Raw genomic sequence first — 108852 nt, 5'->3', positions numbered from 1 at the left:
GTTGAGGCTGCTGCTGATGGAGACGGACACGGTGGCCGGGGAGGCCGCGCCCAGCGCCCCCGACAGGATCATGGTGCCGCCGCCGCCGCACCCGCCGAGCTGCCCCCGCCGGCTGCCCGCTCGCTTCTGGAAGATTCGGCCCGCCCCCCGGCCGCGCCCGGCCAATCACCGCACGCCCCGCCCAGGCCGGCCAATCGCACCGCGCCCGGCCCAGTTCGCGGCCCGCCCCTGTCGTCCGGACCAACCAATCCAAGTACGTTGTGCAACCCTTCTCCCCGCCCCCGATGAAACCCACAAGCGGCCCTGCTTACATCTCAGCCAATAGAAGACGGCGTAACATGCGGGTGAGGCCCATTCAGCCAATGGCAGTGCGCAATATAGAGGCAGGCTGAAGGCTGAAGCCGCAGAAAACTGAGGGCAGCTGGGTGGAGAGGGCAGGGCAGGGCGGGGCATATGGTGCTGTTGGTGCAGAAATGGGGGTGGATAGATGGGTGCATGCCTAGCTGGCTGCGGGCCTGGGCGGGAGGATGGATAGATGGGTGCATGCCTAGCTAGCTATGTGCATGGATGGGAGAGTGCATAGATGGGTATGGAAAGGTGTCTAGGGATGGTTGTGTCATGTGGGTGCATGCAAGGATGGGAGGGTGCATGGATGCGTGCGCAGATAGGCGCATGGATGCATGGCTCCATGTGGGGGTGATTGCATGCATGTGGAAATACTACCATGCACCCATCCCATCCATGCACCCACCCGTTCTTGCATACATCATACATCTATTTATGCACCCAGTCATGGCTGCAGGCATCAGTGCCCGGGTGGGTGGGTGTATGCATCAGGGAGGGTGGCTGTGAGGCAGAGTGCATGGATGAGGGGAGATGCATAGCGTCTGTGTTATAGCTGCACATTACTACCACCACGTTTTGAAGTATCCTACGCTAGTGGCAATTTTATAGTTCTGTAGTGCCTCCATTCGGTCATCCGCTCATCCTGAAGGCCCAGTAGTTACACAGCTGGCCTAAGACTCTGGGTTTTGTTCCCAGCTCTTTCATAGACCTCTTGGGTGAGTTATTTAGGCCCAGAGCCTCAAAGGTAATTAGGTGCCCAATGGATAGGAGAGCATAGAGATGGGTGCATGGGTCGCTCTCCATGTTGGGGTGAAACCAGTGGGAGTTAGGTGCCTAAATACCTCTGGGGCTCTGGGCATAAGTTTCCCATCTGTACAAGAAGGAGAGCAGACCTGTCCCACAGGGTGTTGGTATTGTGAGGTGCTTAGATACGATACTAATGAGTAAATACCCAGTGAGGTGCATTGGGGTGATGTGAGCTTTCCATCAGCTAAAGCCTGCTAAAACATATGGGCCATTAATCTCATGCAGGGCACAAGAGATCACACGCTACTCTTTACCCAGCAGGGGATGCAAACACAAGACTACACAACTCTCTTTGTGATCTGTTATGGTAGGGTAGTGAGTGTTAGTGATGGTGATATAGAATTTAGGCCTGTTTATTTGCCTGAGATAGAATTTTGGGTATGGTTTGCCAGTCTGAATTTTGAGGTTTTTAAAATCCAATTGTTTGTGTCTTATTGACGCATGTGAACAAGGAACAAAGACACTGTGTGTTGCTTTTGCCTATAGCCATAGGGGTTTTAGTGCCATGAGAAAAGATAAGAAATACAGTTAAAGTGTTGCTGGTCGTGGTGGGAGTTTAATATACAAATGTACATTTGAAGGGCAGTTCTGCCCTGACTCCTCCCCAAAGACAAGCAGCCAGTTGGGAGGGCCAAAGGGGATGGAGGGGAGGAGGTATAAGAAACACTAAAAGCCAAAGAAACGTTGACCCTGGCGGGAACACAACCTCACTCCTTACCCCTCCCATGGGGTACAAAAGAGGTGGTACCGAAGTCCCCACACTCAAGACCCTCCAAAATGGAATATGACCGTAAATTGGAAGGGGTGGTATCAGGAGCGAGGGGCGGGAAGGAAGCTCTGTTTTAAAGAGCTGCGGTTATGCTTGCTTGTTAACCCCAATACCCATCGCATTGCCTGCCCTTTGGACTCTGACCTGCTGCTTTCTGTCTCCGTGACAAGAACCAAGGGAGCCCTAACCGGGAACTAGGCAGATCAGTGCTCTGGTCCAGCAGAGAAGGTGGATAAGGGACCAGAAAGGCCCACTGGTCTCATCCACTGTAGCAGGGAGAGACAGAGCTACCCCTTGGACTGATTCGGTGCAGCAGGAATGGCGGGGAGGTGTAACCCTGATGCCAGCTGGGCTGGCAGAGGGCATAAAGGTTACTGGAATCCCCTGGTTCTGGTATTTACATTCTAGTTCCTCCAAAGGGTGACGGGTAAGAATTAGGTCTCTAATGAAAGCCGGTGTCGTCCGAACCATTGTGAAATGTATGTACGGATGCTATGTGAGGAGTTATGGATCTGAACTGAAAATTATGTTCTGAAGGTACAGCTTGGGAGTGGGTCACCAGGAGAGGGGAAAAGCAGATTTTCTTCCAGGCAAGATCCATGTCTCCATCTATCTGTTTACGTGTAAACTGAGCATTGTCTGGTTCACACTGGGCACCCGTTAGAAATGCTGATGAAAGCTGGTGGGGACTTCAGAAGGAAGCTAACCGGAAGAGGCATAATGGCGTGTGTGTGTGTGGGGACGTTATGTTGGGGTGAACATCAAAGGTTTGTTCTGGTACATTTAGGGGGGCAAAGGGGACACCCTGGCATCCTTGCCCTTGGCAGTGAACGGCCAGCGAGTTTGCTTCGTGAAAAAGGGACCTCAACCAGGCTTGGCTTTGGGTGAAACAAGCTTCTTTAGCTGGGAAGAGAACTTGTTTGGTGCTTCGTCTCCGGGAAGTGTGTTCTGATTTTGTTTGATATGTGACCGTCTGTTTCCAATAGTCTTACTCCCCCCGCACTGGAATGTCTATCCCCGAGTTGGGTCAGTAACAGCCAAATCCAAAGCCCTGTGCAATCAGCAGCAGCATTTCCACTGACTTCAGCCACCTGCAGATCAGTTTCTAACGACGCAGGGGCTTCGGCACTCTGGGCCCTCCGTTGACTCCAGCACCAAGCCTGCCCTTAACGTCAGTGAGCTCAGGACTGGGTGCTGAAATCAGGCGGCACTCAAAGGAGGGACAGCTGCTAGGGAGGGGAGCTGGCAGGTACCCAGAGTGAGTTATTTTCCATCAGTGCTGCCTCTTAATCAAAGGCTCCGCTAATGCTCACCCAACAGCAGGGTCACGGGAAAACGACGCTGTCTTCCTAGCCGGCCGCCCTGTGCGCTGAATTCTAATGAGCTAAGAACCAAGCGCATGGTTAGCCTCTGTTAGAACTTCATCTGATGTGTCTGTGGGCCCACAGCAATCGCCTCCCGGGGGCCCATCGACGTGCAACTGGCAGATCTGCCTCGTGGCTGTAGATCCAGCACCAGAAGTGCCTCCACTTTCAGGCCTGAATGATGACAACTTCCCTAAATAGCACACGCTTGCGTGTAGGTGGGAAATGGGACATGACTGCCTAGGGAGGAGCACTGCGGAAAGGGATCTGGGGGTCGGAGTGGACCACAAGTTAAATATGAGTCAACAGTGTAACGCTGTCGCAAAAAAAGTGAACATCCTTCTGGGCTGTATTAGCAGGAGCGTTGTAAGCAAGACACGAGAAGTCATTCTTCCGCTCTACTCCACGCTGAATAGGCCTCAACTGGAGGGTTGTGTCCAGTTCTGGGCACCACATTTCAGCAAAGATGTGGACAAATTTGAGAAAGTCCAGAGAAGAGCAACAAAAATGATGAAAGGTCTAGAGAACATGACCTACGAGGGAAGATTGAAAAAACAGGGTTTGTTTAGTCTGGAGAAGAGAAGACAGAGAGGGGACGTGGTAACAGTTTTCAAGTACATAAAAGGTTGTTACAAGGAGGAGGGAGAAAAAAATTTCTTCTTAACCTGTGAGGACAGAACAAGAAGCAATGGGCTTAAATTGCAGCAAGGGAGGTTTAGGTTGGACATTAGGAAAACCTTCCTAACTATCAGAGTGGTTAAACACTGGAATAAAGGAGGTTGTGGAATCTCCATCATTGGACATTTTTAAGAGCAGGTTGGACAAACACCTGTCAGGGATGGTCTAGATAATACTTAGTCCTGCCATGAGTGCAGGGGCCTGGACTAGACGACCTCTCGAGGTCCCTTCCAGTCTTATGATCCTATGTGGTTTGTCCTGCTTCTCCTTGCACTGTACCTTCTCCATAGGCACAGGAACCAGGGGCTGCCGCTCCAGACTGGACACTGAAATTCACCCATCAAATGTATCCCTTCCCCTGATTCTTTGCAGCAGCATTTTGGAGAATGAGAGAAGTTCCTGGAGGAGAGGTCCACCAATGGCTATTAGCCACTATAGTCAGGGACGCAACCCCATGCTCTGGGTGTCCCTAAGCCTCTCACTGCCAGAAGCTGGGACTGGACAACAGGGGATGGATCACTCCATAATTGCCCTGTTCTGGTCATTCCCTCTAAAGCATCTGGCACCAGCTGTCAGAAGACAATAGGAGGATAGATGGGTCTTTGTTCTGACCCAGTCTGGCCATTCTTATGTCAGTTCAGCACGCAGACCCACACCAACCAGCTCATTCCACAGCTCTGTAAAGTCAAATGAACCAGTATCCCAAAGCCAGCCTTTTAGCCAGGGCTGTATTATTACATGCATTAAGATAGCACCTAGCGACCTGGTCCAATGCCCCAAGATCGGCACCACACACACAGTCAGACAGTCTAAAACACCACTCGGCCTGCCCCTGCTGTGACTCCTGTGCAGTTCAATGCAAGTCAATGGCCCTCTTGTTCCCAGGGAGAAATCATATGAGTGATCAACACAAACCGGGAGAGGAAGGGCAGCTATTGGGGGGCAGAGACAGGGCTCACGGATCAGGCCTGGAGGGCTCGTCTGCTGTTGCATCTGATATCTGCTGCTGTATCTGCAGAACTCCTCCCGTGCCACCGAGGGGAGGACCAGTGCTGGCCTTCGTTCCAGACCTGAAATGGGCCTGGGGAGTGACAGATGGTAGAAGGGGCCCGCTGGACGTACCCGCTCGGGATGCTGTGGCTGTGGCGAGAACTCACAAGCTCGGCAGGGCGGCTGATGGGTCAGGACTTGGAGAACAAATACACAACCGGAGATGGTGCTGCAGGGTGTGTGACTCACGAGCGGGGCGCTCTCCCCTCACAATACGTGCTCACCTCAATGCTCAGCATGGCGCTAGGGGGTGCTGTGCCGCCATGTCAACTCAACGACCTGACTAATGTGAGATCATTAAAAATGCCAGGGTGCTTCCCCACAAGAGGCTCAGGCCTCTGGCAAGGTTCCCACGCCTGTCATTCCGTTCAGCTCTCTAAACTTGCCCAGCAATCTCAGCCGGAGGTGGGACTTCTTTACTACCCGCTCTGAAGTCGACAGCTACGAAACAGCTGCTACACCTCAGCACTAAGTTCTTGGGATCCTTAAGGATGAAAGACCCTATAAAATAAGACATTATTTTTAACAAAACCCAGCTCCCACATCAAATCTCCCCTCCCCCCTGCCCTTTCACAGTAAGATCTGACAACTCCAACTTAATTTACACTTTCAAAACCCCACCCGTCACTTGTAAGCAAATGATCCCACCATGGCAAACACGCAGAGATAATGCAAGACCTGTATGGACTAAAGGTCTGCAAATATCCAGAGCCAGAGCCCCACTGACACCAACAAACTCAAGCACCCAACAAACAGGTGGGAGGTGAGCGCTTTTTGTTAAACTGCCAGCCTCTCCCTTTCCTTTCCAGGAGTGGTTTCAAGTGACATCTTGGAGACCTCCAAGCAGCCCTCCAGCAGAAACCAAACCAGAGTTGACATTCTGATGGGTTAAAAAATAATCGTTTCAGTCTCTTTTTTCCATCAAAGGAGCTAAAAAAGGTACAGATCCAACAGAAGCTTCTCCCCGAGTTACTTTTAATATAAAGAACATGACTAATTAAGTAGAGCTGTATCTTTGCATTATGTATGCATGGTCCTTTCTTGCAGATCTGGGGATGCACTTATTACAGTTCACATTTTATAAGAGGCCCAATTCTCATTTCATTTACATCAGTGCTAGGGCAAGGTGAGGGAGGCATGAATAAGCCCCACTGACTCCCGCGGAGTTATTCCTGATTTACGCCTGTTCAATGGCACTGATTTCAACGGGGGTCATTCCAGATTCACACCTCTTTGAGGGAGCGGGGAATCAGGCCTGTAAAGCTGCAGCCTAGACTTGAGGTATCTTTGGTGGCCCGTAGTAATACCTATGTACACGTACCAGCCGATGCTCCAGATTGCCTGGGGCCCATTTGATAAGAAGTTGGGGGGGGGGGGCGAATGAAGGTGGCAGGAAAGTCATCTGGATGCTAAACTAGTCCTTGGCACAGAGCAGCCTGAAGGCTGCTCTAATCTATGCTGACTGTTAGCAGCAGCTGGGGATCCCAGGAGATGCCCTAGCCACACCCCCTTCTCAGCCATCCCCCAGTACCATTGGCCACATCCCCTGTGTGGGTTGCTGGGAGGAGCGTGGGTAATTGTACACTAGTAGGAGGTGTGCTCCCGTGGCCCGATGAGGCTGCCTAATGACTCGTGTCTCGGTCAGTGGAGTCTTTGACAATATTTGACCCTTAAATGAAGTGCATGCACATCTGGTATTAGACGACAGGTATAAATAACTCCCCTGATGTCAAACCTCCCCCCGTCCCCTGAGAGGCTGGAGAGCCGGGAGCTTGGTTGGGTGACCCTCTTGTTTCACTCCGCCTTGGCCACTTTGTACTTCCTTTTCACGCGGGCAAAGGGCCCCAGTGAGTCACAGAAGACGAAGTCCCAGAGGACGCAGACCCAGGAGGTGTGGTAGGGCAGATGGTCGTAGTACTCAGCAGCAATCTTCTTCACCTGGAAGCAGAGACACACGGGGGTCTGACAGTGAACACAAATCTCTGCCCTTGGGACTTTTAGATGGAGATGCACAACAGCCCAGCATTCTGTGGTGTCACGTTCATGGCATATGCACAGAGAAGTTAGATACAAACATAAATCACAGCTTTATTTCTGAGAATCCAACACACACACACACACACACACACACACACACACACACACACACACACAAAACAGAGAGAGACAAAACAGGCTGCTCCCTAAAAACAGTGAGACATAAGTCACCTCAGCCTTGCTCTGATCACATGCTTCCCTTCAGAACCCCATAGCCTGCAAGCAGGGATGGGAAAACCCTTTAAAATCACAAGCTATACATTTAAGTGTAAGTTTACAATACACCACATATGGCTGGGTTAAACCTATACAAACCTATGAATCTTAAAGCTGCTGGGTGCAACCACCACCCTTCTTTTAAGAGATATTAGAAGCAGTTAGGCTCATTTATGAAATAACACTAATCTCTGCCCAAAACAAAGGCACATCCAAGGCCATGCATTAATTTTAACTCTATGGGAAGAGGGTTTAATTGGATATTGCTTGAATACAGGTCGTGGGGAGAGTGAGCCGAGCAAAGATGCATACAGAAAGACAGATGCTCCAGGCACAGCCTGGACAAGCATAGCATATGGCCTGGAGAGAAGCCTAGAGAAAGAGCTTTTGGGCACTGTACTGTCTGGAAAGAGGCTTGGGGCTGTGGGCAAGCAACCTGTCTCCTGTTGCTTGGCTCCTGCTGGGTTCAGGGAAACAGGATGGATATTTCACATCCCTTGCAAATAAAACAAGACATCCTCAAAGGTACCTGACTTTATCATTGATTTCTCAGTTTCGATATCTGATTGCAAGGGGTGACCCTTGAAACCGTCATTCTTACATAGCAGGATTTAAGGCTGGGCGGGGGCGGATATCAGCCTTTTCCATGTCAATCACATAGTACAGTGGGAAAAAAGTTTCAGGGCATCCCCCAGGAATTTCAGGATTCCCTGCCCCATCCTCATGGCCCCCTTTATCCATACAGAAAGGGAAGGGGCTCACACCCCTTGCTTGAGAGCCTCTGGATTGCAGTCTGCAGCCTCTGAAGATGCAAAGCACCAGTGTGCAGTAGCATGTCTTCCCCACTGGAGGGCAACACGGTACCACTTAGATCCTCCCAACAGCACCAACAAAGGGGTGGAATCCACCCTACGGATGCCAGCCAAGTTGGGGAGCGAGGGGACTGCTATGTGAGCAGCAGTGTTGCCTAGTGGGTAGCGCAGTCACCCGGCACTCAGGAGACCTGGGTTCTGTTCCCAGCTCTACCGGTGACCTTGGGCAAGTGGCTTTCCCCTCTTGGTGCCTCAGTTTCCCCAGCTATAAAATGGGAGCGATGACAGTGCCCTCCTTTGTAAAGTACTTTGTGAGCTATTCAGCGGAGGAGGGAGAAATAAGGGGGAGCTCCCTTCTGGGGAGTTGGACTCTGTTGGGGCAACAGAGCGAGGAACACAGAGGCGAGCAGGAGCGGGGAAGGCCCTTTTGTGCACATCAGCTGGGACGCTGAGCACCCCAGAAGGGAAGTACATTGTTCCAGGGCTTGGCCAGAGGCCCAAGCCCCAGCAGACCCAAGAGGGAGCGAGGAGAAGACATGGGCCGGGACTGGACAGTGAGTGGGGGGAGGCAAAGTCCCTCACAATGCAAGGCCTGAGGACGCGCCCTGGCGATGAGGCCATGATAGCGCAGAGCTGGGAACAGGCCTGGCTTCCCTGCTCTAACCACTAGCCCGCACAGCATCCCTGAACGAGGACTCAGGAGCCACCTCTAACTCACAAGAACCCGCACCCTTTGCAGAGCTGGGAAAAGAACTCCGGGGTCCTGATTCCCAGAAGCCCTCCCCTACACCAACAGCCCCCACAACCCCCCCCCAAACCAAGAGCTTTTCTACCCCAACCCAGCCCCAGGCCCCCCCTTCCAAGAGCCTCCGTTCCCACACAGACAGCAAGGTTTGCTTTCCTACCTGGGCACGCTGGGAGTCGGAGGGGCGAGCTCGCCCCACTGGGATCTGGGCTGTGCCGGCTTGGGGGATATCAATCACTATCCAGCCCCCCCAACACCCACTCAGCGCTTAACTTGTGCCCGGGCTGATCCCTGGCACCTCTAGGCTTGCCGCATCCGTTCTGAATGTTAAAACCATTGCTTAAGCCCCAGCGCCTCTTTCATTACAAATTAAAGCACCGACCCCCCACCTCACCCGTATTCCCTTGATTTCCAGGCTCCGTGGCCCCTCCCCGTTTTAAGGGGGCGGGTCTTTTGGTTCCCCGCCAGGCTCCGCCCACTTTCCCAGGGATTCTACCCCTTCCAGCCCGACGCTTGCGGGCAGGGAGGTTCTTACCAGCGGCAGCTTGCTGCCCGGGATGCTGGGGAAATCGTGGTGCTCCATGTGATAACCCACGTTGAAGGTCAACCAGTTCAAGGGCCCGTAGTAGGAAAAGGTGTCATAACCCTTGAGATACATGTAGTGCTCGGCAATGAAGTGTCCCGAGATGGGGTGGATCCCCATGGCCAGCGTGGAGCCGGCGATCATGTAGAAGACGGGCTTGGGCCCCCACAAGGAGTAGATCAAGAGGTCGTAAGCCAGCTGCACGGCGAAGTTGATCACCTCCAGGGCGGTGAAGGGCTTGGGGTTGACGTAGAGGGGCCGCAGGATGTAGAAGACGGGCTGCAGGAAGAGCCAGAGGAGCTTGCGGGGCGGCGAGTGGAAGAACCGCCCCTCGAAGGCCGTGGGGACGTCCACGTCGAGCCCGTCCCCGGCCAGGTAGCGGTGGTGGTCGACGTGGTACTTCTTGAAGGAGGTGGCGTAGGGGACGCCGATGGGCAGGTTGGCGAACATGCCGAAGAGGCGGTTCCACTTGGCCGTCTTGTTGCCGAAGGCCACGTTGTGGGAGATGTCGTGGATGGCCAGCGTCATGGAGTGGTTGAGGCAGCCCCCGAAGGCGTAAGCCCAGAAGAAGACCCACTTCCAAGGCAGGTCCTTCACCAAGTAGCAGGCCACCAGCTGGGTCAGCACCATCAGGGACACCACCCACTTCAGCTGGGGATCTGGACCCATCAGCTTCTTGATCTCAGGGTACTTGGCTGTGGAGGAGACACAGAAACGTTAGCCCAGGAAGGACAGGGCTGGGATCCAGCCTGCCAATGGTGGTATGGCACCCCGGTACCACCGTACACAAGCCATTGCGCTCAATGCATTGGTAGCCAGGGGGCAATCTTGAGAATCTGCAAGACGGGGGTTCAAGTCCCTCCTCTGCTACAGATTCCATGGGCAAGTCCCCTAGGCCAAGATCGCCAATAATTTTTAGGCACTGAAATCAATGGGCACAGGGAGTCTTAATGCCATTGTGGATCCATGCCTCAGTTTCCCCATACGTATCATGGGGGGACTGTGAGGCGCTCCAATATCATGGTACCTTACTGTGTTATACAGGAGGTCAAACTAGATGACCTAATGGTGGCCAGGTGGCCCTAAAAATCTATGAATCTTTCCTGGTTTCCAGCATCTAAGATTTATCTTGGCCTTGGCTCCTTCTTGGTCAGGGGTTATGGCTTTAGAGGCCGCACCTTTGAGCGCTGAGCTCCCCAGACATAGAGGACACCGTGAAGCTCTGGTTATGCACAGCCAGTCGGAAGCAGACAGGTAAGAGCTCTGCTTTAGTCGAAGCACGTAAAACCCTGGGTCCTCATGGAATACCCCAGGGATGGGGACGTGGTGATAAACCCACCCTCTGGTGGTGCCAGAACGAACTGTTGCTCCCAGCTGCTAACCTGATCCTCTCCCACCTGCTTTAACGGGCAAGTGGACTTGTTCGTCCCCTCCACATTAAAGGACTGCTACTGCTGGGCCTCTGAGTGAGCTCCTGTGGAGCCGGGCAGATCCCACCCTGCAGAGCAATTGTCCCAGGCTCTCTGCAAACTCAAGCAGCTGCTCCTGCAGCAGGTTACGCTCACGTCACATTTTCAAGGCCATCTGTCTACGGGCACGTTTTGTGCCCATATAAACATGTTGGTTGGGAGTGTGTGTGTGTGTGGTTTGATTTTGTGAACCGCTATTGTTATATCAGTAGCAAGGCCGGCTGGAAAAAAACAAGCCCCTTTTCACAAAACATTGGGAGGCTTGGAAATTTGTTTGCATTCCACATCGGAAAACCAAACCAGATGAAGAGCTTTCAAATTTTCTTATGAAACTACACAAGGGAGACAGCCACGGACCCACTGGGCTGGCCCCGCGGTTAGAATATTCACTTGGGATATGGAGAAATCCAGGATTCAAGGTCCTCCTCTAACAGTCTGTGCTGGCCTTAAAATAATAAAATAATAATAATAATAAATCTATGAATCTTCCCTCTTTTACAGAATCTAAACTCTCTCTTGAGCTTGGCCACTGAAGCAGGGAAGTTGACCCTGCAAATTTTGGTTTTGATGAATCAACAAAAAAGTTCAGTCATAAAGGTCCCCGACCAGCTCTAACCAATGTCCTCCCGCATGCTCGCTGATCTCCAAGAAGTGCAGCTGGAAAAATGTCGAAGATGGACCTGAGCTGAACTCAGACCCGGAGGGCTGCTCTGCTCTGTGTGGTCCCGCACCGGACAGAAGAGACGGGATTTGGCTGTAATTGTGTTCTCGGCAGATCTCTTCCACCAGCTGCTTTACACAACCCCACCAAAACCCCCAGAAAATCCCCTTTATTCGCAGCCAAACCCAATCCTGGCTCGCCTCTCCCACAACGGGGCGACGTAGGGTGCAGGTTTGGATTCAGCCCGTTATGGGCTTGGGAATCATAGAATCATAGAATCATAGAATTCAAGATCAGAAGGGACCATTATGATCATCTAGTCTGACCTCCTGCAAGATGCAGGCCACATAAGTCGATCCACCCACTCCTTAGCAAGCGACCCCTGCCCCATGCTTCGGAGGAAGGCGAAAAACCTCCAGGGAAGTTCGGGTTTGGATCAGACCTTTGAAAGGAATTTGGATCCCAAGGGAGGGGATGGTTTTGACTTGTCTGGGGATCTGGCCCACTGACTCCAACGGAACGACGCCTGATTGACACTAGCTGGGGAGTGACGCCAACCTGGTTTTGAACCAGCTTCGTCCATTGGCATTAACAAGGCACCAAAATACCAGAGACTAGATCCCGCCCTCTGGGCTTAGACAGCCAATCCCCAGTGCTACGCAGCAGAGAAGGGGAGGAGGAGACAGCAGGCTACAAATGCTATCCCTTGGGCAGGGTGGGGTTAGACCTCATCCGAAGTGTGGTCACCCCCACCCACGCCTTATTTAAGTTAGCTGTGAGAGACAGCTAAGCAGCTGCACCCGAGGCAAAGCAGGTACATGAGCTGCCTAGTAAATCAGGAGGGGAGAGATCTCAGGGGGGAAGATGCAGCCCAATATGGAGGACCAGAGAGAGACGCGGAAAGCCAGACACCTGCCGCCTGAACCAGCAACCTGAGCTTGGTGCTATAAGGAAGTTGCGTCCTGTTTGGTTTTTTTGTTTTGTTTTTGTTCCTCCCTGTGTTCAGGGAAACAGGGATTTTAAACGTTCCTTGCCAGGAACCAGACTCCCTTGTCAATTTCCCTCTCACCTGGAACAACCCTCAGGGCCCCCTGTTTGATCAGGTCAGAAAGTGGGTGGGTAAACAGGTTTTCCTCCCGAGCGCCTCTTCACGGCCTGCGGTGCCTCAGCAGAGCCCTGCCTCGGTTTCCCTCTCATAAAGGGCTCCTCAGAAACTCCGCCCAGTCCCTAGCATTTTAAAACATGCCCCTGCTGGAGTTGGGGAGAGGGAATCCAATTTAGGGGCCCAGCTCCCTTCTGAGGATCGGGGCTTTCATCCATAAACATGTTGGCCACGCTGCCTTCTCCCAGCTGGGCCTTTCAGTAGCTCAGATAGCTTGTTCTCCTTGAGCCAGGAGTCCCCGGCCCTCCTTCCCGGACAGTCCCTGTGCTCTCTGCACCTCTCAGGCCAGGCGCTCCTGGCTCTCCCTCGCTAAAATATTAGCAGCTCCGATGGCACTCTCCCTTAGCCCCCTACATCTGGCCTCAGTCCGTCACATGACTCAACTCATTTCCCCCACCTGGGAAGATGTCACAGGTGGGGCCGAGGGCCGTCTCCCCGGAAAGGGCCAGCCACCCCGTGACACCAGCAGCTGCCTCTCCCAGCTGAGGGGTGATACCAAGCTAGGCCCTCACCCTGTTTTTCCGGTTCCAAACCCATCCGTGTTCCTTGTCAAGCGGATCAGTGGCGGGAACGCGAGCCTGATCAGGCATGAGCTGGGGCAGGAATGCAGCTGCAAGGGGATTGGCAAGTCGGGCCTGACGTAGCGAAACCAAAGCCAAAGGAAGAAATAGGGGGATTTGCAGAACGTGGGCCTCCCGCCACCCTGGGGGCAGGTGAAGGTGGCCCAACCTCAGTGGAATGTGCCGAGCTGCGTGCGTGTTGGAGCGGTGACCCGTCTCCAGGCTCAGGAGCCCAATGCTGCCTGCCAGCCAGTAGGGGGTGCTCTTTCCCCTGCATCAGCCCCGCTTACTAATAGCGGAGTTACTCTGACGCTGCCAAAAAGCGGAGGAGTTCCAACCCAGATCTCGGGGCTAACTGTCTTCATCTTCCATTAAAAATCCCCTGGAGCGACAATGTAATACGTCGTCTTCTTCCCCTCCAGTCCTAACCTGCTGGGCAGGAAGTGCCGTGTTCCACCCCAGGCACAGGTGCATTTCAGTGATATTGCCGGGGATGGCTGCTAGATCCGGCAGCTGGCATTTGACTGAGACTCAGCAGGGCACAAATACGCCTGGAACCCATCGTTACACACACACACACACACACAACCTGAGCCGCCTGCTGCTCGAGCCCCGCACCGCCCAGCGCCTCGTGTTGCCATTGGCCTCCCCAAATGTTCCTCCGCACCCCACTGGGGGGGCGCGAACCACTTTTGGGGGCAAACCGGGGCTTTTGTAACGGTTGCTCTTGCCCTCTGCTCAGAGCAACTTGCACCTGGCAAGAGCAAATGGGACAAATGCCCGGTTTGGCCAAAAAAGGACGTCCGGGACAGGGCTTAAGAAGGTGCCTGTCCAGGCCAAAACAGGACGTGTGGTCACCCTCTCTCAGACCCCCAACAGCCTCTACTGCATCAATAGGGTGAGGGATGGGGGTGTCAATGGAGGAGCTTCCCTGTTGTTCTCCGTGGAAGGGAGGGGGGAATTTTCCATTTTTCTCAATGTGGCGGGGGGAGTCTCCATCCGTCTCAGTGGGGCAGGGAGGGGGAAGTCTCCACTGGTCTCCGCGGGGTTGGAGGAGCAGGGAATTCTCCACTGGTCTCTATGCTGAGCTCTTTGGAACGTCTCCCCCGCTGGGGCTAACCCCTCCCTCCCTGGCGCAGGCCGGCAACGCCACCGACCCAACGGGGCTGCTCCCGGGAGGGATCTGGCCCGGCGCTGCAGGGTATCTGTTGTGCGTCACGCCCAGCACCTCCCGGGGCAACCGGCAGAGCCTGCCTGTGCGTGTGCAGAGCCCCGTTGCCATGAGCCAGCCCGCCGCCTAGCGCCAAGAGGCAGCCACCTTTGTGCCAGCAGCACCCACCCCACCTGCACGTTACAAAAGCCACAAAGGCGCCTGGTGAATGCAAACACCCACGCCCTGCGCAGAGAGCCAGAACAGCCACAATGGGTCCTGCTTCAACACCCACTGCCATCAATACACAACCTTGCCCTGACCCCACTGAGGTTTGCCTCAGGCCCTCAGTGCAGCAGGCTGAGTCTGGGCTGGGTTTCGGGGGTTCAATCTGAGCCGCAAAAGCGATCCGAGGGCTGGACAAAATGCCTGGCAGTGAGCGAGTTCGAGGAGGGTAGCATCTTGGGGAGGCAGTGTGGCCTAGTGGATAGTGCCCGGGAGTAGGATTCAAGAGAGCTGGGGTCTACTTCGGCCTCTGCTGCTGGGTGAGCCTGGTCAAGTCACTTGGTCCCTTTGCCTCAGTTTCCCCATCTATAAAATAAGGCTCTTGATACTGGCCTCCCCTTGTAAAGCAATCTGAGATTGACTGATAATAATAATCATTAATCCCTGGATCTTGTTATTGAAAAGAAGATTGGCAGCCGCCTGTGTTTGCTGCCTCAGTTTCCCCAGCGACTGGGCGATCACACACACAAAAAAATCACACACACTCGCCACCCAGATGAGTCATGAGAGGGCTTTTCTGAATGCACCACCCGGGCACGCCTCAAAGTGGCAATTGCCAGCAGCACTGTGCCAAGTGCCTTTTATAGCTGACAGCAGTCAGTTGTTCAACGCTGTGTCTGTTGTCTCAGACCAGGGCCCTGATCTCCTCTCGCCGCGGGGGGGGGTCATAGTGCAAAGTGGGTCGTAAGACGCCACCAGCACATTTGGCCTCTCGCTGCACTGGAGTAAAGGCTGGTCGTGTCCGTGGAAAACGCCAGAATCTGCCCCCAGCACGAAGCTTTTACCCCCCACTTTGTACCGGTGGAAAATGGTGACACAAGCTGCAGGGCATGATGCCTGTGCAAAGTTTCACGTTGATTTCACCTGGCGCCTGCAGAGCGGCAGAACTCAACCTGACCTCTCTGGGCTTCATCTAACGATCCCTCCAAATGGCGCCAAAGGCCACAGCACAAACCAACCACCCTCCCATGGTAAAAAGGGAAGGAATTGACGTTTCAAATTCCTTCGGTCTGACTGGCCCCAGCAAAGGAGGCCGCGCCGTTTGTAACCTCATTGTCAAACCTGACTACTATTGATCTGCGTCAAATCTTCTGTCCTGGGGGGACGAACATAGAGAGGGAGCAACACGGGGGAGTTTCTCGAGTCCTCGGGTTTCCTTGATCAGGATAGACGCTACAGCTGATGGTTTCCTAGCAACAGACATGCAATCCCTTTAAATTTGCTGCTCTCGACCCCGTAAGACATCCCTAACACTTTATAGGAAATCCGGCTGCAAACTGTCACCCCGTCAGCTGGGCCTGTGGGAACATCTGGCCTCGAGCCATTTGGAAAGTTTGACCCAAGCGATGTGACTGATAACTGAGCAGGTCAACTCGTGAAGCCCCCCCAAAAAAACCAATCAAGCCCCATCAGTAGGGCCCTACCAAATTCAAGATCCAGTCTGGTAAATTTCACAGCCAGAGGATTTTTTAAAAATCTGGTTTCAGAGTAGCAGCCGTGTGAGTCTGTATCTGCAAAAAGAACAGGAGCCCTTGTGGCACCTTAGAGACTAACAAATTTATTTGAACATAAGCTTTCGTGGGCTACGGCCCACTTCATCGGACGCATAGAATGGAACATATAATGAGGATATATATCAGGGGTAGGCAACCTATGGCACACATGCCAAAGGCATCACGCGTGCTGATTTTCAGTGGCACTCACACTGCCCGGGTCCTGGCCACCGGTCCGGGGGGCTCTGCATTTTAATTTAATGTTAAATGAAGCTTCTTAAACGTTGTAAATAAGGTTTTTAATTTACATACAACAATAGTTTAGTTCTATATTATAGACTTCTAGGAAGAGACCTTCTAAAAACGTTAAAATGTATCACTGGCCCGCGAAACCTTAAATTGGAGTGAATAAATGAAGACTCAGCACAGCACTTCTGAAAGGTTGCTGACCCTTGATATATAGATACACATTCAGAGAACATGAAAAGGTGGGAGTTGTCCTACCAACTCTAAGAGGCTAATTAATTAAGAGAAAAAACTTTTGTAGTGAACTTTTCATGTTCTCTGTATGTGTATATATCTCTCCCCACTATATGTTCCATTCTATGCATCCGATGAAGTGGGCCGTAGCCCACGAAAGCTTACGCTCAAATACATTTGTTAGTCTCTAAGGTGCCACAAGAACTCCTTTTAAAAAAAAAAAATCTGAAATTTCACGGGGTTTTAAATGCAGGGATCCCGACCCAAAAGGAGGTGGGGGAAGGGAGGGTTGCAAGGTTATTGGGTGGGGGAGGGTCACGATCTTGTCACCCTTACTTCTGTCCTGCTGCTGGTGGCAGAGTGCTGCCTTCAGAGCTGGGTGCCCGGCCAGCAGCAGCCGGTCTCTGGCTGCCCAGCTCTGAAGGCAGCGCAGTAGTAAGGGTGGCAATACTGGGACACCCCTCCCCGCCTACAATCGCCAGATTTCACGGGGGAGTCCAGATTTCACAGTCTGTGACGCATTTTTCACGGCCGCGAATTTGGCAGGGCCCTTACCATCCGCTCTTCTGATCTTGTCCCTTGCAGCCACCGAGCCCCTGAACGTTGGTGCTGTTCTACCCTGACTTCCCGTGGGATATTAGCTGAGCAGGGGTTTGCCCCTGGCTTTGCAAACAGGTCTATTCGGGGCGGAGTTCTGTCGCCTCAGCGCAGGGCTTTGTATCACTGTGCTAAGACATTGATTGTCACCCTGGGCCTGCGTTTTGTGCTGGGGTAGAGGCGTGGGGGTTGAGCTGGCTCCGCAAGCCTTTAAGCATCCCCTCCATGCAGGGGGCGCCCCTGCCAGTATGGTGCTGGCTTAAGGACACAGCTCAGCTATTCTCTCTGTCTCCCTCCACCCCAGGGCCCATAGGGGGTGGATCCAGGGTGAGGCCAGAGTATACTGTGTGCTGGTTATTCTCTGTCCCCACTGGGACCACAGGGTGTGGAGCTTGGATTCCAGCAGCAGCCCTGAGGTTGCACTAAATGACACCAGGGGAGAGCAAGGCCCAGAATAGGGGGAGCACAAAGAGGGTTTAAAGTCACCTGAATCTTTTCCATTCCTGCCCCAACGGAGCGGAGTCGACTGAAAATGAGGCTCAGGCTAGTGTATGTGGATGTTGCCCTCCGCTGGACGGGATGAAAACTGCTACTGTGTGTCATTGGGCCTATATTGCTAAGTGCTGGTGGGGATTCTCCGGAAGCTCAAGTGGTAGGGATCTGGGGTTTGGAGCAGGAGAAGCTCCACAACAGTCCCAGTGGATTTAGGCAGCTGTGTGTTTGTGAGAACCGCCAGGAGAGGGTAGCAGAGTAACATTTCCTGTAGCAACCTCCATGCTTCTTAGAGTCTCAGAGCTTCCCTGTCCAAAATCACGCTGAAGCAAAAACTAATCCCTGCATAATTAGGGTGACCACACATCCCGTTTTGGCCAGGACAGTCCTTTTTTAAAGCCCTGTCCTGACCATCCCGACTTTTTTGGCACAATTGGGCATTTGTCCCGTTTGCTCCTGCCAACTGATGAAGCTTGGGATGGGACCAATGCCCACTTTTGTCCAAAAAGCGCGGTGCAGAGAAACATGGGAGGGCGAGCGGCGATGCCAGCACCACACTGTGGGGGGGCCTTGGCAGAGCAGTGACGCCAGCCGCAGGGGGGCAGGCAGGTCTCAGGCAACCAGCTCAGGCCATACCTGCGCGGGGAGCAGGGGGCAGGGCTCAGGTGAGCTGAGTGCCTGGGGTCAGACCCATGTGTGTGCGTGGGGGGAACCTCAGGTGAGCCCTACACCGGGTCCCCTTTTCCCTTTGGGAAATATGATCACCCTAAGCATAATCGATTTGCCCCACAGATAGTCACAGTGAGGAGTTAATTACCGATGTACAAATCTCTACTAACCTCAGTAGAAGGGCTTGTCTACACTGGACAGGCTACCACAGCCCAGCTTCAGTGTGGACCTGGCCTAATATCAAGAGAGCTGCTTACAACTCTCTACGTTCAACACCAGCTGGTTCTGACCCACCTCCCTCCTCCGCTGGTTCTGACTCGCCTCCTCCCTCTCTGGTTGCTCCGGTTCCCACCTGGTTCTGACCCATCTTCCCCCGACCCTGGTTCTGACCCACCTCCTCCTTCCCCAGTACCCCCTCATCCCCCCAGGTTCCGACGCACCTCTCTGTGGATCTCCTTGTTCCCAACCCATCCCTCCCCCACCTGTCCCTCTGACCTCCCTGTCTCTGGTTCTGGCTCCTCCCTGTCTCTGGTTCTGGCCCCCACCTCCTCCCTGTCCCTAGTTCTGGTTCTGACCCTCTTCCCCCTCCTGCTCGCCTCTGGTTCTGATCCACCTCCCTCAGCACCATCCCACTTCCAGACAGGAGCCATGGTGGTACCAACCCAACCCAGACTCACCCAAGATCTCCTTCCTTCTCTCTGTATGAGGCTGATCCGTATAGACCCACTCAAAGTCATCCCTGGTGACCCGGTTCCCCATGCTGCGTCCTCTCCACTGGAACCGGCCCAGTTCCCACGGTGGCGAAGGAACCAGGACTCCCGGCTGGGGCAGTGTCGCCTGCGCGGGTGTGCTGTATCCTCTCACTGACTTTCCCAGAGGCACCGCACCGCAGACACCCGCCTGAGCTGAAACGCCTTCCTGCTTGCCCTTCCCCAAAGCACCTGCCAGACCTGTTTGGCTGGGCATCCGAACTCCCTGGGGTGGAGTTGGTCTGTAAGTTCCTAGTATTGGGCCCGGGGCCAAATTAATGGCTCTGGCCACTAAGGGGGCATCTACGCACAGTTCTTTTGAACGGGAGCCCGAGTCTGCAAACCTGGGCCCCGAGACGCGCTGCCGCAGGCTGTGCGGCCGTTCCCTTGCATGGTCACCGACGGCCTGATGCGACCGGCCTGGGCGTCCTTTCCAGAGCCTTTGAGGGGGCCCATCAAAGTCAGGCTCTTGGGGGTTTCTTCTTGGGAAACGGGCTGGCAGAGCCACCGCGAAGATGCGGCTTCCAGTGACCCGGCACCACTGTCCCGCCGGGTGCCAGGAGCCGCACCGATGTGCCGGAGGAAAAGGACACAACCACGGGCTCGTCCACACAGGAAAATGGACTGGAACAGCTCCTGGGAAACAGGCTTTTGCTGTGGCAAGGACGGCCGGTCGGGAGGCATTGGACGGGACAGAAAATGCCGAGCCGTCAAACCCAAAGCTTTTCCCACAAGAGGGGCAGCTTGGGCTGAGCTTTCTCGGCTCCACGATGGAATTCCTTCTCCCAACCAGCCAGCCGCCGTCGCCTGGTGCTCACCTCACCCGCTGGAGACGGGTGGGCTCTGGGTTCAAATCCTTGCTTGGCTTGCTTCAGAGCAGCGGCTTGTACCCAAATCTCCCCCCTCCCAAGTAGGTGCCCTAACCATTGGGTTATACAGTGGGTGAATATAATGAGTATTTCATCGAATTACCCCAAGCCAGAATAACGTCCCTCTGTAGACAAGCCCCAGAGAAGTGAAGTAACTTGCCTGTATCTTTGGCTCTATGGCACTTATAAAAAAAATTGCTCTGCCAGGTGAGATCACAGGTCCAGCAATACCCATATCCTGTCTCTGACAGCAGCTAGTCTCAGCTGCTCCAGAGCAAAATTCTAGGAACAACCCCCCACCCCCACCCAGTCATCAATGGTGCAATAATCTGTTTGGTAGGGAAAGAAGAAGAGCTCTGTGTAAACTCAAAAGCTGGTCTCTCTCACCAACAGAAGTTGGGCCAATAGAAGATATTATCTCCCCCACCTTGTCTCAGCAGGGAAAAGTGATTGGTTTTCACCCTGAAGCAAGAGGGCTGAGGTTGGAGGCAAACATCAGCCAAATATTCCTAAACTTTTTTCCTCGAGAACATCATGTGGCATTGAGTTCCACAGGCTAATGAAGTGTTAATGGGGAAAAGGGAGCGCTTCCTTTTAGCATTGCTTTCACTGTCACTGAGGGTCTCCCAGTCCTTGTCCGATGAGCATGCGAGAAGCCTGGCACACTTGGCGCAGAATTTATTCCTGGACATGTACAATAGTCCACAGAAACCTTACGGTAAAACCGTTCTCCCCCAAATCCCGAAGTACAATAGGCTCATCACGGCAATTTTCCACTCAGGAAATCCATTCCAGCTCACCTTCCCGAGAGTCCATTTCTGTAGTATATCATGCATAATTCCCAGAGGACATCCCATGATGCGGACACCACTCCAAGCCTGCCTGCACATTGCTTCCAGTCGGTAGGAGCCATCATGGCCCTTAAAGAGAGTCCTGGTTTAAACTAGTCTCACTCTGGTTCTTGAAGCGAAGAGCCTGCAGCATACTCACAAGGAAGACACTCTCGGCTTTCTAGCCATCCATCCATCCATCTATCTCCATAGCCACCCACCCATCATCCATCTTTCTAATCTCATGGTGGAAAGCACATTCTGCATGAGGCAAGGAGTGGCTGTTTTTGTCAGGGGCCCAGCAGATCAGTAAACAGTGCAAACTGCTAAACCCAGACAAGAAACCATAATCCACCGGTCAGCTGGAACCTGAGCACTGCACCTCAGTGAGGATACAAAAGTAAACGAGTTAAAAGCATTAAAAAAAACAAAAACAGAACTGGGAGGGTTGCAAGCCACTCCCGCCTCGCCTTTATCCTTCCCTGATAATCTTGCTGAGGACCGGAGACGATGGGGACGAGGCTTCCACATCTATACGAAAGCTGCAGGAACAGATTTTTAAAAAAGGACATAAAAGTAGCCATTTTAGTGCACATAGTGGGAGGAGGCGGTTCTGGAGGTTTATATAACATGGTCTGACAGCTGCCACCTGAAAATGCTCCCACTTTGGTTGTGGTGTTACTGCTCAGGGAGGACTGTAACCCCGAGAAAACCGCCGTGTTTGAGCGATACCCGTTCTGATCTCACGCAGAGAAGCGGCCCCGAGCTGAGGCACAGCGCAAGCAACGGAGAGTCTGGCAATACTGAGAAACGGCATCGTCACAGGGTTCGCTACTCACAGCGAGGGGCGCCTCCTGCTGGCCGCTCTGGGGATTAGCTCTTTCAGCCCCACGCCCTCTTCTGGCCATTTCTCGGCTCGTCGTCTGGCTCTGTGGCCCCCTCTCTTGCTCCTGCAGCACCCGTCTTGATGGCTTAGCTTCCCGGCCAAGTCACAAGAGTCCTCCCCATCCGGGGTGCTAACAAAGTCCCAGGCAGTTCGTACATCCACTTCCTTGGTTGAGTCACCCCCCTCCATGACTGAGACCAATGGTCCTCCTGGCCAGTCTTTGAGATCACTGCCCACCTGTACCATTCATTCAGGAATAGGGGAACCCAGGCCCACCCTGTACTCCGGCTTCCAGTCCAGGGCCCCGAACTCCTGCAGCCATGGTCTGTGCTACCCTAAACCTTCCTGTCTCTCCCCAGGACAACTTCCTACCTTGTCTGTCCCAGGCTTGCATTTTCCATCCTTCCTCTTCAGTCCAAAACCCCTTATCCCAGGGGGAGCAGCGGTACCTCTTCTCCTGCTACCAGCTCCCTGGTTTCCCAGAAACCCCTCCTGCCCCTACACAGGGGAGCTTCCCCTCATCAAGGTTCTCCTCCCAGCGTAAACTACGTTCGGTGCGAGCGTGGGGAGAGAGGCTGGGGTCAGGTATGTGTACCTGGTAGCGTGGGTCCCGTCTGAGGGCCCCAAACTCTCTCCATGGTGTAATAATAGAACAATTTTTGACTCAGTTAGGAGCTGCAGAGCTGAAATCACTGATTCCTAGGTCTAAGCATTAGCCCTACGTTGGGCTAGTGGTTCTGAGTGTGCCAGAACTGAGGCTCCCCCCGCTACTAACAGCTGAAATCACTGAGCGCTGTGTTAAGTGGCGGGGGGCCGGAAGACAAGTTGGTGAGGGGCTAGCAGGATGGCTAGCGGAGAGGCACGGCTGGCGGGGAGGCGCAGTTGGTGGTGACATTTTTTTTCTCTCTTTTTTGGGGGGAGGGAGAGCTCGGTGGTTTGAGCATTGGCCTGCCAAACCCAGGGTTGTGAGCTCAAACCTTGAGGGGGCCACTTAGAGATCTGAGGCATAAATCTGTCAGGGACGGTACTTGGTCCTGCTGTGAAGTGGACTCGATGACCTTTCGAGGTCCCTTCCAGCTCTGTGAGATAGGTATATCTCCATATAATAGCCCATCCAGGCATGCTCAGAGACGAAGCGTTCTCACTAAAGAACAGCTGGAAAGGGAGCCCTGTTTGCTGAACCTCACAAGCCATAAAGACACCGATCGGCTCTGGGCCAGCTACTGCCAAGTGCGTAGGGGCTCTTGCGCATAGAGAGGCGCGGGCCCAAGCCCAGCCACCCAAACTTGGCAGCCAAGTAGAATCAACACCAACTTGTCAGGTGCCAGGTTGCGGCACAGAAAGTAAACTGAGAATGGAAATCAGGGACACGTGCCAGCATAATACTGAGACTTGGAAGGCAATTTTATGCAAGCGATGATGGGCAGAAACAGATTGAGTCAATGATACGGGATGAGCTTTCCCTGCTAAGCATTATCAACCTCTGACTCACGGAGCCATCAGCAGATACTCTGCTCAGGCCCTGTGTGTGGGATGTTGTTTGTCTGAGACGGGATTTACTAAGAAAGGGAGGTGTTGCCTATGGTGCTACTGTGGCCTGGTCTACGCTACGCGTTTAAATTGAATTTAGCAGCGTTAAACCGATTTAACCCTGCACCCGTCCACACAATGAGGCCCTTTATATCGATTTCTGTACTCCTCCTCAACGAGAGAAGTAGCGCTGAAATCGGTATTGCCATGTCGGATTAGGGTTAGTGTGGCTGCAAATCAACGGTATTGGCCTCCGGGCGGTATCCCAGAGTGCACCATTGTGACCGCTCTGGAAAGCAATCTGAACTCGGATGCACTGGCCAGGTAGACAGGAAAAGCCCCGCGAACTTTTGAATTTCATTTCCTGTTTGCCCAGCGTGGAGCTCCGATCAGCACGGGTGGCGATGCAATCCCAAATCCAAAAAGAGCTCCAGCATGGACCGTACGGATGTGATCGCTGTATGGGCAGACAAATCTGTTCTATCAGAGCTCCGTTACATAAGAACATAAGAAAGGCCGTACCGGGTCAGACCAAAGGTCCATCTAGCCCAGTATCTGTCTACCGACAGTGGCCAATGCCAGGTGCCCCTGAGGGAGTGAACCTAACAGGCAATGATCAAGTGATCTCTCTCCTGCCATCCATCTCCATCCTCTGACGAACAGAGACTAGGGACACCATTCTTACCCATCCTGGCTAATAGCCATTTATGGACTTAGCCACCATGAATTTATCCAGTCCCCTTTTAAACATTGTTATAGTCCTAGCCTTCACAACCTCCTCAGGTAAGGAGTTCCACAAGTTGACTGTGCGTTGCGTGAAGAAGAACTTCCTTTTATTTGTTTTAAACCTGCTGCCTATTAATTTCATTTGGTGACCCCTACAGAAGACGAAATGACAAAGCATTTGAAAAAATCTCCAGGCTATGATAGACAGAGGCCACAGCAGGGACTCAGCACAGTGCTGCGTGAGAAGCGTAACGGAAAGCCAAAGAATCAAACGGCGCTCATGGAGGGAGGGAGGGAGGGGGGACTGAGTCCCCGCAGTCTCCGAAAAGCATTTGCATTCATGGCTGAGCTCCAAATGCCTGAAGGGTCAAAAACATTTTCCCGGGTGTTTCAGGGTGTATGTCGTCAATTTACACCCTCCCCCCCCCCCCCGAAAGAAAAGGGAAAAAAATCGTTTCTCGCCTTTTTTCAATGTCACCCTATGTCTACTGCGTGCTGCTGGTAGACGGGGTGCTGCAGCGCTGAACACCAGCATCCCCTTCCCGGTGGCAGACAGTGCAAAATGACTGGTATCCATCAGCAGCAGCAGCCCGTGAGTGCTCCTGGCTGGCCTCGGTGAGGTCGGCCCGGGGCGCCTGGGTAAAAATGGGAATGACTCCCAGTCATTCCCGGCAGACGGTACAGAAGGCTTGGTAACCGTCCTCATCATAGCAACTGGGGGCTGAGCTCCATTAGCCCCCCCCACTTTCATGTCTAAAGAAAAGATTCTGTACTGCCTGGACTATCATAGCAGCTGGAGGCTGCCTCCCCATCATTTTATCTCACTAAAAGTCAGTGTTTCTTATTCCTGCATTTTTTATTACTTCATCACACAAATGGGGGGACACTGCCATGGTAGCCCAGGAGGGTTGGGGGAGGAGGGAAGCAACGGGTGGGGTTGTTGCAGGGGCACCCCCTAGAATGGCATGCAGCTCAGCTCATCATTTCTGCGGGATCTCTGGGGCTCCGACACGGAGCGGCTGTGCTCTCTGTACACTTGCACCATATTCTAGGCAGGACTGACTCTATTTTTAGACAAAACATAAAGAAGGGAATGACCCAGGGAGTCATTCCCATTTTTGTCCATGCGCCCCCGGCCGACCTCAGCGAGGCCAGCCAGGAGCACCCATGACAGCAGCAGACGGTACAAAAGGATTGATAACCGTTATCGCCAATTTCCAAATGCAAACGGTGCAAAATGACTGATAACCATCATCTCATCGCCAATTTACAATGGCAGATGGTGCAATAGGGATGGTAATCATCTCTGCTACCTTGCAAAGGCAAATGAATGCTGCTGTGTAGCACTGCAGTACCGCCTCTGTCAGCAGCATCCAGTACACATACGGTGACAGTGACAAAAGGCAAAACAGGCTCCATGGTTGCCATGCTATGGCGTCTGCCCGGGCAATCCAGGGGGAAAAGGGCGCGAAATGATTGTCTGCCGTTGCTTTCACGGAGGAAGGATTGAGTGACGACATTTACCCAGAATCACCCGCGACACTGTTTTTGCCCCATCATGCATTGGGATCTCAACCCAGAATTCCAATGGGCGGGGGAGACTGCAGGAACTATGGGATAGCTACAGGATAGCTCCCCACAGTGCAACGCTCTGGAAATCGATGCTAGCCTCGGTACATGGACGCACACCGCCGAATTAATGTGCTAGTGTGGCCGCGTGCACTCGACTTTATACGACCTGTTTTAAAAAACCGGTTTCTGTAAAATCTCTTGCATCCAACGAAGTGGGTATTCACCCACGAAAGCTCATGCTGCAAAACGTCTGTTAGTCTATAAGGTGCCACAGGATTCTTTGCTGCTTTTGTAAAATCAGAATAATCCCGTAGTGTAGACATACCCTCAGTCTTTGAAATTAGGTTTGTCTACGCTGGAACATCTAGGAAAACTAATCCAGATCAACAAAAGGGGTGAATTGGCTGCTTGTGCCTGCTAGAAAACAGGACCGTCCCAGGGCTCCGCTCTCTAGGCTAGTCACCCTGAGTGCTCCCAGCTTCCCTTCTCTCCTCTGCCACTTCCCGGTAGCACCGAGCCAGGACTCTGCTTCTGGGACTCCCCTCCCCAGTGCCACCCAGGGCCGGCTCCAGGCACCAGCGCAGGAAGCAGGTGCTTGGGGTGGCACGTCCGGATCTTTGGTGGCAATTCAGCGGCGGGTCCCTCAGTCCCTCTCGGAGCGAAGGACCAGCTGCCGAATTGCCACCGAAGAATGAAGCGGGATGGTTGAGCTGCCGCCAAAGTGCCACCGATCGCGACTTTATCTTTTTATTTTCCCCCACTTCGCCGCTTGGCGCGGCAAAAAAGCTGGAGCCGGCCCTGGTGCCAACCCTCTTGTTTTGGGCTCTGCTTCCTCTAACCAGGCTGCTTCTTCCCCGTGGGTCCCTGCCCACAGCTGCCAAGGGGCAAAGTGGTGGGGGTGGTTATGGGGCAAGAGGGAAAGGATCAGCATTGGGGTCAGCACTGACTCCAAGGGGAGAGTGCCCCCACCCCCCGCTCCACAGTGCCCCCTAGCACTGCACTGGGGTATTGGGGTCAGCATGTACTGCCAAGGGAGAGCGCCTCCATCCCTGCAACACAGCGCCCCCTAGCATTGCACCGGGGCCAGCACTGGCTGCGAGTGGAGAGCGCCCCCTACTGAGCCCCTCCACTGCATGGTGAATAAATGTACCCTCTAGCGCCACTCCCCCGCAGGACAGAGGCAGTCTCCCAGGGGGGCCATGGTGGGACGCTTGTGCTGCTGCTGACCCTTCTCTGAGCAGGAAGCCGCCTTGAAGAGCTTTGGTTAACCAGGAAGCAATGCTTCCATTTGCAAAACTCTCCTGTCCCACACCTGGTATCTCTCTGGTCCGCTGCTCTTGCACTTAGGGCAGGAACGGGAGAGGGGGGAATGTAACATTAAGCCTCCCCCCAACACACACACACACACTCGCTCAGTATAGGACACGCTTGGTCCCTGGTGTAAGATAGAGGACTCCCTGGTTCTGCAGGACTCTATGAATTTTCCCACAAGAAATCTTGATCTTCCTCAAACTGCATTTTCCTGTTGAAAAAAAACAACAACAACAACAAAAACAGAAAATTCCCAACCAGCTCCAATATTCAGCCCCCCTAAATATGTGGGCCTGGGCTTACCTGGAGTCCAGTACTCAACCCATAGTGCGCATATTACTGTCTACCCATCCTTCCACGCTGTCTCTATCCATCCATCTCTCCATTCTTCTGCAGTTGCTTTTTAGCCATCCAGTAGCCACCCAATGATCTACCCACCATCATCTATCTATCTATCCTCATACCCACTCACCCATCTATCCTCATATCCACCCTTCATCTATCTAATCTATCTATCCTCATACCCACCCACCCACCAATCTATCCCCATAATCACCCACCCATCATCTATGTAATTTATCTATCCTCTGTGACACTCTGTATCTCACGGGAACACCCTGCACCTCCATGTTCATCTGTATGAATGTGTGGTATCCAATGCAAAGTTTGTCATGTTGGGTGTCTTCGGGAGGCTCACGCTGCACTGAGCATTGTTGTTATAGTGATGTTATAGGTTGTAATTTCATGTATATAGTTATGCGGCTGAAAATGTGTCCTTGTGGCTTAAAACAAGCCCAGGCAAAGCTCTCCAAGAGCAGAGGGGCAGTTCACACCTCATCAGGGCAGGTACGGGACAAACCCAGCCCAGCCTCACAGGAACAAAGGACGCTGGCCTAGGCCGCAACAAAGGATCGGTTGGACTCTTGAGTGAGTCACCCCTTAGTCCCTTGGTCAGTTTGGGACTGCGAGGAGGTAATGCAGGGGTGGGGTGCAAAGCCAAGAGGGAGGAAAGGACATGATAAAATGGAGAGACGTTTGCCATGCTCTTCTCTCTCTTCCACCTCCATCTACAGACACCACCACCAAGCAACTGAAGCGCTGATCAAAGGGGAGAGCCTGGCTGAAGGGCACCCAGCCAGCCTGTGGCGAAAAGCATCTAAGTTTGTAAGTATCAGAGGGGTAGCCGTGTTAGTCTGGTTCTGTAGAAGCAGCAAAGAATCCTGTGGCACCTTATAGACTAATAGACGTTTTGCAGCATGAGATTTCGTGGGTGAATACCCACTTCTTCGGATGCAAGCAGTGGAAATTTCCAGGGGCAGGTGTATATATAAGCAAGCAAGAAGCAAGCTAGAGATAACGAGGTTAGATCAATCAGGGAGGATGAGGCCCTGTTCCAGCAGCTGAGGTGTGAAAACCAAGGGAGGAGAAACTGGTTCTGTAATTGGCAAGCCATTCACAGTCTTTGTTTAGTCCTGAGCTGATGGTGTTAAATTTGCAGATGAACTGGAGCTCAGCAGTTTCTCTTTGAAGTCTGGTCCTAAAGTTTTTTGCTGTAGGATGGCCACCTTAAAATCTGCTATTGTGTGGCCAGGGAGGTTGAAGTGTTCTCCTACAGGTTTTTGTATATTGCCATTCCTAATGTCTGATTTGTGTCCATTTATCCTTTTCCTTAGAGACTGTCCAGTTTGGCCGATGTACATAGCAGAGGGGCATTGCTGGCATATGATGGCGTATATTACATTGGTGGACGTGCAGGTGAATGAACCGGTGATGGTGTGGCTGATCTGGTTAGGTCCTGTGATGGTGTTGCTGGTGTAGATATGTGGGCAGAGTTGGCATCGAGGTTTGTTGCATGGGTTGGTTCCTGAGCTAGAGTTACTATGGTGCGGTGTGCAGTTGCTGGTGAGAATATGCTTCAGGTTGGCAGGTTGTCTGTGGGCGAGGACTGGCCTGCCACCCAAGGCCTGTGAAAGTGAAGGATCATTGTCCAGGATGGGTTGTAGATCCCTGATGATGCGTTGGAGGGGTTTGAGCTGGGGACTGTATGTGATGGCCAGTGGAGTCCTGTTTGTTTCTTTCTTGGGTTTGTCTTGCAGTAGGAGGCTTCTGGGTACACATCTGGCTCTGTTGATCTGTTTCCTTATTTCCTCGTGTGGGTACTGTAGTCTTGAGAATGCTTGGTGGAGATTTTCTAGGTGTTGGTGTCTGTCTGCGGGGTTAGAGCAGATACGGTTGTACCTCAGTGCTTGTCTGTAGACAATGGATCTTGTGGTGTGCCCGGAATGGAAGCTGGAGGCATGAAGGTAGGCATAGCGGTCGGTAGGTGGAAGACTCTGGAAAAATTCCACCATGATTTCAACAGCTTCCACCCCTCCATCAACCTCAGCCTGGACCTATCTACACGGGAGGTCCACTTCCTAGACACCACAGTGCAAATAAGTGGTGGTCACATTAACACCACCCTATACCAAAAACCTACCGACCGCTATGCCTACCTTCATGCCTCCAGCTTCCATCCCGGGCACACCACAAGATCCATTGTCTACAGCCAAGCACTGAGGTACAACCGTATCTGCTCTAACCCCGCAGACAGAGACCAACACCTAGAAAATCTCCACCAAGCATTCTCAAGACTACAGTACCCACACGAGGAAATAAGGAAACAGATCAACAGAGCCAGATGTGTACCCAGAAGCCTCCTACTGCAAGACAAACCCAAGAAAGAAACAAACAGGACTCCACTGGCCATCACATACAGTCCCCAGCTCAAACCCCTCCAACGCATCATCAGGGATCTACAACCCATCCTGGACAATGATCCTTCACTTTCACAGGCCTTGGGTGGCAGGCCAGTCCTCGCCCACAGACAACCTGCCAACCTGAAGCATATTCTCACCAGCAACTGCACACCGCACCATAGTAACTCTAGCTCAGGAACCAACCCATGCAACAAACCTCGATACCAACTCTGCCCACATATCTACACCAGCAACACCATCACAGGACATAACCAGATCAGCCACACCATCACCGGTTCATTCACCTGCACGTCCACCAATGTAATATATGCCATCATATGCCAGCAATGCCCCTCTGCTATGTACATCGGCCAAACTGGACAGTCTCTAAGGAAAAGGATAAATGGACACAAATCAGACATTAGGAATGGCAATATACAAAAACCTGTAGGAGAACACTTCAACCTCCCTGGTCACACAATAGCAGATTTTAAGGTGGCCATCCTACAGCAAAAAAACTTTAGGACCAGACTTCAAAGAGAAACTGCTGAGCTCCAGTTCATCTGCAAATGTAACAGCATCTGCTCAGGACTAAACAAAGACTGTGAATGGCTTGCCAATTACAGAACCAGTTTCTCCTCCCTTGGTTTTCACACCTTAGCTGCTGGAACAGGGCCTCATCCTCCCTGATTGATCTAACCTCGTTATCTCTAGCTTGCTTCTTGCTTGCTTATATATACACACCTGCCCCTGGAAATTTCCACTGCTTGCATCCGAAGAAGTGGGTATTCACCCACGAAAGCTCATGCTGCAAAACGTCTGTTAGTCTATAAGGTGCCACAGGATTCTTTGCTGCTTCTAAGTTTGTAAGGGCACTGAAAGTGTTAAAATCAGCCTAGAACGTGTGTGACGGTGCAGCGACTCACCCCTGCGGCGCCTCCTGCTGGTCATCCAGGACTTAGCTCTTCTTACCAGCTCCGGCGCACCCTCTGCCAGAGTCGCGCCGTCGCTGGCCCCATGTCCCTCCCAGACCCTGGTGCCCTTTTACCTGGGGTGCTGGCTCTCCAGGCAATACCCCACAGATCTGGGTCTCCCCTCCCTGGGGAACCCCCACCCTCTATCCCCACCTTGCCTCAGCTTATGGGCTACTGCCAGTCATCATCTAGCCCCCTTTCACTGGGGCCGACTGCCGTCTGTATAAGCCCAGTCATCATAGGCAAGGGAGTTATTGACCTGCTGCCTTTCCCTGCAACCCAGTACCTCCAGGGGCCTTGTACAAGGCCCGGCAGCCTGGGGAGTTGCTGGCCCGGAGCGCCCCAGCTCCTCTGGCCTTTCCCTAGCCCTGCTTCACTCCAGTACCCATTAGCACTCAAGCAGCCAGGTCCATCTCCCTCCTCGGCTAGAGGGAGACTCTTTCATCTGGCCCACTGCCCTCTTATAAGAGCCAGCTGGGCCCTGATTGGGGCTGCCCACAGCTGAGGCTGCTAGGCCAATCCCCCAGCCACAGCCCTATTTACCCAGGAGGGGGGCAGCCGTCCCACTGCACTGTGTTTTGCTTTTATTTCATTTGACCACATCTGACTTGTGTTTTGACTTATAATCACTTAAAATCTATCTTTTGTAATGAATAAATCTGTTTGTTTATTCTACCTGGAGCACTGCATTTGGTCTGAAGCGTGTCTGAGACTCCCCTGGGGATAACAAGCCTGGAGCATATCAATTTCCTTGTTAAATTGACAAACTCGTATAAGCTTGCAGCGTCTAGCGGGCATAACTGGACACTGCAAGATGGAGGTTCCTAGGGTTGTGTCTGGGACCAGAGATACCGGCTAGTGTCATTCGGTTGCAAAATCCAAGCAGCTGCTGGCCAAAAGTGCTTACTCTCATAACTGGGAGCAGCTTACATGCCAGAGGCTGTGCGTGAACAGCCCGGGATGGGGGGTTCTCACAGCAGAGCAGGGTAAGGCTGGCTCCCAGAGTCCAGGGTTGGAGTGACCTAGCAGATAACAGCAGCGGAACGTCACATCCTCACACCCACCCACCCATCTATCCCCATACCCACCTATTCATCATCTAGCCTCAAACCCACCCAACCTATTTTCTATCTATCCTCATACCCACCTATCATCTATCCCCATACACACCCACCCACCCATCATGTATTTATCCTCATACCCACCCACCCATCATCTGTCTAATCTATCTATCCTCATACCACCCCCATCTATCCCCATACCCACTCACCCATCATCTATCTATCCCCAAACCCACCCAATCCATTTTCTATCTATCTAGCCTCATAGCCACCCACCCATCATCTATCTCCATACACAGCCACCCACCCGTCAAGCTATCTAATCGAATCTATCTGCCCCCACTCACCCCCCATCTATCTATCTATCTATCTATCTATCTATCTATCTATCTATCTATCTATCTATCGCTAAACCCACCCACCCATCCTTTATTGATCTATTTTAGGTACTTTTCTGGCTCCTCACGATCTGTAATGTATTTTATCGTCCCAACCCCTCGGAGACAGGGGATTGCTTCCAGAGAAGAGCTCAGTACTATTATTTATTCTCCAAGGAGACCGAATTACCTTTCCACAGGGCTCTGCTCCCACTCACTTTGAAGTCCTGGGCCATTTATTTAGGTGCCTAAATATAGATGCTGGAAACTAATGGCAAGCCCTTGTGTCTGAGCATGATGCCCAGAGCGAGGAGAAAGACTCTCCAACATCCCAGACAGGGAGGGGTCCTGCATTGCTGTGGGCGCCGGCCTGCCCGATTACACCTCTAAGCCTTAACTAGACCAATATTTAAAAGCCTTGGCAAGAATCTGTGATTTTGAGGGACTGGCTCCAACCCCAGCAAGGAAGTGTGACTAGCGAGCGAAGACACGGCTTGGAAAGGAAAGGGAATTGTGAGGTGTCACGGAACAGAGCACAGAGCAAGGTGCCAGTGTGGTCCAGCGGGTAGGGGCCCAGAGTGAGGACTGAAGCCGTACTGCCGGCTCTGCTGCTGGTTTAGAACCTCAGATGCGTCGCCTCGCTGGGCTGTTTTGTGTCTTTCGCTGAGGGCTCCTTGGAGGATTGTCGGGGCAAGGTGATGTCACAGCATCACGGGTGAGCCTGCAGCTCAGATTCGCACATTCCAGCCTCCAGACCATGGCAGCGAGGGCCTGCGTCTTTTCGTTATGGCTTTTGCACCTCCTCGCTGGAGAGCTGACAGCTGTTGTGCTAGACTAGGGGTTGGCAACCTTTCAGAAGTGCTGTGCCAAGTCTTCATTTATTCACTCTGATTTAAGGTTTCACGTGCCAGTCGTACATTTTAACCTGTTTAGGTCTCTTTCTATGTCTATAATATATATCTAAACTAGTGTTGTATGTAAAATAAATAAGGTTTTTAAAATGTTTCAGTAGGTTCATCTAAAAGTAAATTAAAATGCAGAGCCCCCCCAGACTGGTGGCCAAGACCCAGGCAGTGTGAGTGCCAGTGAAAATCAGCTCGTGTGCTGCCTTCGGCACGCGTGCCATAGGTTGCCGACCCTTGTGCTAGACTCATGAGAAAATCCATCTCCGACGGAAAGGAAAACTATCTGTCCAAAGGACTTTGCCGGCTCCCCTCTCTACAGCATCTGAGCACCTCGCAATCTTTAATGTATTTATTGTCACAATGCCCCTGTGGTAGGGCAGTGCTGTTATCTCCATTTCACAGCTGGGGAAACTGAGGCCCAAAGAGACTAAGTGAAATGCCCAGTGTCACACCAGAAGACAGTGACGGAGCAAGGAACTGAGTCCTGGTCTCCCAGAGGCCAGGTTATTGATCTAACCACTGGGCCATCCTTCCTCTCTGGTGTTACCTGAAAGTGCTGTTTAGTAAACTCCTACTCACCATGGTCTCTGCCTCTAGCCAAACCAGCTGGTTCTTACCAGGGGCGGCTCTAGGAACCAGCAAAACAAGCTGGTGCCTAGGGCGGCAAAATCTAGGGGGCGTCCCCTGCCGCCGGGGGGGGGCGGCTGGCTGGGCCGGCGGACCTGCCGCAGGCATGCCTGCGGGAGGTCCACCGGAGCCGCGGGACGACTGGACCTGCCGCAGGCATGACTGCGGAGGGGGCGCTCATCCTGCGGCTCGGCTGGACCTCCCGCAGACATGACTGCGGCAGCTCAAGCGGAGCTGCCGGACCCGCGAACCGTCCGCAGCCGCGGGGGGTCCAGCCGAGCCACGCGGGACCAGCGGTCCCTCTGCAGTCATGCCCGCGGGAGGTCCGCTGCTCCCGTGGCTCCGGGGCGCCTCCCGCGCATGACTGCTTGGGGCGGCCAAAAATGGTAGAGCCGCCCCTGGTTCTTACACTTCTCAAGGTGCTTATCTAAGGTGGATATTCCTTCCCTATACATGAGGGTAGGAAACAAAAGCAAAAAGATTTACTTAAGGCCAGACAGCAGGTTAATGGCTGGAATACCACCCACACCTCCCCGCTGGACCATACTCCTTCACTTTACACTGCTCTCGGGTGGAGTTCAAAGGCCCAGCCCCTAGCAGAACAGGGCATCAAATCTTACTGGGGATTCTAGCGTCTACTGTAATACAAATCGTAAATAGCAGTAATGTAATACACTGACCACGCATGCCTGTAGCCCTGCTATGGCTGCTGCCTTCTATTGCTTCCAGCTGTTGGAATGAGTCCTTTAGCTCACACGGTTGAGATCTGGGTTTGGAGCTAAAGATGGCAGGCTCCGTCCCTGCCGCTGACTGACGGGTGATACAGCAGTCATAACAAGTGACCGGTCAGGAGACAGGAAAGAGGCACCAGAAAGATTTGAAAGTGCCTTACAGAGAGAGACTTAACGAGCTCCATCATAGAAATGTCAGGTTGGACGGGACCATAAGAGGTCATCCAGTCAAGCCCCCTGCGCTGAGATAGGACCGAATAAACCAGCCCACCCTGTCAGGTGTTTGTCCAACCTGTTCTTTAAAATCTCCAGTGATGGGGATTCCACAACCTCCTTTGGACGCCTGTTCCAGAGCTTCACTCCCTTGAGAGTTAGAAAGTGCTTCCTTAAATCTCCCTTGCTGCAAATAAAGCCTATTACTTCTTGTCCTACCTTCAGAGGAGACATGGAGCAAAATGGATCACCGTCCTCTTTATAACAGTCCTTAACATCTGTGACGACTGCTCTCAGGTCCCCCACCAGTCTCCTTTTCACAAGGCTGAACAGGTCTAGTTTTTTTTTATCCTTTCCTCACAGGTCAGGTTTGCTAAACCTTTTCTCATTTTTGTTGCTCTGCTCCGGGCTCTCTCCAATTTGTCCACATCTTTCCTAGACTGCGGCCACAGTTGGACACAGCACTCCACCCAAAGCCTCACCAGTGCTGCTGCCAGTCAGCTCTGTGTTCTTGGGGAACCAGGGTGCAGTATCCAGCCTGACTCATGAAAGACACCCCCCACCCCCGCCCCAGCCTCTGCTTAAACCAAAACCCATCAGAGGAAAAAACTTGCAGAGAGCAGTGAAGGGCGTTGGGAGACACACCTAGACCCCTCCTGACAAGACACCTCCATTTGCATACAGAATGAAGAACAGAGACAACTCCCCTAGCCTCATCTGCATGAAAGATGGGACAGGGAGACATCTCAATTTGCATACAGAATGGAGAACAGAGAACCACACTGAACACTGGGACCAGAAAAGCAGGGACGCACTGCATCATGGGAATCTCTGCTCCAAATGCTAATGAACCTACGCCTGCCCACACCCCGCTCAGCAATGATCAGACCAATTCTAGTAATGAATCCTTGATTGGTATCCAAAATACTGAAGGAGCCTAGTTGTGAGGTCCCTGGAAGGAAACACCACCCATAGCCAAGAGTGATCAGCTCCCATCATCTAGGCTAAAGAAAACCCTGGAGTTATCAGTTTACCCATAAACAAATCTAGTGTTCTCCCTTGAACCATTGTTGTTTCTCTACAAAAATCCCCACTCACCCTCCAGTCAGGGTTCTGATGCTTAGATCCAAACTCTGCATCAGTTTCACTGGGACTCCGTATTCTCCTGACTGATCCTGCTGGGGGCTCTGCCTGTCTCCAGCACTCAGGACCTGAGCTACCACCATCACCTGGGACTCCCGACCAGTTCAAGCCTCATGGAGTGGGTGAGATCCCCCCTCTTTCTCTCTCTCTGTTTTCTTTTCTACCTTAGGTATTAACCTGTAATAATGTAGGTTATGTTGGTTTAGGCTCCTTGCATAGTTATCACTAGTATTCAATAAATAACGTGTATGGTTAAGCTGGTTGCTTCTCTCGTTGAACTTTACTGGTTTGTATTTTAACTTCCCCCATTCACTCTACAGCAACGGTGCTTTTACCTGAGCTAAAGATCCCTGCAGCGCCCCAAATCCTCTAGGATTTGCTCATCAAGTAGGTTACTGCCAGTACAATTGTGTTGTGAGAGTGGGGATAGGGACATGCTGAATCCGGGACAATAGGCGCCAACTTTCTTGGGTGCCTGTGGCCCCCCGCCCCTTTCCCTGCCCCGACTCTACCCTTTCCCCGCCCTTGGCCCCACCCCAATTCCAACCTCATCCCCAAAGTCCCCACCCTAACTCTGCCTCCTCCCTGCCCTTATTGGATCCCTTCCCCAAATCCCCGCCCCAGCCCCGCCTCTTACCACAGCGCGCTGCATTCCACCTCCTCCCCCCTCCCTCCCTGCCCCGCAAATCAGCTGTTTTGCAGCGCAACTGCTGGGAGGGAGGGGGGAGAAGCAGGACGCGGTGGCACGCTCACGGAGGAGGTGGAGGCGGAGGTAAGCTAGAGCAGGGGGGTGAGGCGGGGAGCTGCCGGTGGGAGCTGAGCACCCACCAATTTTTTTCCAGGGCTGCGGAAGTCGGCGCCTATGTCTGGGACGCATAAAGGTAACAGCTTGAAAGTGCTGCTTCCTCCAGCCCAGTGAGTCCAGAGACACGTGTGTGTGTGTGTGTGTGTGTGTACACACCCAGCCCTGGGGAACCTAAGTCCTCCATTGGGAGGGGACTTGCAGAAGGGAGAAGTTACGCTCCATATGAAAACACAAGTGACACCAGCTCATTGCTAGAATTACAGAACCTGGGCTGGAGGGGGTTTCAGTTTGGAGCTAGCTGGGGACGTGGCGTGAAGTACAGATGTGGGTGTCTGGCTCACTGCCCCCCAAAATGGACCCGGCTGAGGGGTCCTGTTCTCTGTACCTACAAGCTCTGTTTTAGACTGTGTTCCTGTCATCTAATAAACCTCTGTTTTACTGGCTGGCTAAGAGTCACGTCTGACTGCGAAGTTGGGGTGCAGGATCCTGTGGCTTCCCCAGGACCCTGCCGGGGCGGACTCGCTGTGGGAAGCACATGGAGGGGCAGAGGATGCTGAATGCTCCAAGGTCAGACCCAAAGGTGGAAGCTTTGTGAGCTTCTGGCCCTGGAGACAGTCTGCTCACAGAGAGTATCAGAGGGGGAGCCGTGTTAGTCTGGTTCTGTAAAAGCAGCAAAGAATCCTGTGGCACCTTATAGACTAACAGACGTTTTGCAGCATGAGCTTTCATGGGTGAATACTTGCATCCGAAGAAGTGGGTATTCACCCACGAAAGCTCATGCTGCAAAACGTCTGTTAGTCTATAAGGTGCCACAGGATTCTTTGCTGCTCACATTGAGGAGACTTCACCAGAGGTGGCTTCCTAGGGAGCAGTTCCAGAGCATCGCCCGGGGACTCTGTGACAAATGTACAGCACCGGGAACAATTGTAGCTGAGGCCTGGCCTGAAATGAGTAATTAACACCTGGAGGGAGGCCTCATTTTTCAGATGATATAATTAGGGATGTAGATAAATCACCCAGTTGAAAACAGACTGTGCTCAATAAGGTAAGTAACTAGGTCAGTACAACTAAGATAAAAAGGAGAACTTGCAGGGAGCTATTTCCTATGCCCTAGCTAGCCTGGGACATTAGGAATGTAGAGATGACGTAAAGAGAAAGTCAAAGCCTGGTCAGAGCGTGGACAGTGCGTGCTGCACAGGGATTGGTTCCTGCAAAGTAACCAAGCCAGTCCAAATATGTGTGATGCAATGTATGGCAAACACAATGAGATATGTGATGTTTACAAAGGGAGAAGGTTTCTGTGAGGTACCCTGCAGCCATCCCCCCTGCGTTTGAATGTGATCAACTCAGCATAGGGCTGCGATATGCCAACCAAAGACACCTGAGTGACGGAGACTGGAGTCGAACTGAATTCTTGGGAAGCCGAATGGAAAGGGGTCTCGGAGGGAATCCCAACAAGGTGGGCCTAGTCCAGTGGCTCTCAAACTTTTGTACTGGGGACCCCTTTCACACAGCAAGCCTCTGAGTGTGACCCCCCCCCTTATAAGTTAAAAACACTTTTTTATATATTTAACACCATTATAAATGCTGGAGGCAAAGCGAGGTTTGGGGTGGAGGTTGACAACTCACAACCCCCCATGTAATAACCTCACAACCCCCTGAGGGGTCCCGACCCCCAGTTTGAGAACCCCTGGCTAGTCCGTGACTGGGGTGCCTAGCAACTACCGTAATGCACCCAATAGCAATAAAAATGCCCAGCTTTTCACCTCTATCTGCCTCTTCCCAGGCAGGTGATAAGGGCAGAATCACCCTATTATCCCTGTTGCTCATAGGAAAGGAGGGGGGAGAAGGCAGTTCCCTCCTCCATCCCAGTGAGAATGGCTTTGGGTAGGTGGCTAAAGGGAAGGGGGGAGAGCTCAGCCAGATGCAGCGGTAGGTCTCAGATATGTTCGAGGCCGGTGGCTCCAGCCCCAGCCCCAAATCCCACCACTGCAGGGAAAAACGTGGCGCCGATGATGTCACAACGGAGTTCGGTATCGCATCACCAAGTGATGACATCACGATGGGGCAGTGTTGTGTCACTGGGCGATGACATCACGGTGTTGTGTCACTGGGCAATGACATCACAGTGGCGTCTCAAGACATCGTGGCCACACAGACATCATTGCATCATCACCTGGACGATGACATCACAAGGCAGCCTGACCAAGGGATGACGTCACTACCTGGCACGGGCATGGAGTGGCGCAATATGGCCGGGGGAAGGTCATACGTTCCCCTCCCCCACCCTGCCGGCCACATGTAGGAGCCCGGGGCTCTGGCAGCCGCCGCTTTCGGGCCTCTCTTGTCCCTGCTGGCGGCCCGTAGCGGAGCGGCCGGGGCGCGCCTGCGCGAACGCGGCCAGGCCTCGGCGGAAGGCTTCTGAGCCTGCGCAGTGCGCGGCCCGGGTCTGGCGCGGTTGCTATGGAGGCGGACGGGACGTACGAGCCGGGCTTCGTGGGGATCCGCTTCTGCCAGGAGTGGTGAGCGCTGGGGGGCGGGGCCTGGACTCCCCCCCCCCTCCCCCGGGTCCCTCCTCCCCACCCCCCCCCCGCGGGCCAGCCCCCCTCCCCCAACCTTGCTCCCCCCAGTCTCCTTTGAACCCCTGCGTCCCTCAGGCCCCTCGGGTCCCCCCCTCCCCAGGATACCCCCGCCAGGTTCCCTGCCCCCGCCCCCCCCTCCCCAGAGAGTGGGGAGCTGCAGGAGGCTTTTTGCCTCGTGCCCAGGCCAGGCACGTGGCTTGGAGCAAGAGACCCTAGAGTAGCCCCGAGGGGCGTGTGGCTGGGTGCCCTGACGCGGCAGTAGGCCCTACAATAACATGCTCATGGGGGGCAGCCGGGCACCCTGGCTAACTGCAGAGGCCCTACGGTAACAAACCTGCGTGTCTGCCGCCTGAGGAGAGAGTCCCCAGAAGCGAGCCAGGCCGCACGGTCCTACAAGCCACAATCACAGACCCGCGTTGTAGCTGCAGTCAAGACGGGGAGGGAATTTTTGCCTCCCAGGGTCTAATATAGAAAGCTTGGGAAGCGTAGCTATCGCCTTCCCGCTGACCCGTGCAGGGACCTTGCTCCTCATTGTCGTCCTTTGTGTCTGTAACAGCAACAACATGCTGTACCCCAAGGAAGACAAGGAAAACAGAATCCTGCTCTACGCGGTGAGTTTCAAATGGCCGAGGCCAAATTCAGCCCTGCTCTGAGCCCATTGAATGTAGCAGAGTTGGTCCAATTTCATACTGACTCAGCTGTTAGTTTAGCGTGAGGGAGAGATGGCTGAGGTGAGGGTTGATCTTGGCTTCCCGAGGGGAAGAAACCGCTTTAAAAGATCCTAGTGTTTAACCTCAGATGCACCTGGGCTGCTTTCTGCAATAGCCTGTTGAGGATTTTGTTGTCAGATGGAGCTTGCTATGGGAATGCTTGGCCATATCCTGCGCTCCCCTTCCAGGTCTGAGTCCACCATCCCAGTCCTTTCCTTCTGAGAAAGCAGGGTGGGATTTCCTAAAACACTGATCCTCTAAGGTATTTCAATAACTCCCATTGATTAAGTGCCTAAATACCTTTGAGATCTGAGCTTGAAGTGACTTAGGAGTGCAAAGCCCATTGAATTTCAGTAGGATTGATGCTCCTAAATCACTTAAGCTCTTGACACTCCCTCCAATCCCAACAGAGGGAAGAGGTGATTCTTGTACTTGATGCAACCGTTGCATTGATTTTTATAAGGGTTAACTGGGCTTATTAAATGACTAGTCACTGCTGTGTGTTAGGAAATGGTATGTATTTGGGGAGAGGTTTTCTCTGATTTCTACTGGCTTTTCCTCTTCATTTTACTACTTCTCCCTCCAATCTCTTTTTCCTCCTGGTTATGGAGGGCTGAGGATCGCTTCCCCCTCTGATATGGGTATCCAGATCCCGCAGCAATGTGTGTGTTAGGAATAGCTAGATCGGTGGTGAACTTCGTGCTGTCAACAGCGAATCATTAGGCTGAGGTGTTGCGCTCTTCCTTCTTCGCTCCCAGTTTCTGTCTGTGCAGGAATAAGGAGTCCAGCTCTAATATTCCCTTCTCCACACACACGTGTGCTATACCTCTGTGCTTCCTGTTTTGCCACAATTTCAGGGTTATATTTAGAATGGTTTAAGTAGAGATTTCCTGCCAGGAAACGCAGTGAGAAATAAAGGGTATATCTTTCCTGTTACCCTGCCTCTTCCCCAGGTTTTAGCCCCAACCTGCCCTTACCATCTACACAGAAAAATCTCTGACCCAGGTCTGGAAATGCATTAAGTCCGGGCGAGCTGGAATGGCTGGAGAGGGGATGTTAGAGCTGGGCGCTTCTTTCACTTGGGTTGGAACCTGTCTACTTTGCAAAATCACTGTCCTGCTGATAGTCCTCCAATGCCCTTCCCACAATACCTCTGTGAAGGACAGACAGTTAACACAATTGACTGGGAAAGGATCTGAGAGCGTCTCAGCATGAAGACCCACGGGACCTGCCCCAGACAGACACAGGCGAGTGCACAGACAGCGAGGACACAGTAACACGGGTAGGGTGTGGGGTTGCTTGCACCTGATCTAGGCCAAGTTTGGTGCTCAGATCTGGGAACCAGTCACCTTGGCTAACTGTGCTGTGAAGACCTACCCCTAGGTTTGTCATGTGAGGAGGTGCATCTAATTACTTATATTAGCGAGCCTGAACAGAGCTTACTTCGGTAGCAACTTCCGATTGGATATCCCCATTCTAGGGTACATTTTATTTCTCTCTCGGTTTCCTTCCCAAGTGTCGAAACTGCGATTACCAACAGGAGGCCGACAACAGCTGCATCTACGTCAATAAGATCACCCATGAAGTGGAGTGAGTATGAGAGGGCTCGTACCTGGTACTGAACAAAGGCTGTGGCCATTTCAAGTCGTTGATGATCCCCCCCCCCCACCCCTTTACCGAGCTGTTGATTAAACACACCTCTCAGGGAGAGAATGTGGTGCTGTGGTCAGAGCCAACGGCTGGGGCAGTAACTGCGCTATCCCAGTTGTAAGCATAACAGTGGCACTGTGAATAAAAGTTTATAAAATGTTATAACCGTTTATAACAAATGTTAATGAGCAAAGATGTAAAAGGAAGACGGACGAAAATAGTTTAAACCCCTTATTAATACAGTGTCAGAACTGGGTTAAGGTTATGCCTGGTAAAGAAAAGAAATGAATGGACTAAAATTGGTGTAGGGTTGGGAGTCAGGAATTCCCAGCTTTAGTCTTGGCTTTGGGGGTGAGCATGGTCGAGTTGTCAGAAACGGGGGACTGGGAGCCGGGACGCCTGGGTTCTCTTCGTGGTTCTGGGTGTGAGTGTGCTCTAGTGGTTAGTGCAGGGGAAGGTGTGTCGGGACTCCTGGATTCTGTCGCTAGCTCTGCCATGCTGTGTGATGTTAGGCTGGTGTCCCCCTCCCCGTTGAATGGGGGCAGCCCCATTGATCAGAGGGGTGATCATAGAATCATAGAAAATTAGGGTTGGAAGGGACCTCAGGAGGTATCTAGTCCAACCCTCTGCTCAAAGCAGGACCAATCCCCAGACATATTTTTACCCCAGTTCTCTAAATGGCCCCCTCAAGGATTGAATTCACAACCCTGGGTTTAGCAGGCCAGTGCTCAAACCTCTGAGCTATCCCTCCCTCCCATGAAGCACTTAGAATTGGTGCTGCACTGTAGAGGGGAATGTGGGTCCAGTTGCCTTGAAGGGTGACAAGCAGCCCTTTCACCTAGTAGAAAAAGTCTTAAGCAGCCAGTGGCTGGAAGTTTGAAGGTAGACACATTCAGACTAGAAATAAGATGCGTATTTTTAAGGGAGGGTAATTAACCATTGGAACAACTGGCCTAAGGACAGGACGGATTTTTCGTCACTTGAAGTATTTAAGTCAAGACTGGATGTCTTTCCCATAGATCTGTCAGTCTTAACACAGGAACTGTTGGGTGGAGTCGTAGGATTATCACGGTCCCTGTCTGCCCTGAAGGCAGCTTGTTACTCATAGATTCTTAGCTCCTAACAGGTCTGTTTTCATTGCAGTGAATTGACACAGATCATTGCGGACGTTTCCCAGGACCCAACTTTGCCCCGGACAGAAGATCACCCCTGTCAGAAGTGAGTGTTAACCCCTTTGGAGCCTGCTGCCAGCCATTCTTTTAAGTGCTTGTGGTGTGGAAATTGCCAGTGGCCTGAGGGTTACATTAACTGGTTAGCTCTGACATGCAAGATTTCCAAGAGTCGGAAGATAAACCAACACAGTCACTTATCTGGAAACTATCTACAGTCCTGCTGGTTCTCACACGCTAAGCAGGATTTCCTGGTGGGGAGATCTCCAAGGAATATCCTGGCTGCAGCAGGCTCTACTGTTCAGTAGGGAGGGCTGGCCCCTCCAAGGCAGCTCCATGTATCTAGAGATGCCATTTCTCAGATACACATGTTAAACAGAGAGCCTCCCTACCTGTGACCATTAAAGATCCCAGGGAATGAGTCGGTTGTGTGTGTCCAGGCTCGGGTAATTGCATTCTGCCTCCTTAAATTCCCCACACAGATTTACTAGCAGGTGGGATTGTGTCTATTTCCTGGACTCCCCCTCTGGCTCCTGCGCCCTCCAGTTTTCCTAAAACCGCTGCCTGAGCCTGCACTTCTGCACTGCAATTCATAACCCTGCAGCCTGAGCCCTCAGGGGACTTTTATTGCAGTGCTGACATATCCTGAGATAGGAACTGTCTGTACAGAACCTAGCACCATGGGGCCTGATCTTGATTGGGCTTTAGCCACAACTGTAATAAACATGGTTAACAATAACATCATGTGTTTAACCACAAGACTCCCAGTGATCCCGCTAGTTCGTTCCCAGCTAAACACTGCTGCCAACCCAAATCCGTTCTCTCGGAGCTTACATCCCTACTCTGCTTCAATGCTGACTTGTCCCTTCTTTCCAGGTGCGGGCACAAAGAAGCAGTATTCTTCCAGTCTCACAGCGCAAGGGCTGAGGTGAGGGATCTGCTCCTAGGTTTGGAATAATGTAGAGTTAGCAGTTAGGGTCTTATTTCCATGTACCTGCCTGTCTTGGGCCCATGTGGAGCGGTTTCAAAGTTGTAACAGGATCCACTGGCTGGAAGTTGAAGTTAGATGGACTAGGCTGCATCCCATCAAGGAATGGATTAGTCTGAGTGTGATGCACCTCACCACCAGCTGCCCTTAGCACATGGAAGCTTGGTCTGTGCCTGCCAGGGCTTAGCTCTCTACCACCACCAGCCTCCCCTCTAGGCCTACACCTTTTGCAGGTTAACAACAGATACTGCAATCCTCAAGAATCCCCCTGTAGTGTCCAACCCCTGATCCACTGGACACTCACAGAACTCCCAGCTCCTCCCCACAGTACATCACAGCATATCAGTTACACCACAGAACACAGCTTTGCTCAACTCACAGCACTTAATTTGTTTATAGAGAAAGTAAGAGTTTATTTAATGAAGAACGGCATCAAAGGATAGACATCAGAATTACTGGAAACAAAGGGTTACATAGAAAATAAAACCATACCACGCATCCTAGAGCCTAAACTTAACTAAGATGATATTTTCATGCCATAGAGCAAAAGCTCTCTCAAAATCCTTCCAGCGTATTACAGCCAGGCCTGGCTGGGATCTTCCGTTCATGAAACAAGCACCCGTTCCTCCTCTGTGGAGTTTCTCTTTATTGTTATAGTCCAAAACTCCATTGTCCGCAGTTGCAAACAGGACAACCCTGTTGCATGGGTTTTCCTGCCTAGGGTAGCCCCTGGAGACTCTGCGATCACTTGATTAGCATTTTGCTCTGACTGTAAATGGACGTCCAGTGTGACCCAGACAGTACTCACTTTACATGTAGGCAGACAGCTAGATAAACATCTCTTGCCTGAAAGAAACCCATTTCTCACCTTTTCTGGTGACAGGCTCCAAGCCACAGACCGTAAGAACATAATGTTAAGTATAGATACCCAGTTCCTTGCATATTATTGGTATGTACATTTTGCAATGATTATGGACACCAGTGAGACACAGGCTTTTAGTAGAGACTTTGTGACACTCCTTGGAGAACTAGTGAGATACCAGACCCAGGGGATCCCTGTAAACCTCCTGCATTTTAATACAACTAAATGTATCCAGTTGGGAACAGTGAATGCAGGTCATCCTTAGAGGATGGGGGACTCTATCCTGGGAAGCAGTGACGCTGAAATAAATCTTGGGAGTGTGGGGGGATAATCAGCTGACTGTTAGCTCGCAGTGCAATGCTGGGACCAAAAGAGCCTATGTGACCTGGGATGTATAAACGGGAATCTCATGTAGGAGCAGAGAGGTTATTTTCCCTCTGTGTTTGGCCCTGGTGTGACCGCTGCTGGGATCCTGCGCCCGGTTCTGGTGCCCACCATTCAAGAAGGATGTTGATGATAAATTGGGGTCAGAGAAAAGCCCCAAGAATGATCAAAGGGTTAGAAAACCTGGCGTATTGCGAGAGACTCACGGAGCTGGATCTATTTAGCATAACGAAGAGAAGGTGAAGGGGTGACTTGAGGGGGTCTCTCAGTACTGACAGGGCTCTTCAGTCTAGCAGAGGCAGATCGAACAGTCAGACTCAGACTGACGCTGGAGAGCCGCGGGTGGCTCTTTAATGTCTCTCTTGCGGCTCTGCAGCACATATTAAAGCACTTCTTAATTATTAACCAATCAGGATGCTTGTAATATGTTATTAGCCAATTGTAGTTGATAAAATAATGTGGTCATTTTGCTGTGAGAATTATATATCCCCATCCTCCTGTTTCAACATGAATCTAGAGTACTATAGAAAACGAAACAATGAATTCCCACGACTGTGGCTCTTTCGGGTAATGTTGCTTGTTAATCTGTTTCCTGAACCACTGAGGTCGGAGTATCCCTGGGCTAATATGCTCCAGTGGCTGGAGGTTGAAGCTAGAGAAATTCAGACTGGGAATAAGGCATACACTGAACAGCGAGAGTAATTAGTCATTGGAATACGGGTCCTGGTGGCTTCTCCATCCTGGACAATGTGTAAATCAAGATGGGGATGTGTTTCTAAGAGACCCGCCCTAGGAATTATTTTGGGGCTATTCTCTTGCTCAGGCTAGGATGGAGGTCAGATTAGATGATCACAACTGGCCCTCCTAGCCTTGGAATCCGAGTCCCTGCACGCTCCACTAGTTGGCATCAAGATGTTCCTGGGCTGCACTCAGTTGTTGCATTCTCCTGTTGTCTAGGACGCCATGAGGTTGTATTACGTATGCACCGCCCCGCACTGCGGCCACCGCTGGACTGAATAAAGGAGCAGCTGTTTGAGACCTGACATCACCTCTGGCCCCCGGTTGTTAGAAACACTTGGGCTCTGTTCCCTTCTTGGAATAGCCTCTGCTCCTGGTTCTGCCCTGGGGTCATTGAACGGTGGTATTTTTGTTAATAAAAAGGTTTTATTTTTTAAGTCGCACCAGCGCGTACTTCTGTGAAATGCGGCCTGTTGTAGCCTAAGAGTGTGTCTTCACTACCCTATTAACTAGAGGGACCTGCTTCTCGGGAGAGAGGGCACAACCCCCTGGGCAGGATCTGTCACCTTGCTCTGCTTTATCATTAGGTAGAATTACCATGGAATTAGTGAGGTAAGTTTGTCCTGGCTTAAGCCTAACCAGGATAATTACATTCCACCTCTGTACATTCTCTGCATTTCCTGTTCCATGTGGGACTGTCCAACCCCTGCTCCACCCAGCCAGCCTGGGGTCCTACCCGCTACCAGCACAGCCTGTGGTAGGTAGGACTGTAGGGAGCTGCTCAAGGGCAGCCAAGATGAAAGTGGGATGAACCCAGCAATTAAAGGAAACCAGTTCTGGGGGTGGCCTGCTCCAGCTTTGTGTCTGTGGCACTTATTCCCAGCAGTGGCAAGTCAACTTGGACCTGTGACCGATACCAAACTCACTTTGGGAAGAGGAGGCAGATCCAGGGCACAAGACCCTCTTGGGCATTTTGGTGGTGGGACTCCACCTCGCAAAGCTACAAACCTCCCTCCCTCCTGTTCTCTGCCTGTGGCACACAAGAAGTTAGGCTCTTGTTAGTCTAACCCGGGTACCTGGGTGGCCTTTGCAGGGGCTGTGATATGCAGAGGTCAGATGAGCTGATCAGGGCAGTCCTTTCTGACCTTAAATTTGAGGCTAACCCTCGACGGGCACAACCAGGGACAGAAGCTGAAGACGCAGCTGATTAAGCAGTATAAACCAGTGGCACTTAAATGCTCTGGGAAAAGCTCCCTAGGATTTTATTACTGGACCAATGACTAGAGCTTCCCCAGACTAGAACAGAAGGCTCAAGGGAAGATTTGGGCTCCAAGGAAAGGTACACACCTCATTGCCAGGGGTGGGTTTTGCGTTTTTTGGAAGCCCCCCCCGTTGTCTCTATTCTGTTTTCCTTCTTTACCACCACTCCTGTTACACTACTGTACCCTTTGCTGGACCAACGGCTACCTGGGATGCTCAGTACAAATCCGGCTTCTCTGGTCGTTCCGCCCATTCCCATGCTTTCAGGATGAGGGCAGGGTATGGCTATAGATCAGAGAGGCCAGTTAATTTAACGTGCACGCTGGACCCCCTTCTGTGCCGCATCAAAGCCGTTTCCAATTCAGCATTGATCTGGGGCTAATTAGCAGCCTCCTTAGGGAAAAGAGTGTAAATGCTTTACAACCTGAGGGGAATGCACTGTACCTAGGGGTCTGTCTGAGCTGAAGGTGAGAGTCCCAGCTCAGGCAGACATACCCACGCCAGCTTCGATCTGTCGAGCACACTACAAACAGCAGCATAACCACCCTGCGTGCAATCCTGTCAGAAACCTGTTGCTGCCACAGCGCTAGTTTTAGGGCGCTCGCGCCATCAGCGCTACCGTGGGTATGTCTGGCTGTGCTAGAAGTTACACCTCCAGTGTCGCTGTACCCTGCTGGGGGCAGTAGGGTTCAAAGAACAGAGCTGAAAAAGGGATCTGTCAAGGGCTACAAGCAGCTGGGTGAGGCTTATACCACAGTAAAGGCAGTTAGAACAAACAGGTTGTATCCCGTGCAGTACTCCTCTAGGCTCTGAAAAGGTGATGCGGCCGGGATTGTTTCTAGGGATCCGCCCTCCCAAAGGCCCCTCAGGTTTGTTGTCCTTTCAGCTCTTTCCTGGTTGAAGGTTTCCGTTGTTGCTACCAACAGGCGGCCGTCTCGCCAAGAGAGCAGCTGATGTGTTTCGGCTACCGCGACGCCTTCCACGGCAGCAGCTGCTCATTAGGAACACAGGGACCAGCCAGACGGGCTCAGACCTGAGGCATGTCGCCCACTAGCCTGGCTCTGATAGCGGCCAGGACCAGCCGCTTCAGCGGAAAATGTAAGCACCTAGCGGGGGCAGTTGTGAGATAATCTGCCCCCACCCTAGTTCTCTCCTCCTGTCTATTAGGGATCAGCTTAAACCATGCAGCCGGAGGTTTATCCCCTTGCCTAACGCATGAACGCTGGCTATTCTCCATGTAAATATCCAATCGCTTTTGGACTTAGCATGATCCTGTGACAGAGAGTTCCACAGGCTAAATAACGCATTATGTGACAAAGCACTGCCCCCTGTCTCATAACACAAGGATAAAGGGGGACCAGAAGCTCCTGCTTTCCCTTCTCCCTCCTGTCTCTGCTTATTTGCATCCTAAACTTTAGGATCTCTCTTCCTCTGAGGGCTTTTCCAGGCCTCTGATCCTTCTCCGAACCCCCCTCTCATTCTAACGAGGGAGGACGCTCAGCCTGCGTTTAGAAAAGATCTTGCCGGGAGGGCTAATCTCGGGGGAGATCACTGAGGGATGCTGTAGTTCAGAGAACTGGTGACTGCCTGCTGGAGGACTGGAAAACGGGCCTTCTAGAAAAAGGCTCAAGCCACTCCAGATCATCAGAGACAAGAAGAGGTGACTCGATCACAGCCGGAGAGTACTTACGTTGGGAACAGAAGTTGGGTAACAGAGGGCTCCTCAATCCAGCAGACAAAGATCTAACAAGATCCGATGGTTGAAAGCTGGAGCTTGACAAACGTAGACTAGAAATTTTTTACAGGGAGGCAAATCAGCCGCTGTTCGTGATGTAGGGCTGTGACGGAGCCTCCTGCACGGACCGTTTTTTCTAAGAGCTCTGCTCTCCTTCGAACAGGACCCAACTCCAGGCAGCCCGAGGGCCTGTGTTATACAGAGGCCTGACTCAGTGATTACAGGGATCCCTTCTGGCCTTAAACTCTGTGAATTGATGAAAAGGTCCCATCAGCCCAGTAGATTCTTGTCTCTTAGGAGGGGCTTGGCTGTAGGGAACAATCCTTAGTAGCCCCGTCGGGTGGCTAGATATCCCCTGGACCGGATTGCTGGGGGATCCCAGCGTGCACTGGTGCTAGAGGTCCCACCGCACGAGGCTCTGGGCCCAGCCTCAGGCGTAATAGCCGCCGGAGTAGAGGAGGAAGCGAAGCGGGGCGGTGCCCTGCTTGCGGAGGTACTTGCGCAGCAGGGCGTTGCCGGGGTGGAGCCGCTGCACGTGGGTGTAGTACTCGTCGCCGGCGGCGCAGGTGAAGCCGCACTCCTCGCAGACGAAGAGCTTGGCGCGCCGCTCGCGGTAGGCGTAGTTCTGCTGCACCCCGTGGATCTTGCGGAGGTGGGACTCCAGGGAGCAGCGCTGGGTGAAGGCCTTGGCACAGACGTGGCAGCGGTAGGGGCGGATGCCTGCAGCGAGGGGGCCAGGGTTAGGGGACAGAGAGAACCCAGGACCTAACCTCTCTCCGGTCCACGCACAAACCTCCCCCAAATCGGGGGAGGGCGTCAACGCAGGCTAGTGGGCAGAGAGGCAGGATGATCCAGGGTAGGCCACCAACCGAGCACTTGGGAGACCTGGGTTCAGGTCCCTGATTTGCCCCAGAGGCCCTGCGGGGCCTTGGCCGAATCCCACCTGCACACAACTCTCAGCTCTGGCTTTGCCAGTGCTTTAAACCCAGACTAGCCGGGGGGGTTGGGTGCTCTAACCTGCCCACTTTGTGCAGCATGGACCCAGGCTATGGACCTGGGGTGCCGATGGTCCTCCAGTGCTTTCCCACAATTCCCCTGGGGCTGCCTTTTCCTGCCATTCCACCTAGCTCCCCTCTCCTGTCCCAGGAGTCCACAAGGGAGAGGGAGAAGGAGCCTAATTATAAGGGAGCTGGGCAGAAGGGAGGGACTGAGCCCAAGAGCCTCCCCCTTAAGCTGCTTCCCCAGCGCAGCCCCAGCCTCACCGGTGTGGGTCCGCGTGTGTCTCTTCAGGTCGAAGGTGTCGTTGAAGCCCTTCCCGCAGTACCGGCAGACGTGCTTCTTGACCAGGCTGTGGCACTTCAGGTGGCGGGTCAGCATGCGCTGCAGCGGGAAGGCCTTGCTGCACACCGGGCAGGGGAAGTCGCCCGGCCCCTGGGGGCCTTTCCCCTGCAAAAGGGAGCGGGGGGGGGGAAAATGGAGCAGGGGGGGAGCACTGCTCTGGCCGGCCCCTGACAGAGCTGCTGAGCCAAGCAGGGCTGAGCGGTGTCGCTTGTTGGCTTGAAAATCTGCATGCCCCCTGCTTTCCCTTCCCCCCTCATGCCAGGGGCTCTGGGTGCCCCCACATTCCTCCTCCCATGCCAGGGGCTCTGGGTGCCCCCACATTCCTCCTCCCATGCCAGGGGCTCTGGGTGCCCCCACATTCCTCCTCCCATGCCAGGGGCTCTGGGTGCCCAATCCCCTTTTCCCACCTGGTCTCGGGGGAAGAAACCCCCCCGTGTTTCCACAACCAGGGTCATGGCAGCCGTGGGGATCTTCCCCTCACGCTGATTACGATCTAACCCTGGTCAGGCCCGAGGGGGAGCGTGATCACAACCCCGCAGGAAGGGGTGTGACCTACCCTATGCAGGCACACAGGCTGCTGTGCTGGGTCCGGTTCTACTCTCTGACAGCCCCAGGGGCTTCGAAGGAGCTGTACGGGCTGGAGCGAAACCTCCTCCCTCCAGCCTGGGAGAAAGGGGCTCTGTCCTGGGTACTCACGACACTTCCCCTTTGGGCAAGGTCAGGAGGTGCAGCGGTTAGAGCAAGCCACAGGGAATCTAAGGGGGGAGGTTGACTCACTGGGGAGCTTGGTCCTCAGCCATGGCCATACGACCCAGGAGTCCCGATTCTCAGTCGCCTGCCCGCACTGCTAAACCCACTCCCCAGAGCTGTGAACAGAACCCAGGCGTCCTGAGTCCCAGCCCGGCCCCCACCCTAACCACTAGTCTCCCCTCCCCTCTCAGAGCTAGGAACAGAACCCAGGATCTTCACCCAACCCCTTACACCCCACAGCTGGAGACAGAACCCAGGAGTCCTGACCTCCCAGCCCGCCCCACGCTAATCCACTTGACTTCACCCATGAGAGCTTATTCATCTGCTCAAACTGCTAAACCCACTCCCCAGAGCTAAGCATGGAACCCAGGAATCCGGACTCTTCGTCCCCCACACCCGCTCTGGTCACTGCATGGCGCACTTCGCACCCAGCCAGGAATAGAACCCAGGAGTCCTGGCTCCCAGTCCTCCTCCCTGCGCTTACCAAATAGACCCCACACACTTTACCTTCGCTCTAGGGTATTTCGTTGCGGCATCAGGGGGCAGCAGGTTTGGACGGGGCCTGGGGGAGCTCCTCTGACTTGGTCCGTCCCAGCCGCTCTTCCTGTCCTCTGGGAACGCCCCCGAGGCTGCGGGGCTAATGCTCATGCTGGCCTCTGGAAGGTCAAAACACACATGACTTTAGACTTCCCTGGCTTCTGGGTGGAAATCAGGCGTGGAGAGAGAGGCAGGTGCGGGGGGGGGGGTGGATCAGTGGGGGAGGCCTGATGGGTGGTTGGGGGGCACAGGTTGGGGGTCTGTGCATGTGGGGAAATCCCCTGAAGGAATCGCGTCCTGCTGGGTTTCATCCTGGTTAGACTGCCGGTTAGACTGCCCTGCGCCCACACATCGAGCCAGCCAGCCAGGCCGCCGCGGTACAGTCAGGACACCATGGCCATTACGTGGGAGGGAGTTGGACGGTTCAGGCTAGAACGAATCTTCCCTCTTGGCCGCTGGTTCAAATCCCACCCAGGGCTCTCTGTTCCCTGTGCGGGCTGGGTGGGAGGCCTTATGGGGGGCTGGCCCAGGTCACAGAACCCACCCCCATTGTCCCTGCCTCATTCACAGCCTGATCACCGAGGCAGTGGCTCTACCAGGCCTTGGAGACGGGTGCAGCTCCCTGGGCTGGGCACTCGGAGGGTAAGCAGAGAACGTCAGAGCGGTGAATCTGGCCCATGCCCTGAAGTAAGTAGAATCCCCCACCACCCACCCAGGGTAATGAACTAGGCACCTACCTGGGACATAGGCGTCGCCCCGGAGCCGGTCCGAGAGCTCTCCCCAGTCCTGGGATCCCAGCCTGGCTGCTGGGTGTCTTTTCACCAGGAAAGCCTTCGGCATGGCGGATGCAATTACAGGCTTAGCCAGGGAAGTTCTCCGAAGTCCCCGTCGACCATTCCAGTGCTCCCCCACCTCGACGTTCCTTGTTCGACACCCCGTTGCCAGGAGTAATAGGGGCGCCGGGGAGCAAGTAGAAATGGGAACGCCTGTGGTACAGGCAGGCGGCAACACGGGGTCTTGTGATCGAGAAGCAGCTGATCCCAAAGAGCACCAAGCATCTTCAAAGAACCATGCATGCTTCATGCTCCCCGCAAGGTGGCACGGTCTCCATTTTACAGATAGAGAAAGTGAGGCACAGAGAAGGGGAACTGACTCCGTCGAGCTCTCAGGACCCAGGAGTCCAGGCTCCCAGTCACCCGCTAACCACTAGACCCTACTTCCCTCCCAGAGCTGGGGATAGAGCCCAGGAGTCCTGACACCCAGTCCCCTGTTCTATGCACTAGAGCAATCCAAGCTTCTAATCCATTGCTCTAACATCCAGACACGCTGCTTCCCTGCTGCAAGGTGCGTCACTACTTATTACCCTCTTTTGACACATGGGGAAACTGAGGCACACCCATTCAGTGTGGCTAGTCTCAGGTCACATCACAGTAGGATTAGAAGTTAAAGTTCCCAGAACTATGCTCAGTGCCCAAGCCTGCACTGCCTGTCAAGCAAATAAATATGGATAGCAGCTCAATCTCCTCCTGCAAAGCTACCACCTACCCTACAGATCAGCAGGACAGGGAGCACGTGTGTGTGTCAAGGGGTGTTTATATAGACACTGATCGCAATGAGGATTTGAATTGCCTGCACGGAATACGAAGCCTCGTTCTTTGCATGCTCCGTGCTCTTAGCTGCCAGCAAAATAAACCCTCCATCCTCTTCATGCAAATCTACAGCTCCGGCCCCAGGCGGAATCGCTGACGGTTACCTGCCCTTTGTCAGCAGGCTCGGATGGAAAGCGGGCTCGCACCGCATGGGTGATCAGGATCCGGCCTTGTTAACTGCACATCTAAGGGACCCACCTGGCTCCCGCTCCTGTAGCATTTGAGCCCCTCGCCATATTCAATGAAGTCACCCTCACGGCCATCTTGTGAGGCTGGTATCGGGCAGATGCAGAACGGAGACAAAGGCCCAGCTTCTCCGAGGTTCTGGAAATGAATGGGAGTTAGGCACCCAAACACCTGAGGATCCGGGCCCAGGTCACACAGGGAACCTGTGGCAGAGTAGGGGCTTGGACCCAGGTCTTTCACAGCCTAGGCTAGTGCCCCAAAGCACTAGGCCATCATGCCTCAAATTAACACCCCTCGTCCGATTTGTTTCCTTCCAACCCAAATCAAGTCAGTGGCAGATGCCAGATGTGCTTGGAGAAAGTCATTCCTGCTCAGATCATTTTGGATGACCCTGGGGACCGGGAATGGGAGACTGAGTCTTCTGGACTCCCTGCCAGACCCAAAAATCCCTGACTCCAACCCAGACTGGGTGCCCTTGGAACCAAGACGGGAGTTCCCAGCCACATCCTCGGACCTTCACCGTGCTGGAGCAGCAGGACTTCGCGAGTTACTGCATGGCACGTGACACAGGATTCACATCCTGGCTTGCCACACGCTAAAGGTACGTCTACACTGGCAGAGTTACATCATCGGCAGTCACAGCGCCGCTCAGAGCGCGCTGAAAGGAAAGCGCTGTTGTGTGTTCACACTGTCAGCTGCCTGCGCAATAGCGTGTTCACACTGGCGGCACTTGAAGCGGAGCACTCTGGGCAGCTATCCCACAGAGCATCTCTTCCTCTTCTGCCGCTAAGAGTTGTGGGAAGGCAGAAGGGGTCATGGGGCATCCTGGGTCCTGTCCCAATGCCCCATGATGTATTGCTTTGCATTCGGTGCCATCCGCATTCGGCGCCATCTTTCAACGGTTTGTGTACTGCGTGCTCTGCCTCTTCGGTCTGCAGGACTGGATCCCGCACTGTTGCCCAATATGCTGCTCACTCTAAACACATCACGAATGGTAGTGGAGTTATTCCTTAAACTACAAAGGCAAGAGTGTGACACTGATCTTGCCACGTGTAGTAGCTACGACACGAGAGTGCTTGTGGCATTCACAGAGGTGCTAACCACAGTGGAACGTCACTTTTGGGCTTGGGAAACAAGCACTGAGTGGTGGGATCACATCATCATGCACGTCTGGGATGACAAGCAGTGGCTGCAGAACTTGCACATGAGGAAAGCCACATTCATGGGACTGTGTGATGAGCTCACCCCAGCCCTGCGGCGCAAGGACACGAGAATGAGAGCTGCCCTGTCGTTGGAGAAACGTGGGGCAACTGCACTGTGGAAGCCGGTTACTCCGGACTGTTACCGATCGATCAGTCGCTAACCATTTTGGAGCGGGAAAGTCGACTGTTGGACTCGCGTTGATGGAAGTATCCAGGGCCATTAATCGCATCCTGCTCCGAAAGACAGTGATGTTGGGCAAACATGCGTGACATTGTGGATGGCTTTGCACAAATGGGCTTCCCTAATTGCGGAGGGGCAATAGATGGCATACACATTCCAATTCTGGCACCAGACCACCTAGCCACCGAGGACATTAATCGGAAGGGGTATTTCTCAATGGTTCGACAGGCGCTTATGGATCACTGTGGGCGTTTCACAGACATTAACGCAGGCTGGTCCAGAAAGGTGCATGACGCACGCATCTTTCAGAACACTGGCCTGTTCAGGAAGCTGCAAGCAGGGACTTTCTTCCCGGATCGGAAGATCACTGTAGGAGAAATCGAAATGCCCATGGTGATCCTGGGAGACCCTGCCGACCCCTTAATGCTGTGGCTTATGAAGCCTTACACGGGGCAGCTTGACAGCAGCAAGGAGCAGTTCAACAACAGGCTGAGCAAGTGACTGTTGAGTGTGCTTTTGGCCGTTTAAAGGCCTGCTGGCGTTGTCTCTATGGGAAGCTGGACCTGGCTGATGACAATATTCCTATGCTTATAGCCACGTGCTTTATGCTCCACAATATTTGTGAAGGGAAAGGTGACAGCTTCACACAGCACCTGGAGGCTGAATTTGAACAGCCAGAGACCAGGGCTAATAGAGGGGCGCAGCACAGGGCCATAAGGATCAGGGATGCCTTGAGGCAGCAATTTAAAGCCACTAATATTTGTTGCTATGCTCGGGAGTGCAGTGCTTGTAATTCTAGGTGGTGACTGTGATTGGTGCAGATGATGCACTACGAAGGTGTAAGAAAATTGCCTGTGGCTTTCCAGGGCTCTGTTTGCTTTCAATTAATGGAATAAATATGGCTTTCAAACCAAAACAATTCTTTTATTAAAAAAAACAACCACCAGAGGAGAGAAACAAAACAAAACCACATCAGCACTGAGGGGGAGGGAGAAGGGAGGGTCCCAGGACGGTCAAAGATTTGTGTATGTCCAGGTATCATCTCCAACCTTCTCCTTTGGAGTACAGTGCAGTGGGTACTATACTTCAGCAGGGCTAAACTGCAGAGGGACGGGTGTGGAGTGCAGTGGGTACTGGGAGTCCGCGGGGCTGGACAAGGATGGGGCAGGAGTGGAATGCAGCGTGTCCAGACTGGAGCCAGGAGGTTGATAAGAGTGTTGGCAGCGTGTGGGAGCGCATGGGAAAGGGTTTGGCGACAGCGGCTGCAGGGGAGGGCAGGCGGGCGCGGAGCTGCTCGGTTTGTAGTGCTAGTAGTGCCTGGCGCGTGTCCGCTTGGCGCTCCATAACGTTTAAGAGCCGCTTCGTGGCTTTGTTCTGGTGCCTCGTGTTCTCCTTTCAGTCCCTCTTCTCACTGTCCGGCCACTCCTTCAATTCTTGTTTTTTGGAGTGCATCACAACCTCACGCAGAAAGTTCTTCGTGGTCACTTTCTAATTCTGTGCAGCCGACGACAACAAAGAGGGAGGCTGGGCTCTCAAGGTCATATCTGGGAAGCCAAAATACAACATTTTCCAGACGCAGTATTGTTTGCAACAGAGATTTAAAACACAGCCACTATTCACACACCTGTCACTAACTGGCTGACCCCAGGCAAGCACACACGAGCCACACGACCCCCAAATAGTGAGTAACCGCAGGGGCAGGGGAAATCAGTGTTTCAGGACCATAACGTACACTGGGCATGTGGCTCTTGGGCAGAGCCAGCACTGTAGGGGGTGGGGGGGCTGATAATAATTCCTGTCCCCACATTTTCCACAGGCTGTGCTCATATCTCGCTCCCGAGGGTGAGCAGGGAATCAAGGGAGTGTCTTCTCCAAGAGTAGGGCTTCTGCCCTGGCCCTTCCACGGCTCGCCTGTGTGCAGCAATGGTCCCTCCCAGCGACAGCAGAGTGGCGCGGGAAAGTTACCCTTAATGGGGAAACAAAAGCAGCTCTGCCAAAGAGCCTGCGGCAGCAGACTGCCCAGTGTCTCCATGAGAGTTTCCTGGAGATCTGAGGCAGATTCCCGTGAAGTGAGGGAAGTCAATCAACACCCTGTTCCACTGCTCTGACTAGGCATGTGGTGGTACGCGCATCTTACACACACAAGCCTGCTTTCTGCAACCCTCCTGCCGCCAACAACTCGCTTCAGCAAGTCCCAAAATCAAGGCCACTTACCAGGGGCCTCCTCTCCTGTTTGCGCTTTGCCAAGATCCGACAGCAGTGACCGGCTAGCCTCCTCCAGGAGTAGAGAACTCCCGGCTGCACACATCTCCGACCTCCAAGTCGTTCTCTGCCTCTGGGTCCCCCTCCACATCCTCGTCCAAGGTCTCCTCCTCCTGGCTCGGTCCATTCTCGACTGGCACAGGAGCCACTGAAGTATCCACAGTGGCCTTCGCAGTGGAGGTGGGGCTGCCACCAAGTATTGCGTCCAGCTCTTTGTAGAACTGGCAGCTCGTGGGAGCAGTGGTTTGCCTCCCGCGCCTGGTGTTTCTGCAGCTCCTTCACTTTGACCCTGCACTGCAGTGTGTCCCGGTCATGGCCCCTTTCTGTCACGCATCGTGAAATATGTCCATAGGTATCATAATTCCTACGGCTGGAGTGCAGCTGGGACTGCACAGCTTCCTCTCCCTAAATGCTGATGAGGTCGAGCAGCTCGCATTGCTCCAAGTGGGGGATTGCCTGGTGCGTGGAGCAGGTATGGTCACCTGGAAAGATGCGCTGAGACCACTGCAGCGTCACCAAGCAAACAGGAAGGGGACTTTCAAAATGCCCAAGGAATTTAAGGGGTGGGGATGATGATTGGTCACCTGAGGGCAGGGCAGTAGCGTTCAAACCGATGACCAGAGAGGTGAGAACAGGCATTGTGGGACACCTCCCGGAGGCCAATCGCAGTGCTGTAAAATCGACCAGGGTGTCTACACTGGCACCGTGGAGCTGTACCTCCGGCGCAGAAAGCTCTACGCCTCTTGCTGGGGTGTTTGGTTGTTTATTTTGTAATCAGCACTGCAACGGGGCTGTTTCTGTGCACTAAGTGGCTTGGCAGTGTGTACACCTCAGGAATTACAACGCGGAAAGCTGCTCTACTGCACAGAAACTTGCCAGTGTAGACAAGCCCTGTGTTTGCAGCTCTGCCTCAGAGAGCTTGCATCTGCCTCTTTTTAGAAAGAGCAGTGAGATCAGCCCTGGGCCCAAACACAAGAGCTTAGGTCGGATAGAGGAATCCATGGGTTCAGACTAGATGATCATTATGGTCCCTTCTGGCTTGGAAATCTACAAATCCAAAGCACTTCCAACACAGTTCCGGTCAGACCCATTAGATTTGCAGGAGTGAAACAAAGATAAGAGGTCACCCGTTCAGACACAGGCAGGAGAGCACCAGCTGATCTCTTCTCTTGGGATGTTTGTTAGTCAAATAAAGGGCAAATGCATAAAATCAAACTGCTCGCAAAGCTGTCCATGGAAACAGGTTTATTCAAATCAAAGCACCAAGCAAAACTGTGGCAGAGGGATATGAAAATGTGGGTCTGTTTAAAAGAGATTTATTTACTTTGGTATCAATTAAGTGTCCGAGGAGCAGACAAGGAGCATTGGCTAGTGAACCCAAGAAGCGAACAGATCCCATCCAGTCTACGCTTCTTGGCTTACCTCTAACAGCAATTTCATCTGTAGGCCTCAAAGCACTTATACAAGTCAGCAACTATTCTGCAGAGAGAAAAACTGAGGCAGAAGGCGGAGGGGAAAGAGGACTTTCCAAAGATCAAGTGGCAGAGTCAGGAATATAATTCAAGTCTCCTGGTTCCTAATCCAGTGCACCATCCACTAGACCATACTGCCTCCCAGGAAAGGCGGTGTTCTGTACAGTGTGTCATCCAGTCTAGGTTTTAACTGCGCCAAGTTCTGGGCTTTCTACATCATTCCCTTAGGACTGTTCCACCGGCCAATAGCTCTCATGCTGGAGCCTTGGTTTCGAAGCCACTCTGGTGCTCAAAAGGTTGTGTGTAAGGTTCAGCTTCGAGCAAGACTTTTGGCAGCTACGCTGCTGCTGCAGCAGCAAAAACTGCAGGGCAGCTGGCCTGCTGCAGCTCTGCAGCGGCGCGCCCAGCGCGCAGTGCCAAAAAGCCAGCGCCGCCAGCGCAGCGCGCGCGCTGTCATCCCCCCCCACATGTGTGGTGGGGTGGGACGGGAGCTGGGCCTGCTCTCGCTCGCTGCTTTGACTACACTAGCGCTCAAAGCGCTGCGCGGCGCGCGCGCGCACGGCGCAGCTTTGAAGTTTAAGTGTAGCCATAGCCTCAGTCTACATAGCCAGTTACCTACCACTATAGTTATACAGGTCTGGTTACACCAGTTTAATGCCCTGTATACACACTTTTATTCTGGAATAGCAGTGGCTTTTTTCCCCCGATCTAGTTTAACCCTCTTCACAAGCAACATAACAGGCATGAATTTTGGAATAGCAGCAGCCACACAGGCAGTTATACCAGTACAGTAGTCGTATAATTACACCAGTACATTTCCCCAGGCAGACAAGCCCTCACTTGCATTACACAGAGCCCAGGGCGTTCCCCTGCGACTGACAAAGGGCAGGCTTGAAAGGAAGTAGGGGTTATTTATAGCTCCTCTTCACGTTTGGAGACTAGAGCGAGGCTGCTCTAGCATGCTGCACACGTTTCTCATTTGGTAATGAAACCCCTGCACACCCTCTTCACGTCCCCTTGTGCGGCCCAGAACCCTCCGTGGTCTTGCTAGCAGGGCCGACGGGGAAGGGGGAGGCGAAAGCCAGTACAAATTACCGGGGCCCAGTGGTCCAGAAGGGGACCTGGGGCCCGGCTTCGTCAGCCCTGTTTAGCCAGTCTGCCCTTGCTGGGGGGCCTGAAAATTTTTTTTCACTGGGGCCCGAACCCGCTCTGGACGGCCCTGCTTGCTCGTCTCATCTTTCATTCTTCTCTCCCTGCTAATCTAACATTGGCCTCCTCTCTGGCCCATGGGGGAACAAGAGCCTTTTCCTCCGTAGCTCCTGCCGACTGGAACAGCTTCCCTGTGCCTCTCCCCCTGCCATTTTCCATCTCGTTTCAAATCCCACTCTCTATGCAAGAGCTAATTCCTCTGTCTCCTGTTTTCCCTGCTAGACCTCGTCTGGTAAACAGAACTCCCATTTTCCCATCTTCTGATGGCTATCGCCCCTTGCCAAGAGCTCTCTGCCATCCTCTGGCCTTTCCCCCATTGTCTTCCTGGATCCCGACACTCCGATCTCTGCCAGCCTTTGTAGAATGCCATCCTGAGCTCCAATTCCAGGCTTCCTTACTCTCTCCTCCCAGCCCCGTGTTGTCGGCCCTTTCCAAACAGCTGATCAGTTTGGTTGGTTCTAGCTCCTTTTCAGTCCCAGCGCTTAACATCAAGTCAGTTTCTGGCCATATTCCCACCTAGCCTCCTTCCTTCACTGTCCTCTCCATTAAAGTGCATTCGCTCACCTCCCCCATTCCACTCCCCACCTGGTGCCGGTCTGATCTGACGGCGCTCAGAGTATGCCTGCCTCCTGCTGCAGTGCCGCAGCTCACTGATATACCCAGCTTGCATACTCAAGCCGTGGCTGCCTGTAACCATTACAAATCCCACAACCAGGGTAAGGGTTGAAGCTCCATTTATCTGTAGGACAAGTGGAGCATGGGCAGTGACTGGCACAGCTTCCCTCACCTCTCTTTCAGGAGCTCTGGGGTTCTATAGTCTTAACTCTGCCACTGACCTGCTGTATTGTTTTAGGCAAGTCACTGCCTCTCTGTGCCTCAGTTTCCCCCTCTAAAATGGGGAGACTTTTGGTCTTCTGGGTGACTGTGACAGTCTCTGCCCTGCCCGTGCCTCAGTTTCCCTATTTGCCAAATGGAGATAATGATCCTGACCTCTGTAAAGCATTCGAGCTCTCGGTGTGAAGAGTGCTATATTAAAAGCATAGTAGATAATCTTTAGGCTACTGGGCAGCCTTCAGATGGGCTTCCTATCATGGTCAACGTAGGCAGGATTTGAACCAGCTGACTAGAGGTGAAAGGCTCAGTTATCCTATTACCAGTCTTCCAAAGCCATCAAATCACCAGTTTCCCCAAAGCTTAACCCTTAGAGCAGACCAGGATGCTGGGATGCGAGCTCTGAGACAACAGCAGCATTGAAGTTCTCCAGCGGTGCCATGCAAGGGTCAGAGAAGATATTCGAATGATGGCCCCTTTAAAATCTATTCAATCTATGAAGCACTAGGAGGATCATTCCTTCAAATAAAACATATTTATTTTAAAGACTTCTTGAAAATGGCAGGGATCTAAAAAAAACAAAACCAAAAATGTAAGCTGCTTCAGCAAAAGTAGCTTACAACACACCAACCTAAAATACAGATCCAAAACATAGCGATGGCGCCTCAATCCTCTCCCCTTGTTTCCGCTGTAACAGTCTGAGCGCTTTCTTCCAAAAAGGCCGTTTGTTAGGCTATTGCTTAGGACCGTGTTTGCTGAGGCCATTAAAATACAATTTACACACACAATAAAACCCAAACCCAACAATAACAGCAACAAAAAAAACAGTGCAGAAGACAACCGTTAACACGCATATTATGTAAAAGGTCCGACTCCGCAGGAGTCACATGTGGGGCCTCGATTTAATGTGTGTTCTCTCAAGCTCTGCATCGCAATAAAACATACCCTTGGCGTAGCTACCTGCCGGGGTCACTCAAGCCACTTCTGGTTTAATAGAGTCATCAAGTTTTTTCTGGACCAGTCTCACCAGCGATTCCGAGTAATGTTTCAAGAGATAAAGTGTCTCGTTGTCATGCAGGCGCTTGAGCTGAGGGGACGGACTGTCTGTAGCCGTTGCAACGTCAGCGTTGTTTTTGACCGCTCTGGAATCCAGTTCAGTTTTCATCCAGCTGAAAGTGCTGGCAAGCATGGTTTTTATCTGGAGGAGCTCTTTCTCCGTGGAGTCTTTGCATGAAGTCACCTACGGGGAGAGAGCTTTAAGGAACTGGACAGTCACTTATGGAAAAACTAAGAGCCAAGTCAGCTATTTGAGTCCGGATCAGATCTATAGCCGCCTGTTCAGTGGATTTTTCTCAACATAGGGTCAGTTTGGTCATTAAGCTCCTAGACTGACACGATCTTACATTTTATGCTGTATTGAATCTTAGCTTTAAAGGATCCCAAAGAGTGACAAGCTGGTATGTAAACTATACCATATGGGTGCACACAGCCCCAAGGCCTAGAAAACACTTCAGGCCTGGCTCTGCCACCCTACTTCAGTGGCCTTGTGCAAGTCACAACCTCCGTACCTCAGTTTCCCCTCAGAGCGACATTCATGCCTACCTCCCAGAAGCATTCAGAGCAGTACCTGTGAAGCACTTGGACAATGCGCTGCTGTTTAAGTGCTCCATGTGAATATGCATTTTCAGCCATGGGGGGTGGAACCCAGCTGTTTTACAAGGCATGGGAATGCCGCGCCAACCTCTGCAAAGACCTTTTCCAGCTGATGATGCAGATGGAATCCAAGGCAGCAGAGTGAGAGCACTCAGGATGGAATTTTCTTTCAGAGAATGCTCCTCAGCCAGCTCCGAGCTCCACAGATTAAAGGCACTGATCCCACTGAGTCTGACATTCTACCTCTGACACAGCCTGGGGGCACATACCCGACCAGAATTGTGTGCTATTTCAGGCATACGCCTTTCAACACAGCAGCAATGACACTCCCATCCTTTAGGCGAGGGACTAGAGGCATTCAGAAATAGACCAAGCAAGCACACACCCCCATCCCCCTCCGCTCTCCGGTTATCGCGCAAGGTCCTTCTTTCCACATCCCGAGACGCGCACAGCCGTATTGGGAAATGGGCCGTAACTGCACCTAGACCTAGCATTTATAGCATCACAGAAATGTAGGGCTGCAAGATGACTTCTCGAGGTCCCAAGTCCATCTCCCAGGGCTGAGGGAGGGCCAAGTTTGTCTGACAGGTGCTTGTCTAACCTGCTCTTAAAAACCTCCAATGACGGGGATCCCACAACCTCCCTTGGACGCCTGTTCCAGAGCTTCACGCCCCTGGGAGTTAGAAAGTTTGTCCTGATCTCTCACCTAAAGCTCCCTTGCTGCAGTTTAACCCATTGCTTCTTGTCCTACCTACAGAGGACATGGAGAACAATTGATCACTATCCTCTTTACAACAGCCATTAACATATTGGACCATTGTTATCAGCCCCCTCCGTTTTCTTTTCTCAAGACTAAACATGCCCAGTTTTTAATCTTTCCTCATAGGTCAGGTTTGCTAAACCCTTGATTATTTTTCTTGCTCTCCTCTGGACTCTCTCCAGTTTGTCCGCATTTTTCCTAAAGTGCGACAACCAGAATTGGACACAGCACTCCACCTGAGGCCTCACCCAAGCAAGGCAGGACAATCATCTCCCATGTTTCCCAGACTTGTACCTCCCATGTGGTGTTTTGTATCTTCATAATGCTATTAAGGAAGCCTTGGCACCTCTGTGCTATGAGAATTATCCCAGTTTATAGCTGGTGAAGGACAGAAAGGTTAAGAACCAAGGGCCAGATTTACAAAGGGATTTAGGCACCTAAAGATGCAGATAGGGCCTAGTGGGGTTTACAAAGAGCCTAAGCAGGTTAGGTACTTAATTTCTATTGAAAGTCAAAGGTATTTAGGTGCCTAACCATTGCTTTCACGCCCAACAGAGAGCTATGCACCTTCCCTACCGTGAACCCACCCACTGAAATCAATGGGCGTTAGATGGCTAGAATACCTTTCAAAATTTGGTCCTAAATCATCAAATATACGCATCTCTCGGATTCAGGTGCACAAGTGCCAGAAGAGCATGTGCATGTCAGAGGTGTGTGTGTGTGTGTGTGTGTACACAATTCACAAGCTTACACACAGTGGGAGGATTTGAAAATTTCAGCTCAGTTACTTGCCCAAAATGACATCACGTCAGTTTCAGAGCTGGGATTGAAACAAGAATTTAGCACCAGCACCTACATCTGTAGTTACTCTGCTATAACTGGACATCTCTAGTAGCCACAATGGCTCCATATATGGACCACTTAGGGAACAGAGTATTCCACATCTGTCTACTATAGGGTTCTTTACACCTTCCTCTGAAGCATCTGGCCCTGGCCTCTACAGGATACAGAACTAGGTGGACCCAGCATGGCCACTCCTATGACAGGCCTAGTCTAGATAAACCACATTGTAAAGTCACCCAAGCAGGCTCAGTGGGCGAGAGTTAAAGACCACTCCTTGACAGTGTTCCCCTATGCTAATCTATACATTAACAAATAGTTTGCAGCCACTTTGATGATAATCACCACGGTAAGTTTCAAAGGCCAGTAATTCCAACAATAGGTAGGGCTGGTAGCAAGGATGTTGGAATTTGTTATTCCTTCCCCAGGTGTGATAACATCACGTGCTTTCAGTTTAATCACACTTCTTTCTCCCACACTGTACCTTGTCATAAAGCTGCAACGTCTCTTGGAACGCAGTGCACAAAGGCTGCAGGTTCATTTCAAAACTTCTGATGAGGATCTGGGTTTCTAAAAATAAAAAGATTTACCGGGTTTGGACATGCAGTTTCCACATCTGGAGCCTTCCTAGACAAACTTCATCAAGTGGTTGTACTGCAAAATTCAGCTGTAATCTTCCATTATTTTAGCCAGCTGTTTTCTTTAAAGGACAGTGCTAAACCTTTCCAAGAGAAACAAGGAGTCCTTGTGGCACCTTAGAGACTCACAAACTTATTTGGGCATAAGACTTTCGTGGGCTAGAACCCATTTCATTAGATGTATGAAGTAAAAGATACACAAGCAGGTATAAATACATGAAAGGATGTGGGTTGCTTTACCAAGTGTTTATATGTAATTATACATGCTCCTGTATTTTTTACTTCATACATCTGATGAAGTGGGTTCTAGCCCACACAAGCTTATGCCCAAATAAATTTGTGAGTCTCTAAGGTGCCACAAGGACTCCTCGGTTTTCTTCCTGATACAGACTAACATGGCTACCACTGAAACCTTTCCAAGAGGACTCCTCAAATTGTTCCTGCAGATTTAGTGATAAGTTTTTGGCTCTTCAAGGGCAAGTTGGAACTTTTCATTCTCTTCACAAAGTCAAAAAGACGACGACATCAGAATAATCTCAGTCTAGTAAACCTGGTTGGCGGCCCATACCCCGGTTGGGGTGACGGGCATGAATGAATGAATGAATGAAGTAAACCAATTACAGCTAGAGCAGATTAAGTCGTGGGAGAGTTTACACAGAAGGCAGAGAGAGAGTTCAAGGCTCAAGTGTCACAGAATTCATTAGTGGAGGAAAACAGTCCCATTTACATTGCTGGTCACCTTAAAACTTTCACTTCAAGGGCTCTCTCTGTCTGGTGTTGGAACAAGCAAAGCTACTATGAATTAACAAGGGATGCAAAGAAAGGTCTTTCTGAAGAGAGAAGAAGAGCAAACAATGCCACCTTGTGGAAGTCAGGAGGAAAGGCGAGAGTACTACAAAAAACATGAGTACTTGTGGCACCACTCCTGGTCTTTTTGCGGAGACAGACTAACACGGCTGCTACTCTGAAACCTGTCAAGAGCTACTACAGCAACTCTGAGGATTCAAAGTGCGGTGCGCATGCCATTCCTGCTTATTATGGACATCACTGTCACTGGCGTTAAACCAAAGAGAAGGGCCATGTTTTCAGAAGCACCTAAGTGACTTAGGAGGCTAAGTCCTACTGATTTTGAAAATGGAATTTAGGTGATTTTGAAAATTGTACCCAAGCTTTTTCAGACCTATATTGTTAAACTCCAACAGACAAAAGGCACTAAATCATGTTCCCAGGCCTTTTTTTTTTTTTTAAGCCAGCTGTATACTTGCGGGACCAAATGTGAAGCATGCTTGGGTCATTTTCTATGTTTTTCCCTTCCCCAAATGAAGCATGAAGCATCTCATCTTGCAATTAATCAGCATCTTCTTACCTGAGGGACTGCATGCCTTGGAGTCTGTGTTTTCTACCACCTCCAGGGGCTTTTCTTCCAATGGTTTCTTTAAAATACACACAGAAAAGTAGGAAAATAAACCCATAAAACAAAGATCCTAGTTTGGCTACAGTGTGTTACGAAAGTTTGAAATAATCCTCAGGTGGAATTTTCAAAAATACTCCAGTCCCATTGATTTTCAAATTGGATTTATGCATCTACATTACATACTTTAATAAATCACACCCTTAGTTTTCATTTCCTCTCAATAAGACATATACTATATGTTTCGTATATCCCGGTTTTCATATTGCAGTAGCCATTGTGCTATGTTACACAGAAGAACACAGAGGAAACCGGTATTTATTAGACACAGGAACTACAATCTTAACAGAATACTGAGGTGGACTTAAAACTACAAATTCATGAAGATAATTTTTTCCCTCAACTTCCAACACTCATAGTAACTGTTCTGAGTTTTCCCCGCTAAGAGCAAATAACCTTGCTAAAACAGGAAGCAAGTGAACAATGAAAATCCTGCTGTACTGTAGCTGATGATCTATCACCATAGGTCCTGAGAGCCTCATAATCTTTAATTGCGAAAGTGACTCTGGAATTGATTCAGTTTACATGTCAAACGGTGATTTCTTAACAGGTGGGGTCACAAATGCCACTGAGCATCTGAAAACTCAGTGGTGCCCCTTTTGCTTTGGGTATCAGCCCTGGCAATACAGATCCTCCAGTCAGAGACTAGCTGGCATATCTGGGGTACTTATATTTCCCACAGTATCTCGATGCCTCACAGCTCTTTTATGTTTATTCTCACAGCACCACTGGGAGGCAGGCCAGTGCTATTATCTCCGTTTGCAGAGACGGGGAATTGAGGCCCAGAGAGGCTAAGACCCAGATTCTCAAAAAGGTATTTAGGCTTTTGAGTTCAATGGAAGTTAGGAGCCTAAATACCTATGAGGATCTGGGCCTAAGTGACTTGCCCAGAGTCACACAAAATGTCTGCAGAAGATCAGGAACTGAACCTGGGTCACCCAGCTCTCAGGCCCTAACCACTGGACTGTCCTTCTCTAGTTCATTTAATGCCATCACCTCAGCGGGGGGCGGGGCGGGAAGGAGAACAGGGAGGGGGAAAAAAATAACTGTTGGATAAAAGATAACTAGAGCCCTGTGAAAATGACATTTTCACAGAAGGCATGGCGGAAAATGTCTGCCAAAAGACTTCAATACAAAAAATTTATCTTAACTAGTCAATTTCAAGGATGGAATGACTTTTTACAAGTAACTAGTCTCAAACGTTACTTGTAAAATTCATTCTAACCTTGAAATTGACTAAAAAATTACTGGAAAGGTTTATTCTGTGCAAACGATGTAAGATTCAATACTTCGCCATTTACGCGGTTATGAATTTTCTAAAAATTGTGAGTTACACAGGGCTCTAGACCAAGAAACAATGAACCATGTTATTAACTGTTTATTGCTTTGAAGATTAAAGATTTCCCATCTGGTCAGTGTAATTTGTGGTCAAACAGTTTCTAGGATTGGGGTTAAAAACGCACCCTTTGTCACACTTCTGTCACTTGTAATAAGACACAGTGTCTCATTCAGTATTCTGGATCAGGAAGGGTTCTCTTTGGAAGATGAACATACCTCTGAATTCTTAGCCTCACGAGATAATTTACTCTCTTCCTTAACTTGGTCTATTGCATCTGTAGTACTTTGAGATTGCTGACGTGCTCTTGGAAGAAAGGCAGCGGCAAGCCTGGATGTAAATATACATGAGTCTGAATCAGGTTTGATCTATCAGTTAAAGTTATGTACCAAGCAACCTTTATGATAGACAAGGAGCTTTACCACGAAAGCCCTGAAATTACCAGCTAAGAGACAAGATATTTGTCAGTTTACATACATTAGATTATTGTGTGCAGTGTTGTTATAGCTGTGTTTGTCCCAGGTTGGTTGTTGGACAAGGAGGATGAGGTAATAACTTTTACTGGAACACTTCTATTGAGCTTATACAGAGCTCTACTTCAGGTCCTTTAAAGACCTGAATCTAATACTTTAGGTTAGTCCTCTCTGTTCCCGAGTAAAATATTAAAGTTCTATTTGAGTTTCCAAAAAGATTAGACCCTCCAAGAGTCCATATGTTCTACTTTCTAGAGCTAAGATGCTCAACTTGCATTTTAAAGCTTGAAATGAAACCTCTTCAATGGAATGCGCACAAGCAGCTGCCTTATCGACTTCGCGCAGGATTTTTCAGACGCACCTAACTGAGTTAAATGTTTAAGTTGCACTGGAAGTCAAGGAGATACATAGTTTAAAATTGCTTAGGTACTTTAGAAACCCCCACCTTTAAATCACTGTCACTATCTTTTATCCAGCTGTCTTGGACTAGAAGAACTAGTGCACACAGTTAGCAGCTGGAGTCGTACCGATGAACAGTACCACTTTCTGAGAACTCAAATGACAGACAAAAAGTGAATTAAAATAAAAAAAATAAGTGATCCAGTATGCATGGCACTTTACAGACAAGACAAAGTCTCTGCACCAAGTATCTTGCTGTCTTAAGTTATTTCAGATACTATGGTGATTGATGCTCTATAAACAGGATATATTGAGACAGATTGGTGAGTGAAAGGGAGAAATAACCATATGAAAAGATGTATTTGGACCCAGGAAACACGCTGCACCTACCTGCTGTTCTTCTGGCAGCGTGAGAGAAATCTTGCAGAAATACTCAAACGCGGATTCAAGAACAGGGTTTTTCCGTCATCCACATCTTCAGGTGGCTTCAAATCTTTTAAGCAGCCATCAAACTTTTCTGTGTTTAAGGAGAGAGAAACATCCTATCAGAACTGTGTTCTGATTCCCTAGTCCCACTGCTCTATAATCACAGACCAATAATGAAAAAGTTCAAGAGAAAAAAAAAAAAAAATCATGTTTATTAGGGTAGTGCCCAGGGACCAAGTGAGAACAGGGTCCAATTGTGCTATACCAGGGATCAGCAACCTTTGGCTGGCGGGCCGAGTTGGTTTGTTTACCTGCAGCGTCCGCAGATTCAGCAGATCACAGCTCCCGCTGGCAGCGGTTCGAATGGGGGCTGTGGGAAGCGGTGGACAGCACATCCCTTGGCCCACCCTGCTTCCCGCAGCCCCCATTGGCCTGGAATGGCAAACCGCGGTCAGTGGGAGCTGCGATCGGCCGAACCTGCAGACACTGCAGGTAACCAAACCGGCCCGGCCCGCCAGCAGATTTCCCGGATGGGCTGCATACCATATCCCTGTGCTATACAGTAGTAGACAGATCCAGCTCCAAAGAGCTTACAGTTCAGCAGACTAGACACCCACAAGGTAGGGGAAAGGGATAGAATATTCAGGCAGAGTGAAGTATAGGGATAATTATACTGACCGCCTTTGTAAAGTGCTTTGAGATCAGAGATTGAAAAGTGCTACATCAGAGCTAGGAATTTATTCTTATCTGATTTCAAAATACAGACTCAGAGTATAAAAACCAAGACAGGCCACAGAATTTGTGCCTCAAGAGAGCAAATCATGTGCAATCTGCCCGGGGTCTGAAGTGAACTACACTTTAAGCCTCAGTACTCTGTGCATTTCAGATACTGAATACATACTGATAAAGGCAAATAGAAGAGCTTCACATACATGAAGCAATTTCAGAGGTTGCTGCCAGAAGTGAAGCTCCTTGAAATACCCCCAAGAAAGCCAACAAGCCTTTAGACAGGCTGTGGTAATAATTATGTCTTCGAGCCATACATGACAGTTGTATTGGCTTTGAGATGAAAGAGACAAGATCTTTGAAATCAAATGCAAAACTCTCACTGACTTCAATGGGAGGGGCTGATCCTACTATACAAACAATTCCAGGTAAGATGCAAAATGGGTGTGACTTTACTACACTACATAGATTTTTGATATATAGTAATTATGATTGAGGCACATGGGTACAGAAACATTACATATGGTTATGATGAAAGGTGCTAATCCAAAGGCTTGGATCCAAAGACAATCACAGACTTGTTAAAGCCTATGGGTGAGCCAAGCACTCTTTCACGCTCAAGAGAGAAAATCAAGCCTCTTCAGGTAGTTTAAACAGCTGCTGCCTTGGGCAGTGATTCCTCATTCTCAATAGGCCACATCGCAGCACAGTGCTGAGCTGTGTGGACTGAAGGGTTTCTCTGGCTGCAGACACAGGCTAGGAGACTGGTTGTAAGCTGCAGGATGGGTGTAGAAAGCAGAGCGCCAGAGGAAGAAGCTAGTAGACTGACCCTGAAAGGAAGCAGAGGGACAGGGCTCCTTGTGCACAGAGCCCACTAGAAAGGCAGATGTGGGATTTCTGAGAGGAAATGCTTGATTCTACTATGTGCAGGGAAACAGGATCCTCTGGACATTTTCCTGTACATAACCAAGACCACACAAGCATATACCTGATTTGTATCATCAATTTCTCATCTTAATGAAGACAACCCTACAAAGCCCCAAGTTTGGGTGAACCACTGCGGCCAAAAGGGGCAACCATCTGTGGCATTATTTTCATAGTTTATTTGGTACTTAAGTGGTACCTTCAGCATGGGCATCTGCCAAGGTCTCAAAATGATGTTTCAGGTACTTCTCTTGTTCTGGGGTTTGGGGTAAAGAACTGTCTCTCTGGAAGTTTCCATCCAAATCAGCTGTTTCTATTTCCACGGCCAAGTCTCCATCTGAGCCCACGGAGTCCTCATCTAGCATTACATTACACCGATCAGAAAGAAAAAAAAAAGAGTTAAAGAGGAGAGGCAAAAGGAAGTGATAGTGGAGTCTGGCATGTTTTCTATTAATAAAGTCACACCCAGCTTAAACAGCTTTTCTGAATACTTTTAAATACTTCAAAAACTGCCATGGATATACAACTCCATACAAGTAGAGATTTTTAAGCCCCAACCAGCTGCTTTATCACCCCCCCAAACCCACTGCTTTATCACCCTCTCACCTTTTACTATTATAAAGGCTGGTTATGCTGTTGTATTTTCAAACCTTACCTTCCTGTTGTTGATCAAAAGCAGATGTTTCAGAATCCAGAGATGTGATGGGGCAGCCTTTGTCTTTCCCATTTTTGACTTCCTTCTGATAAAGGGGCTGAAGATGTAGCTCCTTCACATATTTACTTGAAAACGAATGGGGAAGAGAAAGCAGATTGACGCATTAAGAATTCTCACAATTTTCAAAGCACTGTTATAGCATTGGCTTTTTTATGATACACTGGGAGAGTCAATAACTCAGGCACAGAGGGTCGTTCATCTGTAGGCAATTAGATTTGAATCCAATCCATGACAGCAGTGTTCAGCCATCACTTAGTAGGTTTTGATCTACATTATATGACTTGGCAATTCCAGTCTGGCTTTTCACAGGTGGATAACACTGAGTGGGGGGGGAAAAAAAATCCCACCATCACAATTATTCTAGCTCAAAGGCTCAGCAGGAAGGATCAGGACTGAGGCCCAGATCCTCAAAAGATATCTGGGCTCCTAACGTCCATTGATTTCAGTGGAAGTTAGGAGCCAAAATACCTCCGAGAATCTGGGCCTGCTGCTTCTTGAGGCTAAAATACTCTTTCATCCTGAGAGGTATTCCCCACATCAGGGTATTAGAGTGAATGAACTTTTAGAAGTTACACTGAAAAAGGTTAGTTTTGAAATTCTGTTTGAGAGTCTCAGAATAGCCACATCACAATAAGTGTGTTTGGATGGTAGAATATCTAGTGATTCCATTTGTCATCTCTTTTTCCATTAGCAATCAAGAACCATTACTCCAACCTAGCAGATACTTTGGAACTGCCACCCTCAGGTGAGAAGCTTTCTGAACTGTCTGAGAAACCAAGAGCTGGATATTAACCAGGCAAGTAGGACAGATGGAAAATAGCAGGAGGGCAGGAAAGAGAAGAATAACAAGCAGCAATTACAGATAAGTAGTTTTATCTTGTATGTCTCTCTCGAGATCTGGTGAAAAGACGACAAGGCCTAATAAGCTGAACAGAGTTGCAGAAGGAGCTCAGAAAACCCAAGGAATGAACTCAACACTGCAACCAGTTCTACAGGAAAGTTAGCTGCAGGGTGGTGAAGGAGTAAGCACTACCTCATGAAGGAAGGGAAAAGACACGTCTCAACTATCATGTGGCTGACCCATCACTCTAAGGGGACCATCACTTGCTCACAGCATGAATCGGGGAGAGGGAGCAATAAATGATATAAAGCAGGCCTCAAGTCTCAAATGCGGCGGCCTCGCCCCCCTCCCAGCCGCAGGCTTCCCCCCAGGGCCCCCCCCAGGGAGGGGGGAGGCCAAGGGGCCCCAGGCCCCCCCGCCCGCCCCGAGAGAGGCCGCCTCCGCCCGCGCCCGCCGGCGCGCCCGAGCGCCTGTCTCCCCCCTCGCCGCCGAGAGCCCGCCGAGTGGCTGGGGGGGGAGCTGGCCGCTGGGCTGGGGGGCTGGGGGGCGGGGGGCGCGGGGGCTGAGCGCCGCGCCCCGCCGCGGGCAGCTCACAGAGCAGGCCAGCGCGGCGCCGCGCGGGGGGCTCGGGGGCGGGGGCGGAAGGGGGGGGGGGGGGGGGGGGGCGGGCGCCGGGCCGGGCGGGCCGGGGGGGGGGTGGGAAGGGAGGGAGAGGGGCCGCCGCCAGGGGAGGGAGAGGAGAGGGGGGGGGGGAGGGAGGGAGAGGGAGAGAGGAGAGACAGGGGGGGGGGGGGGGGTGGGTGGGGGGGGGGGGGGGGGGGGGGGTGGGGGGCAGTGGGGGCGTGGGTGTGTGATGCGGCGGGCCAATGCACTAGTCCTCATGCGGCCCTCGGGGTCATTTGAGTTTGAGACCCCTGATATAAAGCCAAGTTTACCCAGTTGGTTTGCCAGAAGCTGGGAATGGGCGACAGGGGATGGATCACTTGATGATGACCTGTTCTGTTCATTCCCTCTGAAGCACCCGGCACTGGCCACTGGATACTGGGCTAGATGGACCTTTGGTCTGACCCAGCATGGCCGCTCTTATGTTTTTCCAATCTGCCCAACAATAGTTGTTTGGATTGCTTTCTGACCTAACTAGGGCCTTCCAGTGAAATTATTTTGCAACATAAATAGCCTTCTATTGTCCTTTGTCTACAGAACAGCTTAAGGTTGCAACCTCACAACAAAGACATGGTGATTCACCAGGGAGGTGGCTAGATAAGTGGCTATATGGAAAGCACTAAAACAGACACTTCCCACAAACTTACTTTTTCCACCATAGGAAACGTTAGACTAGCCTGTCTTGCAGTTCTTATCGTAGCACCTGACATGGGCCAAGACCCCATTGTGCCAGGTGCTGTACAGAGAATTGCCAGTACTTTGGGGAAATTAATTCTAGATCACACAAGTCACTCAGTCCAATAAGACCAATGAACTGCTAAGACTAACATATGACTGAATACCTTGATACAGCTCTACAAATAGTTTTAATATGGCACAAAGGAAGGGAGGGCTAATACGTAGATACGGGCAAATTTAATCTTATTGCGTAGCAACACTAACCTTTCTGCCTCTAGAGAGCTGTCCCCGGTCTGTGCATCATATATGCTGTTTCCACTAGTTTCAAGAGACTCAGGCTCCTGATTTGTTTCGTCCTCGGAGAAGAGATCCGGGCGTTTGAAATCCTCAATGACATTGCTAGGGGAATTCTCAGTCTGTAAGAAATACAAAACTTCATTTTTTCTTAAAACACAAAAGGTTCTCAAGCTATGCATTGGCCTGCAGACATTAAGGGTATGTCGTGTCAATGCTACAATCAGAGGCGTGATTGCAGCTCGCAATGGCATACTTGTGCTAGCTTTAATCTAGCTAGCTCAACTAAAAAATAGCAGTGAAGACGACACGGTGACATGGAGCCCAGCTCAGGCTAGGAACGTCAATATGTATCCAGAGTTCCAGGCGGGCTTGTATAGTCCACGCTGCTGCATCTTCACTGCTATTTAAGTTGTGCTAGCTAAATTAAACCTCGCACAGGTATGCCTACCTGAGCTGCAATCACATCTCTGACTGCACTACACGGACTGCATTGAGGCTACGTAGACATACTCGGAGATGGCTGGATGTGGTTCTTTATACGAGGTAGGGTAGATACAAGTGCCCAGGAGTCATATTTATTGATAAATAGCAAGTGCAGTAAACAAGGAATAGTGACAGAAATGAAATTTATTCTGAACAAAGTGACTTTGGTTCTCTTAAAAGAATAAAAAGAGGACAGTCAAAACAATCTTAACTATACGGATCACTAACCTCCAAGAGTAGTTGGTCCAGATTCTTTGGCTCGAGTTCAGCGTCACCCAGGAAGTCATTTTTTATTGGGGTAAAGTAACTAATCTCGGTGTCTAAAAGGGTTTTAATTGGCTCTTTGTCAGCACGTTCCGCCCATCGTCCTTGGGGCTGGTAATTCACCCTTGGGTTAAATGTCATGCTGTCCGAATTTTCTGCCTCTCCCAGCTAGAGAAAGAAAGTTTTCCACGTTTTTAAAGCACTGTGTGTAGTTTCTATGGATCAAATGCAATTGCAATCATTTTTTCATTTCTCAGTGAAGTAATGAAATGAGTAGACTTAAAATATTTTAAAGGGAAAAAACAATGTGTTTGAGAGGGAGAAAAAAAATCACTGTTTTACTTATGCCAAGACACTAGTTTGAGATCGGAGGGTTATGCATTTGGAGAACTGCAGTTAGTAGATTAAAAGGCAAGGCATTTTGCTAAAGTTTCTAACAGAAAAGCCCATACTGATTGGTGGCTGACGTTTTACTAATAGAAGACATGCACTTTCTGAATGTAGATGGCCTGTCTTGATCTGGGGGAGAATATCCAGAAACCGTTCAAATCAATGGAAGAAGAGAAAGAGTTTGGGATGACCCCCTTTTATAAATCTGGTTTATGATGTCAAATCCATGGCCACTGTATGAGCGTTTACCCCTGTCCCATGGTCAAACTGTTTGACAATGATTTCAGAACCCTCAACTCAAAGTGGGCACCTGCAGAGGCAGTTTAACGATGAAGACTCCTTAAAACATCTCACATGCCCCATACTTTTAAAATCATTTTTGTAATTAAAAGAGGGAAGCAAAGGACGACATCTTTCTTTTTAAGCGCCCAACTGCATCTCCAATAATTGTTTAGAGCGCCGGCAATGGGACAGAAACACAGCTTTAGTGATCATGCGATGAGAGAGTTTAATGCAACTGAAAATGGAGCACCAATAAAAAACTACCTGTAGAGTCAGAATCTTGTCAAATGCCTCAGCTTTCATGAAGCTCATGTTAGATTCTATGTATCTTTGTTCCTGCCCCTCTCATGGGTATATTTAAGGCAAGGGAGAGAAATGTGGCCAGCAATTTGTTGCTATTATTGTTACATGGGGGACGTGTGGAGGACAATACCAGCCAGCTCGTAGATAGTGCTTTTCATCAGAAGATCTCAAATTGCTGCATAATCTTTAATGTATTTATCACCACAACACCCCGGTGCTATTGTCCCCATTGTATAACTGGAGAACTGAGGCCCAGAGAGGCTAAGTGACTTGCACAAGCTTACACAGGAAGTCTGTGGCGGAGCAGGGAAGTGAACCCAGGTCTCAGACTAGTTCCCTAGCCACTGCGTCATCCTTCCTCTCAAATAAATCCCTTTTATACAGCTACATAAGAACGCCCAGCTTACCAGTCTCTTTGCCCACATAGGTAGCTTGCCATTAGTTAGGATGCAGCTAGGATCTGAAAAACAAAACCAAGTGACTGTTGAGATAAGCAATACAGCTTGTGCTGGGAAGCCTTCACTGCAGTGATTTCTAGTCCTGCGTGTAAAAGGGTCAGCGGCCAGCCAACCGTGTTACACTGTGTTTTAACCACAGGAACATGCTCCCACTCTACTGAAGTTTAAAAGACTCCTTGACCACCTAAAATATTTTCTATTCCCCTCTCCCTCCATTGTGATTCTCCAACAAATTTCCAAAAGGCTCAGGGCGTACAAGCAGGAGAGTGCAAAAGACAGTAAGTTTACATGAACATCACAACTGATTGACACACTAAGCTGGAGCACATGCCTGTGTCAAAGTCTTCTTTGGCTGGAGTCTGCAGAGAGGACTCCTCTTCCCTCTCCTCGTCAGTATCGTAGTCGGTCGGCTCTTCTGCCTTCTGGGACATCCTTCCACTTGGCACAGCAACATAGGTCTCCCGCCTGAGGAACATTGTAAGTGTACAACCGTTACCCGCATCCTTGCTCCACTCTGCCTTACTTGTTACTCACGCACATGTCCTACGTTAGAAAATTCCGGATTACGATAACAGAGACGGCAGTGACCACTATCCCCAGCGGAAGTTCAGGCTACCAGCCCAAAATACCATTAGGCAGTGCAGCACGCATTTGGCCAACCATTGGGCTGAAGCTGCAGTTCCCCATCTGGGCCAATAGATACCACCATGGAGCCCAGCTTCGGGCAGACACAGAACATGTCTTCCTCCTGTCTAGCTGATTCCCCTGCTGCACTGGAGCAAGGAAGAAATAGTGGGCAGTCATGGCACCCGCTGCAGCAAGCGGTGGGGAGATGAAGACGGCTGATGAGTGGGGACGGATGGCAAGGGAGCCTCAATACTAGCCCCAGACGCCACCCACCTACCTGCCCCAGCACTCACCCAACTCCAGCGATCCACTGCCCCAGCACCCATGCCCCTACTTGACCACACCCAGTTATCCCTAGGCAGGGCTCAGACCCCCCAATTAACCCAGACACCCACTTGCACCCTTCCCCCCGGGATATCTTCCCACCGCTACCTGCCAAGTTTTGTGCAGCTCCTTCTCCTACCCCCAATCACTGCTTGGGGAAGGGTGTATTAACCACAAACCTAGCTTTATGGTCATCTGCAAATTATTCAAATATCCAGGTTAGCTCACTGCATAATTTGCATAGAAGGTCAAACATGGAGCTGCCGAAAACTTGCAGCTGCAATAGAATCAAATTACTAATATGCAGTTAATGAAAGCCCACTTCAATACCTGATTTGATTAGACCAGTTTAATTCCTTTGCTTTCTTCTGCTGTTGTAGTTGATTGAGCTCCACTAAGTGCTGTTTCATACAGTTTGTAATCTCAGGGCCAAGGTGCCATATAAACACACAACTGTTGATAAAAAAAGATTTGTTTAGGACCTTAAAATTCTGGCATGTCTTGCATTTCTGCAATACCTTTCAGGCTGAAAAATCCCAAATTGATTTACAAAATCCAATCCTACAAATTACTGAACTCTTCTCAGTTCTGAATACAGTCTCTAGCCAATGGTCATCAAGTCAATTCAGTGAGCTAGAACCCACCCAGAACTACTAAAAAAAACCAATAACCACCCAACACCCTCAAACCAAGCCAAATCTACTCCAAACACCATCATCAAGATACAAACAGAACCAGAAATACCAGGTACCGCCTCACCTGTTCATACCATCAGATTCAACTCCAATCTGGTAGACCCAATCCAACTCCCACTGAAGCCAACACTTAGTTAAAACATATCTGTAATCTTCCACTGATGATGCTCCATTGGCAGTAGCAATGATGGGAGCTGTAGCATAGAGATGGTGCAGTTTTCTAACAACCATCACATTGTCTACATAGTGAATTAAAAAAAAGCCTGTACCCTGGCTGCACTGCAGATTCCACCATTGCTACCAGTGAGGATGAGTTGTGTATTCTAGGACAAAACTCGTCGTACAAAGCCCCCATTAACTTTGATGGGAGAGAGAGAGCCTCCTCCCTTCCCTCCCATTCCCCTCCCCCAGGAACGATGGCTTACGGAGTAAATATGTTAAAATATTCATATTTGCCCTACTTTAGTACCTTCCCTTGGAATATTACATTCAAAGTAGCATTGACATAAGCATATTTGGTCAGGGGGCACACGTACCTGTCTCCTGAGACTGTGATTAAATGCTTGCAATCATAGGTAAACTTCATCCCAGTTACTATTTCTGTAACACAAGAAATTAAGCACTATTGATCTCTTGTTCAGAAGACGAATTTGTGCAGTAATTTTCAGAATTATTCAAGATGATTTTAGGAACAAAATGAGTTTTGGTTAGTAAGGACATAGCTGTGTCTTCAGTCACTTCATAACAATTAAATTACGGGAGTATCCTGATTTGAATTAATTTAATCATATGCCTCTTTTCTCACTGGAATAGCTCTAGTTAAGTGACAAGCTACCAGTGACTCCTGATAAAAGCTCACATTTCCTATATATTAGCTCTCTGGATGCAAGCAATTCTGGAGGATAATGTTAAGACAGCATGCAGGTTTTGATATCTTACTGAATATTCTGATTAAAATATTTCTAAAAGCTTTGGAAAAACGTATTGAAAAACATTGTGGAGTTTAAAAATGTTCTAAAATATGCTATTACTGGGTGAAATGAACTATGTAACTATGATTAGAGCTGGATAATTTAATGAAAGGCATTTAAAAAAAAAATCATCATGTCCCTTTTACTACATTTGCTACTAACTATGCTTTATAGTTTACCAGGAATAATCCTGTGTGTTCTAAACGAACAGTAAAGTTTCACCTGAGGAATTATTGGCTTGGACAATGCTTTGGGGAAAATCTCTAATAACTCAGTAGTTTTCAATTCACAGGTGAAATGACTAGTGGAAGAGACAAACGCTAAATTCTAGATTAAGTGTTCTTGAGATAAGCAAATATGATAAAATGGAAAAGCACACCTGAATGGCCAAACATTTTTGCAACACACTCGCCAGAATGGAAGTCAATGACCGAAATACTCTTATCAGAGCAACTGGTTGCTAGAAAAGTTCCCGAGGGATCCAGCTGTACCTGCAGAAACAAGATACATTTCAAATAAGTCCTCTTATTATGAGAAACTGCGTATCCTCCTTCCAAAACCTAAGAAGCACAGGTTAGTTACCTGTAACTACAGTGCCTAGATAATTTCAACCACAAAATTATGGAGTTATACATATTTACTGTTGTGGGAGCATTAGAAACTGTTGAACTGGTAGATTTCCAGTCAGCTCTGTCATGTCCAGAAGTTTGTTTTTGTTTTTTTTTTTAAACCAGTAGACATGTTGCCTTGGAGGGATTAATCCTCCAAACGGTTTGAAGAAACAGCTATTAGATTGTTTCAGAGTGGTTTCTGAACAGAGGAGATGCTCTGGGGAACCTACCAAGAGGTTGGATTTCTGAGAAAATATGACAACTGAATGGATAAATATAACTCTCCAGATGAGAGCTGGACTGAGATTCCCTGTGGAAGAACTGATCAAACATGCACAATACACCAGTGCTGACTCAAAAACAAAGCAAAAAGAAGCAATTGTCAGTGTTATGTCTAAAGCCATTGTATGGATGGCTCTCTTGTCCCTACCACAGCAAGAACATCTGAAAGAGCGCAGCTCTTGACAGCTCACATTCAGCCATTGCTGACAGTGTTGGCAATGCCGTATCAGGGATAAAGTTACAAGACAGGAGATCCTAGCAGCCCTGTAAACGTGAGGGCTCTCTAACTGTGGAATTTGTTTCCTCCCTTGGTCTACACTATAAACTGGATTTCATTATTTCCCAAGTATGCTGTAAAACCCATCTCTCCCACCCAGACCATCACACACACAGGCTTTTGGGAGAGAAGTGTTCATACGGATTGTAGATGGCACAGAATATTGTAGGCAACCTGTGAGTCTAGTAGATATTTTTCCCCTGCCATGACAGTCAGAAATAAAGGAAAGTTAACTGCACACTTGCAGGATAGACAACTGAAGAACTAAATTATTATACTGGATTTTTTAAAAAATGTTGTGGCTGTGTAGGTCAAGAGATGTGCAGCGCTTAGTGCTAGATAAATTGGAATAAAACAAAATAGGGAAACAGTGATCAGCAAGAAATGGACGCGTATTATTAGGACACAATAAATGGTTTCATTCTAATGAGTCAGCTAAGGGTCAGGCATTTAAAGCCTTATACGCAGAACTACTAACGAACCAAGAGGAAAGAGGAATATATAGAGATTAGCCAAGACTAAGCAAAGAATTACTGAGGACTTGGGAGCTGTAAAGTGTGTCAAAGATGAAAAAGGAAAAGTGCGGATGGATAACACTGAAATCATTAGGAGGTGGCAGCAGTTTTATGAGAAACTGCTCAATGAACTGAATGTGAAGAGACAGCTGAAGTCAGTATGCACAAGCAACAACCTCACAAGAGCTAATCACCATGGTGGAGACTTGGACACCGGCAGTGGGACTGGATTGAGTGTTTGGCCATGGGGAAGTGGTGACAACGAAGAACTTTTTCAGCTTAATTATCTGTACTGGCAAAATGCCCGATAAGTGGAGGAAGAGCCCACTGGTCCCTGTTTTCAAGCATAAAGAAGCGTGCAAGAATGTAGAAATTACCAACCCATCAAAGTTAATGAGTCACACGATGAAATGGCTGGGAAGAACTATGGAGGAAAGACGTTTGGAGGAGCTGGAGCATCGAGTAAGCCACAACGAATCTGGATTTATGCCAGGAAAGTCAGCAATGGATGCAGTGTCTGCAGCTCGACTATTGCAGAAGTATAGGGTGAAAAGCAGGGAACTGCACTTAGTGTTTGTGGATTTGCAGAAGGCTTATGACAGAGTTCCTATAGAATTGTTACAGTGGTGTCTGTGATCGTACAGTCTGCTGGAGACATAGGTTCACGCTATCATGGACATGTACCAGGGTAGCACAACAGTAGTGAGAAGCAGCTGCGGTTTCAGTGCAGCACTGACAGTGAGGGTAGATCTAGATCAAGGATCATTAGCCTTAAACCCGTTCCTATTTCTGGTTGTAATGGACACCTTGGTGTACCAAATTAAGACAGAGGCTTCGTGGAACCTGCTTTTCACCAATGAGGTTATGTTGTGCTGTGAAAATAAACATGAACTGGAGAAAGACATAGAACTATGGAGGGCTGCATTAGAAGCAAATATGTCTTACAAATCAGCTGACAAAAGGCCGAATAGATGCAATCCCTTGTTCAGAGGGACAACAAGAAGCCCGTAAAACTAGATGGTATAGAATTAAAGTCAGTGCAACAATTTAAATACCTCAGTTCAGTGTTCAGCCATGATGGGAACATTAGGATTCTAGCAGCTGGATGACGAGTGCTTGGTGTAAATGGAGGGAGCCGATGGAAATTCTCTGCGATAAGAATATGCCAAGTAAACTAAAGAGTAAAGTGTATAAGTTTGTGCTTAGACGTATGGGTCAGAATGCTGACCAACGAGGAAGAGAGAAGAACAACTACATCGCACTGCCAAACTGAGAAGGCTCAGGTGACTGCCACGTAAGAAAAGAGCTGATAGACTATGCAATGAAAGGATATGAGCCATGAGGCAGGTAGCCCCATCATCAAAAAGCTGAGGGAATGTCGACTGAGATTGCATGGTTATGCGAGACAGGTTGGCCAGAGAGTACAAGAAGCAAGAGAAAGACCTAGGGGGGGAAAAAAAAAAAGTTGCTAAAGGAGGACATGAAAAAAGTTGGTGTCAGCTTGGAAGATGTACTTGACAAGAACACGTGGAGATGAACAGCAACTGACTCCAAGTGCCAGGACATGGGAAAAAGGAAGAGGAAAAGAGTTTCATCCAAACCAGGGGACCATTGTGACTCCTGCCTTGCTAACCTGAAATGTGACAAATCCTAGGGAAATTTTGGAAAATTCCTATAGTCTCTTGCAAACACCTATAATATGTTTCACCGGACTGTAAATCTAGAAGTGGCAGCACTGTAATCTCTCTACATCAGGCCAATTTAGACCTACAAACATGCAACACACACAACATTATGCTAAAATTTCCATATATGCATACCCACAGCACAAGTTTCAACAGAGCACTTTAAAAGCTGCAGCAATTACTTGCTTACCTTTAGTAACGACCCATCATCACCTTGCGATCCTTTGTAGCACCACTTTTGTTTCCCACTGACAGTGTTGTATACCCTGTAAGAAGGTCATTCCGTATTTTAATGGTGTGCAGTAGACAAGTGATTTGGCTCAGTCAAGACTTGCCTTACGTGCGCACATAAACGGAACAGGGTAACTTTGCCAGGTAGTTTTCAAATCAAGAAAGACCTTTATAAAGTACCTGCTTATAAAAGCATAAAGCTGCTAAGCTAAAACGCTTCCGCAGTTTGCCTTAGGGCTTGTACATATTTCTACTTATGTCGGTATAATTTATGTCGCTCAAGGGTGTGAATAAGCCGTAAGTTACACCGACCTAAGCGCCAGTATGGACAGCGCTATGTTGACGTGAGACCTTCTCCCGCCGGACACAGCTACCACCCCTCACGGAGGTGGTTTTATTAAGCTGACGGGAGAGCTCTCTTCACCAGACTAATGTAGACTAGCCCCTTGTCTCTGATATCCCGAGCACCTGCAATTCACATTGGAAAAAAAAAAATCAGGTCCTAAATCTCAAGACAATAATGCTGCTTGAACTCATATGCACTTAGCTACATGTGGTCTCCCTATAGAGGTCACCTTTTGGCAACCTCACAGAAGCATGTTAGCACCCCTCTGGTACAGCTGGACCTTCTGAAAGGGGAAAATCTGTTGGGTTATTAATAATTATTATTTTAAAAGACTGACTTGAAACTAGAAAGTCTGGTTAGGTGCAAGTTCTAGCCCTCTACACCAAGAAAGTAACTTTGCCAAAATGCCATAAAACTATTTATAAATGGCAGTTTTAGTTTACATATTCAGGGTATTTTAAAATTGTATTTATTCTCTCATAAGCTGTTTGAAATTTTTGCTGTACGTTGTGCCATGTTTTAGTTCTAAGTCTTCTTAATTATTGCTTAGATTTCAACAGTGCAAAAATAAAGTGTGCTAAGCAATTTCTAAATGCAGAGGAAGATGGAACTTGTCTCAAAAAAGAGTATGATGTACAAACAGTTTCTATAATGAGAGTTTACTTCATACCTGGTTTATGGAGGACAACAGACAAGCCAGTAGCATAACAAACTTATCTACTGAAAGTGAAACAGACCTTTGGGAAAAGTATGGGGTAAATATAGTACTCTGATGTTGTGGAAAGTCAGCAATGAGGATTGGACAGGACTGGTTGGTATTTGCCAGTGATTGGTTCCACCAGAACCATTATCGAAAGATGAATTCTTGGAAGAATTGGACATTTACAAATGGTTCAGTTTAACTGCTGCAAGCTTTGTTGTCAAAGCATCAGAGGAAGATAAAGAACCTTGGAGTACCATTTGTCTGAGGGATTACTGAATAAAGAATTACCTTTTCATTAAAAATGGGCATGGCCATCATTAGGGCACGTAAGACTCTGGTGTCTTCTGACCTTTGAGTTTCTCGACTCAAAGGCTACCAGACAACCCTTGAGATGTATTCCTGTTATTCAGACATATTGGGGAAAATCTCTCTATTAGAGACAGCATGTTTTATAGTCTAGCCTGCATAAATAAAGCAAATAAAACAGATCACCTGACATTTCTATCTTGGCAGGCAACAGCTACGTATTTCTGTGTGATATCAATATCCATGTCATACAAGGTGGTTTTTTCAGCAACATGATGAGTTCTGATGAAATTAATCCCATCTGCAACCTGCATAAAAAAAACGTGCAGACCAGAAAACAAGATTGGAGCACTCGGCTTCTTGTAATATAACCCTGCCTTCTGTCAACAATTTTTCCTATCTGTGTTTATGGGTATGATAAAAAAATCCCACATAGAATGTACAACTCCATGTCAGATAATGCCAATAAATCCCTGCTATGGAAACCCTGTAAATCTACAGTGCCTGCAAGGACCTGAATTTAAATCTCAAACTCTAGACAGAGATTATTCAAATTGATTTTTCAGGGGTAAGTTTATAGTATACAGTGTAACTTCAATTTTGTTAAAAAAAAAAAAAAAAGAGTACACACCACAGAGAAGACAGTATCTTGCCAGTGATAAGCTGCTATCTACAGAGGGATGCTACAGCTTACCTTCTGTGCACTGCGAAAATAAATACTTTTATCAGCTCCACAGCTTATCATTTGAACTTCTCCATTACCTGAAGGAAAAGGGAGGAAGGGAAAATGAAGTCGGAGTTTAAGGTAGGCACCAAGACCTAATAAGGAAGGATTCATTGCAATACCTCCCTTTGAAGAGCTGTAAAGCAAGAAAGCTAAAATTGCACTAAGTAGCTCCTTTTAAAAATGAAATGCTTAAGATCTAAAGGTCAGATCCATAGCGGATATAACTCTGCCAGGATGTATAAGAGTCAATGAAGCTACTCAGTTTCCATCACATGAGGATTTGGTTCCAAATTTCCATTGACAAATAGAGAATTATGAGAACATGCCAAAGATTGCCCCAGATGGGAAGCAAACGAACATATGGGAAACCACTCTTGCAAACTGGGGTAATTCTTTGTCATTATGCATATCTATGAACTGACACTCAATCACTAGTCCCTGGGTCAGGAAAAGGGGAAGAATAGACTGGTGGTTCGGGCGCTCACCTACGATGTGAAAGTGCCCATGTTCGAGTCCCTGTTCCAATGACTATTTAATGTCCACATGGTGGAACAGCTTCAGCAGGAGGAACCGAAAAAAGATTTGCCCCAGAATATGCTACAGCCTAGAAGTTAGGACACTTCCCTGCAGTGTAGGAATCCAAGTTCAAATCCCTTCTCCACATCAGGCAGAGGAGGGACTGAATCCAGGTTTTCCACATCCCCGGTGGGTGCCTTAGCCTCTGGGCTAAAGGTTATAAGTAGGCTTGGAAAGATGTGATTTTTATGTCAATAAACGTTGATTTCACCACAAACACACACACACAAAACTATTTCCATCAATAATAAAAAGTTTACAAACAGGCAAAGTTCTCAAGCAGTGTTTTACTCAGCATTTGATTTACGGCTATTTACTTTGTCAACATCATATGTCAAAATATACAATGTGTATTTTAAATGGTTATAAAGATTTAACTTTTTGAATCTTGACATCAACATGCCCCCCCAATCTCCCACAACTGTGAAAATTAAAAACAAACAAAAAAAAAATCAACAAACAGAAAAAAATGCTTAAAAATAAACATTGTCAAAATTACAAAAAAAACAAAACAAAAATCGAATGCTACCAAGTCTAGTTATAAGGGAGTGGACTTCACTAGCCACTTTAAAAGTGCCCCCCACTCCGCCCTAAAAAAGAAAAAAAAAATCTATTCACTGCTTTTTTAATTTTTGTATGTTCAAATTTTTGGTTTTGATTCGAGTCAAACTGAATTCCGCCCCGCCCCCCACACACAATTTTTCTGAACTTCCAGCAAATCGGAAAAAAAAATTATTTGCCCAGTTCTACTGCCAAGCTATGCAATGGGACATCCTTTTAAAGAAAAAATTCAGTTACTTTACAATAGATTTTTAAGTTCTCTCTTCACAGCACTGAGACAGATCAATGAAAGTTTAATAGAAACAATAAGTGTTAATATGAAGTCTGGAAACTTACCTGCAAATTTGACAGCTGTTATGGCAGATGAATGATCATCCAGAGTTTGCTCCAATTTATAATTTTTATCTACGTTTAATACATGAATCAGTCGGTCTCTGCTTGCTGAAGCCAGCAGTGCCATCCCTAGAGACATTAAAGGGACATTTATAAAGGCATATGGGGATTTCTGTTCCCTTTAAAAATAAGCAACATTTGTTTGAAGCATCATATTCTGAAAAATTACGATGTAAAAATGGAATCTTCTTACACAAAGGATCATGTGTATTCAGACTCAGTCTCATTTTACTAAAAAAAAACGAAAAAAAACCATTTTTTCCAGTAAAATATATTAAAATCTCAGATAAAATATTTAACAGAGCTAATCAACAGAAGGCAGTTTTAGATTAATATTTCTGCTAAACTAAAGTTACACATAGCTTGATGCAGACTGAAGCCAAAGAAACACAAATAATCCTTCAATATATTTTCAGCACCTTCTATGTCAGGGGTAGGCAACCTATGGCACGGGTGCCGAAGGCAGCACGTGAGCTGATTTTCAGTGGTACTCACACTGCCCGGGTCATGGCCACCAGTCTGGGGGGGCTCTGGATTTTAGTTTAATTTTAAAGGAAGCTTCTTAAACATTTTAAAAACCTTATTTACTTTACATACAACAATAGTTATATTTTATAGACTTATAGAAAGAGACCTTCTAAAAATGTTAAAATGTACGACTGGCACGCGAAACCTTAAATTAGAGTAAATAAATGAAGACTTGGAACAGCACTTCTAAAAGTTGTGTGTTCAGTTGTGCTTTTGTCATTTTCCTCAAGTTGGTTTTCAAATACTTACCAGTTTCTGGTTTGGAATACTCCAAGCAGAGAACTTCTGAATCATGAGCTTCCACCTTAACCACTTCATGCATAAACTGTAACTCATGTATCCTACAATAAAAATGCAGCAGTGAAAAGCCAGCAATTTTACCCATTGATGGGTGGGAGGAGGAGCAAACCAGTCCAGCAAAGCACTTATTAAGTATGTTTATTATGTTGGTGGCCTAAGGGCCAACCAAGAATGGGGCCCAGTTGTGCTAGGCACTGTACAAACACACAACAGCAGATGGCCCCTGAGGAGTTTACAGTCTTAATAAAGAAGACAGACACAGAGCGGGGAAAGGGATATAACACACATGAGCACATGCTTATCTTTAAGCATTGAGTAAACCCACTGAAGCCTCAAAAAATGATTTGAGGACTGGGAAAAGGTCTTACAATGAGAGATTTAAGGAGCTCGATCTGTTGAGTTTATCTAAAAGAAGACTGAGAGGTGACTTACAGTGTATAAGTACCTTCATGGAGGAGAAAAATACCTGGTACTAAAGGACTCTTTAACCTAGCAGAGAAAGGCAGAACAAGAACTGGAAGTTGAAGCCAGACAAATTCCAATAGAAATGAGGCACAGATTTTTAAACACAGTGAGGGTGATTAACCGTTGGCACAAAACTCTCCCAAGGAAATGGTGGATTCTCCATCTCTTGGAGTCTTCAGATCAAGATTGGATGCCTCTCTGGCACCTTAGAGACTAATAAATGTATTGGAGCATGAGCTTTTGTGGGTGAATACCCACTTCGTCCGATGCATGTCTGGAAGAGATGCTTTAGTCAACACACAAATTATTGGGCTCAGTATAGGCATAACTGGGTGAATTTTTTATGGCCTGTGTTATACAGGAGGTCTAGATGACCTAATAGTCCCTTTTGGCCTTAAAGTGGATGTATCAATGGGATTACGTACATGCTCAAAGTTGAGCACATGCTTAAGTGCCGTGCTGGATCAGGGCAGAACTATACAGTCCCAGCTTATTACACACTGGCCAATCAGGTAATAAGGACAATACAAAACCACTAACATTTAAGGAAGAAGACTACTCTCATGATTAGTTTTGTAATTAGACATAGAAAAACCCCAATATGGAGAAATCACAACCAAAAGCAGGTATTAGCGAGGGGATGAGATGAAGTGGGACACTTCCTCCAAAGTCAGGATTGAAAGTTATCTTCATCTATGCAACGAAAGAATGTAAATTTAGCAGTAACAGGAATTCTTGGAGCATTGCATGTGCATCCTGCCCTCCTGGGATGAGCATGTAATCCTGGATCTGCAGGTCACATGCTCTCTTACAGATTCAAACATTCAGACCCAGGTATAAAAGAAATCACCCCACTTGCTTACCACACACCCAAAACCCATGAGGCCTAAGCGGAGCTGTTCAAAGCATTTTGCCCTTTTGGCACTAGTAGCAATTTTGGCTTACTGGGAGCACAAGACATGGTACTTATGAGAACTGTTCATTCAAACCAGTCATACTGCAGTATAAAATACCCTTTCCTTCTTAAGGAAAATGGAGCTATATCTATTTACACTGTCCAGAAAAGTTAGTGTTGCTGATCTATCTTAGGGATTTATATTGCTGCCCATCATGGTGGTATCCAACCATCTTCCATGTAAAATCAATAGCAGCAAAGTCCCTAGTGGGGTTCATGGAGTCTCTGGCACATCTCACCTTGTAGGGTCAAAACTCTGCTTGCGATAGGGGGTTTTGGAGTAGAAAGGGGTGTCAATGTCAAGCATCACCTTTGTGGTAGCAAGGTTTGAGATCTGGACCCAATAACCCTCCATGACTGAATGGAGTTGGAGGGTGTGTCTACACGCAAAATTAAGATGTAGGATGGGAAGGTATAGCTGTGCTAGCTTTAATGAAGCTAGTGCAGGTAACAATAGCGGTGAAGACAATGGCATGGACCCCAGGTGTGCTAGCAACCCTAATGTGCACCCAGGGCCCCCAGCAGGCTTGTACTATGGCAGCTGTGCCTTCGCTGCTATTGTTACCTGCACTAGCTAGATTAAAGCTAGCATGGGTATGCCTACCTGTGCAACAATTATACCTTAATTTGCAGCGTAGATGTATCCTGACAGGTACAGAACCTGTAGCTGCTTTGCATTTCCAGGATAATTTCTGTTAAAATGTGCAACATTCAGTGAAACAGAGTAGAGGTGACAGTTGATAGATATGATAATACTTGCCTCAAGTTGCCTCCTCTGTCACCTGAGGCTAAGTGCTGGCCATCAGGGCTAACCTGCATCACACGAACACCTGCTTTCACATCTAGATACCCTGCATTTTCATTTCTGTCAGGCACACTGGTTGAATCTTGTAAATGCTGACTATTATTATCCATGTACACCACCTTCAGCAAGTTCTTTATAGTGTGAGGGGGAAGAAAGAGTGAGTTAGGTATATACCATAACAATAAACAATAGAATGCTTATTACAGTCTCTGATAGTAGAGTAATTTTGACTTCAGTAGTATACTAGTACCTTAAGGATGGGATTTTCAAAAATGTTTGCATGCTTGAGGAGCACAAGCCCCAGTGACATTCAATGGGACCTGTGCACCTCAGTCACTCAAGTTTTTTTGAAGTCCCACCTTAATGTTTATAATGCTGTCTGCCCCAAGAACTCAAATCAACATCATCCCTAGCTGTAATATGGGGCTTTCCATCAGCAGATCTGAATGCTCATTATAAAAGAGGGCAGTGTCCTTAGCCCCCTTTTACCGATGGGGAAACTGAGGCACAGAGGGGGCTGTTCACCCAGTGGCAGAGGCAGAAACAGAACTCAGGTCTCCTGAGCTGCAGTTCAGTGCTCTATCCTCTAGGACACACTACCTCCAAAGCACTGTCAGATACTGACTGAGCCTCACGGACACTCTTGCGAGGGTGGTAAGTATCCCCATTTCATAGATGGGAAAATGCGGTACAGAGAGGTGAAAACAGTTTACCAGTCTTGTTCTTTAACCACTAAATCCCCTTCTCTCGCTTTCAAAAAAAGGCAAATCTGTACAGAATATTGTTGGATATTCTGATAAAAGTGGATAGGAACTGTTCCTATAGGCAGGAATAGGATATCCAGGAACCCTCGGTTCTTCAGATCATTGTAAAACTTCTGAACATGTTTAAAATAAAAGCTAAATACCTAAAGGCTTTCATTTGATTTAAGTTGGAAGTAACTTGTTTTGAGTCAGACAAATGCATGTGAAAGAGAGAAATGACTGCTGAAGAGAGGTACTGAACCAGTACATCCCACCTCACCTCAATGTCTTTCCAGCCAGCACCAACCAATTTTTCAGCTGTGCTCTCTCCCAATACTCCAGCACAGGGGAGAGATTTTATAGAATTTCCACCACTAGAGTTTTCCCTCCCTGCAGTACACTTAAAGGCTCATCTCCCAGGTTAAGCCACAGGTGAATTTGGCCCCGTTATTCTAACGCTGTGTGCGCCTGTCAACAAAAAACCACCATGGTGCTTACATTACTGTAAATGTTCTTCTGGAACACAGGTCTAGTGTCACTTTCCACATTCCAGAACCGTATGGTGTTATCGGATGAACAGGTTAGAAAAGATCCTGGAGGTAAACAGGACCTGTGATCCTCAAACTCAGGGTAAACCTACATATTTCCACAACATAAAAGGGAGGTGGGGGACAATGGAGAGAGGAAAGGTACAAATTAGTTTACATTCCAAAAACAGAGTGGGAGTCCAGGAGCCTAAGTAACAGCAGAAGTTTGTTCTACAAGACTCCTCTGCAATCCTCCTCTTAAAACTGGAGAGATTTTCTCCCCATCCTGGCTTTTTTAGTAGGTGAAACTGACTAAAAAGGAAACTGGAAATTTGTCCAAATGGGGTGGGGTTTGTTTTTTTTTGTTTGTTTTAAATATAACTGCCCTAACTCAGATAAACAATCAATAATGATAGAATCTCTTTATTTGTGCCTAAAAGGTCCCCATCCCCATGGTGTTAGGCACACTACAACATATAAAAGACAGTTTCTACCCAGAACAGCTTTCACTCTAAGATCACAACAGGTGGATACCACCGACAGGGAAGCACAATGGAACAGTGATACTGATATAACCGTAACAGACAAGAGTCACTATGACCAGCTGTCTCACCATCCCTCACCACTGCCCTTTCAAAGAGCTCCCCCATCATCAGATTCCTTGTCATAGCCCCATGGATATCAGTTCCTCTTCTAGATAAAGTGATGAGCCATTTCAGGGTGGATAAAAGTCAATGGGTAGGTTTTCTACCCCCTCCAAAATACTTTGCCTGAAAATAAGTGCCAGAGTTTACTTTGCATTTAAGAATCTGCCATGTCCTATCACATCACCAGGCTGGACCCAGTCAGCACAAAGCTCGTATATAAACACTAAGTACAGGTGTATTTTTGTGAAATGTCGCTGTCCAGCAACAAACTGAACAGCGACCGTCAATGAAAAGAAGTCACTTGCAGCTCCTGTTTGACCACATCAGCTACACAAGCGACGATCAGGGTCATGGGCGCTATTAAAGCGGAGCAACTGGGGGCTGCCTAGTTTTATTTTCTGTTGAACATCTGAATCCACCCTAAAGATTAACTCTGCTTTTTCCCCATCCTTTGTTCTGCCTCAAGCTACTGCACTATAAAGAATGTTGATCGTATGGTCTGACTAGAGAAAAACCGTTATTATTAACCAGTTACTAGTCTGATATGGAAATAATATGAGGATAGTAAAAATCATATTTTCTAAGTGGGTGAAGCTAGTAAAGAAGCTTATAAGTCATTTTTATTCCCCACCATCAGCTCCAGAAGCTCTGTTTAGTGCTAGCACATGAACTGCATCTTACCTCAACATTCCATACAAAGGAACTGTGGAAGAGGTCTGACCACACTTTGCCAACTTTGTTTGTGTCTTTAACATCCCAGATGTATATACTGTGGTCTTTATACACACAAGAGAGCCAACGATTGCATGGGTCAAAGGCTAAGGCAATGGTGTCTGGGTAGACGGAATCTGGTCGTCTTAAGAGACAGAGAAAGAGGAATTATTCTTTTTAGCTGAATTTAAAAAAAAAAACGAAAAATGCAAGCAAAAAGTACGATATATACAACAATTTCTGTTTTAAACATCTGAAATTCACTATTCTTCCAGCCTACCGAACATCTAACCACAGCTACATTTTCTGAGCATGTTCCTAGTCTCACAAACGTCCATGCTAGATGCACTTCAAGTCTTAACGTGCATAACATTAGTCTTGGGTTTTTACCCTCTGCCATCCAGAATTTCGTATCTGTAAAAAATCTCTATGTCCTGGGTACAGCCCAACAGACTGGTTTGATGATGCACAGCTCTGAAAAGCCACCTAGCTATTTGGAAAACATTCACGCCAGTTAGATACACTGAAAGAAAAGTCAAATTAATGATACCTACCTCATCCGTAAAGTGCTTTGAGATCTATCGATGAATAGCCTGATACGAGAGCTAAGTATTTTATTAAAACAGGCAAAGAAGCTGTCAAGTCTGATTTGTCTTAAGTCCTTACATTGTTATATGCAAAGTATCAGGTTTTAGTTTCTTCAAGCTCTTTCAGAAATTCATTTTAATGTTAACAACACCGGGTTAGAGACCTCTGAAAGATGACTGATTTCAAGTCAATTTAATCTTAGATATCCCTTTTCTTAAATGTAAGACTGAAACGCACAAACTTTCCAGGATCAAATTTTCAGAAATGCTCAGCTCACATTAATAAGGGTCACTGGCCACTTCTGAAAATCCGGCCTTTGCTATTAGCCACTATCTTTAGAAGCTGTATGGAGTATTTAAGATGTACAAAGAGAAGGCACTTTTTCCTTCAAGCCAAGTCAAACATAATACACAGTAAAGCACTATATTTCATGTCAAAACTTTGTACCTTGGTTCAAGCTCTTTGGCTACATCAATGCCCAAGTAGTGAGGTTTCGGGAGATCAGTGAGATAATGCATGTTGTGGGAATGAAAGATCCTCACAGTTCCATTTGCACAGCCACAAAAAATAAACTCTTCACTAACACAGATGCAATTTGCTAGCGATACCTGAAGGAAGACGTCCACATGCATAAAGTTACATTTTTTATAACAGAGACCAACAAGGAGTTCGCTGGCACCTTAAAGACTAACAGATTTATTTGGGCATAAAAAAGCCACTCAACTCCTTGTTGTTTTTGTGGATACAGACTAACATGGCTACCCCCGATACTATAACAGAGAACATATTTCTATAAAACAATGACAGTAAGATATAAGGGAAGCATAGGTATCCGAAACAAAATGGAAGTGTTTTACAATAAATTAGACAAGGCATTTTACCTTCAGATCAATCCATTTTTCCAGCATTCGCTTCTCGTTAAATTGACAGAGAAGTCCAGAATAAGAAACACAAAAAGTGTTGCCCAACAATTTCCCTTGCCCACATGCTACACCACAAAAGATGTTATTGTGAAGTTCTCCCAGAAGTCCAGAGCGACCAACCAATGGCACAGTCTCTTTAATCTGCAATGAACACAGTAGTTTGCATTATAAATACCAATACATTTGTCCTTCTGACACCTTTCACCGAGGATCTAAAGAAAGACTCAAAATATCCCTATGAGATAAGTAAGTTCCTCCTTTTTAGAAATGGGAAACAGGATGGTCAAACATATGAATTCATGTTTTCTGGAATCCGGCACGTATGCAATAGCTCTGTCAAAGAACTGAAACATCCTGCAAATGCGTTTTAAACGTTAATTTAGCAATTTCTTGCCCCTTCATCCCTGTGCTCTATTGTGAATGTGATTTTTGAAGACGACTCCCAGAAAGCGAGATTCAAAACCCACCTAGAGCTGCCTGGCCATAGATCGTTCCTGAAGCAGGGCAGGAAGTTGCGGTATGACAGAGAGCTTGAGTGTAGGGCATGATCAGCCTTACTGCTGTTTGGCGCCAGCCACCTAAACGAATATCCCCGTCCGCTGCAGGGGACAGACTTGGGATAAACATCTAGTCAGCTGTCTGAATATCCTGAGCACCTTTTTTCAAACGCGTGTACTCCCACATCCAACTGGTACAGCACAGGTTTACCTTCACTTCCCTCGATGCGTCCAAGAACCAGAATTTAACATGGCGGTGGCCAACAGTAACAAAGTAGCTGTCCTCAGAGAAGGATATTGCAATAACTTTACAAGACACTTTGTTTGATGCTACTAGAGTATCCTTCTGTAAAGAGACAAAAAATGAACACCCAATAATTTGTACATGAGAGATACATGGCACAAGAGACATGGAAGTTACGACTGAATTCCCGATTCCACTACAAGGCCAATTTTGACACAACCCCACTTCATCCTCATCATAACTTAGCAATTCATATGAACATTGACATGAAGTACAATTTAGCATACGATTCATCTGCCAGGAAAGATGGTTTTTCTGACAATTTGGACAAGGTGTTTTTGTGAACCGGTGATCCTCCTGAGTGCAGGATGCAGGAACGCTGGAAGCTCACTAGAAATGCAGGGGCCACCAGTGCCCGAACCATGGCCCCACCCCTCCCCCAAGGCACCAACACTTCCCTCCCTCCCTCCCACCCCTGAGACCCCCACACTTCACCTCTTCCCCCAAGACCCTGCCCCTCACTTGCTCTTCTCCACCCCCTCCTCCCTCCCATCACTCACCCTTAAGACAGGTAAAAAGTGATGGGGCCATTGACCCCGCCCCGTTCCGGCCCCCCAGTGGGGTAGGGAGGAGGAAAAGGTTTTGAAAAACATTTTGAAAAAATTCTAATGCTTCCTCCACTCTCCACCCATCTCTTAACAACTCTAAGGCAGCTTGACATAGAAGCTTCATATGTATATGGCTGAGCTGGCTCAATCAAGCAGGAGTGCCTTCACTGGACTTCTCTGTTTGGGAGCAAACATACTACAAAAGGTGAATAAATCCTTTAGGATATGCACGTGATCCTGCAGGCATTATAATGTATTACCTTCCAAGCTCTGCACGAATGATACGCGATCTACACCTGCTCAAGATGACAGGCCCTAGGTACTTCCATATTACAATGAGTGTGACAAACAATACAGTGGGGAGGCAGGAAGGAGAGAAGACAGTGAGATCAAATAGTGTTAATCTGGGAGCAGGAGGCAGGATAGACAAGCAAGTGAAAAGGAGAGATCAGATAATGTTCATAGATTATAAGGCTAGAAGGGACTATTGTGATTATCTAGTCTGATCTTCTGTATAACACAGGTCATGGAATTTCCCTGAGTTAATTCCTGTTTGAAATAGAGCATCTTTTTTTTTTTGGAGGGAGGTAAAAGATCCATTCTTGATTTAAAAATTTCCAGTGATGGAGAATCCACTACAATCCTTGGTGAGTTGTCCCAGTGGTTAATTACCCTCCCTGTTAAAAAACGTGTGCCATATTCACCAGGAAAAGGGAGGCAGGATAGTCTCAGCAAAGTCCTCAGCTCTGAAACTTGCCCTTGGTCCAGGAATGCTAGAGTTTGCTATGTGCCTACAAGATTATCAAAGTTCAGCTGTTTTCCCCAAGTGAGAGCATTTTCTTGGTTTGAATGAAGGAGGGGTTATTTTTATTGCATTCGTTATCATATAGCTAACAGATAGATTACATTTTATTGTAAGTGCATCAGTAAATTCTTTGCTTTTCAGTGAGAAATGACAGAGGCTATTTGTCCCTGACATCTGTAGTTCCTTACCTTCCAGTCCCATACGTTGACAATCATGTCATGCTGATAGCCCACTGACACAATATACTTCATGTTGGGAGAAAAAGCCACACAAGCCACTCCATGCTTATGGCCATGCAGTTCAGATACCTGCATCTTCTCCTCGACGTCCCACACTCGTACAGCTGGTCTGTGCCCGTTCTGCAAGAGTCATTTGAATATGTGCTGCCATTTGAATCGTACACACACACACAAAAAAAAATAGGAATTGCCATCCCAGATCAGAACAATGGTCCACCTAGTCTAGTATCCTAGTGTGGACAACTCACAGTGGAGCCAGGTTAGTCTGTAGTTTAAATGCTCATCTTTACAGTTTAAATTCCAAGTTAGTACTACCTGATCAACTGGCCAGAATTCAACCAATGTATGGAAGCCAGAAAACTAGCATCAAAACAGAGGGCACTGACTGGGCATTCCTTCTAGTCTTATTATCAGGTTTTCCAGGCATACAAGCATTTGCATTGGTAGAGAAATCAGAAATTCCATTCCAAATGTACGCACTATAATACACTTCAGCAGAACTCACCTCACCAGTAACAATAAATTTTCCATCAGGTGAGAAAGACAGAGCACTCAGCGTTTTCCTGAAAGAAAGATATAAGCTTTCGTTTTCCCTCAGAGAAAGTTCAGACAGCACTCACTGCAATAAACACTATGGTAAGGAAAAAACATCCTGACGTTACCCGGCATAGTGTTATTCAAACACACCGTCTACAATAGCTTATCTACTTAGACTGTCAGCTCTTTGGGGCAGAGACTGTCTTTTTGTAATGTGTTTGTAAAGCGCCTTGTATGGTCCTGGTCCATACGTAGGCAGACTGCGGATACTGCGCATGGCTGCTGTTACACTTTGCTCAGCTCAGAGTCGCATTCCTTTCTCAGCAACCCAAATCCCAAAAAGCAAGTTTGGAATAAACACTATCGAGGTGTTGAGTAAATTTAAGCATTGACAATACCTGGAAGTATTAAAGATGTGTCTTTGTTTATTCTTTTGGGGATTTAAAATTACAACCACACACCTGAAAAGAAAGAACAAGACATTTACATGAATAAGTGCTTCACCTGGTTTGTGGAGCGGTGGGGTGTTCAGAGGAGGATGGCAATCTTCAGGGTTTGGAAGACTTCCCAGAAAAGGGAAAGCATTGCAGAGAAAAAGCACATCCTATTTTTTTTTTAAATAAAACAACAACAGCAACCCTAACTCGGCATCAGTCAAGCCCCAAGTGCTTGACAAAGGGGGTCAGAATCATTATCCCCATTTTGCAAATGGGAAACTGAGGCACAAAGTTGTGACACGACTTGCCCAAGGTCACCCAGCAGGCCAGTTGTAGAGCCAGGAATAGGACAAAGGTTTCCAGAGTCCAGTCCAGTGTTCTATCTACTAGGCCACACGGTTATACGTTTATGTTGTGTTCTATTTTTAGAAGGCTTTTGTTCTAACACTACACTGGAGATGACTACAATAACTAAAAGTGTTAGCTGAAACCCCTGTTCCCATCATCCAGCAATAAGCACTTAACCTTAAAACATGACTGAATCTGGTTTCAGCCTCTGACAATGGATTCCAATGGCGATAGTGTCACTTTTGACTAATATTTTAAGTTAAACAGACCATTTAAAGTATAATTTAAAATTTAGAGTTTTTTAAAACAAGCTTTTACAAGGCTAATAGTTTTTTCTTTTGTTTTGGGGTGTTTTTTGTTTGTTTTTAAATAATACCAGTGTAAATAGTGGGATAAGAGAGACAATCCTGCAGTGTTCGTATGTCAAACGCCACAGCATCAGGCCAGAAAATGAATCTGACTAGTAGTTGGCTTTTAACAAGCCAAGATAAATGCAAGACAGTTAACATTAAGAAAAGTTTTCAATTTTAAGAATTCTTTCAATTGTAATAATTCAGATACAACAGTTTTTGTTCTGTGTTTGTCCTGCACCTAGCACCAGGCCATCCTGGGCCATGATTGGGGCAGCTACGTGCTACAGCAGTACAAATAAATAATAAATTTGTAAAACAGGTAAGAATGTTTCTTAAAAATAATTCTCAACACAATTGACTCCTTCCTGCTATTTCAGTTGAGCACCATAAAGAAAACAAAATATTTAAAAGTTTGTGTTAAAAAATACATTTGTATTTTGTTCTTTTGAATAATTAATCCCGCAAACATTTTTTAAATTGGCTATAATGTATCTATTATGTAACTGTGCAAGCTAATTTTGACCTGTGCTGTTATAACTTTCAGTGGGTTAGCTACTGATTAATCAGGTCCCTTGATTTGCTGACTGTTATATGTTCACAGCATACACACAGAAGTTAGATTAAAAACAAAAACACTCTTGCTGGAAGGTTGCAAAGTAATACGACTTTGTTTCTTAGAAATCAGAATGATGACACAAGAACCCTCAACTCAAAAACAGAGAGAGAGAAAACAGGCTGCTCCCTAGGGCAGCAAGACATATAAGCTGGCTCTTTTCAGAATGACTCGGATTGCATGCTTTGCTACAGATCCACCCCCCCAAGTCTGCAAGCAGGACCAAGAAACCACCCCACACTCTAAACATGAAAGCTTGCAATTCCAACATAGTCCTCCATACCCCACACCTAACATGTTTTATAAACAGCAAGCCAGGCCAACTGGTAACTCTCATATTACGCACTTTCATACTGGGATCAGAGGTCAGGACTCTTGCTTGGTCACTTTCTTGACTCTCGGCATCAGAGACTGAGTCTGACCCTGGAAGTAGGGGTTCCAGAACAATTTTTATAGTGGGGGTGCTGAGAGCCATTGAACCAAACTGTAAATCCTGTATATGATGGAAACCACGTTTAGCCAGGGTGTGCGGCAGCACACCCAGCACCCTAAATTCCAGCATCTATGCCTGGAAGTGGTGGAGTCAATACAGAGGAAAGAAAAAGTATATCTAAAACTACTCCATTCCCATGAAACTGACAGGTCTAATCCAGCAGTGATAGACTTCTGGATGCCCATGAATGAGAAGGTTAATTTAATGCACTCGAATATACCTCTTTAGCCAGACCTAGAAGATGTGATAGTTGTTAAACGTTTTACATTTCCAGCCCTTGGCTGCTTGAGGAACCCTGTGAGAAGTTTTAGAGAAGCCCCATAAGGGGGAAAAAATATATATATATTACTAAGGGCTCACAGCCCTATGAAATGCTGAATGTCTTCATCTCCTACCGAAGCCAGTTGGAATTTTGGTGCTCAAGCATGCCTCTAGCTACTCTGAATATGCTTACAGTGGTAGCTGATTGTGTCATGGGATGGGATCCACCCTTTACTCACGCAAGCTGTCCCATTAGCCTCTGCATATGTAAAGCCTACCTGAGTGACAAAGGACTGTAAGATGGAGCCCCAAAGTAACAGTGAAATAACATTACTGCATACACACAGTTGGCAAGACAAGCAGGCCCCATGTCCATTTTTTTCCTCTGTAAGTTGCAGTGGTTTCTGTAATCATGCAGGTAGACAGAGAACATAAACTTACACTTTTTCACATTTATATAGTACACTTACCCTGTAGGATATGCTATCTGCCCGGTGTTTGGGTCACAAGCTAAACCACTGCTGGTTTGGGTAGTTATTCCCAATACTTTCTCAAGCATAACCTGCCCAAAAAAAGGGGGAAAATATTGAAGTCTAGTACAGTCAGAACTATGTAAGAACTTATAAACAACTCCCAGTTATTAGATTCTTGAAGCAGTTGTTCCAACAACCTGGAAGGCAAGGTAAGAGGGAACCAATACAAATTCAAGCAAACAATCACGCACAATATACAGGCTTAACACTGAACTTTATTTAAAAAAGGAAACATTGCTTAACAGCCCAAATCATTAGAGACTATATGTTCAGGCTTTAAAACAGTGGCTGGAAATAATTTCCCCCTCTATACTTCCAAAACCAGAAATTAAAGTTTATGATCAAAGATTATGTTTATACTAGTCTATGCTGGCATAGTCCCTAGCATAGATGAAGCCTACACTGACAGAAGGACTTCTGCCTGTGCAGGAGCACCACCTTCCCAATGGACACTGTACTCTTCAATCTGTGTGGCTGTGTCTACACTGGGGGGTTTGTCAGCACAGCTGTGTCAGTCACAAAAGTAGGTTTTTTTTACACTCCTGATCAATCTAGCTATGACAATACAAGTTAATTGTAGGTACTTATCAAGCCCCCCATTACTATAGTATCTGAACACCTCTCTAGCTTTAAAGCATTTACCCTCAACACCCCCGTGAGGTAAGTAAGGCAGCTTTAGATCCCCATTTTATAGCTGGGGAACTGAGACACAGAGGCCAAGATCCTCAAAAGTATTTAAGTGCCTAACTCTTATTGAGAACCTTTGAGGAGCTGAGCCACAGAGTCTAAGGCCTGGTCTACACTTCAAAATCAGATTGACCTAACTACATCACAAACAGCAGTGAAAACATCTCCTGCCCTGATTGCCAAAGTTAGGTCGACCTAACCACTAACCCTAACCAAGCATAGATACAGCTAGCTCAATGGAAGAACTCTTCCATCAACCTAGTCACTATCTCTCGGAGAAGTAGATTAACTAAATTGACAGAAAAACCCCTTCTATTGATGCAGGAAGTGTTTACACCACGGTGCTACAGCAGCAGCACCATAGCTGTGCTGCTGTAGCATAGAAATGGCCTAAGTAACTTGCCTAAGGTCACACAGGAAATCAGTGGCACAGCAGGGAGACCATAGGAATACAGCTCCCCGCAAAGGCTTAGGTGTCAGTGATACAAACTGTTTGAAGAGGAAATAGAATTGTGAATGCAGGTCTCACTAGCTAAAATGTTTTATTCAACGTTTCCAATCTGTTACTTTTGAAGGGATGCTTTCAGAACAAGTTTGTTTAAAAAAAAAGGGGGGGAGCTTTGTAGAAATCAGTTTTCATTATTTTCAAAATACTGTAGTAGATTTAAAAAAAAAAAAAAAGAACAGATCCTGTTGCATTTCTAACACATATGCTGCTGCACTGGAACGTGAGACCCTAAATGAGATATAAACAAGAAAAGCAGACCAAGCAGAAACCATATCTTTTTACAGTGAAGTTATTTTTACATCAAGACAACTAACTCACTGAAAAATTCTAGTGGAAACAAGACTCTGTGGTTTTACTTCAGTGTAGAAAATCGAGGTCAACCACAGCTGGAGGGAATAGCTTTGTCTTCACTATTAAAGGTATGGGTTTTTTAACCTCGAGGTAACTAACATGTGCATAGTGAAGATAAGGTGTTTTATTTGTACTGTGAGGTCAGGCTTACCTCAGCAAGTCTAGCTTGCTGTAAAACTTTGATCTTCACTGTGCTTTTACCTGAGGCAAAGTTACCCCCAGGCAAAGGACACACCTGTTTTGGCAGTGAACACAAGGTCTATAGGGCTGATCTTGTCAAGATAAAAACCAACTAGCCATGCTGTCTCCAGGAGGATTTTACAGCAAGTTGGCGATCTCGCTGATGGGAGAGGTAAGGAGTTGAATCCAACAATGAGGAATCCCAAGAATGCAAGAAGTGAACAAACCGCCCCAATGGCACAACAGAGTGTACAGCCCCTAGGTAATAAAGGTAATAATTGGAGATATACCAATCTCCTAGAACTGGAAGGGACCTTTGAAAGGTCATTGAGTCCAGCCCCCTGCCTTCAGTAGCAGGACCAATTTTTGCCCTAGATCCCTAAGTGGCCCCCTCAAGGATTGAACTCACAACCCTGGGTTTAGCAGGCCAATGCTCAAACCACTGAGCTATCCCTCCCCCTGGAAGCTGGGGGGGGGGGGGGTGTTATTTGTAACTTGTATGTGTGCAACTCCTCCACCAAGAGCCTTGCTCCCACTGAGACCCAACCCCCACCCTCAAAACACACACAGAGATACACCCATTCCCCAAATAAGTTAGACCCACCCAGCGCCCACAGCCCATACTAGGGGATGCTGGGGGGGGCTACATCCAAAGGAGGGGGATGGTGAGAGAGACACCCATATGCATCCGATGAAGTGGGCTATAGCCCACAAAAGCTTATTCTCAAATAAATTTTTTAGTCTCTGAGGTGCCACAAGCACTGTTGTTCTTTTTACCCACAGGAGGGTCTGAAGTCACCGCTCCTTTTCACCTCTAGCTCTCCAACCCAAGAGACGATCCTGCCCACTTCCTTAGTCCAACCTCCCCACGCATCCCCAAGTTTCTCTCACTGCCCCCCCAAACCCCATCTCGCATCTGGAAGGGTCCAGAGAAGGTGGATATTGATTAAGCGTCTCCCGCCCCTCCCCATTTCCCCAAGCCCCACCCCCTTTGCAGCTGCCCACCCCTCCGTGTCGCCCCGCCCCCTCACCCAAGCCCCACCCCCTTTGCAGCTGCCCACCCCTCCGTGTCGCCCCGCCCCCTCACCCAAGCCCCACCCCCTCTGCAGCTGCCCACCCCTCCGTGTCGCCCCGCCCCTCACGCAAGCCCCACCCCTTTCCAACTGCCCACCCTCCGCCGCCTCATCCAAACCCCGCCCCTCACAATTCACCCAAGCCCCGCCTCCTTTGCGTCTGGCCACCCCCTACGTCACCGCCCCCTTATCCCAAGCCCCGCCCCCATTGCCTCAGCCTCTCTCCCGTTCATCCCGTTCCCTCACCGCCTCCTCCGGCCCCTGGTGCTTCGATCTCCGCCTCAGGCTTAAGAGCGGCGGCGAGTCGGCGCCCCCGCCCCGGGTGTAGAAGCCGCCGCCGCCGGACCCCGCCATGGCTGCGGCGCCCTCCTCACCCCGGTTGCCCCCCCCCCTTGAGCGGCCTCTGCCCTCAGCAACCGCTCCGAACTGCGCGCGGAAACCCGGCTCCCCGCCCCCATTGGCCGTCGCGCACGCCAAACATCTCCGCTCGCAGCCAACGGCGGCGGCTCTTCCATGAAATCCCGCCTCCTTCACGCCCCAATGGCTGTCGTGTATGCTAATCATCCTTCGCTCAGCCAATAGTGACGGCGCTCTCATGAAATCTTGCCTCCCCGTGAAATACACTGTGAGCAGAATCTATTTTCAACATCAGCCAATCGTGGCGGAGCTACCGTAAAATCCCGCCCCTCGTCTCGCCTTAGGGTCTGTTTTAGGTCTAACAGCCAGCAGGGGCCGGAAGGTTGTGGGTTCGAATCCCAGCCCCCCCAATACCATGAGTTACTTATTTAAAACCCAGTTAATTAATTAGCACCCGTTATAAGCAATTAAACCATAAATCCGGGAGAAGAAAACTGGAGTCTGATTGTGCAAGCTCTCTCCATACACAGACTCCCGTTGAACCCCATGATCTTTCTGTGCCAAGTAGGGCTTGTTGGATCAAGCCTAATATTCAGACTCCAGAAGATTTAATATAACTGAAAGGATCCAAAGATGCTTCACAGCTTGTACATACTAAGCTTATTGCACACACCAGCAATTCCCTGCATCCCTCTATTTGTCACACACACAGAGAAAAGGCTCTATGCATGCTCCTTTTCCCCCCATGCTTCCTCAACAGGGTCCCCATTTCCCCCTCCCCATGGTAGGGGCTTTGCGTGTGCCCCCTATTTCCCCCAGCCTCTTCCCCAGTTAAGCAATTTAACAACAAGAACAGTCATAGTGCATCCATAATGGTCCATCTAGCCCAGTATCCTGGCATCCAACTGTGGCCAAAGCCAAGTGTTTCAGAGGGAACCAACAGACCAGGCAATCATCAAGTGATCCATCTGTCACTCACTCCCAGCTTCTTCCACTCAGAAGCCAGGGATACCCAGAAGATGGGGTTGCATCCCTGACCATCTTGGCTAATAGCCATTTGATGAACTTATCCTCCAGGAATTTATGTAGGTTTTTTTTTAAAAACCTCATTACAGTTTCGGTCTTCACAACATTCCCTGGCAATGAGTTCCACAGGTTGACTGCATTGTGTGAAGAAGTACTTCCTGTTGTTTGTTTTAAACTTGCTGCCTATTAATATCCCCTGCTTCTTGTGTTTGTGAAGGAGTAAATAACACTTCCTAATTCGCTTTCTCCACACCAGTCCCAATTTTATCATAGCCCCTCTTAGGCATCTCTTTTCCAAGTTGAAAAGTTACCGTCTTTTTAATCCCCCCCCGAAAGATGACATTCAGGATGTTGTCAACATGCTAAATTCTATTGGGAAGATGATCAGAGATGAGGTAGAGTATTACTAATTGTTTGATCAATAGACAATTGCAGTGGAGCTCCGTGGCATTGGAATAATTTTTATAGTGGGGGGGTACTGAATGCCATTGAACAAAACTGTAAACCCTTTATTTGAAGGAAACCACTTCACGACAAGGGGTGCTGCCACACCCCCAGCACCTCTGGTGGTGCTTGAAGCTGGGGCTGTGCTAACCAGATGGGAATACCATATGCCCCGATTTTGCCCATTTAGTTTTCTCCAAAATGGGTATGGTTCTGGCCATTGATGTCAGGAACATTCCCTGAAGTTTTGGAGTTGATTGAATAAAGCATTCTAGAGTTTAACACGTTACAGACAGAGAAATGTTGTCAAGTTGACTGTGGACTTCACAAATTTACCCAACCATGCTGATTTGGGGGCAAGGGGGGCAGGGTAGAATAGGGGACAAACAGAGTTTCTCCCATAGGGGGAAAATGGGGGACCTGGGAATGGGGATAGTGCAACTCCCATCCCTTATTTCAAGGGACCATCCCTTATTTGATTTTTTTCCTTAAGGTGACCCTCCTCATCCCTTGTTTTAAGATGTACTGAAATGTAGTAAACCTGATCAGAAGTCCCATTTTAAACATTACATTGAAGCTAATGATAATTGCATTGTATCCTTGAGGGCAGTAGAAATGTACACTTCCGAGAATAAAAAAAAACACATGATTTGCTAAGGGAAATAGTGTTTCTTTAAAATATCCCTTAAAATAAAGCAGCCTCTTATTTTTCATGTGGTTTTCCCTTACTTCTATCCAACAAAAGTGGTCACTCTAACCAGGGAAATGGGGAATAGGAGCAAACAGAGCCTCTGGCTGGGGGAGGGAAGGAGAATTGGCAGCAGGGGGCAAAGTCCTTGAAAAAGAGGGGCATGGAGGGATTTAAGTCCCTGGAGTGTGCAATAAGTCAGCCTATACTAGCTACAAAGTGTGTAGTCCCCATAGTAAAGTACTTAATACTTAATAATATAAGTCAGTACTTTTAAATAAATAACCTGAAAACATCCTTGCTAGACCCGGGACAATTTCAGCTTCTATAGAACATCTACTCAGGGGAGCGCATTTTCCATTTACCTCTGACTGGCTTATCTTCAAGCAGTTAATTCCCCTTCCTCCTTTCATTCTGGGTACCATGTTCTCCTCCTCCTTCCTCCCCAAAACATAGGGGGAAATGGTTCTGCTGTTTTGCCCCCGGAGGGATCCTCACTGGTGTGCTCTGGGAAAGCCCAATCCAGCGCTAGGACTGAGTTTTTAACCCTTGGGGGAGGGCTCTTTTTTAAAAAAAGCTTTATGTATTTGTCATATCTCAGTGCCATCATTAAATGCTTGGTGAGAATAGAAGCCCAGAAAGCAAACGTAATGAGAATCAAATTGGTCTGTAGACCTAATGCTTATGGCCAAGCTAGATTTGAGGTATAAAAACTTAACAGTTAGGGGGTCGGGGGAGGTAAAGGCAAGGTAGAGGAAACTCAATACAGCTGAGTTGCTGGTCTGTGTATTTATCTGTTTACAACTTACACCTGTGCTGTTTGCATCAGTGGCACCAGCAATCAAGGAATCTCTAAGGGCCTAATCATTGAGATAGCTAGGCACCAAGGATAGCATCAAGAATTTCACAATAGACCATACTTCCTGTCCTTTCCCTACTGCCCAGGTTCAGCTGCCATCACTTAATTAAAAAAAACCCAAACAAACAGGAGTACTTGTGGCATCTTTGAGACTAACAAATTTATTTGAGTATCAGAGGGGGAGCCGTGTTAGTCTGGATCTGTAAAAGCAGTAAAGAATCCTGTGGCACCTTATAGACTAACAGATGTTTTGGAGCATGAGCTTTCATGGGTAAATACCCACTTCGTCGGATGCAAGTAGTGGAAATTTCCAGGGGCAGGTATATATATGCAAGCAAGAAGCAAGCTAGAGATAATGACGTTAGTTCAATCAGAGAGGATGAGGCCCTGTTCTAGCAGTTGAGGTGTGAAAACGGATATTTCCACTACTTGCATCCGATGAAGCGGGTATTCACCCGTGAAAGCTCATGCTCCAAAACGTCTGTTAGTCTATAAGGTGCCACAGGATTCTTTGTTGCTTTTACAAATTTATTTGAGCATAGGCTTTCATGGGCTACAGCTTTTGCTTCAGGCTGGGGGGCTGTCTGTAAGCGAGGACTGGTCTGTCTCCCAAGATCTGTGAGAGTGAGGGATCATCTCTCAGGATATGTTGTAGATCTTTGATGATGTGCTGGAGAGGTTTTAGTTGGGAGAGGAAAGTAACAGCTAGTGGTGTTCTGTTATTTTCTTTGTTGGGCCTGTCTTGTAGTAGGTGACTTCTGGGTATTCTTCTGGCTCTGTCAATCTGTTTTTCACTTCAGCAGGTGGGTGTTGTAGTTTTAAGAATGCTTGATAGAGATCTTGTAGGTGTTTGTCTCTGTCTGAGGGATTGGAGCAAATGCGGTTGTATCTTAGAGCTTGGCTGTAGACAATGGATCATGTGGTGTGTCCTGGATGGAAGCTGGAGGCATGTAGGTAAGTATAGCGGTCAGTAGGTTTCCAGTATAGGATGCTGTTTATGTGACCGTCACTTATTAGCACAGTAGTGTCAAGGAAGTGGACCGCTTGTGTGGTTTGGTCTAGGCTGAGGTTGATGGTGGGATGGAAATTGTTGAAATCATGGTGGAATTCCTCAAGGGCTTCTTTTTTTATACACTTCAAAAGCTAAGCTCTGACAGCAGTAGCCACTTTGCAGCGAGGTGGGAATTTAGGGGCCAGAGAACTGGACTGGGACTCATGAGACCTTGGGCAAGTCACTTCAGCCCAGATCCTCCAAGATCTATTTAGGTGCCTAACTCTCATTGTCATCAGTGGGAGTTAGGCACCTAAATACCTTTGAGGATCTGGGCCTCACCCCAACGGGCCTCAGTTTCCCCATCTGAAAAACGGGGATAATGATACTGCCCTCCTCTTTAAAGCACTTTGAGAGCTATGGATGAGAAGAGCTAGAGGATAGTGAAGAACAAAACCAGTTCTGTGTGGGCCAGAGCTTCTAGCAAGCTCGTTTCCCTATGGCAAAGAAAAGCAGAAGGATGGTCAAGAACGTGTACACTCATTGGCTAGCCAATTTTTTCCTATTATTCATGTGGGTCTTTAACACAGAGACAGACCTTTAGCTGGTGTAAATCAGTGCAGAGCCATTGACCTCAATGGAGCTAGGCAGGTTTACACCAGCTGAGGTTCTGGCCCATGGCTTCAAACACAAGGGAGATAGAACACCTGTAAAAATAGGAAAATGTGACCTTAAAACCACAACTTTTGGCAGATTGATTGAGAGAGAAAGATGGGGGACAGGGCCTGGGACTATTTTTGCCCTCCTCCCTCCCTGGGTTTTTTTTTTTTTTTTTGATTGACTAGATTTCAAGTTGATGGCACCTCTTAAATTATGTTCGGTTGTTTTTTAATTGGTGTAAAATTCCTGGGACCTGCTCTTAGTGATCCATGTCTGTGCTTGGAGCATGGACAAGTTTGGGTGTAAGGGGAAATTTAAGGAGGCTTTAGGCCATCTGTACAGGCCTCATTATCTGGAGACAAGCAGGGGTTTTGTCTGAGGACCCCCATGTCAATTACAAAAGACTCAGAGGCCCCCTGCATTGGGGGGAATCCTCAAGGGGCTCTTTCGTCCCACTTTAAGGCCCCTTAAATCTGTCAGAGAAGAGCAAAAATATTTTAGTTTAACTGGCCATCAGCCTTCTGGAGTGTTGGCCAGGTGCTGAAAGAGGGCAGGCTTTGCCAAAGCCCGAGCAAGTAAGGCCACGTCTACACTACAAAATTAAATCGACTTAACTTATGTCAGCATACAGCTACCATGGTCATTACAATCGCTTGTGTGTGCCTACACTTTGCTCCTTGTATCAGCAGTGCTTGTTCTCAGTGTGGGGCATTGAAAGGCTCCTGAAAGCCAGTACCAGTCGACATAAGCAGCGCAGTGCCTTCTACACTGACACTGCATTGATCGAACTACAGCAAACTTGACTCTCTGCCGCTCGTGGAGATGGAGTTATTAAGTCAGTGGTAGCGGTTCATTGAGGGGCAAATCCCAACGAGCCTTTATAGACCTCAGGGGCCAGCCATGTCCAGGGGCTGCTCCCCAGACCAGGTTCCCCCCCTCCCTGCCCCCTGAACTCCCCTGGAGGGTGCACAGCCCCCTGCGAGCCCTCCCCACCCCACCGGCCCCCACCCTGAGTCCACTCATGGACTTTGCCGGGCTTGGGCCACTGAAGCAGCTCAGCAGGTAGGAGCCACCTTCTGGGGGATCCTGGGGACTCCTGTAGCAGATGCATGCGGGCAGAGCCCCCCATGCGCCCCCCCCCGTCTCCTCCCTTGCTGCGCTCGGTCTCTGTGGCTCCCAGGAGTGTGAGCTGCTGCCGCCGTTGCCCCTCCCAGAGCAGGCTCAGGGCCCCGCGCCCCGACGGCAGCTCACATACCCAGGAGCCGCAGAGCCCAAGCATAGCGAGGGGGAGCTGGAGGGCACACGGGGGCCTCTGCCCTCATTCATCTGCTGCAGCCTGCAGGAGCCCCCCGGGGAGGCGCCAGGCCACAGCCCAGGCAGGAGGGGTGGGGGGGCGCGGCTGCTCCCTGCTAGTGGCGCTGCCGCCTTTGCAGGGCTCCTGCCCCACTGCGCCGTGCCGGCTCCTCCATGGCTGGGGCTCACCGCCCCCGGAAGCAGGACACTCTGGCTCTCCGGTGCCTCCAGTTGGCGGCTCCTCCCTGCCGAGCCAGGGCACTGCTTTTTGGTGCCCCCAGGGCCGTCCTTAGGATTTACGGAGCCCAATGCAGTATTATTAAACTGGTGTTGTGGCAAATTCAGGCCAATTAGCTACCTGGAGAGGGGTAACAATTAGCCCAGAAGGCTTAGCCAGCAAAATGAGGTTCAGCTGGGGCAGGGGTTAGGAAGCAACTAATCAGGTTCAGCTGGCCCCAGTTGCTAGAGACCTTTTAAACCCTCGCTGACAAGGAAGCAAAAACGGGGGAAGGAGGATGAGAGAAGCAGGGCAGCTGCCAGCAAGGAGGGACAGCTGAGCTCTGAGACTCGTTGCAGGACGGAGGGCATTCTCCCCGGGGGGGAAGAAACTAGAGCTAGGGGGCCGGCTGAGAAGGAATCAGCCAGGCCTTGTGAGATTGAGAAGGGTTTTCTTTTCCCTTGTGCCCTAGCCTGTGCCTCTGGGGCTGGGAAGGACTGAGCTAACAAGCAGAGGGGCAGGTATTTTGCCACAGTGTCCCTATGCCCAACGGCAGCCTAAGCTTGCAGCCTGGTGGGGGCGGGAGCGGAGGGACAAGGCAGAAAGAATAACAAGACGCCAGGCCCGCCTCACGGTGGCAGAGAGTCACAGGTTCCCACAGAGACCCCTGTACCCTCTCCCTCACACAGAATGGACATGCAGAAGGTACCTAATTAAAAGCACTAAACTTGCGAATAAAAATGTCAGTCACAGGTTTTTTTATATGTCTTGAAGTTTGTCAGACATTTATTTGCAAAAACTTTGTAGCAAGGGTGAGTCAGCTGTCTTGCTGAATACAACATTAAATATTATGGAAAACATGACACAGCTCTTCTCTGTTTTATATTTTCTTAATCAGTATTTCTAAGCTGATTTTATATTTTAAATGTTCTCTTAAATGTACTCATTCCAGATTACTACATATTTAACTCACTGAAACAGACATTATTTTAAATTAATCAGGCACAGAGGTTTAGTGTGTTCATAACAACGTTCATTGCTTTTGGAAAAAGGGAACACTAATTTACTGTGTGTGACCTCCATAACAATACACATTTATGAAATTTCACCTACTTTAAAAAATATGTTTCCAAAGATTTTAGGCATAACAAAAGATTTTATATCTTACTAAGGGCTTGGCTACACTGGATAGTTGCAGCGCTGGTGGCAGGGGCGGCTCTAGACCCCAGCGCGCCAAGCAGGCGCTTGGGGCGGCCGTTTCCCGGGGGGGCGGCATTTGGCTCCGGTGGAGCTCCCGCCGGCATGCCAGCGGCAGGTCCACCAGAGCCCGGAACGAGCG

General features: G+C 48.9%; 5 protein-coding genes and 1 non-coding gene across 7 annotated transcripts in view; 1 reads left to right on the top strand and 5 right to left on the bottom strand.

Moving 5' to 3' along the window:
* Positions 1-109, bottom strand: part of TBCB (tubulin folding cofactor B) — an 8369-nt gene extending 8260 nt beyond the window's left edge. The window contains exon 1 of the mRNA XM_039510834.1: positions 1-109. This exon is cut by the window's left edge and continues 54 nt beyond it. Coding sequence (XP_039366768.1) covers positions 1-72 — 72 coding nt within the window. The 5' untranslated portion in view covers positions 73-109.
* Positions 110-6477: 6368 nt separating this feature from the next.
* Positions 6478-19286, bottom strand: LOC120388689 (sphingolipid delta(4)-desaturase/C4-monooxygenase DES2-like). Its single transcript, XM_039510693.1, has 3 exons — positions 19102-19286; positions 9359-10101; positions 6478-6951 (listed from the first exon to the last, which is right to left on the bottom strand). The coding sequence occupies exons 1-3, from the start codon at positions 19181-19183 to the stop codon at positions 6808-6810; spliced, it is 969 nt and encodes a 322-aa protein (XP_039366627.1). The 5' UTR covers positions 19184-19286; the 3' UTR covers positions 6478-6807.
* Positions 19287-38805: 19519 nt separating this feature from the next.
* POLR2I (RNA polymerase II subunit I) lies at positions 38806-45997 on the top strand. Its single transcript, XM_039511075.1, has 6 exons — positions 38806-38993; positions 39610-39664; positions 41280-41353; positions 42557-42631; positions 43459-43510; positions 45774-45997. The coding sequence occupies exons 1-6, from the start codon at positions 38935-38937 to the stop codon at positions 45834-45836; spliced, it is 378 nt and encodes a 125-aa protein (XP_039367009.1). The 5' UTR covers positions 38806-38934; the 3' UTR covers positions 45837-45997.
* A 2982-nt stretch (positions 45998-48979) lies between these two features.
* Positions 48980-52017, bottom strand: OVOL3 (ovo like zinc finger 3). The gene is made up of 4 exons (XM_039510886.1): positions 51774-52017; positions 51148-51296; positions 49812-49995; positions 48980-49269 (listed from the first exon to the last, which is right to left on the bottom strand). Exons 1-4 carry the CDS (start codon positions 52015-52017, stop codon positions 48980-48982), a joined length of 867 nt encoding a protein of 288 aa, XP_039366820.1.
* Positions 52018-60689: 8672 nt separating this feature from the next.
* On the bottom strand, positions 60690-104012 carry WDR62 (WD repeat domain 62). Of its 2 annotated transcripts, none has more exons than XM_039510549.1 (30): positions 103859-104012; positions 98117-98208; positions 95540-95602; positions 95110-95167; positions 94554-94724; positions 92920-93054; positions 92170-92352; positions 91736-91896; positions 90671-90845; positions 89314-89451; positions 88028-88203; positions 85797-85888; positions 84963-85088; positions 83457-83524; positions 82949-83070; positions 81367-81442; positions 78186-78297; positions 77372-77435; positions 76471-76593; positions 75521-75654; positions 75139-75191; positions 73721-73924; positions 72977-73128; positions 70471-70595; positions 70015-70173; positions 68130-68256; positions 67086-67197; positions 65427-65493; positions 63907-63992; positions 60690-61409 (listed from the first exon to the last, which is right to left on the bottom strand). In XM_039510549.1, exons 1-30 carry the CDS (start codon positions 103916-103918, stop codon positions 61143-61145), a joined length of 3681 nt encoding a protein of 1226 aa, XP_039366483.1. In that variant the 5' UTR covers positions 103919-104012; the 3' UTR covers positions 60690-61142. The 2 variants fall into 2 exon arrangements, with proteins under 2 accessions (XP_039366483.1, XP_039366482.1); XM_039510548.1 differs by lacking the exon at positions 103859-104012 and adding an exon at positions 101225-101349.
* LOC120388973 lies at positions 90221-90342 on the bottom strand. The gene has a single exon (XR_005590697.1). It is a non-coding gene; the product is annotated as a small nucleolar RNA SNORA16B/SNORA16A family (small nucleolar RNA).
* Positions 104013-108852: the final 4840 nt, after the last annotated feature.

This window comes from Mauremys reevesii, linkage group 22 (genome assembly GCF_016161935.1).
Source record: "Mauremys reevesii isolate NIE-2019 linkage group 22, ASM1616193v1, whole genome shotgun sequence".
NCBI lineage: Eukaryota > Metazoa > Chordata > Testudines > Geoemydidae > Mauremys > Mauremys reevesii.
Note: the sequence above shows the minus strand (reverse complement) of the source record. Positions and strands in the feature narration are given on the sequence as shown.

Excerpts from the sequence above, each read along its gene's own strand:
- LOC120388689 (XM_039510693.1), bottom strand. The coding sequence starts at position 19,183 with ATGGGGAACCGGGTCACCAGGGATGACTTTGAGTGGGTCTATACGGAT. Across the intron at positions 10,102-19,101 it reads GAGAAGGAAGGAGATCTTGG|CCAAGTACCCTGAGATCAAG; the intron begins GTGAGTCTGGGT and ends TCTCCTCCACAG. Across the intron at positions 6,952-9,358 it reads CGGGCAGCAAGCTGCCGCTG|GTGAAGAAGATTGCTGCTGA; the intron begins GTAAGAACCTCC and ends CTCTGCTTCCAG.
- POLR2I (XM_039511075.1), top strand. The coding sequence starts at position 38,935 with ATGGAGGCGGACGGGACGTACGAGCCGGGCTTCGTGGGGATCCGCTTC. Across the intron at positions 38,994-39,609 it reads ATCCGCTTCTGCCAGGAGTG|CAACAACATGCTGTACCCCA; the intron begins GTGAGCGCTGGG and ends TGTCTGTAACAG. Across the intron at positions 41,354-42,556 it reads AAGATCACCCATGAAGTGGA|TGAATTGACACAGATCATTG; the intron begins GTGAGTATGAGA and ends TTTTCATTGCAG.
- OVOL3 (XM_039510886.1), bottom strand. The coding sequence starts at position 52,017 with ATGCCGAAGGCTTTCCTGGTGAAAAGACACCCAGCAGCCAGGCTGGGA. Across the intron at positions 51,297-51,773 it reads GCACCCGTCTCCAAGGCCTG|AGGCCAGCATGAGCATTAGC; the intron begins GTAGAGCCACTG and ends TTGACCTTCCAG. Across the intron at positions 49,996-51,147 it reads CGAAATACCCTAGAGCGAAG|GGGAAAGGCCCCCAGGGGCC; the intron begins GTAAAGTGTGTG and ends TCCCTTTTGCAG.
- WDR62 (XM_039510548.1), bottom strand. The coding sequence starts at position 101,332 with ATGGCGGGGTCCGGCGGCGGCGGCTTCTACACCCGGGGCGGGGGCGCC. Across the intron at positions 67,198-68,129 it reads CGCTGCCAGAAGAACAGCAG|GCTTGCCGCTGCCTTTCTTC; the intron begins GTAGGTGCAGCG and ends ATTTACATCCAG. Across the intron at positions 63,993-65,426 it reads CAAGGCATGCAGTCCCTCAG|AAACCCAGATCCTCATCAGA; the intron begins GTAAGAAGATGC and ends TTTTATTTTTAG.